The 126288-nt window shown below is 45.5% G+C and overlaps 7 protein-coding genes across 14 annotated transcripts; 4 read left to right on the forward strand and 3 right to left on the reverse strand.

Moving 5' to 3' along the window:
* Nucleotides 1-1285: 1285 nt before the first annotated feature.
* LOC128827607 (zinc finger and BTB domain-containing protein 8A-like) lies at nt 1286-9363 on the reverse strand. Its single transcript, XM_054011523.1, has 3 exons — nt 8115-9363; nt 3793-3953; nt 1286-2242 (listed from the first exon to the last, which is right to left on the reverse strand). The coding sequence occupies exons 1-3, from the start codon at nt 9058-9060 to the stop codon at nt 1910-1912; spliced, it is 1440 nt and encodes a 479-aa protein (XP_053867498.1). The 5' UTR covers nt 9061-9363; the 3' UTR covers nt 1286-1909.
* Nucleotides 9364-20849: 11486 nt separating this feature from the next.
* On the reverse strand, nt 20850-28336 carry ZBTB8B (zinc finger and BTB domain containing 8B). 2 transcript variants are annotated; one of them, XM_054011994.1, is made up of 4 exons: nt 28279-28336; nt 25866-26838; nt 23229-23407; nt 20850-22816 (listed from the first exon to the last, which is right to left on the reverse strand). In XM_054011994.1, the coding sequence occupies exons 2-4, from the start codon at nt 26812-26814 to the stop codon at nt 22505-22507; spliced, it is 1440 nt and encodes a 479-aa protein (XP_053867969.1). In that variant the 5' UTR covers nt 26815-26838; nt 28279-28336; the 3' UTR covers nt 20850-22504. The 2 variants fall into 2 exon arrangements, with proteins under 2 accessions (XP_053867969.1, XP_053867970.1); XM_054011995.1 differs by having other exon boundaries at nt 28261-28304.
* A 17305-nt stretch (nt 28337-45641) lies between these two features.
* On the forward strand, nt 45642-46832 carry LOC128827815 (oligodendrocyte transcription factor 2-like). The gene has a single exon (XM_054011948.1). It carries the CDS (start codon nt 45774-45776, stop codon nt 46446-46448), a length of 675 nt encoding a protein of 224 aa, XP_053867923.1. The 5' UTR covers nt 45642-45773; the 3' UTR covers nt 46449-46832.
* An 8728-nt stretch (nt 46833-55560) lies between these two features.
* Nucleotides 55561-69978, forward strand: BSDC1 (BSD domain containing 1). 6 transcript variants are annotated; one of them, XM_054011703.1, is made up of 11 exons: nt 55561-55662; nt 56968-57028; nt 58608-58724; nt 59727-59894; nt 60426-60480; nt 61250-61365; nt 62422-62490; nt 62780-62861; nt 63665-64225; nt 66315-66418; nt 67609-69978. In XM_054011703.1, exons 3-11 carry the CDS (start codon nt 58629-58631, stop codon nt 67639-67641), a joined length of 1284 nt encoding a protein of 427 aa, XP_053867678.1. In that variant the 5' UTR covers nt 55561-55662; nt 56968-57028; nt 58608-58628; the 3' UTR covers nt 67642-69978. The 6 variants fall into 6 exon arrangements, with proteins under 6 accessions (XP_053867678.1, XP_053867674.1, XP_053867675.1 ...); XM_054011699.1 differs by having other exon boundaries at nt 55662-55706; nt 56944-57028; XM_054011700.1 differs by lacking the exon at nt 55561-55662 and adding an exon at nt 55673-55706.
* Nucleotides 69781-76235, reverse strand: TSSK3 (testis specific serine kinase 3). Its single transcript, XM_054011706.1, has 2 exons — nt 74323-76235; nt 69781-72333 (listed from the first exon to the last, which is right to left on the reverse strand). Exons 1-2 carry the CDS (start codon nt 74492-74494, stop codon nt 71672-71674), a joined length of 834 nt encoding a protein of 277 aa, XP_053867681.1. The 5' UTR covers nt 74495-76235; the 3' UTR covers nt 69781-71671.
* Nucleotides 73425-79138, forward strand: FAM229A (family with sequence similarity 229 member A). The gene is made up of 3 exons (XM_054011705.1): nt 73425-74110; nt 76228-76365; nt 78939-79138. The coding sequence occupies exons 2-3, from the start codon at nt 76247-76249 to the stop codon at nt 79039-79041; spliced, it is 222 nt and encodes a 73-aa protein (XP_053867680.1). The 5' UTR covers nt 73425-74110; nt 76228-76246; the 3' UTR covers nt 79042-79138.
* Nucleotides 79139-85201: 6063 nt separating this feature from the next.
* On the forward strand, nt 85202-119950 carry KPNA6 (karyopherin subunit alpha 6). Of its 2 annotated transcripts, XM_054012062.1 has the most exons (14): nt 85202-85265; nt 103748-103887; nt 105725-105820; nt 106179-106278; nt 106706-106800; nt 107804-107935; nt 108164-108252; nt 110222-110321; nt 112153-112316; nt 113234-113312; nt 114086-114211; nt 114836-114963; nt 116341-116519; nt 118142-119950. In XM_054012062.1, the coding sequence occupies exons 1-14, from the start codon at nt 85262-85264 to the stop codon at nt 118327-118329; spliced, it is 1620 nt and encodes a 539-aa protein (XP_053868037.1). In that variant the 5' UTR covers nt 85202-85261; the 3' UTR covers nt 118330-119950. The 2 variants fall into 2 exon arrangements, with proteins under 2 accessions (XP_053868037.1, XP_053868036.1); XM_054012061.1 differs by lacking the exon at nt 85202-85265 and having other exon boundaries at nt 103657-103887.
* The last annotated feature ends 6338 nt before the right edge of the window (nt 119951-126288 follow it).

Consider the following 126288-nt stretch of genomic DNA (forward strand, 5'->3'; position numbering starts at 1 on the left):
TTAGGTTTAATCTAGGTTGAAAATAAACAGCTGAATTTTCCAAGCCCTAGTACTTGGGCCCAGATCTGGAAAGATGCTGAGCACCCAGAATTCACATCAACATCAATGCCGTTGGGTGCTCATCACTTATCAGGAACCGAACAGGGTGCATCTAAACCAGTAGATAAGCATATAGGTATCTACATGTTGTTTTGGTTAGAATTTTCAAGAGTCACATTGTGTCTAACGATATGCATCCGAAGAAGTGGGCTGTAGTCCACGAAAGCTTATGCTCTAATAAATTTGTTAGTCTCTAAGGTGCCACAAGTACTCCTGTTCTTCTTGCGGATACAGACTAACACGGCTGCTACTCTGAATTGTGTCTAACTGTTCTGAAAATCTAGTCACATAATTGTGCCCAGACAGCGAGGGTTGTGGGGATGAGGAACTAGTGCTTGTGTGCCTGATTGGAATATTCAGGAAGATTTATGGGAATACTTTTGCTCTCTGGGTGTAAGGTTCCAGTCTCCTTAAAGCATGACTACTTTTTCTCTGGCACTAATGTCAGACAGGACCCTGGTGATCAATCCACACTTTAACTCAACATTACAGAATAGATGTTAGCTCTGTACCTTTTGAATGCAGAGTCCCCGGGATTGTAGATTAAGACAACTATCCTAGATCTCCTATTTCAGTAAACCTGCCAAGGGTTTCACCTGGGATACTGCTAGGAATAGCCCACATTCTGGACTGTTGGACTTCTTGCAGACAGGGAGATTTTTGTTCTTACTTTGTACATACATTTTCTGCAAAGGAGACCACATAGGTATTAGTTTGTATAGTTGTTTTATTTAGTGCTATGTCTCATATTTCTCAGTTTTTGAGTTAGTGTTTCAGGCTAAGAAAGTTTCTCCTGGAGTTGGGAGCCAGAGAGGATTGATTGGTAGGAAGAGCTCTGCTGGGGGTGAAACTACTTGCAACAACATGAGGAGGAGGAGCTCAGAGGCCAGACAGATAGTCTTATCTTGTAAACTGGCTCTAGAAAAAGGAGATTAAAATCTCCTTCTCTTCAGTTAGCTGCTAATATAAAAATTATTAGCATACATTTTACAATGTCTTTCTTGGTTTCATTTAGGTATCATAAAAGTAGAATTAACACCAGAAAAAGTTAAAAGAGCTCTGCCTTATGTAAAATATATTTGTCTTGAAAATCCAAGAACTCAAATACAGTATATTTTTTCTTTAAATGTTATGTGATATTTGCTAAAGAAAAGTTCTGCTGCTAATATACAAACACAAATTGCTGTAATAAGGAAGACTAACGTACATTCATTTATTTGAAAGATAAATTTGATGAATGAGTTGTAACAGATTTTTTCAAAATAAGAAAATAAATGTACCATATGCTTATACTGAGATTCTTTCAAAAACAAAACATAAGAAAAGTTTAATGGAGCCCTTGGCTACAGAGCACTTTGAGTGACACAATACCCTTTCTGCTTCACGTTGGCAGAATATTTTAATTCTCATTCTATTTTGCTGGATGAAAAATGCATCCTATGAACAAGAGTAACTTAGAACTTGTGCAAAAATGATTGCTTTTTAAAATGGTGTAATGTTTCTTAAAGAGAGAGCAAGTATTGGTGAGAATGTAATGTTTTTTCCTTCATTTAAAAGTCTTTAAGGAATATTTTAATAAAAAAGTTATTCATCCCTCTAGTCGTTCAAAGGTGAATTGTTCATCATTCTGTCTTGGGATTCTTTCCAATGTCACAGATCTTGGTGTCTTGATGAATACAAAGCATGCAAATAAGACCGTATCACAGTCATAATGACAGAACTTTGCTTGTTAACCAGAGTCTGGGGATATGGGCAAGACACAAAAAGTTAATGTAATGGTGAGATTTACTAGTTCTCAATTAATTAACAACTAACTAATATTTGGCTTTACTTCCTTTTTCTCAGCCTCATCTTCACTATCATCAACTTCCTGGATGACTAAGCCAGCAGAGTCATCCTCCACAACTTCTTTAGTTCTGTGTTCTTCACCAAAGTGCCACCTAGAATCCTTGTCCTCTTCTTCTGGTGAAAACCCAAGTGATTGTTCAGCCTCCAAGTCAATAGGAATGCTGTCTATACCAGCTTCAACCAGACATTCATTACACAGTCTGTAGCGCCTTGTTCCTTCTTGCACCACTTGCCCTGTTAGCTCAGTCACGTGGCGCTTACACTTTCTGCAGATTGGCTTACAAGCCTGATGAATCTGTGAAAATTTAAATTTATAAAAAACATTATCCAACAGCAGCATCAAAATACAAGTTATTTTTCAGATTCTATCCCTTAAATTTAACAATTCTGTGATGTAATAGGACCAGTTTCTTTTCATAAGGAGAGACTGAAACTACAGCATGTACTTTAATAAATCTGTTACATATTCAGGGAAGAATCTTTGAGAAGAATATCAATTGCACAGTATAATCAGTACTGTATCCACATCTAAGTTGAGAGAGATATCTGCTGAAAGTTCTAATAGGATGTAGAGCTTCTGAAAAAATGCTAGATTGTCAGCACTATTGATTAAGTCCTCTATTAATCCAAAAACAGAAATGGCACAAATTTCCCAGTACTACTCATCTTGCCAATAGCTTGGTCTACACTAGGTAAATTAGGACTCATAATTAGAGCCCTACTTAGATACAAATAATTTGTATCCATGCAGGGCTCTACTCTACTCTACTTCACCACTGGTGAGTTACACCAGTTTTAGTAACAACAGAAGCTGTGGTGTAGAAGTGGGGTCAGGCAGATAGGAATTTTTGTTGCTATGTCATCTAACTCTTCTGTAAGGTTAGACAATCCAGTAATAAAAGGTCTTGAGTCTGGCCAGGAGAGACTATCTCTGAGACTGAAAAAGTAACTCAGTTTCCATACCTATTCAGTCCACAGTCTCTATGCTGGGACTTCCAGCAAGATTATCAATTAGTACAAATGTTGGTGTTGATTTTTGTGAACAGTTCTGAGACAATCACTTAATTTCATCATAGATCACCAAACAGCTTTGGAATGTTATGTCTCTTGGTCACTATCAAAATGAGATAGATGTGAACTAGTGTAGAGATGAAAGGCCGTTACTAGAACCGTGTGATTCGGGTGGGAGACAATGTAAAAATTACTGGAAAGAGATGGGAGTTGGTCAACAACATTCCGTGCTTTTTTTTCCCTATGAAAACTAGGAATCAAATCTTGTTTCGGTTGGTAGTCTCATCATAATCCCTATAAAAAAAATTAAATGTCCACTTCACAAACAACTTCACAGTTGTGAACAATTAGCAGTCTTTCTTCAAAAGAGACAGAGAACTGTAATAACAGGATTTCCACAGGTCAGGACTGAGGTGTTTTGTCAGAATGATCCAGAAAAGCTTAAAAGAAGTTTACCCACAAACTGGGTCATTTCAGGGACATAACATTTTGCAAGAGGGAGAAAAGATAAACATTGGGAAACCTTTTAAAATACCAGACTGGAACAGGAAAACATTTAATTTGAGCATTAGTTATTCAATATATTCTTTTTCAGTGTTTGAATAATGTACAATAATTGACCTTTGTATTCTGAAGACACAAGTACCATGCTCATCTTAATAATCAGAGTTGTTCTTCAAATCTAAGCAATAATCACAACAAAATGGTTTATTTAGAAATGTTCAGAAGCAAATAGTCTAAAGTTCACCCTATTGATTATTTACAGAAGTGACTGGCAGGTTTATGCTACGCACATTTTAAAAAAATCTTGTATATGTTAAAAAATATACATACTGTTCGAAAATGGCTACGCAGATGCTCTAGCCTTGTGAATCTTTTACCACATGCCTCACATGGATAGGGTCGCTCCCCTGTATGACAACGAAGGTGACGCTTTAGGTCTGCTTTCCGCTTCACCATATGGGTACAAAATGGGCACTTGAACCTCACATCATCTGTTACAAAATAGTCCTGTTAATTTCTAAAAGTTTCATGCTCTTTTTAGTAGTGGGGAAAAAAGCAATGACTAACGTTCCAAACCCAAATGAAGTGTATCAGACTTACCAAATGTATCAGATTTTCTGATGTATAAATGATATTTTGATTATGAACAGCAGAAGAAGATCTAACAACTTTTTTTTAAACTGAAATAATTGCAGATATTTCCACTCAACACTGAATTTCTAACATGACTACCCACAGCATGAAAGAATCGCAGCCTTACTTGCATACCTTTAGATAATATATTTTATCAAAACCCTCATTAACTGGTCATGTACCAATCTGGGATATTTTCCCACCATGTTTTACCAGCATATTTGTACACAAAAAGTCTTTTTTCTAAACAGCCTTACTCTCCTGTTGTATTGTGTACAGTAGTGTTGACACAATCCAAGGTTTCTGACATTGGATTTTCTTACTATAGATTCTAGAAGCAACTGTCATATCATGAACACTAGATAGTGACAACAGTAAATGAATCAAGCAAACAGAATAAAATAGATAAAAAATAGCTTCTGTTTACACAGAAAAGTCTTGGTGATTGTAAGTGATAGAAAAAGAAATCCAGTAAGATAATGACAGTTTTTGTCTTATCTGAAAGACTTTAATTATGAAAATCTGTCCCTCAATCCTCAGTATAGGACTTCCCTGCTGCCATCCATCCCTTAATTCACCTCAAGACCTACCTCATGGCAACCTTCTGTAGCCAAGTGTGGCATCATGGTGGGCCGTTAAGGGCTAGCTTGCACCAGCACATTTGTTGAAGGCCTTCAGTCCCTTTGATAGTATAGAGACATGTGACTAGGAGGACAGCAAGGCCTTTTGGCAGAAGAGTCTGAAAGAGATCTGGATGGTGGATCAGGGAGTTTCTTCACTGGCAGACTGGAAGAAGAATGGCTATTAAGCCGTCACTGCCAAGGGACTGGGGAGGGAGCCTGAGTGGGGCAAGGACTGCTTAGAAATATTGTGGATCCCAGCAGCCAAGAAAGACTGAAAGAACTTTTCACAGACTCTGGCAGAAAGACTGTCAAGAACCTGGTTAAAATGGAATAACTACTCACAGACCTCAGTGCGAGGGCTGTAGAAGTCAGAGGCTGAGGTGTGGATCTGAAAGGCTTTCCAGTGCAAATATTGGAGTTCAACTTGTATATTAATAAACCAGACCACAGAAGGGAGATTTTTTTAAATGAACTGTGGACTGTTCATGGAAAACTTTGAAAAATGTACTTACCTTCCTGCTAGCAGGTGAGACAGAGAAGGAACGGGTCAATTCCTATCCTATTTGAGAAGTTCTATACAGCTTGTTCTCTGCTTACCAGGAAATTAATTCAAACTACAGCATTGCCAGGCATATTTAATAACACACATATTTCCCTTTTAGTTTTTTCATGAGCAACAGTGAAATGGCTACTAACTTTGCATTACAAAAAAACATAAACCCATTTTATTCTGCAGCCAAGTTAGTTTTAGTTTTGTACCACTTTCCTGAGATTGCCCATCAAATCAGAGACAGTTTGCTAGTGCCATTCTCTCTGGAGCTCTGTCTACTGTGAAAGTTCAGTACACCATACAGATTGCATTACAGCAGAAGAGGAGGTTATTGAGGAAGGGTGGCATGACATTGACACCCTTATTTCTCTGCTGCTGCTGGCAGTGACACTGCCTTCAGAACTGAGAACCTGGCCAGCAGCTTGCCAGCCTTACTTCTGCGCTGCTGCTGGGGGCAGTGTTGCTTTCGGAGCTGGGTGCCCCACCAGCAGCTGCTGCTCTCCAGCCACCCAGCTCTGAAGGCAGAGCGGCTTCTCATGCCCCTCCAGAATACATTCCTTGTCCCCCCTCAGAGGGGCGCCCCCCCCAGTTTGAGAACTTCGGATTTAGAATATATCGGTCATAAGACAGCCTGATGCATATGTGCAACAGAAAAGTATGACTGAACCCTTTCTCATTGCAAAGGGTTTGGTGAATTTCTAGGAGGCAGTGCCTAGCAAAAGAGGTCACATACACGGGGGAATGAAGTGCCAAAGAAGACACCAAGATCTTATTAAATATATTGTTTTTTTAATTTTGGATGTATACAGAAGGTCTACCTGGAGTTGTGTGTCCACCCCCTTAATTTCTTATCAAAGGAAAATTCATGCTACATAATAGGAAAAAATCCTGAAAATATATAAAGACAAAGGAATGACCTTTGCAAGGAGTCATCAAGACATCATTATGTATAATCTTTTCAAATGTATTAATTAGCTGACAAATGAACAGTTTATAAGTAGGGCATAGGTTGTTGCAACTCCATGGTATTCCCCTTTTGAAAGCAGCAAAAGCTATAAAAACCTAGGACTTGACAAGTTTTAGCACCTGGAAGTTAGATATGGTATTACAAACTCTAAGCGAAGGTACAGTAGCTTGATCTCCTCATTAAGACTGCCTTTCCTGTAAATACGTGCTCAGTTAGTTGTAGAACAGAACTTTATGCCTTTAAAGTAGTAGCTCCAACCTATACAGGCTTTTATATCCCACACATCACTGTGGTGTATGTGCTTTCTGGTAGCTCATTAAGTGATGTGACTAGCATCTATCATGTATGGTTCTTTCATTCTCCCTTTCTCTCCCCAAAGGGAAAGTTATGTGAGATTTTTTTTAAATATATAGTGTACTTTATAATTTTTAAAAATTGATTAAATTTGTTTTTATTATTGAACCCAAGGTCAGTGAAGTGCACCAGTCATCCACTGAGATATGACAATGTAGATTGGAGGATCAGTCCACCCTTAATTGCTAAAACTGGATGATTTGTTGAAAACAATTATTAATTTCCCCTTAAATTCAAACAATTAGAAGGAAATCTTGTCTAATTAAGAAATCAAAAAGAGCCTATAACTCTAAACAGTAAAGAATCAAAACAGTTTTTTGCACTATCTGGTACAGTTGTTTTTCTGCTTGTAAGGATCATACAATAACATATTTGTACATGCATTGATAACAATTGAAATGTGCATTTTGCCCATGGCAACTATACATTTGCAGAATCCTGTTAAGGAATTAAGATCAACAACATGAAATATTCTTTCCTGAAGGAGTGCTATGTATTTTTTCACCTATCTTTACAGCATACCTGAGAGAACCTACAAGTTTGAAGACTCTCTTTAAACTAATTAGTGGCCAGTTTACATTCTAGTCTAGCAAAGACACATATCAGCTACATTTAACACAATGCACTCTTTCACTCATTGTTATCAACTAGATGTTTGGTCTTCTGCTAGGATCATCTTTCTGTTAGAGGCTGTTCAATGTAGTAGTCCATCATTTTACAACTCTTCCTGTAAAAGTTGGTATTAGCACTCAGTGGCATTGGAACAATTTTAGTAATAGATATGCTGAAAGCCATTGAACAAAATTGTAAACCCTATATATGTCTGAAACCACTTCAAGCAATGGGGGTGCAGCACCCTAGTGCCAGCACCTGTTAGCACTGCTAACCAATCATGGCATTCAGCATTGGTAAAGGTCTGTCTCATCTGTCCTTAGAAGTAACAAATGCAGGACATTGTTATTAGAATAATCCTTTCTATAGGGAACTTATTTTTAAAGTTTTCAGTGAGGCAACAGCACTTCCTTAAAAGGGAATCCAAGAAACAAAGTAAATAATGTCTTCCTAGAATGAGAAATTCAGGATGAAACTGACTGGCTGCTGCTACTGTAAGAATTATCACATGACGATTCATAGCAATTTTTAAAATGAGCCTGACAGAGTTTATAAATTAATATGGACAAATAAATAAAAATCTGTTCATAGCAACAATATTAAATGTAACTTTAATTATTTTACTGGAGCCTCATTTATCAAGAATTCAAAGTCATTACAATGACTTATCAATATGGGAATGTCTAAATGATTTGCAATCTAAAAATATAACCATGGAATACTATCGGGCATTAGTTAAACAGGTGATTCCAGATTTCACTGTAGTGCATTACTGTAACTAATTTTTCAGTTTCTAGAGCTGATCATTTTTATTGAGTTAAATGTTCAATCAATTTCTGGGCCAAAAATTCAGCAGAAAAAAACATTTAAGAACCTCTAGTAGTGAAGGAATAAATGTTTAGTTCACTCTTACCTTCAATCCAACTCCCCATAACACCTAAAATTGTGGGCATATTTGCATATAGCTCATCTGCTTTTGATGATTTAGACTTGTTGGCTGATCTAGATGATTCATGCTCCTGCTGGGTCTCTAGCAAGCTCCTTGGCAACACCTCTGATCTCAGACCATGTTGACACCCAGCATGGGCAAAGTCAACTTCTGTATCAAGCTGAGTTTGCTCTTCAGATTGAGAAATGTGGCTAGTAGGTTCTGAAGCTCTATCTCCAAGTTTCCTTGATTTACAATGGGGGACGTCAGTGGACTGTGGCAATCCAAGATGCCTGATACGTTTTTTAAAGGAATGTCGTCTTTGAGTCTGTTTGGTCAAGTGAGATTGTTGGGTGTTCCTTTGTGAAGCTGAGTAGTAGGTGTAATTACTCCAGGAATTTCCACCCACCATAGATACCCCTACATCAGAGTCCATTTGAGAATGCGGAGGACTGCTTTCTACTCTCCATTCTGTGCTATATAAGCATGGACTCTCAGTTCCATTACTGTTCAGATCTTTTTCTGAAAGACTGAAGTAGCGATCCTTCTCCTTCTCACTGATGTCCAGTGAAGATTTAATGAAAGTCTTACAAACACTAATGATATCTGTCATCTGCAGGTAGCTGGCAGCTGACATGACCTCAATCACATTTTGACCAGTAAGAGATAACTTGCCTGAATACACAAAGTCCAGAATGACCATAAAAGTATCAGGGGAGAACATGTGAAAGGTAGCAGTGGTTGGCTGACTCATGTCTTTTGAGCTCTGAGAAAGGAGCATTTTAAAATAACCACTACTGGCAAACAGCACATTTCGATGTGCTTTGAAGACCTTCCCCTCAACCAGGATACTGCAGTCACAGAATAAGTCTTGCCTGCGCTGCTCATTCAGTTGCTGTAGGAGGCGAGATTGATGAGAAGAAATATCCATTCCAGAGAAGGGCAAACAAGAACTACTCTAAAAAAAATTGAAAATTATATTTATAAAATGTGCAATCTGAAAGAAGTAATCTGATTGGCGGAGCAAAGATTTTACCTCTGTGGGTATTCCAGTAGTCATTCCACCTCACGATGGGATCTTGGCAGATTTCACAAACTAAGCAGGGTTGGGTTTTGTCAGTACTTGGTTAAGAAACTGGGGAAAATCCAGGTACTGCCACAAGTGATGTTGTAATTTCAGTAAGTGGTAATCTTTTTTCAAAACCAATAATGAAACAATGCACTAGCTTGATGCTATGGGACTCTCTGTGGAAGGTGTTGCCTTTCAGAGAAGAACCTGACCACTTGTGATCACTAATATTCCATTTTGTGTAGGAGTTAAGTGGTCCTAGCCTGTAAAGTCATGCCAAATTCCCACTGGGATATTTACATTCTGCCTTCCTAAAGTCACCCTCCATTTTCAGTGGATAATTTTATTGCTCAATTCCTATTCTAAATTGTCATGCATTATTGATGTGTATTGTTAAAAGCTGCTTTGTAACACTTACCAGTGGGTTAAGTTATTCCTGAATATGTAATTTGGAAAGGTCTTATAGATTCCTGTGGGATGAATGGTGCTACATAAATGTAATTTTTAATACACAAATAGTAATTTCTCAACTATGTTGCCTAAGAAGTGACAAAAAAAATCTAGTTGAGTCATATTTTTTAGAAGTGTCCAAAGTGAACAGTCTTTTATAAAGAGTGGGTGATGCTGGAACATAAAACTGTCAGCATTTAGCCACTGAAATTAACACCATTATTTTGAAATAGAATATTTTAAAAGCACTATCCCATTTTTGGTAATCTAATATCAATTTCTATTGAAAGAAAATATAAGCAGCAGTCTCCTATGTCCCTACCACCAGAATTTTCTCTCCACTACCCATTCCCTCAAGAGCTCATGTCAGAGCTACCTTCTTTGGCAAAAAGGGCTGGATATAGGACTGGCTTTAGTATCTTTCAACATTGCTCCTTAGTTACACGAAGATCACTGCAGAACAATGAAAGGTGCTCTCTCACCAGGAGCTGGCAAATTCTGCAGTCCTACCAGTCCATAAAGCAAGATATAGGTGATGTAAATCCAACACATATATTGAATGGTCAACCACTGGATTACTCCAATTGCCCCACACCAATATTTTTAGTGAACAGATATGAAATTATCCCTTAAAAATATAAAAGCCAGGAGACCCTATGATGGAATAATACAGTTTGGGGGTACTATATATATTTGTAGGTTCCGCAGCATATTGGGAATAAAATTTAAATGACTGGAAGTTTTATGAAGTAGTGTTTGAAAAAAATCTAGAGTTTATTGCTCTTAAAAATAGAGTGAAATTCAACAGCAGTGTATTAATGACAGTCATCCCAAACTATCATCAAAACTAAGTGATACAAGACACACTATGAACATGATCTTCACAGTTCAGAAATGTATTTTAAATCTCACAATGCATGTTCAGAAGACATCAATGAGCAGGAAATTAAATCAGTATGTCAGATTACTGTTTTAGTGTAGATGCACTATATGGTAAGCTGCAAGAATCTTCATCTCCTTTCCTCCCCCTCTTCCCCCACTGTGCGCTCCACATTTCTGACAGAGTCTAAATGGTCTTTTTTCTTTCCACAGTGCCATTCTCTACTAATCCAGAGAATTAGAGTCTAGACCAGAAAAGATGAATCTGCATCTCCAGCACGGCAGTGCAGAGAACTGGGATGGTCATATAGTAAGTGACTAGACAATATAGAACTATATATTATATGGGATGCTGGTGATGTGAATGGTTCTTTTTCAGCACTTACAAGTATTCTCCTGACTACTGTACTCTTCTCTCAATGAGGCATGCAAAAGAGAAAGTATAGATTTTTTTTTACTTCCATGTAACTGTGTTAAATGGAAGCTAGGTGAAGAACACTCTCCATATCAACATTTCTATTTTAAACCTAAAGAGACATAAAAAGCAGATATTCATGGTTAAAGTTTCAAATAATTTTATTTTTGAACAGTCATATTAAATCAAGAAAAATATTTTATTCTTACTATTATATAGAAGTGAACACAGACCAGAAAGAAAACCAATAAGAATATCTGGAAGACTTAAGAACCTAAAGTGACAATGATTTTTAATCATGTCACAAAAGGAAAATAAGCAACCCCCTACCCAGCCCCACACAACAGGAAGATGAACTACTATTACAACAGAATGAATATCAATGCATGGCAGGTGCAACATGGATTCCTTATGTGAAAATGGAGAAACATAATGCTAGCTTTTGCTAAACATGTGTGGTGATGTTCACTGGTGGCTGGAAACAGAAATGTTTGGCAACAAAATGATGAGGTCTTTGTCCTGAAGTGGATATAAGACTGCACTGATGATGCTATAACCTCTTTATCCTTAGGCTACTGCTTGAACTAAAACCTTGGATTTGTCCAGATGTCAGTAATATTTGTATCAGTCTCCTTAAAAACGAATTTCAAATCAGAAGAGACTAGATGGCATACTTTATTGTGTCTGGAAAGCACCTTTCAAAGTCTGAAACACATACCTGTTATTATTGACTTTTTAAAAATCCCATTCAGCCTTCTTGCCTTTCTGTGTAAGAAATGAACAATGAATTTATTAGCGAGAAGCTAGATGTATTACATTTACATATGAGCAAAGAATACATTTCTGAGCAGACTCAAGTCGCTTGCTAGCAATCTTCATGATATACAAGTACAGTCGAATAAATACTCATCAGTAAGCAGATACTGAAGGGATGTGGCGCTATCAAATTGAATAGAGTCGAGATGCTCTCTTCCAGCTCCCTGAGCCGGTGTGAGACCCCGCGGAGGTGTGGACGGGGGGGATTTCTGTCTCTCCCCCGTCACAGGGAAGCGGGTTGAGAGAAGGATGGGATGGACACGCTGAGCGAGGGACCAGGGGCGCTCGAAAGCGCAGCTCTCTCCGCAGCGGGGCCGGCCCGTCCCTCTCTCCGCCTCCTCCTGGCCGAGGGGACCAGCGCGGCACAAGGCGGCAGCAGCCCAAACTCCCAGTGGACACCCGAGCTACCAGCCCCGGCTCCCGCACCGCGGCACTAGGGACGGGCGCTGTCACTCACCCCCACGCCCAGGCCGAACCGGTTGCTCAGCCATCGGGAACTGGGTAGGACTAGGGACGCCCGACGGGGCTAGGCTCGCCCGCCGAGCAAGGCCGGTACCTTCGGACTTCGGAGCCAGCGGTCCCCGATCGGCGCTGCCGCCCGCCTGGCTTAGCGGACAGCGCATCAGTGCCCGGGATCGGGCCACCGCGCCAGGCGGCTTGGCACGGGGCTGCCCCATCCCCGCAGCTCCGGCGCCGCTGTCCGCAGCCTCCCGTGTGCGGGACCGGCCGGGACCGGTGTATCTGCACGAAACACAACCCTCCCCTTTGGCAACTGGGTGCAGTGTCTCCTTCCCCCTTCGCCGCCGCCGCGCTCCCGCTCCCCACCAGCCCTTTGTTGCCAGTCCCGGCCCTTTCCAGCAGCGCCCGGGCTACAAATGGCGCCCGCTCGGGTCCCCCTGCGAGCGCGGCTCGCTAGGGGCTGAAGCTCGGCTCCGGAGAGCGCCCGGGGCTGGGAGCGCCCGCCCGCCCGCCCGCTTCGGGTCCGCAGAGCCAGCCGCTGTCCGGGCGGGGGCCCGTTCAGCGCCCAGTCCGCCCGGCTGCGGAGCCGCCACTTACCGGCTGGGTTCCGCGGGCTGCGGCGGCTGAGCCGGGGAGAGCGGGAGGTGGGTGCGGGATCCCCCAACCCCCGGGCTGGGGCTCTTTGCCGCTTGAATGCAATTTGCGGGTCCCGCCGCCCTTACCGCTGGAAGCCCGAACGTGAGAGAAACAAAAGGTATTTGCTGACGTGGGCGTTGGACAGAGACGCCCGAGGGCTGGGGACACAATTAAAGGGGCAACGCACCGATTGCAGGCACAACCCAGCAGCTTCCGCTGCTCGAGCTCGCCTTGCAGTGTGGGCTGCATTTTCCCCGTCTCGCATCCGCCGTCCCACATGCTCCCCAGGAGGGAACGTGATGCCTAAAGCCCATTTTACACCCTCCGCCCCTCCATGCCCATTTCTGTAAGCCTTCCCCCGGCAGAGGGTAAGAATGTCTAGACTAGTGCCCATCATGGCACACAATGACATAGGTGAGTGGGCTGTTTGGTTTAGGACGCCAGCGAAAGACTCCTTTGCTTGATGTGAACAGGGAGAGTCCCTTCCACTTTCAAAATGAAAGGACATCTCTTGTTCGCAGTTGCAGAGACTGGGTAGCTCTCTCAGCACTATAGATTATGGAGTTTGAGGAGGATATAAGTCAACTTGTCACTTAATTTTCTTTTAAACTATTTATTAGAATGTTTGGGATACAGATTATCATCATTTCACTTTCCTTGAAATGGGAATTGCAAATAATTATATGGATAGTGAAACTATAAACATTTCTAGGTCTTCCATTATAATTCCCACTGAAACTTTATACCCCACAAGAAAAGCACTGTGATAAATTACAGCACTGATTCAGAAAATCCCACAGGGCCACCAGCAAGCCATCTACTTAAATCATACATCTAACATATCTATAGGAAGAGGAACAAAATCATACTATGTTCTCATTGTTAGCATAATATTTATTTATTTTTTGTTTTGTTCTTTAGCTATAAAAGAACTGGACTACATACAACAATATAAACATATATAGTACATATACAATTTAACATACAATAAAGACATTCAGTAATGCACCACTGTAGAAAAAAAGTTACAAAAAGCACTTAAAGATTTGTTCCCCATCCCTTAACAAGGGTAAACTGCTGCTGTGGTGGTAGGGGTCTACATAAATTCTTAACTTTGGTTTCATTTAGTTTTTACTCATCCACCTTGACACACACACAAGTCTCAGTCAGATACACTTGGAAACCTGGCAACCAATGACAAAATGTCAGCCACTTTCCTATTAGCAACTCTTGGGACATGTCCCGTTATAAATCTCCAAAGTTCTGCCTGTTTAGCATTGCTTTATCTATTGCACACTGAATTTTCTAGATATTGTGCTGGTATCTTTAGTCAGACACTGAAAAGACCCTAGCTTTAGATCGACACAGTGAGACTAGTGTCCCACATAGAACTATTGGCCCTCAGTGCTTATGGAACCAGGAGATAAGATGTCAGTTCTCCCACTTCCAAGATAAAAGGTTGCCTTAGTGTTTTTGTTTTGTTTTGTTTTTTAATTTTGCACCTTATTTGCTATTACATGGTGAAACAGAAATATTGGGGCACTTTTTAAAATGAGTCAAATTTCTCCTGTATTCTTAATTTAACAGTTAATTCAACAGAAAATAGAATTTAAACAGTGAAAAATATACCAAGAATCAGACTTAGAGAAAGTGGATAACACCAAAAAATTTCAGGCACAAAGCAGAGTTAGAATATAAACAAAGAATGTTTTCTTTATAGCAATTAATACTATAGTAAGGTTTACTTCTGGTTAAACCAGTTGATCAATTTCAAGACAATGCATTACCCAGTAACCTGCAGAAAATGTTTGCAGCTGTATTGGTCTTAGAAAGTGGAAAAGGTAAAAAACACCCTTTACTAGGTCAAAAAGTAATTTACAGTACAGGATCCAATGGACAGACCTCTGCCTGAGTATTTTGACCCACCGAGGCTCTCAAGTTCACCCAGAGGAATTTACAGGATTGGCACTTGAGTTAGAAGCTTTCAGGCCAAAAAAGTTCCAATGTCAGGTGCTGGCTCAAAAGCTGATGGATTAATTATTTCTTGATTTAGTGAACATTCTAGTGAACATTGGTTTAATACCTGCTGATAGGACCTTCTGAGCCCCAAAAGCTCTGGTATTCTAAATATGTTGATCCACTAGATGTCATATTATCCACCTTACCCAGTAATAAAAGTTTAAAAACATCTTAGCTATTGTAAGGCAAACTTTCTAAAGTTTGCATGTGAACAATATGTAGTGTGTTTTAGGGTTTTTTGTAGTTTTTGGTTTCCCCTCACCCCATTAGCTATTTGTGCTCAAACAAGAAAATTGATTTGAATATCAGTGACACAGTCAATTACACTCAAATTAAGTTTTAGTGTTCACATGATAACTTCTGTTTTCAGGGGTACTGAATAGCTAAAAGTTCAATGCATACTCAGTCTTACCATTAAGAGCTTGGAGAACTTTTCAAAGTGATTTGGACCCTAATCCTTAAGATGCATGCTTAGCTTTATGCATGTTACTAGTCTCATAGTCAATAGGGCCACACATGTGCATAAAGTTAAATGTGTGCGTCAGTCTTTACAGGATCTGAGCCTTAGCCAGTTAAGTTACAAGCGTGATAAAAGTATGGTTTCATGTACTTTGATGGTTCTCTTGTAAGTCAAAAAAATTCTGCATCATGTTTTGCAGATCCTTAGTTTAAAATGTGGAATACTGCCTCTAGGTATTTTGGGATGAATGTGTAAGTGGTTACGTACTGCATTTGTTGTTTTTAATCTGTTCCTGTGCATACACCATCTTCAAACAAAAATTTAGTAAGAAGCAAAAAAGTGTTATAGTCATTGTCAAGAGCCTGTGTTTTAAAGAGTGTTCGAATTGACCCTGGCAGCAGAGAACACAGTAACTATGACCCTGATCCTATAACAAGATCCATTTAGGTAGACTTGTATGCCTGCATGGAGCCATTGGCAGGATTGGAACTATATTTCTCTACTTACCTATATTCATTTAAGAACAAGTGAAATCTTAGGCTCCATTACATGATTTTAAACACCACCTCCACCTATTTAGCGTCTGCAACAGTCCAAAAACTGACTGAAACAGACAAAAATTGACTCAGTGAACTGATTATGGCATATTATGTTAATACTTTACACTTTCTAGTAAGGCTTTAAGATAAAAAAAACACAACATACATTTAAGTTTATAACGTACATCAAAGTGAAGAGGGACACCCGATTTAAATTTTGCTCCAAATTTTAGTTTGCAAAGAAACTTTTACAGTGTGACCAACAAATGTTTCCTCACATTAATAATTCCAATGATAAAAGTTAGTTTTAAACATTTGAACAATGTTCATGGACGACTGAACTGCTAAAGGAGCACTCAAGGAAGATAAGGCCATTGTGGAGAAACTAAATGAATTCTTTGCATCAGTTTTCGCTGCAGAGGATGTGAGGGAGTTTCCCACACCTCAGCCATTCTTTTTAGCTGACAAATTTGAGGAACTGTCCCAGATTGAGGTGTCATTAGAAGAGGTTTTGGAACAAATTTATAAATTTAACAGTAATAAGTCACCAGGACCAGATGGTATTCACTCAAGAGTTCTGAAGGAACTCAAATATGAAATTACAGAACTACTAGCTGTAGTATGTAACCTATCATTTAAATCAGCTTCTGTACCAGATGATTGGAGGATAGCTAATGTGACACCAACTTAAAAAAAAAAAGTGCTCCACTGGCTATCCTGGCAATTACAGGCTGGTAAGCCTAACTTCAGTACCAGGCAAATAGGTTGAAACTATAGTAAATAACAGAATTATCAGACACAGATGAACAACATTTGTTGAGGGAAGAGTCAACATGGTTTTGTAGAGGGAAATCATGTCTCACCAATCTATTAGAATTCTCTGAGCGGGGTCAACAAACATGGACAAGGGTGAACCGGTGGATACAGTGTACTTAGATTTTCAGAAAGCCTTTGACAAGGTCCCTCACCAAAGGTTCTTAAGCAAAGTAAGGAGTCCTGGGATAAGAGGGAAGGCTCTCTCATCGATCAGTAACTTGTTAAAAGACAGGAAAGTAGGAATAAATGGCCAGTTTTCAGAATAGAGAGAGGTAAATAGTGGTGTCCCATGGGTCTGTGCCGGGACCAGTGCTATTCAACATATTCATAAATGATCTGGAAAAAGGGGTAAACAGTGAGGTGGTAAAATTTGCAGACAATACAAAATTACTCACAACAGTTAAGTCTAAAGCAGACTGCAAAGAATTACAAAGGAATCTCACAAAACTGGGTGACGGGACAACAAAATGTCAGATGAAATTCAATGTTGATAAATGCAAAGTAATGCACATTGGAAAACATAATCCCAACTATACATATAAAATGAGGGGTCTAAATTAGCTGTTATCACTCAATAAAAATCTTGGTGTCATCGTGGATAGTTCCCTGAAAACATCCACTCTGTGCAGCAACAGTCAAAAATAACAGAATGTTAGGAACCATGAGGAAAGGGATAGATAAGAAGACAGAAAATACCATAATGCCTCTATATAAATCCATAGTACACCCACATCTTGAATACTGCATGCGAATCTGGTCTCCCCATCTCAAAAAAAAAAAAAAATTATAGATAGATAGATAAAGGAAGTGGAAAAGGTACAGAGAAGGGCAACAAAAATTATTAGGGGTATGAAACAGCTTCTGTATGAGGAGAGATTAAAAAGACTGGGACATTTTAACTTGGAAAAGAACACTAAGAGGGGATATGATAGAGCTTTATAAAACCTTGACTGGTGTGGAGAAAATGAATAAGGAAATGTTATTTACTCCTTCACAAGAACTAGGGGTTATCCAACGAAATTAATAGGTAGCAGGTTTAAAACAAACAAAAGAACATAACTTCTTTACACAACGCATAGTCAACTTCATTGCCAGGGGATGTTGTGAAGGCCAAAAGTATAACTGGGTTCAAAAGAGAACTAGATAAGTTCCTGGAGGATTGGTCCATCAATGACTATTAGCCATGATGGGCAGGGATGCAATGCCATGCTCTGAGTGTCACTAGCCTCTGTCAGAAGCTGGGAGTGGACAATAGGGGATGTATCACACAATGACCACCTGTTCTGTTCACTCTCTCTGAAGCCCCTGGCACTGGCCATTTTTGGAAGACAGGATATTGGGCTAGATGGAACTTTAGTCTGACCCAGTATGGCCATTCTTATGTTCTTAATAATTCCCATGCACTGTTTGAAACCCAAACATTGCAACTCTAAGACCCCTGAATAAACAAAAGTTTTCAGTCTAAACTGGGAGACATTTAAAAAGTAAACTGGGTTTCTTAAATTTTCACTTAATCTAAGGGGTTACAAAGCAACATAGGTAAATACATTTTTTTTTAAATCAATCATACTTAATCTGGATTTTTAAAAACCTATTATTGTTACAAGCATCATCCAAGAGGTTACTATCACAGAAAGAGATTAGGAGGGAAATTATGTATCTGTTTTTTGCAGTTTATTATGTGCATTTGACAACATAGTCAGTTTCACTGTTTCCCCAGAGAGTTGTGCAGGATCCCCCCACAGCAACAGGGGAAAGAAAAGTTCTTTAAAAAAAATAAAAATTAAAAATGAAACTATGATTGTAAAACCATAAAAGTTATTAGGAAGAATCAGTAGTACCTGAAAACCCTTTACAAAAAATTGACTAGCTTTTAAAGTTGATAGCATCCTTTTAATCTTTCCTTGCCATGAATTTGATTTTTGCTTGCATAATGCCCATTGCCAGCAGTGGATGGATTGAATGTCTGGGAATTAAAAATTGAGTGTGAGCCTTAACTCGGAGTTTCCTCGATTTAGTCAACTGGTCTATGTTTTATAAAGCATACCCCTCTCAACTAAGTTTACTTTCTACACAAGGCCAATAGGTTCCAGACTCCTCCAGGTATCCACTGATGTAGTTAAATCAGCTGTTCAAATAAGGCTCAGCTCATAAGTGTGTCTGTTAATTAGGCAGACTAAATTTAAAAGGACTCCAGCTATAAAGTTACCGTTCAAATTTCAGACAAATGAAACGACTCAGATTTGGAAGATTAATATTTACCCAAGTTCAATGCACCATTAATATCATTGCAGCATGTATTTCTTCAGTGAAAAACAGTGCAATTATGTGCAAATAAATTAAGTATACTCCTAAATAACGTAAATTATGTAGAGCTAAGAATTTAAGATATGTAGTTTTGTGGCCTTTTAAAAACTTTGAAAGAAAAGAACACATCAGAAACAAGCCTATTAAGAACATTTTCTTTGATTCTTCATTCAGCACCATATGAATATTCTTTAGAACAGAAGTGTCACTTTCTCAAAGCTTGTAAAGGCTGGCTTTACATGGAAGATTTCAAGGAAACATCATGGAATTGGGTGGGAAGCACAGCAAACATAGATCTACATAAACATCTGTCACAAGAAACTGAATAAAGCATAACCTTTTCTACTAAACACAGAGGCTGAATTAAGGACCCACTGAGAAACAAAGTGGCACGCTATGACAGATCAACAGAAATTGCAATTTTGCTGGTCACTTTCAAACTGCAATGTGATTGGAATCTCTCTCCCACCCCACCCATTGCCCCAACATTACACAAAACTTAACACAGTTTCATTCTCTATGCACAAGACACACAACAAAAATTTCTAAAACCAAATGAAGCAGGCTGAATTCAAACAGCTGAAGGTCACTGCAGTATTTCCCACAGCTCTTAAATCCACTGCATACATGCCTTCACAAGAGCACTGATTTTCCTCTTCTGAAGGTCTTCACAATTTCAGAGTTCACTAGTACATGCCTCAACATAGTTCTACAGTGTTTCTCTGATAAGCTAAATCACCAGAAAGATGCATTGTAACACACTATCCAGCACCATATCCAATGAATATTCCAAGTCTAGTGGCCTCTAATATTTACACTGAAGCGGAACCTCTCTGCCAGAATGACCATAGAGATCAGGATGTCATGCTAATGAAAAGTTAGGATGACTATTTACATTCCTACCCCACCTTCATTATGCAACTCAGTCCTCAGTTGTCAAAACTATGAGGACTCCTTTTCAAATGTTCTTACACAAAGTCCTTTGCTCGTCTGATAAGCAGATATCAGAGAATACCATAGTGAACTTGGGTTGGCTGGGCAGAAACAGAAGTAATCAAAAAGACCACCCGCCATGGGATTATAGATAGGATTTTCAAAAGTGCTTATGTGATCTAAAAGCCCACCCTATAGGCCAGATTTTCAAGTGTTTAGCACCCAAAATTGAAGTTGGATGTTCAGGAGAGCTCAGTTCCCATTTAGGCTCCTCAATGAAGTGGCCAGGGCTCTTTTGTAGATCCAGACACTCATTCAGGTGCCTAATAGGAGCTGCTGGTAGTTGCTTAGTTCTTTGGAAAATCTGGCCCGAATATTAATTTGCTATGCTGATGAAACTATGACATAATTGTTCAGACACCAACTCCAATGTATAAACAATAGGAAAAAAGGACGATTGGAGAGGTTTTGTAACAAACTAGAAAACAAATACAAATAGCTTATTTTTAACGGTACGTTGCTCCCCTCAATTTAAGTTACAGAAAATAAACCCAGCAAGAAATGAAATATCTTCCAGAAAGAGAGCGCTCAAAGTAAGACTTTGAGTTTTGGGGAGACATTTCAAACAACTCTATTTACCTTTGATTTTTTTTTTTTTTGGGTTGGATTTTTTTTTTTTGCTACTTTGCTAGTAATTCAAGATAAACAGAGGCTCGTTTCATTTTTATTCATCCTCTTTGATCTTGCAATGAAGTCATGCTGCCGCATTTGTGATATCAGAATCACTTCTGTACAAGTAGATTGTGATATCACACCAGGATTATTGCCTTGCTACAGGATGAAGCAAATAAAGAAGCTGAACCGTGGGGCAGAATGTTCTTATCCAATATGTGAAATAATAGCACGAGGTATACATAACATGACTGGTTAAATCATCTGCTTTTTATATAAAAATGTTCCATTTTATGTTTGCTCAATGTAAAGTCTTCTTTAAAACATAAGAAAGGAAAACTGTCTTTTTAACTGAGATGATCTTCCTGTGTCAGTGATGTCTGTCTGCGATCTTCTGTTCTAGCACTTGATCCAGAAAGTGAGGCCCAAATGCAATGCTTTTCATTAAACATTTACGAACAAGTTAGAACGTACTATCTCCATACAGTATGCACCTTCACTGCACAGAATCCTTCAATATTGTAACTTCTTTAGCCTTAAGTTTAGCAGTAGCTTACCCAAGAGCTCTTTACAGTTTCCCAGCTAATTTCATAGTCTACCGCAATTTGGTACTGGACAGGTTAAATTAAATAAAGTAATCTCACCTCCTTCAAAAGCCAACTTGTATCTGTCCAACAAGGAAAACGCAGAGTCCAAGTTGGAATTTTAACAAGAGACAGTACCTGGATGAATTCATAAGACAATGAAAGGGTACAAACCATTATAGGAATCATCAAAGACTATTTTTGATTATATAAGAAGAAAAATCTCATTAGGAAAGGGGAAGTTTGCATACAGGGAGTCTCTAATTTTACAAGGGGGTCTCACCTGGCTTCTTCAAAAACAGTTTGCAGGGATGGTGTTCTATATGTAGTCCAGATTTTTTTTTTTGGAATTGTACTTCAGCTAGATCAGCGGTAAATCTGACTATTTCATCTACTAAAGAAACCACTTTTCTAGATTGCTAGGTTATAACTTCTACTTTAAATGGTTGAAAAGAGGTGGGCAGTGCACTTAGTCTTGCTTCAGTAACCAGTGCACTTTGGACACTATTTTACTAGATCATAGAATAAATATTCTGTGTAGTTCTCAGGCCTGGACTACTGTCTTATGGGCATTAAAGATAGACCAGAAGAATCACAGCCCAAGCTCTCTTGTTCTCCAGGGATGGAAATGCAGTGAAAACTGCCCAAAAATAGAAGCTTGCTCTCTAAGTACATATATGAACAAACATGTGTGAAGATTCTCTACTGAATATGCTTCCCTCTGTAGCATATTTGTTATCCTGGTAATTTACCGTGGTTTCCAGGTCAAATCCTATTCTAAAGTTTTAAGATTAAACAAACAGTTAGAATTTACAGTTTCAGATAGGACTTTCCTAGCATAAGAGGGACAAGATTGCAAAACAGTTTAGAGAAGTCCAAGGTTAAGGATGAAAACTACATTTATTTTCTCCACATCTCTTCCTAGAAAGATGATGGTTGGCCCCTTGAGACCAGGATTGAGGGACCATGGCAGCATTGTGAGAGGAAACTCAGTATCAAATGATCATGATGATCCTTCACCTGCAAAGAGCGTTATCCTTCCCTCATAGCCAGGGTACAGAAGCACAACACGTGATTGCAAGGAGACAGCCTCTGCTCTCCCAGGATAGAAAATTCCCTCAGAATTCTAGTGCACAGCACTGAAAAGTTAAAAAATATTTCAAAATTCCAAAATCCAGTTCTTCCCACCTGTTCTATCAAAACTGGAATTTAGTAATAAAAAACACACAGCTCCACAAAACTGGTTAAATATGCAGTTTTCTGCTGCAGAATGACCAATCACAGGGGAGACACTTTAAATCCGCCAACCCTCCTTTTGTTACTACATAAGTGCCTCTCGGTCTGATAAGCTTCTATGGATCTCCTGCTTATCATCAGCATCATCATCATCAGCTGGATCATTTTCCTCACCAGATTCGACATATATAGGCCAATCATTGTCTGTATCACCCTTTTCTTGACCTTCTGATGAAGGTTCCATCAGACTGAGGTTAATGGGCATTGAATCCTCATGCGTAGTCGTTACACAAGTGCAGCTGTCACACAAGCCAAAGCGCCGTAATCCCTGCGATAGGCTACTTGTGAACGTTCTTCTGCAACCCTTGCAGATAATTGGCTTGTTTGATCGGTGCACCTGATCAATGAGAAATAAAACATCATTGTAAATTGGCTGGCCTATCTTGCTGTTCTATTTCTTTTGGGGGATGCTGCTTCCATATATTCCAAGATGAAACACACAACAGCATTTACCAAACTTGCAGGGCAAATGATCACATCGCCTTTCTTAGAACAAAGGGTTTGGACTAAAACAGTTGTATTACATTAAATGTCAATTTCTTAGTCTTAACCATTGCCCAGTTAACCTTACATATTGGGAGCAGAATCATTCTGTCCTCTACTGTACTTTAGAACAGCCTTATATCAAAATGTGATACATATACATTATTTACACAGATCAGCATAATGACTGAGAAACACTGAATACAGGAGTTTACTATTTATTTTTAAGTCTGCTTCTGACAGATATCTGCTTTTATCAAACTTACACTCAGAGCATGACTCCGAAGGTGCTCCTGCCGGGTGAAGCGTTTGCCACACGTCTCACAAGGGTAGGGTCTCTCCCCTGTATGAGAGCGAATGTGCCGTTTTAGTATTCCCTTCTGCTTAGCCGTGTAGGGACAGAACGGGCATTTGTGGAGCTTGATTGGCACAACTAACACATCACCTTTTAAAAAGAAAACAATATATTTTAGACAATTCAGCAAAGTTAGCTAGGTTGCTCGTTACAATCCTTGCCTGCAAGCTAGGGCCAGAATACTTACATAATTTTTCCTCTTTGTATTTGGCTCGCTTGGATTTTAATTTTATGGTCTCTTTTTTAAAAGCTTATGGAGCTGCAGGTGCTTAGCACCCTTGAAAATCAGGCAGTTTTAAAATACATTTAATAAATTGGCAACACTGATTTCTGGTGTGATGTATTTGCTAGACTATGCTCAATATACGAGCCATTGAAATTTTCTTGTTATCTTCAAGTTTATTTTTGAAAAAGGTGTCATATTAACAGCACTGGAAACTAAAGTCTTTAATTCAGCCATAGAAAAGTGCAGTAGCAGTGTAAGTTTTCCAATATGCTATAATAATGGGCCTCAATTTAGACACAGAGGGACCATCCCTAGAGGTAATTTATGCCTCTGTCCCCATTCAAGTCTTAGTAGGCTTTCTACTGGGACTAACAGGAATCTTTCATCTCGAATATATTTGCAGTTTGTGTTTTATTTTTTTCCAGTAAAATATGCCTAGATTCAGAATATACACATACAATTAAACATTGATAAATTCATGTGAAAAGATGCAAAAATTGAAAATTGTATTTGAAGATTACATTTTTAAATAAAAATGGGCATTACTGAGCTTCTTCATGGTAGCCAATACATGACAGACAAGAGATATCCTTTGTAACATGACTAGGATTGGGTGGTGATGTTAAGAGACTAAAAAGTGTGTGTTGCTTTATACATTGATTCAGGAAAGCACTTTAAACACATCCTTAACATTAAGGTGCCCCACTGAAATGCATGATTAAAGTTATGCATACACATAATCCTTGAATGTATTGGAGCCTCAAAGATTAACTAAAATATTTTTCAATAAATCTCAAAATCAGTAATGACCCTAATAATTCATGTATAGACATGTACATATATATATACACACACACACACACACTTCCAAGAACAAGATATCTGAGACTCATTCCATAACTTTAGCTACCAGGACCGGAGTTCAGGGTTCTGTGTCTCCCTTGAAAAAGCTGAATACATCACAAGAACCTAAACCAGCATAAAGAATAGTTTCCTGTCTTACTTTAGGTGCTAGTGACGTCAATTCTTGTAAGAGAAACAGAACCCTGAATGCATGTTTAAAATACATATTTGTAGTGTTAAAAGTTTCTAGCAAATTCTGTTAATTATTGATGATTTTTTAATCAGGTTTTAGGTGTATTTTCACTTTTAATTCTAGATTAACAATTTGAAGAGTTTTATTTGAAAAAACATCAATGGAACAGAATGTTATCCCATTAAATGTCTGCTACGCTACAGCATTTTGGAAGCACTAGATGTTATTGTAACGGAATACTGCCATTAAATATTATTTCAGTTTTGCTAACTGACTAATAGTTAACGATTTTATCAGATGAACATTGATTCACTACACAGTGAGAGTTCCTTACAGACCTGATGAACTCTAAGTGGCTTTAAGAACACACTTGTGTGCTTGAGCTAGTGATGGCATAAACATAGCTTTACTTTCTACAGCATACGCTATTTTTGTGAATAACTCCTATTGCCTGCATCATTTTTTTTTTTTAAACTTGGCAAATTATGAATGGCTATGAGAACTGAGGTGCTCTTCAGGCAAGGAGTAGAGCCCACCATCAATGACAGTTTTGGAAAGGTAAACAGAGACAGTGTTCGGGAAAAGAAATAGTCTTCCAACTTTATTACAAGCAGATGAAGACCCAAAATCGTTAACGGCCATTTTAGGAAATGTGTATATTTACATGAGCTTTTTCTCCTTCAGGTCCCTGAAGGTGCTGCCACATAGCCTTCCTACTAGTGCTGAGAAATCCCAGCATGCATTTGGGCTAGTGAAAGCAGCAGCCCTGATGATCAGCAATGGAGAAGGAAGTCTGCCTCTAGAGGGAAAATATGCAGTGTAGTTAATATTCCGCCTCTCAGAGTTTATAGCACAACCAACATGGGGTTATCAGTTTGTCTTTCTGAATCCTTAACAACTCTTCTTCATAATACTAACAGTTATAAGAGGCAAAGTTTTTCTTACATTCATCCTTCATTCCAGTGTCGTCCCAAATTATGTTACCATTTAGTAAACTGGTGGTCACCAACATTAGACTCCAAAATACCTATTTCAAATACAAGTTTTTAGATCAGAAATACTTACCTTCCAAATGCTGCACTGAGCAAAATGAGTGCAGCTTTCTTTTGAAGTCCAGAACAATAGTTTATTTTGCTGTTGCATAAAATTCAGCAATATTTTCCTGTGAAGTATACTGAACAAGAATGAGAATAAACTGTTCCATTAACATAGAAAGTTATACAAATAAGCAGCTTCCTCATCTGTTATACAGACATTCTCTACAGCCTCAGGAATTCTCATCTCACCTGTATCCTCACCATACCAGTCGCTGTGAATGTCCATCATGGAACTCATGGCCACCCCTGCATCTTCTGGCCTACCCTCAAAGCCCCGAACAAAATGATGAACCACATCATCTTTTCTTTGAGCCGCACTGCTGCGTAGCAGGGCCTCCAGGAACTGTTTCATATGATAGTTATTGCAGGCTAAGTCCATTGCCTGGCCACTGTGCAGCCCCTCTTCCATCTGCTCAAGAGATAATGGAGTTGGATACTGCTGTAGTCGTTCACCCACTTCTACTTCCACTTCATCAGAGTCAAATTCTACTTTTGGTTCTACTATCCCTTTGGGCAGAGAAGAATTAATGTCATCTGGAGAATCACTGCTTACAGGGTCTCTCACCACAAGTTCCATTGGGTGGCAGCTGCTACATTCACCACAGGGAGGATCTCTCTGACAATCAGAAATCCTTTCCTTTTCTTGCAGAGAAGAGACGGAGGCAGAGCACTGGCTCTTTGTACCATAAGAAGTGCCCTCTCTGACAGAGCTAGAGCTTCCGCTATCAGCCTGATAGAAAGCAGCTTCTCTCTCTATTTTTCTGCAAATATCTAGCGATGACCTGATGTATGTTTTGCAAAAATTGACCACATCAGTCATCTGCAAGTAGCTAGCTGCGGACATGACTTCAATAACATTTTCTCCACAAAGATCCAGCTTCCCTGAATAAAGGAAATCTAGGATGACGGAGAAGGCCTCTGAAGTAACAATGTCCAAAGAAGCAGTGCTGTGTCGCCCACTGTCTTGAATGTAATGAATTAATAAGGCTCTGAAGTAGCCACTATTGGCAAAGAGAATGTTCTTGTGAGCTTTGAAGATCCTGCCTTCCACAATAATACTGCAGTCACAAAAAAAATCCCTCTTTCTTTGCTCATTGAGCTCTCCCAAGAGTTTCGTGTAATATGACTGCATCTCCATTTCTCCTATTGCTGCTGCTGATCACTGACAAGAAGAAACAAAGAGAGAACATTAGAGCAGAAATGATTCCACAAAGGGAGAAGAAATCAAAACCTATCACTGTTTTCCCTCCTTCCAAAAACAAACACCCCCCCCGCCCCCCAACAACCTGGCCTATAGTCATATTCAGATTTGGGGGGGGGAGGGAGGGAGAATTACAACCTGAAGTCACTGTAACATTCCAACTAAAACAGTCCACGTCCAATTATTATTAGCATTACCGCAGCACCAAGGAGCCCTACTCATGGACCAGAAACCCATTGTACTAGGCACTGTGCAAACACAGAACAAAAGGATGGTCCTTGCCCTAAAGAGCTTACAATCTAAATAGAGTAGCCTCTGTCGTTTCTTAGTGGACAACATACTAGCTTGACAAATTTAGTATCCTATATCCCAACTCAGCCAACCTATCACAGACACATGGCAAAGATGCCGTGATTGTGTACAGTGCTCCAAAGAGTGAGAACAATTCTAAACTTCAGATAGTCGGAGATGGTATCTGCTTTTAATAACACTTCCACTAAAACTGATTCCAGGGTCAAATTACAACCTGCCCTGAGAAAAGGTTTTGAAGATACAGTTATCAAAGTTCACTTTTTTACTTATATACTAGTTGTCTCGTTGGATGAGATTACATGCACCACCACCATTAATCCCTTGTTCTTTATAAAAAAAAAAAAAAAAAAAATCAGACTATTGTTTTTCTGATATTTGCAGTCAAGAGCGAAACTGGCATAGCTTGGTTGCTTAGGAGGACCACTGGCGGAAAAGCTAATGAAAACGGGAAAGGCTTAAAAAATCAACAACACATATTACTTATTTAAGGCTTTCCACTTGAGAATGTCAGAGAACTTTACAAGCAGGAAGTCTCACAACGCTCCTGTGGGACTGGACGCACTATCCCCATTTTACAGGTAGGGGAATTGAAGAACGAAGCTGAAGCATCCCACAGGAAGTCTGTGGCAGAGCTAGGAACCCGCCTCATTTGACTCCCGTGGCCACCAGGCTATGAAGTCTCTCCCTTGGTGGACATGGGAAATGCCAAGTCGGCTGGAGAGGCGCCAGCCCTGCCCACCCCAGCGCAGCAAACCCGCATCGGGCATCTGAGCAGGGCCGAGTCCCTGCAGCCCCCCAGAGGGGTGGGGGCGTCCCTCAGCCTTCGCAGGGTCCGTCGCCTCCCGCACAGGATACCCTCCGCCCCCGAGCGCGGGACCCCCCGGGACTGAGCCCTGCCGCCCCTCCCCCAGTGGGGCTAGGGCCCCTGGGCTGCCCCTCCCCCAGCTCTGTGCAGAGGGCAGCTGGCGGGGGGGTTGGGGGGGGTGATGCCGCTCAGCCGCCAGCCACACCCCGAACCCGGGCTTCGCCCCGCGCCGCCCCCCCCGCTCCTGAATGAAAAGGCGGCGGCACCTCCATTCTCCCCCTCACCTTTACCCGGCCCCTGGCGCAGCGCTACCGAACCTGACGCACGCGCCGGGCCGGGCCCTCCTTCTCGCCGCACCTCCCGAGCACAGGATAGGCCGAGAGGCGGTGCCTCCTGCCCAGCAAGGTAGGGTGCGCCCTCCCCGGCCACCCGCCCGCGCCCCACGGAGCATGCGCCCTTCGCCTCGGCCGCCTCCAGGGTTGGAGTTCCCTGCTGTGATTCTCCTTCTCGGGGCAGGAGCCCGGGAAAGGGACTACACGTCCCAGCATGCACCGCGAGGGCGCCTGCTCCTGGGCTGGGGCAGAGCAGCGGCCGGGCGGTGCTGGGGGCTCGGGGCGCGCAGCCCCAGCGGGGCTCAGCCCACCTGGGCTCCCAGCGTTGGCTGGGGGGAGGCGGGATGGCTGAGCTCGGTACCGTTTGGGCAGGGCCTTCGAGTGGCCTCGGCCTCCCTGCGGTGCTAGTTACCTCTCCTGCCATCTGCACCTAGGGTGACCAGACAGCAAATGTGAAAAATCAGGACGGGGGTGGGGGGGTAATAGGAACCTATATAAGAAAAAGACCCAAAAATCGGGACTGTCCCTATAAAATCGGGACAGCTGGTCACCCTATCTGCACCTCGCCTTTCATCCCTTCCCCAGGGAGCTAAAGCGCCTCCCGCCTTTCATAGGCTGCACACAGACTGGGCGTCCCAAAGGCAGCTAGGCACCAAAGCTGGCTACATGTCAGCGGCGAGAAAATGAAAAGTATCAGAGGGGGAGCCGTGTTAGTCTGAATCCGTAAAAAGCAACAGAGGGTCCTGTGGCACCTTTAAGACTAACAGAAGTATTGGAGCGGAAGCTTTCGTGGGTGAATGCCCACTTCGTCAGACGCAAGCCTGATGCCTTGCGTCTGACGAAGTGGGTATTCACCCACGAAAGCTTATGCGCCAATACTTCTGTCTGAGTCTTAAAGGTGCCACAGGACCCTCTGTTGCTTTTTAAGAAAATGAAAGGACTAGTCGTCTACATGGGAGATGGGGAGTTTAGAGTCCCGACCACCACATTTCAGTTGTCTCCTACACAGACAACCAACCCCATAGAGGGTTGCCAGCCACCTTTCTAATCGCACAAAACTGAACACCCTTGCCCCGCCCCTTCGCTGAGGCCCCGCCCCCACTCACTCCATCCCCCTCCCGCCCTCACTCACTTTCACTGGGCTGAGGCCAGGGCCGGCTCTAGCTTTTTTGCTGCCCCAAGCAGCAAAAAAAAAGCGCTGCCCCTCCAACCCCCCCTGCCGAGCACCGCACCGCCCCCCCCCCAGCCGAGCGCCACGCCACCCCCCCTGCCGAGTGCCGCCCCCCCGCCGAGCGCCGCCGGAACCCGCCCCCCCGAGCGCTGAGCCCCGCGCTGCCCCCCCCGCTGAGCGCCGCGCCGCCGGAGCCCGCCCCCGTCCCCCGCCGAGCGCCGCCAGAACCCCCCTCCAGCGCCGCTCCCACGCCGCCCCCTCGCCGAGCCCCACGCATCCGGAGCCCGCCCTCCCAGCGCCGCACCACCGGAGCGCCTCCCCCGCGGAATGCTGCGCCGCGCTCCCCCCACCGCCCCTTACTAGGTGCCGCCCCAAGCATGTGCTTGGGTGCCTGGTGCCTGGAGCCAGCCCTGGCTGAGGCAAGGGGTCTGGATGAGGGAGAGGGCTCCGGCTGGGGGTGCAGGCTCCTGGGTGGGGCCAGAAACGAGGGGTTGAGGCAGGGGTGAAAGTAGGCCGATACAGGCCTGTACAGTGTACCGGCAAGAAGCCGGTACCAGCCGCGGCAGTGCTTTAACATCGCTGCCCCTTTTGCCGCCTCCCCACCCCCCGTGTCGGTATCCCTTCCGGTAGGGACCCTACCGGCGGGGCCACCGACGGGGACAGGTGAAAGGGGCAGCTGCCCCGGGACCAGCAATTTAAAAGGTCCCAGGGCTCCCGGCCGCCGCAGTCACCACTGCAACAGTGGCCAGAGCTCTGGGTCCTTTTAAATCGCTGCTGGAGCCTCGAGCAGTGGAGCCTAGGGACTGCAGGGACTTGCTGGCCACTTTGAGGAGCTGCGTGGAGCCACAGCAGGAAAGGAGCCTGCCTTAGTCCCACTTTTAACGGCCCGATCAGTGGTGCTAACTGGAGCCATTGTCTGTCGAAAACCAGACACTTGGCAACCCTACCCCCATATATAATCACTTTTCTCCTCACCATCAGTTTTCATACTTCCCTCAGTATATTACTTCTTTTTGTAGTCCACTAATTCTTTCTCCCTATCAAATCTATACCTTCCTACAGTATTAGTCCTTGCCAAATTCCTCTTCCTACTCCCCATCTTTCCTGCCAGACTCTAATTTCCTGCTCCTGCCCCAGTCCCTTATTTCTCACACTTCCCCATCACATTTCCTCTCCACAGTCCCTCAGCTCTCTCTCTCTCCCCCCCGACCATCCCTTTGCTATTTTACTTTATTCCCACCTCCCTGCATCTTCATCTACCCTTCAATTAATAACCAAGAGTTTTGTACACTCCTCATTTCCACTAAGCAGATACGTGACTTTATGAATTTGCTGTAAGATGAATTGTGAACTCCCTTCACTGAGAAGCAATGCCTAAACAGCATGCCCTTCACAGAATACACTCTGGTCACTCAGAAATGAAGAAAATCTGTAGCATTCTGGGACTGTGCAAGAAAGAGAAGCAGAGCTAAGCCGGAGGGAAAAGGAAAATGAAGCAGGGTACAGATGCTCTTACATGGCATGTTTCCCAGACAAAGAGTAAGAAATCACATCACTGTTTGCCACATAAGTTAATGTTGCTCAAATTCTCCTACGCGGCCTCCAAATCCCAGTGGAGAGAGCAGAAGCATGCAGCAGCAGGCAGGGAACCAATAGCAGAACAGCAAGTGACCTAGCTCAGCTGCCATTTTCAGAGGGCAGTGCAGGGAGGCAAGGACGTGCACATATTGTCTGAGATCACCAGGATTTCAGCAGTTATCTACACATCCTTGACATACATGTGCTTTGAAGGGACAAGATGGGTGCGGTAATATATTTTATTGGACCAACTTCTGTTGGTGAGAGAGACAAGCTTTTGAGCTGACACACAGCTTTTCTTTAGGTCTGGGAAATGTGCTGTCACATGCTAAATAATCGGTTTCACCTTGTATTTAGCTGTCACTCAGTATATTTCCAAGACCTGAAGAAGAGCACTGTGCAAGCTTGAAAGCTTGTCTCTCTCACCAACAGAAGTTGGTCCAATAAGAGATATTACCTCACCCACCTTGTGTCTCTAACATCCTGGGACCAACACAGCGACAACAATACTGCATATGTGCTTTGAAGGTCATGGCCATTGTCCCTTGTATGCAGTGGGATGATGCGCATAACTAAAAACTTGTCAAAACCTCAGATCACTTTATGTATTTCTTCACTTGCACTAATTTATTTGTGAAAGAAGAATAGATTCATACATATGATCCACTCTTTGATCCTGAAACATATGACTCTCATGAACTACCCTTCCCAAATCACAGGAATATAGGAATTATCATACCAGATCAGACTAGTGGGCCAACTAGTTCAGTATCCTGTCTCTGACAGTGGCCAGATGCTTCAGAGGAGGGTGCAAAAACTCCATCGTGGACATTTATGGAATAAACCACCCGGAGACGTTTCTTCTTAAATACTATCCATTATTGGTCGTCTTATGCATTGAAGTATAAAGTTTTATATCCCTTCTGAAAATAAATGGTTTTCTTTGCTTCTTTTTTTTCTGGCCCAGTAACTTACTCGATATATTATCCTTTGTATAAAGTAGTTCTGTCTGAGTTCCCTAATTATTTTAAAAATTAAGGAACTGATCCTCTACCCTTACTCACTAGAGTAGTCCCAATGGGACTATTTACATGAGTAAGCTGAAGGATCAGTCCCTACATTTCCTGGGTTGTAGATTTTGTCCTGTGGGGGAAAATATCTCTATATACCTTTCAGAAGTTTGAAAACAAGGACTCTGGCCCACCCTAACTCAGTGCCTCAAGAAGGAGTAGGGGTCATAATGATTCCAGGGACCCTCTCTTTTTTTGTCTTCTTTTTATTTGTTTAAAATTATAAAATGTTCACATTTTAGCTGCCTATAAATTCTGCATTCACTCTTGTAGTTGAGAAAGCAAGCAGCCACCTCCTAGGCTGCATAACCACTCCATGAATGGCCTAAAGAGAATGCAATGTTGCATCCACGTCTGCGCTTCCTCCTTCTCTGTCTGGAAAGCCAAATGTCTCTTACACAACACCTTCAGCCCCGACAGTGCCATCCCCGAAGCCCTACAACTTAACCATCCTTCAACTCGCCAACGACTAAACTGGACACAATTTTGACTGGTCAGAAGAGCCACTGATTTTCTGTTCAGGTTTTAATGAACACATTATTGTTATTATTGTTTTTATTATTATTCATTTATAAAATACCAACAATTTGCTATACAAATAATAAGTAGAGGGCCAAATCCTGGCCCACAGTGCTGCTTTGCACTGTTCCGGGGGTGCAAAGCAGCTATCAAACCAGCTAAACTGATTTACCCTGGCCTAAGGGGTGAGGCTGGGGAAAATTAAGGTGTGGCCAGTGCACTGCTGTGCCCTGGAATGGTCACTTTGCAATTGGTGCAGCTAGTAGGCTTGAGGCTGCTCTAAATTCCTCCTTGGGACTGGACAAACAACCTGAAGATAAGGTCGATGCAAAGATGGCATTACAGGCCCCAGCCCTATTAGCAACAACCATTACAAATGGTTGGTTCTGAGGATCTGTCCTATTTAGTTAATTACAGTCTGAATGGGAAATCAGTGGCACCTCCTACCAATTAAAGAGCATCATTAACAGGCTCCAAGCCTCCAAATAGTATCAGACTCTTATTCAAATGTTTATCAGCTTTCTCTGCTAGCTAAGCTGTAGTTCACTTTGTACAGAGGTCTGTTGGGAAGCAGAAGGTTAAATACCACAGTAATGGGTGCAGCATATGGACCTAGATAGAAGGTCCTGGTTTCTATTCACAATAACTCATATAGATGGGTGGCTGTTGATTTTCTGTCTATATGTTCAAAGGCCTAAGTGTGCTGTCTCGACTTCAACCCTTGCTGCTCTGCAAAAAAATCTTTCCAAATGAGGCATCAGCATTCTTAACCCTTCCATTATTTACTTCGGCTACTTTTCAAATGTTTCCTTTACCACCAATCTGTTATTACACACTCTTTATTTAGAAATACAATGGATTTTAATACAAAAAGTTTGATGAAAATAGAGTTTGTAAAGGAGAAAGCTTTACTCTTCTGTGATCCTATCTCGGGAAGTGTAAAATGTGCCATATCTTCATGAAGGCCAGATGAAAATTCATAAGATTGGTGGCAAAATAGTTGATCAGTGGAGCCAACTGAATCCACACAGCATAAATCTTAGGTCTGTAATATTACAACAAAGCTGGATCCCTATTAACCTTCACCCTAAGCGAGGTACAGAATACCCATTGTCCAAAAAGAAGTCTACCAGATCTTCTGGCCAGCCGCGTTGTTGCAAAGTGCAGCCAACTAGAATTATGGTCTCTAAAGTTGTTAGACACCAGATTTTCAGAGTCTGAGCGCCTCCTCAGTGTTACTGTGCTGGTAGTCTGCATTCCATAAAAGCAGACTCACTGCCCCCAAACCAGTCAGCCTTCCTTCTGACCCAGGAGGCATTGTTTCTTGGTGTTCATTCAGGACAAATAGACTAGTTATTTGAGAACTCCAGATGGAAAATTATTCTCTGAAAAATCATATAATTATCCTGGAAATCTGATAATGGGATGGGAGATTGTTGTCCTAAAAGGTTTTGGAGCACTCACAAACCAATCTGAGGGCAAATGTTAATTGGTTTATATATGGAATAGCTTTCGTCATACTTAAATTCTTCCCTACTTACAGGATCGTTCTAAGTCTAATACAAAATGTTTGGATTCTCTCCTCCCTCTTCTATATTAACTATCTTGCTAATACCCACTGTGTCTATTCTAATGCTGATGTGCTCTGCCTGTCTCTAATCTAGATGATTATTCTTCCTGGTGCTCTGTGTGTTAGTTATTAACAGTCACCCTCTCCCAGCATGGCAGAGTGGTACATTAACTAGCTTGGTTTAGAACTATAATGGAAAAGAACATCGAAACTTTCTCTCCTGTGAAAATCTACATGCTCCACACTGCAATTAGAATGAATCAGTCTGTGACCTTCTATGACCTCTTTATAACCTTTCAACTCTACCTGCTAATGACTCATCATTGACTTAAATTTATTTTAATATTCCCAACAATGTATGACCACATATAACTGCTTTGAAAACTATTACCATCTCCAATTTCCAAACATTTAGTAGTGTTTTGTAATATAAAATAAACATATATTCTAAAACTACAATATAAAAGCTTTAATTCTATCAAGGAGCTTTGATTCAAATATTTTTGTTATTTATTATGTTTTTAGGAATCCTCAGTGAAACTACAGGCTCTACACGCTTTACACTCCATTCTATTAAAAATACATTAATTGGTATATTTTGGTTTTGCAGTAAGAGTTACTAAGAGAGTCTGGAAGAAAAATAATAAGTGAGTTTATGAAGAGGGATACATATATTTGTACAAACAGGCAGGAGATAATTTCACTTGTGTCTAGTGGCATAGAAACTCTACCCTTCCTCCCCCCAAGGCTCTCCACCAGGCTATCACATTACAAACATTACACCATCAGATTAAACTTTCACTGACTGATTGTACCCCTAGAGAACACAGTTTCCATCAGATTAACACTCTTGGTGGTGGTGCAATCACTGCAATATATTTTAACATTTCAAAAGCACCCCTGGATTTATGAAAGATGGATTCACTCATGCAGTAGGAAACCTTTTTACACTTTACTAATTACAAGCCCAAGCAACATATACTGTAGATCCATGCTAACAACAAAGGTGAAAGATACTTGCATATGCTTTGAAGAAAGTAAAAAGAAGAACAGGAGTACTTGTGGCACCTTAGAGACTAACAAATTTATTAGAGCATAAGCTTTCGTGGACTACAGCCCACTTATGCATCCGAAGAAGTGGGCTGTAGTCCACGAAAGCTTATGCTCTAATAAATTTGTTAGTCTCTAAGGTGCCACAAGTACTCCTGTTCTTCTTTTTGCGGATACAGACTAACACGGCTGCTACTCTGAAACCTTTGAAGAAAGTATGTATCATTTTATTTTGATCTTGTCAGATCTCACAAGCAAAGTACATTTAGGGCTGGTCAGTATTTGGATGGGAGATTTACAAGGAAAACCCAGCCATGGTGCTCCAAGAAACAGATTTAGTGATTCAGTAAGTGGCACTCTTTGTACTTAGGGTTCAGTTCTACATTCTTTGCGCACCCTAAACTCCAAAGAGAGCAATGCGGGATCAAGCGCTGAGTCAATACGGAATGAAACCTTTAGCCTGGTGCTAGTGGGTACTCCATTGTTGGAAATGCCTTATTTCAGATGAGAAGCAAAACTGAGTTCCTGACTGCGTGTGGTTATGAAAATTACTATTTGTTATTAAAATTCCATTGCATTTTTGCAAGAGAAGAGGTGTTAAGCACAGTGTCCTCATCAAATGCAAGTTTGGGGGTCATATCCTCAGTTGGTGTAAATTTACATAACTCGGTTGAAGCCAGTGGAGATGTGACAAGTTACATCAGTTGAGGATCTTGTCCTGGATCTCTACTGTACAATTTCCCTACTTAAATCTCCCTACAATATTATTTGGATAGTGTTCTTCACTTGCTGTCCTAAATTGTCAGGTAGTGTTGCTCTGCGCTGTTAAACAGCTGCAAAGTTCCACTCCAAAAGTGACTGCGTTCATTGATGGGTGAAGTGATCACTATGTAACTTGATTTTTAAAAAGCTTTGGGATTCTTCAGGCTGAAAAGCATTTTCTATACATCAGACATTATTTTATTCCTTTCCCTTTTCTACAGTATATATTTTAAAAATAGTTTAAAATCATAAAACCAGCATCAAGATTTTCAACACTCCACCACAGGTGCTCTTTTCTATTCTTTTTAAACACTGCTTTGTGTTAGGCAGGGGCAGACGTCTCTGATTCTCAGAATCAGTCATTGTTAACAACCAGTTTTGCCTAACTCATGCACTAACAAGCTCTTTATTAAATGCCATTCATGATCAATTTCTGGGGAGTCAGAGCTTAATTATATGGAGATTCATACTGCCTGTCTCCAGAAATTAGCTTCAGTATTTACAGGTCTGCTTCAGTCAATAATTGGGGCTGTCTCTGCAGGAACATTCTCTGCTTGATACCAGTTGCAGCACCATTATTTTCTGTCTTTTAATTGCATTTCTGGAGTCCTGCTTATCCAGGATGGATTCCACTTTGTCTGCAGTGTTTCATCTGCCCAGCAGTGAACCTGCACAGTTTAGTGATGGAGTTTCTAGGTTTTCTTTTTGCCAAATCATCATTGGTGCCCTTCCCTTCATTTTTAAAATGGTCTAAACTCAGTTAGGGACTCAAAGGACTTGATCCTGCTCCATTAAAATCAACAGGATTTTTTCTGTTGACTTGAAAGGGATCAGAATCATACCCAGGGTGAGCAAATTCTTTTAAATCAATGTAGCTCAGCTAGCGAGGGACACTATGGGAGAGCTACTACCACTGATCTCTGCCACTCCCAAACTGCATCTTTCTGTCCTGGAACTTAGGGTATGTCTACATAGGAAATGGAGGTGTGATCGTAGCACAGTTAGGATACCCTCACTAGCTTTAATCTACCTAATGTGGGTAACAATAGTAGTGCAGCCATGGTGGCCCTGGCTTCAGCATAGGCCAGCTGCCCCAATACAGGCCTCCAGGGCACGTTCTCAGGTTGCTAGTCTGCACTGAATTCTTTGCTGGGGGGTGGGTTAGCTTTGCTACTACGGTTCCCTGTGCTAGCTAGATTACATGGTATGCTACCAGTGCTATAATCACACCTTCATCTTCTGTGAATCTTCTAATGCTCAGTTCCACTCCTCTCTGGCCATGCTACAACAGTGACACCATGGTATGAGGACAGAATAGTTTCTTGAATAACTGAATCAACCTGTACATTAACAAAATAAAGCAAAGAGTATGAAGAATGAGTATGTAGAATGAGGCAATCATACATGCCTGGGCCAGTGTCTAAACTGAGTAATTTTTGCATGGAGTAGCGAAGGGATACATCCTTTATAGGAACCTCTCTTGGTTTTGACCATATTACATGCATTTTAAATACGGTGGAGTCCAAAGGCAAAAAATTACTCTTTAGGACTACTCTAAAAGTCATTAGGCAGAATGATCATGAGATGATGTCAGACATTTTAAGGATGCCTCATTCATGGATATCAGAAGTCGATGTGTCTCCAAAATCAGTTAAAATATATCTTTCCTCATCAGATCCATTTATCACAGGCTCACTTTTCCCTAGCTCTGAATCTGATCCTCCCTTGGCAAAGTGCAGGAAAGTGTTTCAAGGGAGAGGAAAGAAGAGGTTTGCAAAGTGAGAAACTGAGCCCCACAGAAATGCTAATTTTATAGGCAAGCCATGAGGCCACTTAAAATGGAAAGGCTATTTTATTGCAAAACAGTAATAAGGATGTCTGACAATAAATGGGGAGCTCTTTTCCCCACAAAACAGGTAGGAATTGCCCTAACAAAAGATAATTGTGGTAGGCCAGTTGGTTAAAGAATTGTTAATCTATTTCTTGCCTCAGAGCCTCCTTGTGTTGGCAGGAAAAGTGACACCAGCCCCTTCTCCAGCCATTAGGTGCCTCTTGCTTGACTTTCTTTGCGAGAGTTACCCTGTTCTCCTGGTTGTGTTTGATTTAAAAGAAAGGGTATGTGCCAGAAGGGGACACGCAGCAGGGAGTCGTATGTCTTCATTCAGCCATTCAGCTTTGACAGTAGCCAGTCAGTTTACAGCAGCAGCCATCAGGGAATTCAAGGCCTTTGTTAGCCTGATACAGCCATATAAGAGCTCATTAACTACTTCATCCACAGTTGGGCTAGTTTTAAGGAATTTCTCATTTGTGTTTCCTTTTGTTAATTTCCCTCTTCAGTCCTCATTCGCAATGAACTGGGAGCCACTACAGTATCTGGCTCCATTTCCCCAAACCGGGAGGGCACTATGGTTGTCGGGTTGTTAACTAGAGAGGCCAGGTGAGTGAGGGAGTGTCTTTTATTGGACTAACTTCTGTTGTTGGAAGAGACATGCTTTCCAGCTTCACAGCCCTCTTCTTCGGTTGTTAACTGGCAGCCTGACTCAGAATACCCATGCAACGTTTTACCTCTTCCCTTGGCAACATATGAAGCCCAGTCTGTGAACTACTTGGAAATTTCGGTTCTTACTCCAGCACGTAACCAGTTGGGTTAGGTCCCAGGCAGGATTTAGTGAAAAAAGAGATTCTTTTTGAAGCATTTCATTTTGCTTGTTTTGTAGAAATGAAAGAGTTGTCCCTTCACACTGCTATAGAATGCATAGTGTCTGAGGAGGATCTTCTGGAGAAGAGCAGAGATGCCAAGACAGCAACATGGACAGCACAATTCTTTTGGCACATGTTCAGTAACATTCTTCCCTCCACAGGGATCCCAAAACAACCCAAAATTAGTTGGTATTCTGAGTCCTGTTCCTAGGGGAAGAATATCCACATGACAGAAACACCATCAAAATTGCTATCAGTAACCATTATTGTTAGGTTCAGCAGAGTGGCCAAGAACTGAATGGGGATGGAAACTGAACTAGTATCTTATTCTGACCCCAGAGTTGAGCTCTGCAGGTCAAAGTTGAGGCATATTGATGTGGCTACATGAGGAAGATTGCACTGCTGCTGCACCAGTTCTGTGGACAGAGAAATTAAGTCTCCTGGAGTCTCTCACACCTTTCACAGACACTAAACTTGCTCAAATGAACTAAAACATGGAAATTGTTACTGTTCTATAGAAAGAAAATGGAAGCAACTCTAATGGCCCAGTGCTCATTCCCTCATGTTTTGTCACTGTTTCTCTGGAAGCCAGAGTGACACTTTCAGGAGCTGAGAACAGAATAATTTGAGCAGTGGTTTCCTCAGCTGTGGAATTCATTGCCACAAGAGATCAGAATGAGCCCTTGCTTGACTCCTTTCATAGCCCAACGAAAAACCCACCTTTCCATACAAGTCTTCCTGTAGTAATAAGGGCTGAAGAACAATCTGTTGTCACTTTTTTATGGATAGATGAAGATTTATACCAGCCATCTCTAAGCTGCAGTGGCTGGATCAAGGGTGAATGTGGGGCAGACATTTATTGTAATTGTTAATTTTGTATTTACATCTCAATACCAGGGGGAAGGATCCACTGCAGGGCAGCAAGAGTAAAAGAATGAGGGTTGAAATAATACAATAGGTTAGTTTCTGCCTTTTAGTCCCTGACACTGCAACATCCACAGTCCACTTGGTCTTGGTTCATTAGATTCTGAGATCTTTCAGAGAGTACAATCAAAAGGGTTCATCTACCTGGCTTGAGTGGATGTTACAATTCATTACCTCTCTGTTCAAAGGGAGTCAAGGGGAAATTCCAGATTGTGTCTGGAGTAAATTCACCTAATTTAATTCTAGCAGAGAACATTGTTCTTCTACCCACAGTCCTCGAGGGTATCGCCAGCCCCAGCTCTGTTGAGTACATCTTCAGGCACGGGGTCTCAATGCCAACAGGTACATGCTGTTAGTATGTTAGGAATCAGAGAATTGTAGGACTGGAAGGGACCTGGAGAGTTCTTCTAGTCCAGTCCCATGCACTCAAGGCAGGACTAAGTTGAAATCATATAATAGGTTAGTTTCTGCCTTATAGTCCCTGACACTGCAACATCCAGAGTCCTCTCATTCTTGTTTCATTAGATTCTGAGATTTTTGTGGGTTGAAATCATATAATAGGTTAGTTTCTGCCTTTTAGAAAGCAGGGGGTTTGGAGTGGTCTTTAGATGGGAGCTCTGAGGAGTCCCACCATTTTCCCGTCTTTATGCCCTGTTCTTCCCAAAAGGTCCTAATATTGCTGTTGGACAATGAGAACAGGCCAAGAATCCCTTCAGATCCTACCAAAGGAGCTATGTTATAGAATTAGACAAGGTTTATTCTCCTACCTCCACCTCCACTTGGAAAGTTCACTTTCAACTAAATATAATGTAATTAGACATTCTTCATGGTTCGAAGTCTCCAGAATTGTTTTAATGTATTTTGGAGGGGATATTTTATCTCCTGTGTGACTCCATTCCACTCTTCTCCAGAGCTGGGATTTCATATGGCCTGGAATCTCTTGTCTGAGTATTTCTGCAACACCAGGAGGATCTCTCAGAGCTGTAGGCTTAAAGCAGCATACACTGACTGTCTATGGACAACTTTGTGCACCCTACAGTTGCTAGAGTTAATTGTTTAACAAAAGTATGGTTGACCACCAACGCACCATGTTTGTACAGGGATGACCTTAGGTCACTGATATGCAGAGGATGATGGGCATAGCATGACCAATGACAAAGGACAGATGTCAGAACCAAGATCCTTAACTCACAGATGTGTTGATTTCATTGTGCACAGGTTGCTAGGACAAGTGCGATCAAGTGATGTTAATGAGCTGAAAGGAAGGACGACTCCAAGCACAAGAACACACATGAAAGAATGAGGAAGGAGTTTGGCGGCGTGTATCCAGGGCAGTTTGGAGAGCTTAATCTGGAGCAATAACTCATCTCCTTTTGTCAAAGGCCACATGAAACAAAACACTTTGCTCATATGGGCCTGATTCTGCAACTTCTAATTATGCAGAATAGTTCTTACTTGTGCAAGTAGGTCTTACTTATGTGAGACTAGTCAACATGAATAAGGAGTGCAGAATCAGACCCTCTATTCTGACTTTCTCCTTATATCAGCACCACAGAACTGACTTATATTCTTCATCTATGGAAGCTAAGTCTCCTCAATGGGATGAATCCATGAAAGACATAGCTGGGGAGAAAGGCTTCACTTTAAATATTTGACAGACTACACTTCCTTCTTTTTCATTATCTATTTTCAAAATGTAACAAATAGCTCCAATGATAATTCCTGATTGTTTTATATATACTGAAAAACAGCACTTAATAAATACAGATATATCTAAGTGGGTTTTCTATAAGAAGTGTAACCAGAAAGCGTCCTCAAAGCTATGCATTGAAAGTCTAAAAGGTATCTAAGAACTGAATAACTCTGGGTTTTAGAAATGGTATATAGAGTTTTGCATTCATTATGTCACTGGTTCACATATGGCCTGGGTCAGTAGTGATTTCAACTTATCATTGAATTGCTATCCAGTAACCTGTATGAAATGAATTGGTGGCTTCAGTCCAGTTACCAGTGGACAAGTGGCCACATCACAAAAATTACCAACACATTTAGCCGTGATTGGCCCTGTTACTGGAAGTCTCATCTGAAAAGTAAGGATTTAATAGGCCATGGATGGCTCATAAACTAATTAAAGGAATATTACCCAATTAATATACACCCCAATATCACATCAGCTGGTTCCCCTGCACTCATGAGCTTTCCTTTCATTTTGATCTGTTCTATCAGCTTTTCTTGGGATCCTTACCTGGAATGGATTTGAAATATATTTTGAATTACCAGTGTAGCCTTTTGGTATGTCCAGCTTTCAGAATCTTTGCTTTATTTCTTTGTTACTTCTCTGATCTTGTTTTGTTTTTTTATACCTTAATTAGGCTTGTATATCACTCCATATTTCACATGCCCACAAAGCAGCTGTGTGAAATACACCCTGGGCTTTCAGAATCCCCACCTGTAAACCAAGTTTAGTCATTACAAATCAAAATGAAAGGGGGAAATAAAACCTTTGGAAGGAGAGAAATTCAACTTCTAAATAACCATGAAATTTCTCTTTATACATTAATGACTGCTTCCAAGAGGGCCAATAAAGTCTTTTGTCAGCAGCCCAAAAGCGCCAAGATCTTTGATGTGTATTTGTGTAGGTCATGTATTTAAAGGGGACACCCAGAAAATCTGTGCTGGCAAAATTCTTCCTTACAGACTTTGCAAGAATAAAATTGAAATCTGTGGTCCTGTTTTATCTTTGGTGTCACCCAATGAAGTGAATTGAATTACATTGGGGATGAATTTGGCCCATTTTGTTTTAGGTTTAGGAAGGATCTAAGCTCAGGGTGTTCAAAGTGAGACTCAGCAACAAGCTAATCTCTGGTTTATCATTGATAATCCTCTGACTTTACTAGTCCTGACTGAACTCAGGAGAAAGACTTGATCTAAATAGAGAGATATAGGATTAAAAGCTTCTAGCTACCTTTCTTAGTCAAAGCTTCATGCAAGGTGGGCCCCTAAATCTGTGTTGTTTTGTTTTTTAATGGACAAGGTTTAGATAGTTTACTTTCTGTGTAATATTTCCTCTTCCAATAAACTGAAATCTTCCAAATGATTCCTAAAGAGGAGTTGTAAGAGCCTGAATGTGCAGAGATGCTTAGAAAAGGGTAAAAGTGGCCCCTGGTTCTTGGCCAGATCTGCTCCCTGTCTGTTATTCACGTCATATATGGGTCACACTTTATAGTATGATTCCATTTATAAATGGTTTACAAAGGGTTAATAAATGATTAATAGGTGTTATAAGCACATTGCAAACATGAGTGGTATGTTTTATACATGGTTATAAGCACATCAATAAAGGTATTAGAGATTGTTTTAAACCATGGTTATTAGTAACGTATTGATATGTTGAACACTCTAATATGCATCCGAAGAAGTGGGCTGTAGTCCACGAAAGCTTATGCTCTAATAAATTCGTTAGTCTCTAAGGTGCCACAAGTACTCCTGTTCTTTTTGCGGATACAGACTAACACGGCTGCTACTCTGAACTCTAATAATGGATTAATGATTTATTAAAACATCTATGAACCATTTATTAACTCTTTTTTTAAACAGATCCTTAATATAAAATATGACCCGGATATGCTTAGTGTACTAATAAGAAGATTTTATTGTCTTCAGCACTCCAGAGCCAGTATACCATTGCTGCCAAAGAACAAGATGAAATCTGGTCTCCTTCCTGCAACATCAGCCAAAGTGGTAGCTGAATTCTTATTACAGAATCATTATTGTTGGTTCCACTTGATGATGATGTTCGAAGCCAAAGGAGCCCAGACTGATTTTCAGAGACCAGGCAACACTTTAAGTTATGGCAACTAGTAACATTTGCTGTTGACTTGTCAAGTAATTGAATTTGATCCAGTGGGTCCTTGACAGGAAATAAACAATGGAGCACAAAGTTGCCGTTGCTTTTCCCATCACTTTTTGTGGCTATAACTAAATGTATTATTCATTCATTCATCTGAATTAATTGATTGTAGAAGGTGCTGCTTTGAAAACCCTGTAGACTGAAGTCCTCTATTAATTCACAGAAGAGGTTTAACCCTGTGCAAACTTCCCCACACGGCCCTGCTAATGGGCCGCAACCTAGAAGGACCACTCCAAGGGGTAGAAGGGACTTCAGTCTCCATTGCCATTCATTCCTTGAACTTTCTACTGAGGCTGCCAACTAAGATATGAATTAGTGACAGATACTGTGGTAATTTTTGTGATGTTCACTAAGAACTGAACTGAATTTGGTTTCACACAGGTCCCCAATTGCTTTCCAACCTCAAATGTTGACCTAAGGATAAAAACAGGTTTTCTCTTGTAAAATGTTTGTAAGATTTTTGTTTTCTTCACGAAACTCAAAACCTATTGAACTTGACAAAGTGAACCTTTCAGCAAAGGAAAGGCAGCCAAATGGTCTAGTGGAAGGAACATGGGTTCTAGTCCTGGTTCTGCTGTCTGAGCTTGGGTAAGCCTCTGTGGCTATTTCCCATCCTACTTTGTCTTGTAAGCATTTTGGGACTTGTTCTGTGTACGTACAGTGCCTACCACAATGGGGCCTCTAGGTGATACTGTAATTTAAATAATAATGAGAAGAGGATTGGGAGGGGAGAGGTGCCCGTTATAACACACATCTACTTCTTGTGGGTGGTTTATTCTTTCCAAAGCAATAAATGTTACGAGATTCCCTTACTTTCCCAGATGATACTGAGGCCCATCTTTACTGTCCCTTTTCTGTATTGCATGGAGAGACTCCAACAAACCCATTTATGGGTGAATTACTTTCCCATCACTGCGAGCTCAATAAGAAAATAGGGTGAACCCCAGTGATGTATTCCTGTACATTTCAACAGCCGGACAGCTATTGCTGCATTCTACAACCCAAGCCAAGGGGAGTGAGAGTAGACAGCATGAATGTGAGACATGACAAACCAGTTTTGGCAGTGTTGTTGTTGCCCTGTTGGTCCTAGGACATGTGAGAGACAAGGTGGGTGAGGTAGTATTGTTTATCAGACTAATTTTTGCTGGTAAAAGAGACACACTTTTGAGCTACACAGAGCTTGTCTTTAGGTCTGGGAAAGGTAATCAGAGTGTCACAAGGTGGAACAGGTCCTTAAGTGATTGTTAACTGCCCATTTCATTTGGCAGGGTCTCTTGCAACATGTGTTAACTTCATATGCTTAACAATCTGTTCCACCTTGTAATTAGTTGTGACACTGATTATCTTTCCCAGACCGGAAGAGGAGCTCTCTAGCTCTATGTAGCTTGAAAGCTTGTCGCTTTCACCAACAGAAGTTGGTCCAGTAAAAGATATTGCCTCAGGCAAGGAGGACACCATGGTGCCGTGTGACAGTCCCAAGTGCAGGATGCCTCTGATTTCCTGACTCTGCACAGCCATCCTCTTCAGGAGCACCCTTATCTTCTCTGGGGGGAAGAACTGTGCAGTCCAGAGCAAACAATGAAGACCCCCCGGCTATGCTTTCCCAGCAAACAGTGGGCCAGGTCCCCAGCTGGGGTAAAGTTCCCTACCTCCCTGACGTTTCAGGACCAAGATACCCTTGTCTTATGCCCACCACGCCTTCCCCAGACACTTTGTGAGCTCTCAGGCTGCCCCCTGCCCTACTATCCCTGCTCACTTGACAAAAGCATTTTCCGGACCTTCCAGGCCCTGGTGCAGAGACTCTGGGCCAAATCCCACGGCTGGAGGACGAGGAGGACAATGGGCAGAGACCTCGCTGCCGCTGGTCGCGCTCTGCCCGCTGCCTGCTCCGTGCTCCGGGGCGGATCAGACCAGAGAGAGTCAGCAGCGGGGGTGGTAACGGGGGGAAGCGGCGGCCCGGTAGCCGCCTTAGGGGCCGAATCTCTTTGGTGATTGGGCGTCATTGTTCCCTTTGTGACGGGGGCTGTATAAATCACCGGCCCTGCAGGGAGCCCACGACACTCGCCCAGCCCACGAGGGGGACGGGGAGGCAGGGAAGTTTGTCTCCGACCCAGGGCACTCGGCCCCCGGTGGTTGCGCCCGGCGGTGGGGCTGCTGGGGGGGAAGCAGGTGGCAGGCACCTCTGGCTGCTCCATGGATTCCGATGTGGCCTCCCCCTCCAGCAGAGCCTCGACCCCGGAGCTGGAGGAAGCGGGCAGCCCCGAGCTCCTGTTCGAAGCCTTCTGCCGCGAGCCGGCGGCTCCCCAGCCGGGGCCCGGGGCCGGGGGGGAGCTGCGGGGCAGCCGGACGGGGCAGTCGGACGACCCGCAGCAGGAGCAGCGGCTGAAGGTGAACAGCCGCGAGCGCCGGCGGATGCACGACCTGAACCAGGCGCTGGACGGCCTGCGGGAAGTGATGCCCTACGCGCAGGGGCCGGCGGTGCGCAAGCTCTCCAAGCTCGCCACCTTGCTGCTGGCCCGCAACTACATCCTCACGCTGAGCGGCTCCCTGCAGGAGATGAGGCGGCTGCTGAGCGAGCTCCACGCAGCGCCCCGCAGCCACCCGCTTGCCCAGGGCCGCCCCCTGCCCCCCGCCGCCGGGGCGCAGAGCCTGCCCCCCTCGCCCTCCGCCTGCTCCGTGGCGGCCGCGGCTGGGTACCTGGGCTTCCGAGCGGCTCCGCAAGAGACTCACCGCACGGCAGCGGGGCCCCTGGGCCCCTTTTACAGACACTACTCCGGCTTGCCCTGCCTCTGCTCCTTATGCCAGGCCGGGCCCCAGGCGCTGCCAAGAACGGCAGCCGCCCCGTCCTGCCTCCGGGCCAGCAAGTGAAGCCAGAGCCTTCCCCTGGCCACACAAGAGACCCAACGCAAACAGCTGTGCCGGACTGCTACTGCTCTGACAAGGAGAGGGGGGATAGCGCTGTCCTGCCATTTCCAAACCGCGCCAGTCTCCTCCTGATCGTGGAACTGACACTTATCCCCACAAGACTCTCTGACATGCTCTGTAGCCAAACCTCCTTGTTCGTTTGTCATCGGTTGTTTGATCCCGGTGTCTCCCTCCCGCTGCTCTGCCGGCAGCAGGAATCCTAGGACAGTTCCCAAGGCTGGCGAGACAAGAGTTGGAGTCAGGTGCCATTCCGTTGTGACATGTAGCTTTGCCTTTCTTGAGTAGCTGTTGTGATGCAACGTATCTGGAATTTCATTTTTACTGAAAATAAACATAGGTCATCTTAGTCAATGGATTTGGCCAACCGGTCTCCTATTTTGAAAGTGCCTTAGTTTCATTTGGGCTGGGAGAAAATGTTTCATTGAGAGAGAGAAGAGTGGGGCGGATAGGCTGGGATAAGAGAGAAAAAGAGCTGAACGGTTTGGAGGAAAGTGAAACCAATTATCCCAAAGTTTCCCAAAGAGAAGCCTTGGGAATTTATATTAGATTTAATTTAAACAGTCCTGAAGGGTCTACTAAATGCTTTAACTCCATGATTGCTTATGACAGCTGTTAAAATAAACCTAAAATCAAACACAGGGCAAATGAATCTGACAGATATCCAAGCACCTCCCGCTCCCACTTTAGCTCATCTTGAAGAATTACTACTTGTTGATAATGTTTTTAGTGTTTATATTTCATTGTAAATATGCCATGCAAAGAACAGATTCCCTGACAAGAAGAGTTTCCATTCTAAGGTGCATTTTTTTTCAAGCACTCAGACAAAACTCAAATTATTTCAGTGTTAGGGAACTTCACAAAAAACAGGGGAGCTACAGTTCGGTGTTCTTTGGCTCAGAGTCACACGGAGAAATGTAGACTTTCTTGAATATTAAGGGATTTTCCACAGTCTTTCAAACTCTTCTTGTTTCCTGATTCTTATCTTTCAGGTCAAGTCCTTTGATATGCTAGCACTGTATACATATGTCCCATGCATGCAGGGTTCTGTAATCCAGGGAGCAAGTAATTGCTGTGTCATAGACAATTGTCATAAGACAATTGCTGTGTCTTAACACTTAGGGCTGGGTACAAGGGTATGGGCCTGGGGCAGTAAGTATTCTGGAGCTCAGACAGTATATGAACTCTTATGGTGTCAGGACAGGTGGTCAGATACCTCACTAATGGGCATATAGTACCTAGATCAGGGGTTCTCAAACTGGGAGTCGGAACCTCTCAGGGAGTCACGAGGTCATTACATGGGGGGTCACGAGCTGTCAACCTCCACCCCAAACCCCACTTGCCTCCAGCATTTATAATGGTGTTAAATATATTTAAAAGGGTGTTTAATTTATTAGGGGGGGGTCACACTCAGAGGCTTGCGAAGTGAAAGGGGTCACCAGTACAAAAGTTTGAGACCCACTGACCTAGATAGACAGACTCCATGATGTGATGATTTATGCCTTCTGGCTACAGGTATTTAAATAGTAAATATTTGTTTAATTTTCAAAAACTTTGGTGGGCAGAAGTACTGATCTACTTCGACTTTTACAATACCCCTGACATGTTCAGAAGAAGATTTCAGATCAGGATTGCAGCTAGCAACCATGTTAGAAACATATTAGGACCTAGTCAACACGTAAGACTTATACCACTGAAGCCATAATGGTTAGGAGTGTGATTTTTTTAACAATAAAGCTATGCCAGGATAGTGTAGATGCTATGGTAACCAGTCAGCAAGTGTGAAAAATCGGGATGGGGTCGGGGGTAATAGGAGCCTATATAAGAACAAGACCCAAAAATCAGGACTTTTCCTATAAAATCGGGACATCTGGTCACCCTAGTAGATGCCCTTATACCAGCATAAAAGTCCTTTTGTCAGTATAGCTTATGTCTCTTGGGCAACTGTATAAACTATGCTGGCAGAAGCATATGCCGGTATAAATGGTGTTTATACTACGTGGGGTTGCCAATACAGCTATACCGATATAGCTATACCAGCAAACTTTTCTAGGATTGCTAAGGCCTCCAAATCTACAGCCCAAACTCAGGGCACTGTAACCAAGGGAATTTTAGGAGTGGCATAAATCTGAAGCACTTTCCATTAAATACAGATACTCAGCTACAGGTCTGGAGAGGTTTCCCGTTTCTGTGAGGCGCTATAGAATTACGGCTCTCCTATCAATCAAAGGGGTCAATATAAGATGCCTCCTGAAAATGCATTTAAGCTTCTTAGGAATCGGAGAAGAAAGGGTTAAATAATTAAAAAAAACCCTGTCAACTAAATACCTTCCTTCACACGATAACTATTTTCTTTATAAAAATGGCTTTGCAGTCTAATTACATGCTGCTGAAAAGGCCCTTGGAATTGCCTGACAGAGTATCTCATTGAGATATGCTCAGCTTCACTTTGGGACCCTCTAATCATCTCCTGAAATGCTCACAAAACACCCTGATGATTCAATTCAACTCCTGTACATGCATCATATAATCATCTGTTATATTTCTGTAGCACCTTTCATCCTGAAGACTCCCAAACCACTTTACAAAAATATATAAACTATACATACCTTGCACCCACCTCTGAAATTCAGCCATCTCTGGGGTAGAACAAGCAAGGTGTTTAACACTGAACAGGAGCTCTACATGACAGATTAAAGCAGGAAGTGCAGGAGTTAGCCATGTGAAGTTACAGGGGGATTCAGGGAAGCAGACAGTAATTGCTTGATCTGGAATTTGACCAGGGTACTGGGATTAAACACTCCTACTCTTGCAGAAACGGGATTACAGGATAGCAGTTTTACATTTCATCTGTAAAGACAGTTCCTCCAGCAGGGCCCTTGATGCTGTTCTGGGCCATTGGTTTAATACTTACTCAAAGGAAACAATGCTTCCTGTTGAATCACTAGCACCAAATCCTGCAAAACTAGATAGTTCTCACTATTACTTACTACTATAATAAACATCAGAATACCACTTACTTAGGCCAACCCAGCATTGCATGAGAGATAAAAGTATCATAACATAAGGTGGCCATAAGGCCTTTTCCCACTTACTGTCTCCCGTTCATATATCACCGAAGAGAGAGTGATTTTAAAATACTGCTGCATTCAACCCTAATGATCCAAATTACCACACTTTACACTAGTGTTTTGGGCCACTACTGTACAACACTGCAGTACTGTTGTTGCAGGAGGGGTCTCCATGGAGTACAGAGAAGGGAGAAGTCTGGTGAAATTAAGGCAGAATTTGAACACTGCGGGGGCATTTCTGATTTAACACATTTTTGGAAATGCGTAGGTGTCGGGGTAGGAGTGGGCTAGGAGGAATTATACTGGTGTTCAAATCACTCCTGGCAAATATATACAATACTATGTAAACCTTTGTTTTGCAGCCATTTCCAATGCCCTTAGAGTCCATGATAGTTCTCCCACTCAAATGCTAATAGCCAAGGGGGTGTCTTAACATATCCTTTAGATCAGGTTTGATGGGTTTTCTCTGACTTTCATCGTGGTGTCCAGCTATTCTCCACTTTACTCTGGCTTCCCTACCCCACCATTATCCCTGGTGCTTAGTTTGTCTGATCCATGAGGATATGAGTGTCTTCCTTAGAAGCCCAAACAGATGCCACACACTGCATCTGAGAAGGAGTAATGTGGGATTATCTCTGTGGCTAGACTCCTTCTCCTCTAGATAGCATAATCCTATGATATTGTCACCAGATTCCAGTTCATTGGGTGGAGCACAAGTTTCTGGGGAGAAGGCCACAGAAGTCTGGGGAGAAGGCCAGATGCTGTCATCTCATCTAGGCTTCTCGATGGGATTTTTCATAACTCAACCAATAAAATATGTAGTTTAAAAAACAAACAACTGTATTTGCTCCTGCTGTGTCATGGAGAAAAATACAATAGTCAAAGGTAACTAGGGGAAAGGCTCCACAGATTTATTTCCTTATTTTTAATATACTGAAGATGATAGGTGCTGAGCTGTCAGCTACAACATACGCAGCAACTGAGCAGGCTTCCTTCATGCGGTTCTTCATACTGTCCCAGTAATGTGCTTTCATTCTGCAATGGAAAGCTTGCCAATAGAGGTGAAATGGTATTTTTCTTCATGGCCCATTCAATTCTTGTCCCTGAGAATGACAACAAGGGTTCTCATTTGGGGGAGTGGTAACTAATGAAGAGGACAGATCGCTGATTCAGAGCAATCTGGATCGGTTGATAAACAGGGCGCACGCAATGAATGTTTTAATAAGGTTAAATATAAAGGTATACATCTAGGAACAAAGAATGTAGGCCATAGTTACACAGGGCAGGACTCTATCCTGGGAAGCAGTAATTCTGAAAATGATTTAGGGGGAGGGAAATCATGGTGAACATGAGATCTCAGTGTGATGCTGTGGCCAAATGGGTTAATGATATCCTTGGATGCATAAACAGGAATCTCAAGTAGGAATAGAGAGGTTATTTTACCTGTGTGTTTGGCACCGGCGCAACTGTTGCAGAAATATTACGTCCAGCAGTTCTAGTGTCCACAAGTCAAGAAGGATGATGATAAATTGGTTCAGAGAGGAGCCACAAAAATGATTAAAGGATTAGAAAACATGCCTTCTAAAGATAAACTCAAGAAGCTCAATGTATTCATTTTAACAAAGAGAAGGTTAAGAGTGACTTGATCACAGTCTATAAATACTTACATGGGGAACAAGTTTGTGATAATGGGCTCTTCAATCTAGTAGAAAAAAGGGTATAATAACTGGAAGTTGAAGTTAGATAAATTCAGATTGGAAATAAGACATACATTTTTAACAGTGAGGGTAATTAACTGTTGGAACAATTTACCAAGGGTTGTGATGGATTCTCCATCACTGGCAATTTTTAAATCAAGACTGGATGTTTTTCTAAAAGACTTGCTCTAGGAATTATTTTGGGACTGTTCTATGGTTGTGTTATACAGGAGGTCAGACCAGATGATCAGAATGGTCCCTTCTGGCCTTGGAATCTCTGAATCAATCTCTGTGGCGGTCGTGAGCACATGTCCACTAGCAATGGTTCTGAGACCCGATTCATTCCGGCACAGATCCACCAAACAGCCAACAGCTGGTAATAACTCAGTAACTATTGACATATACTGTCTTCAGACCAGCATGATAGAAGAGGAGACTCCCTAGCCAATTTATCTATTTCCTGAGTCAGTCAGCCACCCAAACCTGGTATTGGATTATTGGTTGTTTAAGTGCCAACATATTCAGTGCTATACAGGACAGAAGAATAAAAACAGTCCCAGAGAGCCTCTGGGGTTTCTTCTACCTTGGCCAAGATATAGAAGTTATAGCGAAAAAAAGTATGTCTTTTAATTACTATTAATTTTATCTTTACTTCAGATTCTTCAGGTCTGCCATATCCCTGAGCTCAGGACCGTATTTGCTTGGAAAAAAAATCTAGCTAGTGCTGGAATAGCTGGCTTTGAGAACTGACCAAACTTCATGCCTTGATTACAGAGACTTCTGCTTCAACTCAATGGTTGGGGGTGGGAAGGAAAGAGAAAAACCTGCTAATGATGGACTGGGGACAATGGTTATTTGCAGGGCTCATGTAACATACAAGCAACAACTGTTTCCAAAAAGGCTTCATTTTTATTAACGAGCCCTAGGCCAGCCAAGGGACTGATGTCTCCAGAACAAAAGCTGTTAAAAGGGAAATTTATGGACTGGTTTTGATAGTGTGCACATGGACGCCTGCCTCCTTTTGTAAACCACGGCTCTTTAATAAATCACACGAGTGAGCCTGAAAAGCAAAAGCCAAGGGTGGCAGCTGGGAGGGATGGCCTAAAGGCCCCTTTGCGGACTCAGCAATTCAGATGTCACCTGGTTCCTTTGCATCTCCTAGTCACCTCTCCAGAATCATCCCATGAGAGAAGAAAAACAAGGAGACATGATGCCCCAGCATAGCAAGGTTCTGGGATAAACACGCTCAGTTAGTTTTTACAGTAAAATGAACACTCAGTCCTCACCACCTTTAGGATCTGGATGGGGGGAGACTGTAGCAGCAATGACTTATAACTTGCATGATAAAGAGCACAGCCCCTGGGAATCTGCCAGCATCTAATAGCACCACATGGTCTTTGAAACACAAACATTGTGCAATCCAGTATTCAACATTTCCCCAAATGTCCAGTGAACTAGTCCCCATCCCCCCTAAATTCACCCAGATGGGCAGAGGATGAAATCGCTAGTTAATCAGCAGTGTAAAAAATTAAGCACAATTCTTGACATGCAGGCACATGGCAGCCTCTTGTTGGGATAATGAGAGTCACTGACCCATGTGAAGCTGTCACTCAGCTAGTAATCTGAAGCAGATGGCATGAATTCATTGGCCATTTAATAGCCAAGCATGTCTCCTGTTCTGCATGAGGCATTCCCTCTGGAGCGGGGTGTGTGCACACATGAATATAGACAGAGAGGGAGCACAAATGTGAACATGTTCTCCTCTGTTACCAGCACAAGACAGCCTTGCTCCTTATGCATCATCCCACCACCTGAAATCAGCTGGGACATATTACTAGCAGTCCCCAGGTCTGAATTCCTTTCGGGGGGCTGGAAGAAGGGCTTTATCAGTGGGGTGAGTGGCCTTGGCTCTGGAATTCAATTCCTCCATTGGTTTGACAGAGCTAATTTGTTGACCTGCAGGGTATGTTGCAGGACTTACCTGTTTGCTCAGGCTTGCCCTGGCTCAGGTGGGTTCCTTTGCAAGTTGGGGGGAGGAAGGAATTCTTTCCTAAACTGGCCTTTCTTAGTTTTGTTTGGTTATTTGTGGTGTTGCGAGACAGTTGTAAATGCAGCCAGCAATTGTGACGGACACATAGAACTGAGTTAGTAACCTTTCCAATGTGTGTGTATGTGTGTAAACTGGTGCCTATGAAGGAGCAGCTGGGGATGAACGTATACTGTATGTAGGGACATTTTGCAGTGTGCTCTGTAGATTCCCTGGCCCTCTTTGCTGCTTTTCTGGTGCCAGGACAGTGTGTGAAAAAGAGAACCCAATGGAGATGAGCTATTTAAAGTATCCTTTTTCTTTTTGAGAAAACCTGGGATGCTGCTTCACAACATTTGAGAGGAGGGCAAGATACATCCTGTCTTCATATTTTGCAGAGGAGGTTTTTTTCCCCCAGCACAATATGACCATCATTCTTCCATTTTATGCTGCCTCAGACTGTTCCATCTTGGGGCACAAAGTTAAAAGACTTGGTCCCAACCCTTAAGAACATAAGTGAAAAAAACCCACTTATGTTCTTAACCCTTGCAGGCTACTGCAGCTGAACTCAACAAAGTATGTATGTGTGTGAGAATGCATTGGACAGTTGTGCCCAAGTGATGAGAACACAGCAAGGGGGCTTTCTGGACACAGTGACCACAGAGCCATTTCCACTGGGCACAATATTGAAGCAACCAGAGAATAGCCAGTAGGTCACAGCAAAATTGGTCCAATCACCACTGCAACAGAAATGTTTATGAAGCACCATCCGTCTCCCTTTTCTCTCTCTCATTCCTAGCCCAAGATCCCAAGTGTCCATAAGTACAGGATGCAAAAATTCACTTGTAAGCTGAAACCAAAAGCCAGATCCTGAGACCACAAACACCCCAACTCCCGCGCTCAGCACTTCAGGATCAGACATCAGGCCCTTCATGAGGATGCACTGAATAGGAGTATTTAGTGAATCAAACATTTTGTGGGTGCTGGGAGGTTTGTCTTCATCACAGCCTCACTGTCGGGGGTGGTTTTTCTAGGACTTTCTTTTCACTCAAGGTTGTGCTTCTGAGCTAATGATTAGGACCACAGCTGTGCTCTTGCTGACACAGAAGCACGGCCATTGAAGTCATTCCCCTGAGGGAAGATGGAACATGAGGTTTGCCTGCAGCAAAGAGAGAGAGTAGAAAGCTGCATGGTAGAAACAACACAATTATCACCACCACCATCCTAACGACCTCTGGCAGGCTAGTTCCTGTGGGGAAGCTCATGCTGCCGGATGCCTTGTTGATTTTGGCAGCTTGCTGCTGCAAGGACGCTCCCATCGCTGGGATCATAGCTGTCACTGCTCGGAGGACGCACACTGGGCTGAGGCCCTAGCTGCCTGGCACAGAAGCCGCTTCTGAAAGAAATCTCACACTGCCGGAGTCCTAGATGATGCTGTGACAGATCAACTTCACTCTACCAGTAATTATGGCCTAGATAAAGTTATATTACTGTTAAGCAAACTAGAGAGATAAGGCGGGTGAGGTAATCTTTTATTGGGCCAACTGCTGTTGGTGACAGAGACAAGATAACCAATTTACACAGAGCTCTTCGGAAGCAGATGGTAGGAATACCTGAGCCCTTTCCCGTTAAGCCCAGATGTAGGGGAGACAGGTGGACACTGCCAGGTGGGACAATTAACAGGCAAAAGCAGGGTCCTGATGTTAGAAGAAACAGCAGTCAGCCCCGAGAGGGGAAATATTAAGGGCGGTACCAAACAAGACCGGCACCTAAGGCTGTTTTCCCACGAGACGGGATTCCCCTAGGGAACGGCTTGAGAAACCAGCCTGGCCAAGGCAGGAGACTGAGCGTTACCCCCCCTCTGCGGGGACCCCGGGGGTGTCTGTGATGGGAACAAACCAGGCAACACCCCCAGAAGCGGATCCGCGCGGGTCCCGCAGCAGGGGGTTCCGCAGCGCCAGGGGCTCCCCGCCGCGCTGTGCGGGGGCCCGGGCCGGGGAGCCCCAGCGGGGGTGGAGAGGGGGGACCCCGGGGCAGCGCCCGGCGTGGGGCTGGGCGCTCAGGGCCGGCAGGGAGACGCCCCCCGCTACAACACCGGGCGGCCCAGCCATAGGTGGGCGCTGGGGACCAGGGGCCCCACCTCCCTGGGGCGGCCGGGCGGGGGTCGCAGGCTCTAGCTCCCGGGGTGGTGGTGGCTAATATTGAGCGCTCGATCTCTCTTGACCCTCAGCAGCCACCGTACCCGAGCCGAGCCGAGCCCCGCGTGAAAAAGGAAGTGACGTTACCGGTGCGGGTCCCAGGACCCGCCCCCACTGGGCTGTGGCTAAAAATAGCCCGCCCAGGAGGCGGGGCTTCTGGCGTCAAAGGTCAGTAAATATTGGTGACGTCAGGCGTCCAAGATGGCGGAAGGGTGAGAGTAACGCAGAGCGGGGGGCGGTGCCTTGGCGGTGGGGGAAGGGATCTGAGGGGGGCGCCCTAGTGCGGGAGGGGCGGGAAGGGAGCTGGCGGGGTGGGGGGCAGAGGGGGCGGGGTGGGAAGGGAGTGGTCTGTACGGGGAAGGGAGAAGAGGGGGTGGGAAGGGGTCTGGTTGTGTGAGGTTGGGGGGGAAGGGGGGTGGGAAAGGAGCTGGGTGGGGTTGGGGGGCAGAGGGTGGTGGTGGGAAGGGGGCTGGGTGGGGTTGGGGGGCAGAGGGTGGTGGTGGGAAGGGGGCTGGGTGGGGTTGGGGGGCAGAGGGTGGTGGTGGGAAGGGGGCTGGGTGGGGTTGGGGGGCAGAGGGTGGTGGTGGGAAGGGGGCTGGGTGGGGTTGGGGGGCAGAGGGTGGTGGTGGGAAGGGGGCTGGGTGGGGTTGGGGGGCAGAGGGTGGTGGTGGGAAGGGGGCATGGGGGGTGGGAAGGGGGCTGGGTGGGGTTGGGGGCAGAGAGTAGTAGTGGTGGTGGGAAGGGGACTGGTGGGGGCACAAGGGGTGGGAAGGGGGTGGGTGGGGTTGGAGGGCAGAGGGTGGTGGTGGTGGGAAGGCAGAGGAGGTGGGAAGGGGGCTGGGTGGGGGACAGAGGGGGTGGGAAGGGAGCTCGCTGGGTGGGGTTGGTGGTTTGGGTTGAAGGTAGCAGGAAATTTGGCTGTATAGGGGGAAGAGTATTATGGTGTGGCAGAAACCATGGGGAAAATGGAGAGTGTGTCTTGTGATGGGGGTTGTGAACAGGAGAAGCTTAGAAACATGGTCTGGTTAAAATCCTATAGTTTAAAAACCAACCAAGCCTGTCCTCCTCACTGTTACTAACTCTCCCTGAGGTGATTAAACTAAGGGGGACTGACCCCTCTAATTTCCCTGCTTCCTTTTGGGATTGGGTTTACTCTACAAGTCAATGGAGATGGCTTGGTTCATACTGTGGGTCTTGTGTCACAGCCCAGGGGTGCAATGTGTGGGCTGGAAATGCTGCAGAGATAGTTTGCATTTAATTGCAACCCTTTTGGAGCTTAAACCTTTGAAAGGAGATTTGCTGGGTGGAAGGGGTAGGTTCTCTGAAGGCCCAAAGGGTTTGAACACAGAGAAGCGGTGGCTGTAGCTCATTCACATGGTGGGGTATTATGTATGTATGTTTTCATGGACTCCTTGGTGTGAGTTTATAATGTGAAATTCACAATTTCAGCTTCATATGTTTATCCTGTAACAGGGAAGATGGAGGCTGGTGGAGAAGCTGGTTGCAGCAAAGCTACCAGACTGTTAAAGAGAAGGTAGGAGGTTGCTTGTATGGAACAGGACGAGCTATTGCTTAAGGAAATCTTGCATCTTCCCATAGGAAAACCACAATCATTTACTTGGATTTCTCACTCTTCTTGTGGGTTCTTCTGTAACCTGAGCAGACCAGGCCTAGTAAGGAGCCTCTCTTAGGGTGTTTTCTGTTTTGCTGTGTAATCCTCTTCCCTTTGGAAATTCTTCCTGATTTCTACAGTATCTTTTAAAGTAACCTATAGGGCTGAGTCATTCTGTGAATGCTCTTTTCTCCCGATGGATTGTAGCTTGGTGTTTAACATAAACTGGGTATTAGCCATGATGTAGGTATTATCTTTCAATCTGCCTACATGCTCTCTGTTGCTTTCTAAAAATGCACTTCTTAAGCAACTGTGCAGCTCTGGGGTAAGGCAGCAGTATTGCAGTGCAGAACTTTATTCTGTCACTTACGATTAGTATAAAGTAAGCTGTGAAATGTTGGTCGAGCCCCTGATAGCAGAGTGTGGCTGCTCTGCAAAGATATGAATTATCTAGTGGCACTTAACCTAAAAGGAGCCGTTGGACAACAGCTTTAGCCAAAATTTCCCTTCTTAACCACATTGTGTGAGATGCCCTGTACTAGTCAGTTGCTGCAGTTCCCTCCCAGAGCTTGATGTTATGAGACGCTTTGGGATCCTTTGGCATGGAGAGTCCTGTGTAAATGTAAAGTGTTATTGCTCTAATAAGGGTTCAGTTCATTACTTCTGTGTTACCAGCTATTCTTGGGGAAATCTTCCAGTATTCTTACTGGAAAGTCTTAACTTATTCAAACAGAAACCCTAACCTCAGGTGTGAGCTGTGAAAAGCCACTTGCAAGCTTGAACTACATTGGAGTTCTAGATCTGCACTTTGGAAAGGCCTCTTGTACTGCAAGCAGTGGGAAGAAGAATGCCTAGAGCATACTGCCCCCCCCACCCCCCCATCGCAATTCACAAAGGCGTGAGACTGAGAAGTTCAGCCACACTAAGATTGAAACTAGGCAACATGACTCATCCATATATTTGCAGCTTTCGTTCAAAGGCTATTGGAACAATAAAGGAGCCAAGAAAGTGTGTATAAAAAATAATCCAATCGCTTTGCTACGTCTAAAGTTATCCCTGTAGATCTGTGCACTAGTGACAGCTTTTATTAAGGCCTGTCGGCACTATGGCATCGATCACCTCTAAGCAGTCTGGAAACGTGATTACAGCATTGCTGTTAGAATGTGCGCTGGCGTGTCCATGACAAGTAAGGAGTCAGGTTTTAGCCTAATTGTCTGCCAGGGTTAAAGCGTCATTTTTCTATCTGCACTGGCAAGAAAGGAACATGTTGTAACGTGGTTTGGCCATAGTTGTGTTTCCCAGCTGTGTTGTAAACATGACTATTTCTGTGGTGTTGGTAGGGCCTCATCTGCGAGAGCCCTGTCATCTCCATATGCAGAATAGTCCCTCAGGTTAGAGGCCTCTGTTGCTCCAGGGTTTGTGATGCCTCAGATATTCCTAGGGTGAAGATGGACTTGTGTGAGAATCCGAGGTTGATATACTTTGTCCCTCTGTCTTGTAGTCCACGGAAGCATTGGAGTTCATGAAGCGGGACCTGACTGAGTTCACCCAGGTGGTGCAGCATGATACTGCATGCACTATTGCTGCCACCGCCAGCGTGGTCAAGGAGAAACTGGTTGTAAGTAAGAGCAGGCAAGCCACGATTCTGCCTCCTGCTCTCATTCAAGAGAGTGGAGCTGGCTGTCAAACGGGATTCTGGCAGCACACAAACTTATCCTTTCAGGAAATGCCTTTATAGCATGACCTGAATTCACATTGCTCTTGGACTTTGAATTTGAACTCCCTTCCCCAGTGCAAAGTGTCTGTGATGACCCTAAGTGATTCCCTTGTTATGGCTGCCAGGACTGTTTGATGTCAGTGCCCCATTCACAGTTGTCAAGATGGGATGGGGCAGGTGCACGCTGTGGCTCCCAGAAGGGCCAGTTTCTTGCTTTCTATTTGTGACTCTCAGGGCGGGGTGCCTTTTGGAGCCACAGGCCAGGTTTCTGCACAGCAGTGGCAGATGTTGCAAGGGGAATCCTGCAACTAATTTCCATTTGCTTGGGGCTGGGGAAGCTCTTAGCTGAGAGTGGGACTGTGATTTGGGTGGGAGGAAGGTGGGATATCTAGTTGGATCTGAATTCCCTGCTTGGAGACTGGATGGAACTAATTTCTCCCCTGCCCTCTTGGGTTCCCCATTCTCTTTGCTGTTGTGAGGCTTAGAATCCGCTTCCCCCTGTGCCACCAGGAAAGGCACAGTATGTTTTGCCTAGGTGTTGCGATAAGCCTGGAGATGGGTTCCTCTTGCCTAGACCCAAAGGAGACCTTTGCCCTGCACAGCTGTTACTATGACAGCACAGCTCCCTATCCTCTCCCCAAACCAGCCACTCCTACCTGCCCCATCCCACAGCCCAGACTTGTTCCCTGCCTATCTGTTGCCATCACCTCGCCTAACCACCCACCCACCACCACCCCCTCATCTCAGGCCAGCCCAGACTGCACAATCCCCCACTACCACCCTTTGAGGAGAGGAGAATTGTCTCTCTTTAAAGGGACACTGATGCTGGAAAAGACCGCATGGGACTGTCTCTGGTTCAGGCATCATTGTTTAGATCATTCCCTTGTCTTTCTCTTTGCAAAGACGGAAGGCTCCTCGGGCACGACTGAAAAGGTGAAGAAGGGACTCGCAGACTTCCTGGGTGTCATCTCGGATACGTTCGCTCCTTCGCCAGATAAGACCATCGACTGCGATGTCATAACACTGATGGCAACACCCTCTGGGACTACAGAACCGTACGACAGCACCAAGGTATGTGCCGAGCAGTGTTCCCTCTAATTTTTCCGCATGGGTGGAATGAATTTTGTTATGTGCACCAATATGGAGATGATGTGTGACCTATTGGTGCATATAACAAAATTCATGTGGCGGGGATGGGGTCAAGGGGTTCGGAGTACAGGAGGGGGCTCAGGGCTGGGGCAGAGGACTGGGTTGGGGCCAGGGAGGGGTGCCTCTCCCCCGGCCGCGGCAGGTCTGGGCTGAAGCTGGGTTGGGGCTGCGGGAGAGGAGCCTCTCCCCTGGCTGTGGCAGGTCCGGGGCTTGGGGAGAGGCATCTCTCCCCGCCGCAGCCCTGAGCGCCTGCGTGGCGATTAATGGACTGCTGCGCGGCCGCGCAGTTTAGGGAACTTAGGTGCTGAATGCCCCTCAATGCCTGCTCGGTGGGAAACGCCTCAGCTCCCACCAGGGATGTGTGTGACAGACCCCCCCCCCCTTCATCACTGGGCTCAGCCCCTGCCCCTCATGCTAATGGCCGTCCCGTCCCGTGCGTGTGCTCTCTTGCAGGCTCGTCTCTACACCCTGCAGTCAGACCCAGCAACCTACTGCAACGAACCGGATGGTAGGACGAGGGCTGGGTTGGAGGGGGAGACATTGAGGTGTTAGCGTGTGTGGTGTTTGGCGGGTCTCAGGGTTGGGTTCCCTGTAGACGTGTGCCCCCGTGACAGACCGCCAGCACAGCTGACTTCATGGGCTGCTTGTTGGCAAAGAGGCCACGGCAACTGAGTTAACTTCGCAGCCTATGAGTTGACCCAGCCCAGGTGTGACTGAGGCTCCATGCCCTGTGCTGTGTGGGAACCTGCGGAGCTGCTGCCTGATTAACCTGCTCTGGAATTTCGGAGCTGGGAATCCAGCAATTTGCATTGGCAGTTTGCCAAAGAGTGAATGCTGAGCCTCTGTTCCAGTAGAGAGACAGGGCAAGGGCAAGGCAGAGCAAGTGGTGTGTCTGAGATGGGGTGGGCATGGATGCAACCCACCCCCCACCTACCCGATGTGCAGTTTTAAAGGGATATTGTCAAGGGCACTTCTAGCTCCTCTCATTCACCTGCTTCTTCATCGTGACCTGCCTCTTGTGGGCGGGGGCTGTCTATGGATCCCATCAGTGTTTCTGCAGGAGTATGCACCTTGGGCTCTTAGCCAGTGAACTGTGCTTCCTGCTCCCTTCCTTAGGACTCAGGTTGTTGCCTCTGTCATGCCCCTTGCTGTCTTAGCCTGACCCCTTCACTCCAGTGGCATCTGATCGCACCAGACAGCATGTTTCCCCTTAACTCCCTGTGTTTCTGTCCCTGTCTCGTTTGTTCCAAGGACCTCTCTCTGCTTCCTCTATGCAGGCCCCACGGAGCTCTTTGAGTCCTGGCTCTCGCAGTTTAACCTAGAGGAGAAGAAAGGGGAGATCTCGGAGCTGCTGGTGACCAGCCCCTCCATCCGGGCTCTCTACACCAAGATGGTGAGGCGCTGCCTGGCTCCTGCACTCTCTCATGGTTGGGCAGGCTCAGACCTGCCTGAAGTCTCCAGCGTGTGGGAGGCAAGGGAGATAGGAGGAGGAAACTACACTCCTTGGGCTCCAGGGCCTGGGATGGAGGGGGATGACAACATGCTTTAGCCAAGCAGGGCAGCCTGTGCATCTTTGCTGCCGAGTAGCTCATTGGGCTTTTCTCTGCCTGTGGGCTGCAGCATCGCAGGTCCAGAGCCAGTTGTCATATGCTGCTCTGGAGCTGTCTGGCCTCTGTCTGTCTAAGCATCTTGGTGAATTTTGGGTAATGAGTCTCCAGCAGATGTTTGACAGCAAGTCATCTGCATTCTGAAAACGCAGGTTGCTTACATAGGGCACAGTCTATCCCAGGAGTGGTTGGAGCCAGGGGAGTATGGGCACAGTGGCAAAGTCATGGGGCAGTTGAATGAGCAGAGGGAAATCAGTGTTGTCTAGCGGTTAGAGCAGGCAATTGCGAGTCTGGATGTCTGGGTTCTATTCTCTGTACAACTGGTTAAGCTGCCCCACCTCTAAACAGAGTGATGGTCAGCCCAGGGAGAGCGAGCACTTCCTGATGTTGGTGGATTGGCAGCCCTTGCCTGAAGTGACTCAGAATGGTGCCTGGTGATCTAATAAGAGATCTTGAGTATTGTCTTATTCAGGGAGATGGGATTCGGATATGCCGAGCAAGGACCTGTGGGTGGGAGCAGTGGCCTAGTGTGGGAGACCTGGGTTTCCCTGCTGTTCTCTCCACAGGTCTGCAGGGCTGGGAGCGTTGAGGTGATGCAGGTGGCCTGTCGTAGGTGGAAGGGCTGCTCACTAGCGACCCCTTTACTGTGGCTGCTTCATCAGTCAATGGGTTCCAGTGGGAGCCCCTGGAGTTGTTCTCTGCCAGAAGGATAAAGGGTTTGCAGTGTCAGGCCTTGCCAAGAAGGCAGAGGAACCCCAAGGGGAGTGAGGTCAGAGACTGCAGCATCTCCAGGCCCTCCTCACTGAATCCTTCCCTCTCTTCTTTCCTTCCAATGGTCCCAGGTCCCAGTGGCTGTTTCCCATTCCGAATTCTGGCAGCGCTACTTCTATAAAGTCCATCACCTGGAGCAGGTAGGTTTGGGGGGAGGGAGGTCTCCCCTGCAAGGAAGCTAAAGTGGAGGGTGCAGTGTGGTGAGGAGCTGTGCGAAGGGGCTGTTACTCAACATGCATCCTCCGATCAGTGGGAGAGTTGCTATCCCCTGAACAGCAGCAGAGAACTGGGCTCCCTTCCCCAAGTCCCTGCCATTAGTGACAATGCGGTAGGGAAGTTGCAGGGGTTGGAGCGCTGCACACCAGGGCCGGGATCTGGGAGGAGATGGTGTGGGCGCAGCTCCTGATTGCAGCTGTGAATTCCCCGCAGGAGGAGGTTCGGAGGGAAGCTCTGAAGCAGAGGGCAGAGCAAAGCGTGCATCACGAGGAGCCAGGCTGGGAAGAGGAAGAGGGTAAGTCAGATGGCAGGGAAGCTGTGAGAGAACTTTTGAGACCCATGGTGGATTTGGGAAGGAGAACGGCTGCTGTAGAATGGTTCCTGCTAATTGTCATGAAACCAGCTCCCCAGTCCAGCTGAAACAGCCGCCTCTCTCCGCCCCTATGGACTGTGTCTGTATTCGGCTTTGTGGCCCAAAATAGCCCACTGCCACTATCGGCTGCACCATGCGAACGCCAGTGGGAGCCTTAGCACGGGCGAGGGGAATGCTCCCGGCACCACTGTGCTGTCTAAACCTGCTCTGAACAGAGTTGGAGGGAAGGCTGGTTAAAACGCTGGGGCTGCCGGCTTTATAGGTGTGGCTCCTGTCACAGTAGTTTCAGAATGCTTCCCAAACCTCAATGGTTTGATCCTCTCGGCTCCCCTGTCGGATCATCCCCAGGTTACAGCTAGGGAAGCCAAGGCACAGAGAGACAAAGTGACAGGCCCAGGCTCACACTGGAAGTTTTGGGATGGAGCTGGACATTGAGGACTATCTCCTGTGTGCATTAGCTCCAAGCCGGGCCTGCTGCTCCGGTGTGCTGCCTGTACCAGAGCACCCACTGGCAGGGAGGCTTAGTGGGGCCTATCCCCAGAGTGGGCTGGGGGGAACAAGCGGACTCGCTAGGCTGTGGTGCTGGTGCTGCTCCCAGCAGTGGCTGGGGGCTCTGATGCCCGTGGTTGGGGAGGGAGGTGCTCCTTTCAGCAGTTGTTCTCTGCCTATTTGTGCTTCATACAGAGGTGCTGAAATCCTTTCCCACTCCCCCCTCCCCTCCACAGAGGAATTTTTGGGGATGTCGCCCCTACCTTGTGTGAATGTGAAATCTCCAGAAGAGGGAAAGCAAACATCATCGGTCCCTGCAGCAGCAGCAGCTGCTCCCCTGACCCTGGAGGGAAGTCCCATCCCCAGCATAAAGGAGCCAGCAGAGGAAAGCTGGTCTGGTCTTGCTGCAGTCCCAGTCCAGGTGACCCCATCTGAGAGCAGCGAGAGTGTCTCCCTTGTGACTCAGATTGCAAACCCTGCCACTGTGCCTGATGCACAGTTACAGACTGGAGTGCCGCTGTCCGGGGCCAGGGACCTCTCCCAAAGGTTACTGGAAGCTACTTCTGAAGAGCAGGGCTCCCGGCCAAAACCAGCAGAATCTGCACATCCTCCTACAACCACTCGGGAGCTGGCAGTGTCTTCAGAGCAACTGGGCTCTGCGGGGCTCAAGGAGCAGGCAGAGAGCAAGCCAACGGCCCAGATAGAGACTCTGAAAGAGGATGGGCTGACAGATTTACGAGTCTTTGAGCTGAACTCCGACAGCGGAAAATCCACTCCCTCCAACAATGGGAAGAAAGGTGGGTAACTGCTGTCAGCACTGAGCCCTCACCGGGGACCCTCCCCTAGGGAACACAGCTCTCAGGGGTATGGTGCCTGATTTATAATGGACACACTTTATTCCTCTGTGTCCTGGGTTCAGCCTAAATGGGTCTTGAGCTGTGACTCCCGGGTGAAAGGCCTGTGAGCTGGAGAGTGCGCTGAACTGGTGAGCTGTGTCTGATGGTCCCACATTGGGAGCCTTTGATTATTCGCGTTCCGTGTGTTGCTAACATAGTCAGCCCCCAAGCTACACCCATCTATAGATGCCTCCACAGGCAGATCCTGTAGTGGAGCAAGTTCTAGACCAGCCAAGTACATGATTTCTGCGTCAGTCCTGAACAAACCTTTCCCAGCTCGCTGTCCAAAGCATACCGAGGGGTGGCTATGGATTCCTTGGCTTTGTAGTGACTGTAGGGAGCTCTGGGAGGGAGAAGGGTGCTGGATCTGACCCTTCAGTGTGATGAAGGGTGGTGGGCTGGATTGCCTCACTTCTCATTTAGAATCAGAAATACACAATTTTGCCACTTGGGGGCGTCAAACTTTGCAACTCAAGTTCTTGACAATCTGTGGTCAGGGTGGCCTGGGATCGTGGTGTAGCTGTGGTTTGCTCATCTCATTCTGAAAGCCTTAACTCTGCTTATCTCTTTGAGGCATCTAAAAAGCCAGAGTACAGGGTCTGGGGCGTCAACAGTTAGTGATGGCAAGAGTCTCGGCAGCAAGCCAGACACAGGCATGGGGGTACAGACACCACCCTGAAGTGAGCTGCATGTTCCCTGACTCTGTTGGCCTGGCCCTAAAGGTACTGGTGCCACTGGAAATGCCTCTGAGCTCCAGGCAGCAGGACCTGGGAAGGAAGCTTAGTACGTTAGATGTGGGTTTATACTGGGGAAGGGAGTCAAATTAGAAGAAGAAATCTGAGTTTCCCAACAGGACACAGTAGGACACCCTCTTCCCCTCCTGGCCACCCCTGGGGCTACAGAATGCCAGGATGGTGGCAGGTACTTGGTGATGGTGTGAAATTCTTCCTTCCTGAGAGCCCCCATCAATAACCTGACCTCTGATCAGCTGGGAGCAGCCCTCTCCGCCCAGAGCACACGGGGGAGAGGGGGTGTTAGCCGGGTCATGGTAACGCCAAATGCCTGTGTAGCTCTTGTCCCCTTTTACCTGCTGCATTTGCTCTGTGACTAAAGCTTGGCTCTTGTTTGGGAGTGGGGCTGGGCAGAGCTCCCCTTTGCTCTCATCCCCCAGCAAACAGAAGTGACTCCGAACACAGCGGAAGTCCGGGTCCGGTTCGGCCCAGACCTACTCCCTACCCTCCTCCATCTGCCAGTAGTGAGCTCAGAAGGGCATGGCAGATTTCCCTCTCCTGCTCATCTGACTTCTTGTCTGCCTTGTAACCTCCTTGTTGGTGTCTCACTGATGGGTCAGAAATCCACGTACACAAACGCTCAAGGAGCTTGTCCTCAGCGTGCATGTGCTTTGAAGAGGCTCCACCTGGAGACCCTGGGCACTGTCGGTATCATCATGGGCGTTTGCAAAGACTTGGTCATGTTCTTTTACCTCAGGTCCCTGATGGTTAGTGGTTAGTCAAGCCTGGAGGTAGATGGCCTTAGCATTCCTCAATCTTGCTGATATCTTGTGGCTAGGTTGAGTTGAATTCTGTGTTACTTTGGGCCTGCAGATACCCTTTGGCATGAGCCAAGTCTTCAGCTCTCAGAACACCTGAGCCAGGAGACCTTGTCTGTTTAGTGGAGTCTGGGGTCAGCGGCTTCAGGGACCCTGCTTTGCCCTTACTAACATCTTGCTGGGGAATAGCGGGGCCAGAGAAGGGGAGGGGCCTTTTTGCTAACCCCAAACCTTGGGCCCCCAAAGCTGGGGCAGTGAGCTGGCAGGAGCCAAATAGGATGATCTTGGGCTGATGAAATCTGCTTCACTCTAAAGAGCCAGGGACCCTAATGTAAAATATTTGAGAAACGCAATGCATCATCAGGTCCCACCAAAGCCTTCAGAGTTCCCATTTGCTCTCTGCCTTCTAGAGGGCTTAACCTCCGTGTCATGTGATTTCAGGCTCCAGCACCGATATCAGTGAGGACTGGGAGAAAGACTTTGATTTGGACATGACGGAAGAAGAAGTGCAGCTGGCGCTCTCGAAGGTGGAGGTGTCCGGAGAGGTAAGAGAGACAGCACGCTGGGCGGGGCGGGGCTAACTTGGTGGAAGATCCCTCCCAGAACAGAATCCACCCTGCATTGTTGTTTTCAGAGGCTTCTCACTGCACCTGTGCATGAGCACTACCACGGTTGGGAGCTTCCTGCCTGGAGTCAGCTGCCAACTCCCTCTGTCACAGAGCTGAGAGGAGAGTGATCCCAGCATGTAGGAACTAAGGGGAAATCCCTGGGCTTCAGAGCAAGGCAGACAGCAAGGCAGTGCAGCACAATGTGCTTTAGAGAGCCACGGGGTTTGCTGCTCTTCTTGCCTGTCCTCCCAAAGAGAAGCTGGGCTGGGCAGCCAGTCGCAGCTGAATAACCGGACATCTTCGCGCTCCAGCAGTGAGGACCCTGAGCCTTGCGGGAGCCAGATGTGGATCTGGGCTCTTGCCCACAAAAGTCATGCAGAGACTAGCTAGAGAGAGGGAGGGGATTAACCCTTTAAACCCTACAAGGACGGTTACTGAGAAAGGATCACTTGTTTCCCAGAACATTGAAACTAGAGCAATCAAGGTGTGTTCTGTCTGCCAGGCTTTGCACGGACGTGGTTGCCTTGTCTGGACCCTACGGGCTAATCTGTTACTGCAGTACATCGGCGCAGCTGCAGCGTGTCTGGGGAAGACGCCCTGTGCTGACAGGAGAGTGCTCTTCCATCAGCATAATTACTCCACCTCAGCACGAGGTGGAAGCTATGTCGGCAGGAGAGCGTCTCTCGCCGACTTAGCGCCAGTGTAGACAGCGCTTAGTTCGCTGTAATTTGTGTCGCTCCGGGGGGTGACTTTTTCACACCCATGGGCGATGTAAGTGACATTTATCGGGGTAGCCGTGTTAGTCTGTATCTATAAAAACAACAAGCAGTCTGGTGGCACCTTAAAGACTAACAGGTTTATTTGGGCATAAGCTTTCGTGGGTAAAAACCTCACTTCTTCAGATGCAAATGATGCATCTGAAGAAGTGAGGTTTTTACCCACGAAAGCTTATGCCCAAATAAACCTGTTAGTCTTTAAGGTGCCACCAGACTGCTTGTTGTAAGTGACATTGACTTAAGGGGTAGCGTAGACAAGCCCTAAGTGTCCAGTGCTACCGAAAGCGCCCAGAGGCAGATGGCTGGTGTATTGTCTAAACCGACTAATAGATGTCTCTCTCCTGTTTACAGCTGGAAGATGAAGAGTGGGAGGACTGGGAATAAGGCGATTGCTTCCTCTGTGTGTGTCACAGGCTCATTCCCACCATCCAATGTGAATTAAATCACAGATCGACTATTCCTTTCATGTGTAACTGTGCTGAGGTTTTCAGTTCCAGGCTGGAGGAGTTCCATCCCTGCTAAATCCTAGGGGTAGCTCAAACTCATGACCCATTCAGATGCTGGAAGAGGTGGTAGCGGGTGTTACACTCATACGCATAGGGGTGCTAGGGAGGGGGGGTGCATCTTCTCACTAGGTCCTAGAGACCAGCGAAGTTGAAACTGACTGCCCAGATTGAGGCCTGGGGTGGGTGGCAGGTCAGGTGGGGCCAGTGGGGCCCTGGGATCGAACCGGACACTAGAGCACCTGATGGGATTGGTCTGCATTGGCAGGATGTCAGTTTGCTGACTGTCTACTTGTGTGTGAATATAACCTACAATACAGCAGTTTAGAAGGCTCCTCAGTGCGAATTGTTCCTGTTCACTCATTACTCCAAACTCCAGGCCAGACTAACTCTGAGAGAGGCCCCCAAAGTGGGACTGACCAGAGGCTGGAGATGCAGCACTGGAAGCCCCTTTGTATTGCTACACTTGCCACTGTGAGGAAAGGCAGTTGGCTGGAGGCTTTGATCTAGAGCCAGGCTTCTCTAGAGGGAACTAAATGGCTCCCTGCCTCTTCCTGAACCATAACCTGGCCTGTTGTCTTAGAAGCTGCTACAGAAATCCCGGCACTTCCTTCTGTTTCCTTGGGATGCAGCTTTTCAGTTGGAAACCCAAACTCCCAGCTGCGGGAGCAGCAGCCCGCCTCCAAAGGGAGTCGCTTCACCATCCCCCACTCTATCTGCACTGCCTCTCTCCGCTCTGCTGGGCGATGAGCACTTTTAATTGTCATCCTTAATTCCTCAGGCAACGTCCTGATGCTTGTAGTTTTCTCCTGAATGGGCTTTTCTGGGCAGGCAGTGGACCTGTCAGACCCAGGGCAGAACTGCCCCTGTCTGTGTGCACCAGCCACCCAGCTTGGTCACTTAAAAGACCAAACGTAGGTACGGTGGCCACCACTTAAACATCAGCCTTTGCCAGCAGGTCCCACCACTCTTCGCTGTTCTATGTAAAGCGGGAGGCAAGAGCATCTTGCACAACAGATGGTACCTGGTGGCAGGGGCTGGTCACTGTAGCCATTGACTTTGCTGCTTGAATCCCTCTCCTGGAATCCACCCCTCCCTTTCACCTCCTTGGCAGGACCTGCCTGTCCCCCATGCACTCCAAATATTGCTTGATCGTCTCTGCTCCTATTCAGCTGAGCCCCCTGCAAGGCTCCGACTCCCTTTCTCCCATCCCTGTTGACTGCGGTAGACCCCCTTTCGGTCTGTCGTCTCTGTCCAGGGCAGGAGGGGAGTTCCCTTCTCTCTTTGTCCTTCTGATCTGTCACACAATGCTGCTCCCCAGTGGATGTCACCAGTACACAGTTATCTTAAAGGGACAGCGTCTACCCCACTGTCTCTGGCCTTCAAAGTATTGGTTTTATCCATGGTTTCTTTAGGTCATTCTGCTTCTTTAAGGGCCAGTTCACTGGGGCTGTGGGTTTCCCTATATTTTTAGACAGCACTAGCCTTCTGGGGCCTTGGAGTGTCAATTTTCCCATGGGGAGAATCTCCAGTGTCGGCAGCAGCTGATGTGGGTGCATTGAAGGTGGCTGTGTCCTCCAGATCCCTGTCTGAGCCGTCTATGCCACAAAGCCCACCAGGTCCAGGGACCGGCCTACAACATGGCTCCAACTTGTCATTGTAGAATTGATTCAAAGGGTTTCAGCCATGCTACAGCCTAGCTCTGTCCTAAGCTATGGTGCATCTTGGGGACGCAGGAAAAATGCAACTAGGTCCCCTTTCTACTGAGATGGAGCCAAGTCAGGAGTCATAACTAGGTCCCCCAGTGCAGTTGGACCCTTGTGTAGCTGGGCCCTTTGCCAGGAGACTGGTGTCTATCTGGAAGTATCTGAGACCATGTCATTCGCGCTTCGTGCTGCGCCCAGCGAGGACCCCCTTGTATATACTCCAGTCTCATTTAAAGGTATGGTTCCCAGCTGGAAGCTCATGTCCCAAGGTTGGAGCTGGGAGCAAGCGCGGAGCTTGCCTTCCTCTTTGTAACTCTTTTTCGTTAGTTAATTAACCTCTTGGTTATTTGTGCAATATTCTCTATTTTAAATTATACTGCATCTCCTGGGAGCATTTTATAGCTGGGGCAAAAGAGAGATTCTAACAGCTGTTAGTTTTGTAACGACAACTTTCTCCTGAACCTTTTACAGACTTGCAGTTAACAGAAATTAAAGGAATTCTACCGAATCAACTGCCTGCGTTGGGTTGTCTTTATTTCCACCACCTACAGGCCACGTGTGGCCATCCTTCTGAAATGAGTCTGGGTGTGGTTTGCTGCCCAGTGGCAGCCCCTGCTTTGGGCATGATTCTAGTTTGGGGGCAGGCTGGACAGTCCATTCAGAGCAATTTTCCAATTTGTCAAGGTTGTTTTTAATTTAAAGAACCCAATGTATTTAAAGAACCTCTTTTCTCATTGCCTGTTATGTCCCTTGCTTGATGTAACTCATTTTGTGCCTTTGCTGTTCTGAATTTGTCCCTACATGCTTGTGCTATTGTTTTGGACTCCTCCTTAGCAATTTGTCCATGTTTCCAATTTCGGTAGGATTCCTTTTTGATTTTCAAGTCATTAAAGAGCTCCTTTGGGAGCCGTATTGGCCTCTTAGTATTCTTCCTATCTTTCCTTCGCATCGAGATAGGTTGCAGTTGTGCCTTTAATATTGTCTCCTTGAGAAACTGCCAGCTCCCCTGAACTCCTTTTTCCCTTAGATTTTCTTCCCATGGGACCTTACCTACTAGTTCTCCGAGTTTGTTAAAGTCTGCTTTTCTGAAGTCCACTGTCCTTATTTTGCTGATCTCACTCCTTCCTTTCCACAAAACCATTAAATCTATTGTTTCATAGTCCCTTTCACCCACACTGCCTTCCACCTTCAGATTTGCTACCAAGTCTTTCCTGTCGGTCAGAATCAAGTATTGGCTCTCCCATTGGTTACTTCCGCCACTTTCTGAAAGTGTGTGGTCTGCCCAACACATCCAAGAACTTACTAGGAATTTTGTGTTTTGCCATGTTACTTTTCCAACAGATGTCTGGGTAGTTAGTTTCCTGTTACTACCAGGTCTTATGTTTTGGATATTTCTGTGATTTGTTCTATAAATGACTTATCCACCCCCTCCTCCTGATTTGGTGGTCTGTAGTAGACCCCTACCATGACATTCCTGTTGTTTACCCCTTCTATCTTTATCCTGAGACTCACAACTGGTCTGCCTCTCACCTCCTTCTGGACCTCAGAACAAGTGTGTATATATTGATATATAATGCAATACTGCTTTTATCCTGCCAGCCCTATACCGTTATTCCAATCATGACACTTTTCCCACCAAGTCTCTGTGATGGCAGTTAAGATAATTTAGCTTCCAGTTCCTCCTGTTGATTCCCCTTACTCCTTTCATTTGATATAGACGACTAAGATGTTGAGCAGATTTTTTTCCCCACTGATTTCCCCTTGTTACTCCTATAACCCTATTGTAATTTTCCATGTTTCCCCTACCCTCAACATGGAGGAGCCAACTTCTCTGCTTACTCTCTCCTCTGTTGGGGTGTTCTCTGGAGGTGCCATCACTAGAGATGTCTTGGGAAGGTGGCCAGACACTATCCCAGGTTTCCCCACTTCAGCGAGGTGCCCAGCTACAAAGGAAACAGCACAAACACTGTTAGGTTTCTTCAGACCATGCGGTTTTTTCGAATGAGTAAAATCCCTGATGAAGGTGTGAAATGGAACAACCCCCCAGTCCTTCCCTGCAGACCCGCCATCCTCTGCATAAGGCACTGGGAGGAGGAAAGGGGGGTGTAAGGATAGACTGGAAACCAAGCATAACATTAAAATATTTGTAAGCATTTTGGAAGCAATCTGTCCCCTTTATTTGGGGAGAGCGTGACATGATCTTTATCAGGAATTTGCCAGCCATGGGTGCCAACCAACTTCTTCAATGGAAGGTCTCAGGATCATGTCTGGTTCCAAGAGGCTTTTCAGGAGATCCTGGCATTCGTCTGAGATCTCCAGGTGCCCAGGAATCGAGACCCCTTTCTGCTGGTGGCACAGCATCTTGGGGATGTCGGTGTCGTCAAAGGGGAGGCTAGCGCACAGCATAACGTACAGAATAACGCCCATGCTCCAGATGTCCCCTTTCCGGCTGTCGTGGGGCACGCCCTGGAGCACCTCAGGTGCAGCGTAGGCAGTGCTGCCGCAGAACGTTTGACTCAGCTCCTTACGATTCTTTGGGAGCAACTTTGCGAATCCAAAGTCAGTCAGCTTCAAGTTAAAGCCTTGCAGCAAGGCGTTCTCACACTTTAGGTCCCGGTGCGCCACGCCACAACTGTGGCAGTAGCGGATCGCGTCTACCAGCTGGCGGAAGAGCACCTTGGCGCGGCTCTCGGGCAAAGGACCTCCGTGCAGAACGCAGTCAAAAACATCCCCGTCTTCTGCCAGCTCCATCACCAAGTAGATCTTCCCATCGGCGGATTCCAGCATCTCGTACACTCGGATGATGTTCTTGTGATCCAAGCGCCTGACGATCTGGAGCTCTCGAGGCAGGAATCTCTGGATAAATTCTGAAGAGAGAGAAGACAGATTCATTCAAGGCATGGGAAATCTCAAGGGAGCTGCTGGCTACCAAGAAGAGTGTGTATTGTCTTTCATGGATGCAGTATCTCTGCAGTGCCTGGGGCTTTTGGCCATTCAATGGAGGCTGCCTTGTAAAGGGGGGCAGGGGCCCTGTTTGTCACAAACTGGGGCTAAAAGGAGGCGCTTTCCCATTCATAACCCTGGGAACGTGGCTGGTTGTAAAGTGATCACAGGGTCAGCACTGTAACATATTTACTTTCAGTTGGCTTCACAGATCTTAGGGCTAGAAGCCATAATTCTGATCCTCTCGACCAACCTCCTGCATATTGATTTCACATCCGATTCCTGCATCCAGCCTCATCTTTTGTAGCTAAAGTAGAGCAGATCTTTCAATTGATTAACAAACGACCACAACAACAACAAACCTGTAGAACTTATGCCCCTTTAGCAGCTTTCTGCTTTCCACAGGGAAAACCCTGTTTTCATGGTTTTACTCTGCTTTGCGATGAGGTGTAGTTGTTAGAATCTTTTATCTGATTGTGGCTTTAGTCTAGGACACAGATCTGGCCAAGTAAATACCATTATGTGCTATAGGAGGTGATCTGAAAGGCACTGCGGTTACCCCAACCTACGAGCCTGGTGAGCTGGCTAGAGGAGGGTCTGGGTTGAATTCTTGTACACATGTTCTACAAGGAAATCAGTGAATCCGGCCCCCTTTGCATCCAGTAAGCTACTGCACCACCCACCAGTTGGTGGGGAAGATGAAGAGTGGGTAGTCTGTGAAACGCTGGCAGCAGACCCTCCAAGTGAATGAGGCAAGAGGGAAAGTCCCCTTCCTTGGAGGAGTTCTGGAGAGACCAGCCTCCCCTAGGAACCCACCTCCTACTCAACCTTTTATTTTAGTTTAATGCATCCAGTAGGGAAACCTGAAATGTGTTTTGTTAGGAATGAAAAGTTTGTGGCAAGTCACCAATCCTCCCCTGATGAGATAATGTGGAAGACGATGTGAGAAGATTCTCATAGTACTTCTCAGGTAAGTTTTCCCCTCCAGAGGGTTTTTCTGCATAAGGGAAAAAGTAGGCCCTAAGCAAAGCAGTAGAGATATTTGGTAGTATGCACAGTTAAGTGCGCCAATACCTTGATGCCTGGCAAACTACAAGACGACTAGTTCAAACCGGAATTATTTTGGGGAAGTTCTCTAGCCTGTTACAGAGAAGGTCATAGATTCTAAGGCCAGAAGGGACCATTGTGATCATCTAGTCTGACTTCCTGTATGGTACAGGCCAGAGAACTTCCCCAAAATAATTCCTAGAGCAGAGCTTTCAGAAAACATCCAATCTTGATTTAAAAATTGTCAGTGATGGAGAATCCACCGTGACCCTGGGTAAATTGTGCCAACGGTTCATTACTCTCTGTTAAAAATGTATGCCTTATTTCCAGTCTAAATTTGTCTAGCTTCAACTTCCAGCCGTTGGATCATGTTAGACCTTTCTCGGATAGACTGAAGGAGCCCATTATTATTAAATATTTGCTCCCCATATAGGTACTTATAGACTGTGATCAAGTCACCTCTTAACCTTCTTTTTGTTAGACTCTAAGAGCACAATCCAGTTAGTTTATCACTAGGCAGGTTTTCTAATGATTTAATCATTCTCATGGCTGTTCTCTGAACCCTCTCCAATTTATCAACATCCTTCTGGAATTGTGGGCATCAGACCTGGACACAGCATTCCAGCCACGGTTACACCAGTGCCAAATACAAAGGTAAAATAACTTCCCTACTTTTACTCGAGAGTCCCCTGTTTATGCATCCCAGGATCACATCAGCTCTTTCGGCCACAGCAACACACGGGGAGCTCCTGTTCAGCAGATTATCCCCCATGACTGGATGATCAGAGTGGTCCCTTGTGGCCTTAGAGTCTATAAATATTCCTCAACCATCTAACCCAGAACCGTCTCCCAGAGCTGCCTCTTACCTTCCGGGCCCCCCATCTTATCAATAATTTTAACTGCCACTTTCTGCTGGTGCTTTTTTGAGAAGGCCTCTTTCACTTTTGAGTACGTCCCCTCCCCAATGGTCTTGCCCAGCTGGTAGCCATTGGAGAATAAAAACTCCTCCATCTCCTCTCTGAATTTTGGACTGGTCATTCTCTCAGGTCATCCTGTAGATGCTGGGAGATGACATTTCTGTGCTCTGCTTCTCTCCCTAACCAGGGCATGCAAGAGTTGCAGCCCTGGATGCTAGATCATTTTCCTGCCTAGACAAAGTCCCATGATGACGGGGGCAGCTGGGGCGGGACATTTTAAAACTTTCAGCCCCTATTATGATGTAACCTTGTGTTGCATGGGTCAAAGGGGTTGGATTTGCACCAATCGGGGGCGAGCACCCCAAATAGGCAGTTACTTAACCTGCCCACAACCCTGCACTGAGTCACTCCAGGCACAGCGATGGGATAAATCTCCAGAGACCTATTGGTGGGGATCGTGGGTAAGGGGCTTCTATAGCCGAGCGCTACACAGGCTTTGGCATAACGAACAGACCCCAAATATTCCCCAGCCTGCTGCAGTATGATCACTAACTGTGCAGATCTGACCAAGTTTTCAAGGCTGGATCCAAGTGAATTTGAGGGTGGGGGAGGGAGGATCCAGACCAGACCTCAAATGAATACAAGGGCTGGGATGTCTGTTGTTTGTATTACATAGTGCTTAACAAAACTACCTAGCTCTCATCTAGCAGCTTTCAGCCATAGATCTCAAAGCACTTTACAAAGGTCAGTATAATTAACCTCATTTTACAGATGGGGAAACTGAGGCAGAAAGAGGCAAGTGACTTGTCCAAGGTCACCCAGTGGCAGAGCCAAGAATTTAACTCAGGCCTTCTGAGACACAGTCCAGTGCTCCAGCCAATAGGCAACACTGCTTCTTTTCTCTAGGGATCCTTTGTCCTGGGCATTGCACAGACATGGAACAAGTGACAGTCCCTGTCTCAAAGAGCTCACAGTCTGAGTTTGATCAGATGGACCTGGTTGGTCAAACAAATTGGCAGGATGGCTTTATTTGTTTAGTTTCAGTTTCCAGGACAGGGTAAGAGTCCAGGGTGAGGGGCTACCCCAGATCCCGCTCTAAACCCCACATTGTATCCCCACGGGGATCAGCTTCCAGGAGGGAGCAAAGATCAACCCCAGATAAATCTCTGATCTGGGCACGGTCAAGGAAGGGTCCTCCTCGTCATGAGACCCAGAGCTTTTGGGGAAACCTGGGGCCAGCAGAGGCAGTTCCTCTGTTCACCTTCACAGCACGGTGGGGCTTTGACCCAAGACTAGCCCTAGATGTGAACTAGGTCAGTCTTTTGTGCTGCTGCTGCCGCCCCTCATGTTGACCAGTTGTCTCATGGTTTCCTTGTGCTCCCCCATTGGTCATGTCTCGTGTTTATACTTAGATTGCAAGCTCGGTGAGGCAGGGCCTAGCTTTTTGTTCTGTATTTGTACAGCGCCTCGCACAGGGTCCAGGACTGGGGCTCCTAGCTGCCACTGCAGTCCAAATAATAAATCGTAAGCAAGAAGGCCTGGGCCTGAGTCTCGTGCCCGGCAGAAGGGAGAAGGTCGTACCCTGCCACTCACGGGTTGTATTGTGATGTCAGAGCAGCCCTTCCGTGTCACAATGTAACAGCCTCCGTGCCTCCCACTGGCCCCCATCACATCTTGCCCTTTGCACTAGGCACTGCAGGCTGCCAGGTTTATTCTTGGGAACCCTCTTGAGCTTTCAAGAAGTGAGCCTAGGCCAGAGAAGGGTGTGGCAGCTTGGGGCAGGGGTGGGCCTGAAATCGTGAGCTCACCCTGCCCAGTCACACAGGTTCTGACCTTGGTCCTTCTTTTACTCAGACAGGTCTGGGGCTAGGACATGAGCTCCCAGGAGACCCCACAAGCTCGGAGATTCCCCATAGAGGCAGGAGATTCTCCCAGCCTGGCAGCTGCTCCAGAGACCCAAGAGCCAGTTGCCACTGAGCACACTGCAGCAAGGTAAGGGCAGCTGCAGCAGCTGTCATTGCTGTGAGTCAGCTGGTGCCCAGTGCTTGAGAGGAAGGCATACAGCCTCCAGAGCCATACAGAGGGGAGTGGGGTGCTTACTTCCTGACCCCAGTTAGCAATCACGTTCGGCCCTGAAGCATGAGAATGGATGCACTTCCTAAACCTTCCTCTTGATGCTGTAATGGCAGCTGGCGTGCTTAGATGTTGCTATGAACGGCCCCCCTTTGGGAGGGTCTGGCCCCCCTGCTTCCATGTCTTACAGCAGCAAATTCCCCCAGGAACGTGACACTTTCAAGGCTTAGAAGTAGGTGTGTTGCCCTTCTAATTTTCCCAAGTTCCCCCTTTGTGCCTGTTTTACAGGGCAGAGTGAATAGGAGCCACGGTCCCTTCTCTCCCGCTTTCGCTAATCTCTGCACCTCCTCCAGGTCTCCCCGCCGCTTCTTGCCACGCTGCGTCCCTGCCAGGGCCGGCTCACCAGCCCATTCCACTCAGAACACGCTGGGCTTCTGTAAAGGGCCAGGGATGAGCCCAGAGGGCCGAGGCCTCGCAAGGCTGCGTTCAGGAGCCAGTGGAACTGCACCCCTTTTTCTCCAGGCCCACCCTCGCCTGTGATCTCTACAAATCAGGCTTTGGGGGGATGATGAAAGCCGCTGCCGTAGTCATCCCACCCCAGATCAGTGTCACAGCGAGTTCCACGCCCTGTGCCCAAGGGAAAGGGAAGGAAACCTGCCTCCCCCGACACCTGCTCCCTGTGGGGTTAGGATGGCTGTCAGCTGGCTAAACCATTCCGGGCGGCACCGAAGCTGGGGCTGTCGCACGGCCTGGTTTGGAACATGCAGCCAGACTCGGACCCTGTTGGTTGGAAGAGTTTGTTGGCATCTGATTTGGCCCCAGGGACGACTTTAGGCAACTGTGGGCTGAATCCTGTACAATGGGGCTGAGGCAGGGCCCCAAGGAAAGTCAAAATGAGGAAACTGGTTTGCTGCCTCCCCTCCATCAGAGAGCGAAGGCTGTGGGTCAGACACTTCTATTGAGGCCAAGTAATTAACTCCAAGCCAGATCTCCCTGGGCTGTAACAGGGCTGTACCCTCTAGCGCTCCCTATGGGCGCAAGCCTTGTACCTCAAGTTTTGCTTGCTTGCTGCTGCACTTCATTCTGATGCAATGTCTCGCCCTGCCTCTCCCCTTGTCATAGCTGATCAGACAAGGGCAAAATCAAACCCACCCCCTGCCGTAACTGGCACCTCTGGGGGAATCAGGGCTACAATACACTGGCCTCTCTAGGCTGCAGCAAGTGGAGAGATGCAAGGAGGAGCAGGCTCAAGATGCTCTGCTAGAGCGAGGAGCAGAGCGGGGGACAAATCTAGTGGGGGGGGGTCCATGGGCCAGAAGGTCTGTTTAGAAAGAGCTGGGTGCGGAACCGATTTTCTGGTTTGCTGGTAATTCCACAAAGTACAAAACAAACTGTTTTGGGTCAAACAAGAAGTTTTGTTTTGATATTGGCCCTGTTTTACCAGTTGTGATCGTTTTTTAAATAAAGTTACAGGACATTTTGAAGTGAAAAGTGGTTTCAAACTGAAAAGTTTAAACCTTTTCATTTAGAAAATGTCAAAACAAAACGGCTGGGTTTATCTGAAATTGTTTAGATTTCTGCCCACCTAGGCAACGGGGTGAAATCCACAGGGAGTCACAAAATAATTCAATGTCATGGAAGCGGCATTTAGCACCAAAAAAATGTGCAATTTTTTGCCCGGCTTGGTCTATAAACCTAACAGACTGGTTGTGAATGGAACCCTCTTCTCTACTGGTCAGGTCTTTAATCACCGGATAACGACCAATGCTGTAATTAGCACCCCATCTCTATGGAAACAGGCAGTTCCACCTGTACCCTTAACACATCTGTGGCTCTACTGTGCACTTTGCCTCTTACTAGCTTAGAAGATTGAGGACATGGCCCAGGTTGGGCATTTCTGGACTGAGAGCCCTCACCATGCTGAGATCGCTGCCTGGAAGAGACTCTCTCATTACTGCCAAGTGCCGGCCTCCTCCCACTTATTGCCAACCATCAGGACTTGGCTGCGACCCCTTGGTCGTTCTCTCTTCAGGCACATGGTCTCTGTGCAGGACCTGCATCCCATCTAGGGCTGACGTCTGCACTGAGGGCCCTTGTTAAGGGGAGCATTTGGGACGGGGTGGGAGGGTTATCCTTTTTTTGCCAGAAGATTCCTAAGGCAGAAAATTCCAGAGTGGCCATCAATTCCAGCTCCAGCTAGCAGCTGACAGAGAAGCTGGATATGGGGGGGGGGAAATGTATCCCCCTAAATCTTCCCTCCCTGCATAAAGCCGGAGGAGGACAAGAGCTCTGAAGGACCCTTTGTGGGGTATATTCAACTAGCCAGATGGGTTCTGATCCCTGGGCAGGTGGTCGAGGGCTCTGGGGATCTGCACCCCTCACGGTAGTGAATATGCCACTATTGGACCATGCACCTGTGACGCTGAGGGGCTCAATCTGTGGCTTTGCACAACCCTCCTGGGAAACTGGACTAACCCCTCTCTCTCGTGCAGGCAGCTGAGAAGATGCCCCGGGTGCCACTGCCTGACCCTGCCCAACGTTCCTATTGACGTTTACATTGCCATGGGCGGGAACGGGAGGCCACGGACCACCTAACGGTTCCCCCGAGTTGGGCTCGAGCGCGGAGACCGCCGAGCTGGTCACCCGAAACACCCTGACAGCTGGAGAACCGCAAAGGACGCCGCCACACAAAACAGTGACGCACATTTTAATAAAAGGACATCTTAGAATGTTTCTGTGGGCGTCGTTCCTTTGCTGCGGCTCGGCTCGCTGTGCTGCCCCGGACTGCGCCCGGAGAGCAGGAATTCTCCCGTCTTGCTATGCGATCGCATGGGCCCCCATCACTTGGAGAGGGTTCACAGCAAAACAAGCCGTTCGGGCTGGGTCTGCAGAATGGAGTCACTGCATTACCCCTCAGTCCAGCAGAGGGTGCTGTGGTCCTAGCTCACTGGAGAGGGTCTTGAATGCAGCAGGTCCATGCTCTGACTAGGTGTATTCCCCTCCCTGGAGTGTGTCTCTCTCCTCCAGCACCAGCTGTGGGGTGCAAGGGAGACCTGCCTACTCTGACTCTTAGCCTCAGGCTCCGGCTTTCTCTATTCCTGTCCAGCCGACGTGCTCTGGCTTGCCTGGCACGAGGTTCTGCAACCTAGGGGCAAGCAGAGTGCATTAGCTCCTTGCCTCCCAGCGCGCCCCCCGCACCTCCAGCCGTAAGGCCGGGTTTGGCTGGGTGGCAGCAGCAGCAGCTGCTTCCTCCATCCCTGAATCTGACCCAGCTCCTAGCAGGTTGGTGAGGAGGGCCAGGGGGAGACTAACTTGGCTTTCGTTGGAGGGCCTGATTTGGAGATGAGACACCTTTGGAAGGGACACCTTAGGGGAGGGAAAGAGGCTGGATGTGGGAGGAGGTTGGGGTGGGGAATGAGTGATTGGGTGCGGGAGGGGTTGATTTTGGAGAAGGGGAGCATGGATTGTATAGGGGCCAAATAGTTGGATTGCGGGGTGAGCTGTGCCATGGGGAAGCCCTCCCCAAATCATCTCCACAGGGGCACTGCCAAACTAGCTTCAGCATCCAGGGCGGGAGAGCGAGGCAGAGGGGGCCCTGGTGCTAAGTGTATGTCCTATGCAAACTGCTTCTCCCAGGCTTTTTGGTGGGTCACAGCAGGCAGATCTGGCTGCTGGTAATGGGTGGAGGTGAGAATGGGGGTAGGGAGGGGGCAGCAGCTGGGTGTCACATAGCCCAGCTTGTCCTGGGCAGGAGATGCGCTAGCATGGCCTTTCCCTTAAGGTGGCATGTGATGCCTGTCATGTCCTGCCTCCAAAGTCACATGACTTAGCCAAGAGGGTGCACTCTGGGTGCCATGCCTCTGTCCTTGAGAAGTTTGAGACCAAAGGGGAGAGTGGATTTGCCCCCTCTCTGGGACACAGCTGCTTCTCCCACAGCCCAGCATGGGTCTCCCTCCCTGCTCTGCCCTGATGCATTTGAGTAACTGCAAAGAGTTGATTAAAGGGCACCCGTGAGTGGCTGGTGCAGAGAGGATCCCACTCCTCCACCCCAGGCCGGGCTTAGTGAAACACCCAGGGTTGGAGCCAGCCCAGGTGCTGGCCCAGCTGACATGGGCTTGTTTTTCCTCTAACCTTAGCTTGTATCTAATTTTATAGAAACAACCAATTGGGCACAAAGAGCAGAGCAAATCCAGCCTCCTCCGCCCAGCAGCTCGCAGGCTCCCTGCAGAATGGAGACAGGGTCCCCTGTGATGGGCACTCCCCTCAGCCCTTGCCTTTCCCAGCTTAGAGTCACCACCGGGCTGCTCTTGGGGAGACCCCTTTGCCTCTGTTCTCTGGCCTCCTTTGCCTTCCCAGGCTGTGTGCACCTGAGCCGGCTGTGCAGGAAGTTGCTACCTCAGCTCCTGGAGCATTTGTAGCGGGTAACAGAACTTGCTATGCGTCACTTTCACAGAGACGCAGGAAAGTGGGTGGTCACCGGCTTTCCTCCGGCCCCACCAGCCTGGAACTAACACTGATCTTCTGTGCTCGGCCACAACAAAACTTTGCTTTTAAGCCCCGTGTTAGTCCAATCAGCTGTGAGAGTTCACCGTGTTCTGGGCTCCCCTAATGGAGGACTGGCCACAGTCCAGGCTGGCTCTGTGCATGTCTGTGGCATTTCCACTCTACTACCTTCTATAGAGCTATGCCCTGCGACGGCTGCCCTGCGACACTTAGGAACGGAACTTCTCCCTTCCTGCCAAATGTGAAATCTTTATTTTTGTTCTTCACTCCCCTGAACAAGCTGGTTTTGGAAAATGGTTGAAGCAAACGTGTACCTGGGACGTGTCTTTACTTTAATCCAGGGCTAGCCAGTGGTTGGGATTTTAATGTTTAATCTTCAATACACAAGGGGGTGGGGGTCGGCTTTGCTCCGGCCTTGCACATGGGTTAGACCCTTACAGCTGTGCAAAATGGGTGTAACTAGCATTCTGATTTGAAAGCAGTTAAGTGACGTATTCCAGGTGAAAGGCAGGGGGGAATCAGGACCCTGGACAACCCGCTGTTCTTGACCTAAGAAGCCTTCCGTGAAGATAATAAATAGCAGTGACATAAGTAAACTGTACATACGGAACTACCAAACCATTCTTCTCAAGGAACAATAATAGTTTCTCAGTGTTTTTGGGTGAGGCTTTGCTCCTGTTCCTCTAATTCCTTCACTGCCAATCCCACCCTTTGTCCATTGATCAGCAGGTTATTTAACTGGGGACCTCTGTGTGTGTTTGCATTGTGATAAGAACAGGCTGCTTGGTCTTCACGGTCTGAAGAAAGAGGTGAGTAAGAAGAGAGACCAATCAGCCCCCAGCTCACAGAAGATTGACCAGCCAGAGCTTCATGGGAGGGGATGTTGACTTGTGCTCCAGTGTATTGGTAAAGTTTGCTGGAGCATGTGAGGCTAGCTTCCAAGCTGGGATGTGTATCTGACCAGTTCTGCAGGGCCTGGCTTGCGTACAGTACAGCCAGACGATGCCACTGAGGTGGGGCTGGGGATGTCAGGCTGTCCCAGGAACCGTAAACTCATCCTCTGAGACAACCAGTCTGTCACTGATTAAGGATGTTTGGCCAGTGGAACTCTAGGGTGTTATCACTGCATAGAGATCATGCTCCTCTCTAAGCAAAGGAGGATGCAAAAACCTGGAGTGACTAGATCTGGGCCCCCTGCCCTTCTCCTTCCATGTCTAAGAGAGCCAGAGGAAGGATCACCTTACTGCTGATTTCTCAAGGGGCAGGAGAGGGAAGTGCCCCCAGCAATCCTATGAGTGGGAGGTACATGTGGGTTGGATGTGACTTATCCTTGGCGGAGCGATGACAAAGCCCTTCCTTGGGAGTGGTCGAGCAGCCAGGGCTGGAGAGAGGGACTGATAGGCAGTGGAAGGGTGCAAGCAGCAGCTGTGTCTCTTCAATGGGGAAGCCATCAACAAAAATGAAGGCTGCCCATGGGACAGATTCCACGGGAAGGAGGAGAGCTTCCTCCCATGCAAGAGGAGATGGCAAAGCTGAAGCTGGATTGTCTCCTTTATGTGCACCCCCCCCCAACCTCCTCCCCCCACACCCCTCTTCCTTTGAAGGTTAGAGGAACACAACTGGAAAGGCACTGCCTCCTCCAGGTAGGGGGAATATTCTTGGGAACTTCCTTTTCTCTTCACTCTATTACCAAGAGGAGAACAAACATCAGCCATTTCCCAGGGTTCTTTCGACAGGATGCCCTAAGCGCTCTACGAAATCACTCCCACCTCCCGTAGTGAGTCGGCAGAACCCACTTAATCCTCTCCCAGCAGGCTTGATACTGCTAGCATAACACACAGCTGTTTTTTTGGGGGGGGAATACCAGCAGGCTCAGTCCTGCACTCTCTCCAGCATGGAATCATACACTTAACAATACTTCCTACCACAGACAGCAAGAAAATGTCATTCGCCTGGATGTGTAAATCTCCCTTGCCCGCAGAGACAAGCAAACAGGCTTCAAACACATAAGGACATAAGATCTCTCTCCTGCCATCCATCTCCACTCTCTGACAAACGATAGCTAGGGACACCATTCCTTACCCATCCTGGCTAATAGCCATTAATGGACTTAACCTCCGTGAATGTATCCAGTTCTCTTTTAAACCCTGTTCTAGTCCTAGCCTTCACAACCTCTTCAGGCAAGGAGTTCCGCAGGTTGACTGTGTGTTGTGTGAAGAAGAACTTCCTTTTATTTGTTTTAAACCTGCTGCCCATTCATTTCATTTGGTGGCCCCTAGTTTTTATATTATGGGAACAAGTAAATAACTTTTCCTTATTCACTTTCACTTGCACATTTCCTAGGGCTGGGTGGGTAGTGATGCTGGAGAAACAGTTACTGGGCGCAGTCAGAATTGGAGCAGGATGGATCAGGGAATGAGTCATGGGATATGGAGCTTTTCACCTCTGGGTCCCAGCTCCAGTCTGGGCTGGGTGGCAAGTAGCAGAAAGTCGTTGCACTGAAGTCTGTTGGGACATGTGCTGCGGGACTAGCTTCGGGTGGGTGAGAGCGGCCAGGCCTAGGCTGTGCAGAGGGGGATGCTGGCGCTGGAGTGAAGGGGAGGTTCTGATTGGCCAGAATCAGCCAGCCTGGTCCAGAGGAGGAACTGGAGGAAGCAGGATGTCAGCCAAGGCTGGCGGGAGCAGGGGTCAGGGCCGGCGGGAGCAGGGGTCGGGTCAGGGCCGGCGGGACAGGGGTCGGGGCCGGTGGGAGCAGGGGTTGGGGCCGGCGGGACAGGGGTCGGGGCCGGCGGGAGCAGGGGTCGGGGCAGGGGTCAGGGCCGGCAGGAGCAGGGGTCAGGGCCGGCGGGAGCAGGGGTCGGGACAGGGGTCAGGGCTGGCGGGAGCAGGGGTCGGGACAGGGCCGGCGGGAGCAGGGGTCGGGGCAGGGGTCAGGGCCGGCAGGAGCAGGGGTCAGGGCCGGCGGGAGCAGGGGTCGGGACAGGGGTCAGGGCTGGCGGGAGCAGGGGTCGGGACAGGGCCGGCGGGAGCAGGGGTCGGGGCAGGGGTCAGGGCCGGCAGGAGCAGGGGTCAGGGCCGGCGGGAGCAGGGGTCGGGACAGGGGTCAGGGCTGGCGGGAGCAGGGGTCGGGACAGGGCCGGCGGGAGCAGGGGTCGGGGCAGGGGTCAGGGCCGGCAGGAGCAGGGGTCAGGGCCGGCGGGAGCAGGGGTCGGGACAGGGGTCAGGGCCGGCGGGAGCAGGGGTCAGGGCCGGCGGGAGCAGGGGTCGGGACAGGGGTCAGGGCTGGCGGGAGCAGGGGTCGGGGCAGGGGTCAGGGCCGGCAGGAGCAGGGGTCAGGGCCGGCGGGAGCAGGGGTCGGGACAGGGGTCAGGGCTGGCGGGAGCAGGGGTCAGGGCCGGCAGGAGCAGGGGTCGGGACAGGGGTCAGGGCCGGCAGGAGCAGGGGTCAGGGCCGGCGGGAGCAGGGGTCGGGACAGGGGTCAGGGTTGGCGGGAACAGGGGTCGGGACAGGGGTCAGGGCCGGCGGGAGCAGGGGTCGGGACAGGGGTCAGGGCCGGCGGGAGCAGGGGTCAGGGCCGGCGGGAGCAGGGGTCGGGACAGGGGCAGGGCTGGCGGGAACAGGGGTCAGGGCCGGCGGGAGCAGGGGTCGGGACAGGGGTCAGGGCTGGCGGGAGCAGGGGTCGGGGCAGGGGTCAGGGCCTGCAGGAGCAGGGGTCAGGGCCGGCGGGAGCAGGGGTCGGGACAGGGGTCAGGGCCGGCGGGAGCAGGGGTCAGGGCTGGCGGGAGCAGGGGTCGGGACAGGGGTCAGGGCTGGCGGGAGCAGGGGTCGGGGCAGGGGTCAGGGCCGGCAGGAGCAGGGGTCAGGGCTGGCGGGAGCAGGGGACAGGGCCGGCGGGAGCAGGGGACAGGGCAGGGGGGGCAGGCTGGCACCCTGGGCCCTGCCACCTCCAGCAGAAGCCCATGGGCGCTGTGGGGCCCCAGCCTTGGGCTCCCAGCACCAGCCCCCCCATGGGCCCAGGCCTGACCCCTCTGGGCAGCACTGGGAGCCCTGGCTCGGCCTGGCGCCTTATTCCCATGCCCAGCCGCAGGAGGGCGCCCAGGAGCGCAGACGCCGGCCGCGGGCGGGAGGAGGCACCTCGTTCCCCCCGGCCGTGTCTCTACCTCTTTAAAGGGCGGGGCGCGTTGTGGGGAGGTTTGTCCGTTCCCGGCCGCCGTTCCCCTCTCTCCCTCCCTCCCCTCCCCCGTCCCCGGCCGCCATATTGTGGCCGCCGCAGCTCGAGCCGGAGCCTGGAGACGAGCCGCCGGAGCCGGAGATGGGTGAGGAGGCCGCTGCGCCCTGCGGGGGGCGGGCCCCACAGGGGGAGGCTCCAGCCCGGCGGGTCCGGCCGCCCCTGCCCGCTCCGGGGCCCGCTCGCCGGGCTCTGACCCCGAGCCCATCACCCTGGTGTCCGAGCGCCGGGCCCCTCCCCCCGAGAGTGTCGGGGGTTAGCCGGTGCCCGGCCCCCCCCAGGCCCCTGGGCGTATCTGGCTCTAGGGGGCGGGGTCTGTCCCCTGCCCGCCCCGAGCCCCCGCTCCCGGGCAGCGGTTCCTGCTCGGGGGGAGGCGAGCGGGGCCTGGCGTCGCGGGGCGGCCGGTGTTTCTGACTCCCCGGTGGGGTGGCTGGTCGTGCGTCCGCGGGGCCTGAGTCTTTGATGGGGGGGCGGGGTGATGGCGATGCTAGAGAGTGACTCCGGGGCCGGTCTGGTGGCAGCGCCCTCCCGTCTCTCTAGAGACGCTTCTGCTTATTCATTCTGAGCGCAGGTTGCTTCGCACTTCTCCCCCCCCCCCCAATATATCTGCCTGTTCTGTGTTTTGGGGAAAGCTGCCCCCCCCCCCCATCATGGTGAAGCAGCATCCTGCGGGCATGAGGACATGCATGCTGATGGGGTGTAGGTAGGGCCCTTGGCTTGGATGCAATTTAAGGGGTTGTGCAGGTTTTTGGGAGACCATGCGAAGCAATAACCCGTTGCTGCAGCCTGCTCTATGGGGGGATGCACAAAACCCCCTTGACCTTTTGCATAATAGGGGGTTTGTCCCAGTGTCCTAGCCAAAATTTCCCCCGCCTTCACTTTTGTTTTAATTAGGTTGTTGGCTGACCTCTCCCACCCCAGAAGTGGTAGCATTTCAGAGGTACTGCCCTCTTCATCTAGAAAGGAGGGTGCTATATTGTGCTTCAAAGGTTGCATGGTAAAGAGTATTTGGTTGGGCTTTAGCAGCAATACTTAGAAGAGAGGAAACCGACAACCACAGTAATTTTGTTGTTCCCCAAAAATCATTGCAGCAATGGGATAGTTTGCCAACCATGGGCCTGTTCACCTGGCTGTCAGGCTGGTATGCTAGCCATAAAATGCACAGGGTGGGGAGGAATCACTTTATCTCTTGACTTATAAAATGTGCTTACCTAACCAGCTCTTTGGAGCTGGGCATTGTCTATCTGCATGTCTGGGAAGCACCTAGCACACTGTGGCCTCTGTCTAAATAATACTCAGGGCGTATGTTATGAAGATTAAAACATAAGCTACTCACTATCTGCTACTTTCTGCAAAATGCTGCTAACCAATCCCTTCCCCTCTCTCATTGAATAGATGAGCCTTATACACTTCCTGAAGGTCAGTGGACCAATTCTTCCTAACCCAAGGCACCCTAGCTCTGCGTGTGCTTTTACCAAAGTCCAGTTCTGAGGCAAAACTTTCACTGTGTATGTGGGGAATCAATCAGTCTAGGACTGTTTCCTAGTGACTTAGTAGGGGGGAGATCCTGAGGTAGCCAGGAATGAGACTTAAAAATGCTTCTCTGTTCTGCAGATCTATTTAATCCTTTTGAGAGAAGCATGCTACTGAGTAGGGGCCTGTGTAGCTCTGCACAGATGTTTAGCCTGTTAGTGCCCTGTCCTTGGTTTCAAGCTAACTAGCAACAGCTGTTTGAATGTGAGTGTTGCTTACAGGTTTCTAGCATTGTTCTCTGAGCAATATGAAGAGGAATTACTTTTCTGAGAACTTAACTATATAGCTGACCTCTCCTGCCTCTCGGTACTGGTTATGTAGTACTGTTATATTATTGTTCTTGGGTTGGGGCAGGGGAAGCCCGGTTCTGCCTTCAAGGAAACTATGCCAGAAACCTTCCAACAGCAACAATGTTCAAATGCAGCTGTTGCTAGCAAATCTTCATCCACAGTATGAATATGGTCTAGTGTCTGGTCTCTCATTAATCAACGTGTATCTAGGGATCTTGGACTGCTTTACATTCTAATCTTCACCTTCTATGAAGCTTAAATTAGCAGAGGATTGTACAGAATGGACTGCCGTGGTTGCAAACCTCCGATAATGGAGACGCCACATAAGAAGCTGATGACTGGAGAAAACTGAGCTGTTCCTAGGGGCCTGTTTCCCTTGCTGTGTTAAGGAATTAAAGTTTTGCAGGATAATGCTGCAGTCATGTTAAACATATCTAGGTCTTCCATGGGTAGCAAAGATCAAACTGTTGTAACATCACTCTGTTAAAATGGTTAAGACTGTGTTTTAAACACCCGAATAAAATGCTGCTCTGATTCTGACTTAGGTTAAAATAAAATCCTATTTAACTGTAATTACTCTATTTTTAATGTAATATGTAGTCCGTGGTGGTGGTAGACGAGTACAGTGACTTACTCAGTTCTATAGGCATCTGCACTTCCATATCTTTGCTTTAGGGAACTGTAGTCCTAGAGTTCAAGTGCTTGTTGTGGACTTCACAGAAACTTGATTTGACTCTTCTGTCTACAGTAGAATAGGCTGTCTTCTGGCAATGTGTAGAGAATGAGAGAACTCTCCTAGCTGGGCTATTGTCTAGTCCTAAGCTGTGTAATAAATATTATGGTTTATAGCAAACTGACATCTACAAACAAATGACAACTGAACATTACCTTTCAAAGACTACTTTAGTAGCATCATGAGAAGCTCTTATCTTCTCTCATTGGGCCTGAAATGAAGACTTCCTACCCAGAAAAATGTGAGACTCTGTTTTCTTGGGTTTTAACTAGCAGTGCATGATTTGAATTGGAGAGTGGGGAAGAAAGGACAAACTATACAACAGACTAAAGATGCTTTTGTAAAAGCAAGGACTCACGTCTTGTTGGAGTTGACTGCTGATATTGTCTAGTAAGCCAGCTCTAGCTCAATGTCCTTCGTGGTAGGATACGATTAGCACACCATGACCTTGCCACAAGCTTTTACTCCACCTCCAAATACCTCTTCTGTGGCCCACCACAAAAATACTACTTAAGGTGGCCACAAGTCTGGGGAAGGTGATGGTTAAAGATGTTCTAGACTGTGCAATTCTATAAGGACTCATGATAGAGCTTGGAATGTAAAATCCTGACCAGAGAATTAGATATTAGATTTAAAAAAAATCACAGACAAGTGTCCAATAGCTTGAACAATGAATTTTAAAAAAATATATTTTCTCCTCAATCTAAAATTAATGGTTTAATCCAAAGATCACTTTCCTTCCCCTTAATGTCTCTTACTCTCTTATTTTAAAGAGACATACAGTTTTGTGACAATTATTCAAAAAAGACCATTTATTAAAATCCTACACTGATAGAATGTTAAGGTAGCATGGCATGCTGGGATTGGACAGTGTGGGATGGATCACTCGATAATTTCCCTGCTCTGTTCTTCCCTCTGAAGCCTCTGGCACCAGCTGCTCGGAAGATAAGATGGGCCTCTGGTCTGACCCAGGATGGCTGTTCATATGTTCTTAAGTGTTCAAAAGTCAGAAACTGTCAAAGTTGAGGTGTTGCAGATGGTGTTAACTCTGCCTCTTTATGTATCTATAACACTAGGCCAATGATTTGGCCATGTATGTTTTTTCAAATACAATATTACTCTACTACTCTTATATGTGCGGTGTTAGAGAAGAGTTCAGAAGCAAGTGTTCATTTGTTCACTATGCAACTTGGGCACATAAATGATGTCATTGGACTGTTTATCTAGCATACCAAGTAGCACTAAGACAGTACTGTTTGGGTCCCAAAGTTGGCAAGTTTAAGTAGTTAGGTGGCTGCTTTGGCTTGATTGTACATATTGGTCTGGATGCAGTGAGCATGTATTTAGTATTGGGATAATTGAATGTGCATTAAAATGGTTAGTGTAATAAAGGTAGGGGAATTGGTATCCCCATTACCTACAGTTAAAAAATAGTGGTTTTGGTTTTTTAATTTCTATACTGTACAAGTAAGCTTCACATGCACCTAATCTCTTATTGGGGGAAAAAAATATACAATGTGCTATCTGACTCTTAAAGAGCACGTTAGCAAAGATGGGCATGCTGGGATTTTATATACCTCATAGCCTTCTTGCAAGATGAGTTTCAAGGCAATCTGGAATGGTGCAATTGTCATGAGTATTTCAAACACTGAGTTTAACTGTTTGACTTAGTTGAATGCCTAATCCTCTTGTTTAAGCACTTACTATAAAGGCCTAGCTGACTTTAGCTGTGGCAATATTACACATTGTAGATTTTCAACTCCGTCTGTGCTGGGGAACTGCACTTACTCAGGTGAGAAGGCTGCTGAAAACTTCAGAATCTTGTTTGGGGGTGGCTTGCAAGCAGAACTGAAGCTGGAAAGTGTTTTTGGCAGTCAGCTAAGGAATGGATGGCTACCTTTACATGGAGGTATGGGGAGAATAAATGCAATCTTAACAGGATTGAATTTAGTGAAAAACCAATATAACAAGTGACTGCTGATTCCCTAGAAGAAAATCTTTTCTTTTCCCTCTCTTACGCAGCCAGCTCCATGAGTAGACTGGCTGCATGTTCCAGTAATGATGTCACATCACTAGCTCTTGGTAGCTAAAACAGAAGGGAATGAGCCAATGGTGACTGGTGCACCAGACAGCCAAAAGAACTGCGTGGATAAGCGTTTTACTAGCACAGAATGTACTGTGTGAAAAGCACACAGCTATGGGATCTAAGGCAGGCTATGTTAAGACAGTTCTCAGCCTTCACTGTATTTGTTTTTATTTGTGTTAAACATTCAAGAACATGTTTGTTCAATTAAAATACCTACCTTGAGAAAATGTAAAGGTTGGAGAGTCAAACATTTAACACAGAAAATATCCTAGTTAAAAGAACATTCTCAAGTCCTACTCTTTGGAGAACTGTTTCCCTATTAGTGTTTATAAGTAACACTTAAAAATAGTGTAACTAAGATCAGAAGGAATATTTTCAGTTTAATCTGTACGTTTGATAGTACTTTCCAGTATAGTCAACTTCACTCCTTTGTGTCTTCCACTAGGGGACAAAGACAACTTGAAAAAGTCACTGTAAAACTGCACAAATTAGTAGGGGGGACTGAATGGCAGGTGCAATACAAGAAACCACTTTTAACTAATTGTTGAAATTAACTAATTTCAAGTTGTTGCTGTCCTTTTAAGGTTTATATGCAACACTGACTCAGCTCCTTTGTGCATGTGCATTTTGACAACTAAAATACAACTTAGTTTTCCCCCTACAATTGTAAACATCCTGCAAAGTCTCTTGGTTTAGTTATGAACTCTTCAAGAAGGGAGTTCCTAAGACAAATGTTGACAGGTCCTTATCTGTAGCTGCTGCTGGTAAACCTGTTTGTGGAGGAATCTCTTCGCCAGCTTGTAAAGCAAGAGACTGTTCTAAACTAAACTTTTTTTCCCCTACAGAAGGACACTATCCAGTTAAATTCTTTAAAAGAATTGTTCAGAATCCACTTCAATAGCACATCCTTTGAAATAGTGTCCTGAATTTTACGAGGGTTTTTGTTTCTATTCCCCATTAAGATTAGTCTCTCCAACAAGGGAGAAACTGACTCTAGAAGAAGCAGTGAAATAGGCCATATACAATGTGCTTCCAATTGCATAAAGTAAATGGAAAGAAACAATCTTTTTGCTAACTTACTTCAGTTACAGTAATCTCTGCTAGGTACGAAAATTTTCCACTTATGGTTTTCAAATTGAATGTGTTTCTTCCATCCTTCAACCTAGCCACCATATTAGAAAGTTTAAAGAAAGGGGAGAAGGATTAAAATGAAATTCCAAAATGTTACCTCTTGCTGTTTCATTATCTCCATAATATTGAATGGTTTAGTTTTCTAATTGAATGTGACAAGTTTTCTGCCATTTCCTTCATCACAAACTAGATCAACAACTTCCTGCTAGGAAGTGCCAATTAGCAGATGAATGCACTAGAGAGGCTGGAGACTTTCATTTATACTATGTTAGTTTTAGTAGAAAATTGTATTCAGAACTATTGCACATTCATAGCTCTTTCCATTCAAGGATCTCAAAGCTCTTTATGAATATTGAGTTAATCCTAGCAACCTCGTAGGTGCTGTATAAATCCAGAGTAGTCTCTGATGAAACAGCAGTGCATACTACTCACACTGAAGCAGGTTTCCATGATCTAACATACTTGCAGACACATCAGTCACTTAAGATTTTCATGAATAGTCCAAATATTGTATGGTGGTGATCCACTTCATTGTTTGTTTTTCTCCCCCCCCCCTCCCTCTCCCCCCCCTCCCCCCGGTCTTGGTTTCCAGCACCATTAAATAACCATTAGCTCATCCTTCTAACCCATGAAATGCTCATCCCTTTGGGATGAAGGAGGTGTGTATTCTGCAGTAGGTTTGCTTGGCTTTTAAACCTAAGCCATTCCTTCAGAGCACAGTTTGTGGAAGGGCCTGCATTTCATTGGAAACAATCCCTTCAAAGAAAGGAACCTACTGAGTTTGTCACCCTAGTGATTATTAAAATTGATCGGTTTCCTGTTCAGTATATGAGGCCTGTTGACCTCCTTGAAGATAATTGTGTAGTTAGCTGAAAATATATGTTGATTCCTTATCTGCTGCAGGCAGCTGTTTGGGATTCTGCAAAATGAAACTGGGCTTGGAAGACAAACTTCTAGACAGAAGTAGAAACTTCAGAGAAATGGGGAAGGAAACTTTTTTTCCATTGAAGCTTGCAGAGCTTGATGATTTGTCCTTGAGATGCACATGCAGTGCAGTCGATTTGTGTGTCTGCAGGCAAATACATGCCAATCTGTATTGTAAAGCCTTGGCCACCCTATAATGAAACTGTGTGTGTGTGTGTCTAATATAGATATAGATATAGATATAGATATAGATATAGATATAGATATAGATATAGATATAGATATAGATATAGATATAGATATAGATATAGATATAGATATAGATATAGATATAGATATAGATATAGATATAGATATAGATATAGATATAGATATAGATATAGATATAGATATAGATATAGATATAGATATAGATATAGATATAGATATAGATATATAGCTAGCCAATATGAGGCTGTTCCTACGTTTAGAGGTGAATGATGTTGTAAATCAGGTGTCTAGTCCACTGACTTGCTTATTAGTATTGCCCTTTGTGCTACAGTTTCAATTCAGTAATACTTTATTGGCATGACAAATCAGGCAAATGTTGACAACATATAAAGGACCTTAGGTATCTGTCAGAGGTAGGTATGAATTGTGTTCTGTGATTTATCTTGTGTGCCTTTGTTATTACTATTTCTGCTCCCCAGACAAGGTGAGAACATAGCACTAGGCCATCTCTGCCATCTTTTTCCTTTCACCCAGGCCTGGGTACTGGTTCCGGGCCGCCGCGTCCTCCCCCCCCCCCCCCCCCTTGCTTTTGGTGAAAAGTTTTATCATTCTTGATAACTTGAGTATTGGTCTCACTGGTTTAGTAGGCAAGTCTGCTAGAGGTCAGGTGGGGGCTTTTGGTTGCTGTGAGATTGTCACATCTTAACATCTGGTATTGCTGAAGAGGAAACCATGTTAATTGCACTTCAACTAGGTTTGAAGTGTTGGATTGAAATGCTCCAAAACCAGACACATGGGTTCACCCAGGTTGTTTTCCATGCTGTGGTTGGGGCTCCTCAGATTTCATAATATAGGAAGAGGTTTTTTTTTCTCTTGGGACTGTTCAGTGTCCTGAGCTGCCAGAAGGAAGCTACTCGCTTCCTCCCAGATGGATAAACTGAGTTCAGTGCAGCTTACAGGACTAGGATCTCTTAGATGATATCAGGCCCTGTCTTTTCTGGATGGCCATATAAATATCACACTTGTAAGGAGGCAGAGGGAAGGGACTGTCCCTTGTTCCACTGTTGTGTTCTGGGCAGCTTGACTAGTGCCTTCTTTCCCAGAGGTGGCCATGTTTGTGGTGCTGTAGCCTTATACTCTGAAGTGCCCTGGGATGGACAGAGCTATGGATGTGTACAGTATTGTTTGGGGGGGGGGGGGTGTATTTTGATTGTGTGACTTTTTGACAAACATCTGACAACTTGCCTTGTCAAGGATGCTGTGTGTTCAGGGATGTGCAAAACATGAGCATGAAGTGTGTCTACTGCTCACTTCCCCACTCCATCGCTGACAGGTCTGTAGCGAGGGAAATCTGAGGGGAATTTATGCAAACTACAGGGTGGCTTTTGTTAGACCTCTGCAAGTTAGTCATTCTGACAAAACTATTTCAATGTGTCAAGTCAATAAAATACCAGGAGACTGAGGTCAGCAGTGACCAGGCATTTCTTTCAGCTGTGGGTTTTATGGGAGCAAGGAAGGGCTACAATGCAGCAGGAGTACTCCTGTGCAAACTCTGATCTGAGAAACAGGGAGGTAGGTCAGAAATTTTGAGTGGTTCCTTGGAACTTGCAGACAAGTCTCAGAAAGATGAGAGGAAAATATAACTAAAACAAAGAACATAGTAAGTGAGGTTGATTGAATGGTACTTGGCAGTTATTAGTCAACGAATTTTTCTGGTATTTGTCAAATAAGTTATTTGGTGCCATTTCAAGCTGGTCAGTACTGTTCAGCAAATGTGTTAGATTGATACCAGTGGAATTCATCACATATATTCAATGAATTTCTCTACTGCAGTTGTAGAAATCTAATGCTTTTTTAAAAAATTTAACTAAGCTGATGATGCTACAGTTAAATATAGCATATAATAAACTTAACACAACTGTTCTGTTTCTTAAATCTGAAGATGTGGCCTCTTGTGGTGGGGGTGTGGTGGCACGTGTCTCTTTCTCTGGTTATTAGGCTGTCTGAGACAGTAGGTGTTAGGTGTGGTTTCCCCTGGCCCCCCCCTTGTCCTGCCCAGCAGCAGAACTGCTTTCATATTCTATTTTAGTTATAGAAACTTTCTTCCAAAGCTGCCCTTTTGAAAGGGTGTTTGGGCTAAAAAAATCCATGCTATCAAATTTGCTAATGTAATTGTTTCTCCTTTCTGTCTGCTTTTTGCCTCTGACTCAGCAGCCCAAGTCCTGATTTAGTCCCTGCAATGACTCAGCTAGGAGGCTTTTAACCAGCTGCCAAAAGGGAAACTATTTGAAGCAGGCATGTTCTGTAATGCAGGGGGTGAGCGAGTAACAGCCTGAAAATTCCTAGTTGGGTTTCTGATCCAGCAGCCCTAGACTGTCACACAGGAGGTTTGTAATGACTGCAGATGAGCGGGAGAGTAGAGATTGTAGCTCATGTTGGCCTGCACCCAGATGCTTTTGGAGGGGTCAGAATGGCCAGTCAATAGACCAAGGTTACATACAAATTTCAGGGATTCTCCCTTTATTTTAATTTAAATGATTTACCCCAGCACTAGTGTATGATTAGGGTTGGGGAGTTTGGGGGATGCGGAGAGAGATGAGCTGCACCTCTAAAATTGTAACAGCACATTTTAAATTAGCTTTACAAAGCCTCAATGGGACCTAAATCAATGACTTTAAAAAAGTAAAACAAATTATTTAAATCCTTCTACCGCATTCCCAGCTATGAGAAATAATCACTGGCTAACAGGGTATGGTTTTTGTCATGCATCACTTAGGCTGAGGATACACTATTAATTTTAGTGAGGTGTTTGGATACCGTGACGTTGGGCATGGTATTAAAAACCTAGGTAGGATTTTAACAGCTCTTTTGGTAATTCTCCACGGGTTTCCTGGCAGAAATGATCTTACAAAAGGAAATGAAAAATTAATCTCTCATCTGCTAGTCTACTGCCAGCCTCTCACCAAGAAGAGAAAAATAGACCAACTGTAGAGGAATGATTATTTAAAAAAGAGAAGGTTATGAAATAATTAACACCAATTATGTATCCTGCAAAATAAGGCTTGTACTTAGATATTTGGTTATTTATTCAATACTCAAAATACATTCACCTGCAAAAAAATAAAAAGCAGACCTGTCCATTTTTTGTGTATTAACATTTGACAGACATGCCTGGTCTCTTAAATATGGATAATTGGATGTCACTCAGTAAAATCACTAGAAACATGTCATAGGTGTCATGATGGTCACTCTATCATATGGTAACACCCTGTTAAACAGAGATCTGATGACTGTTACTGGATAATGTCTCTCTAAACAAAAGCTACACAGTTGTTGTAATTGTTTTGTTTCTGATATTTACCTGGCAAGGATTTGTTAACCTGTTACTACTACTTAAATAGTAAAAACCCACACCCCGCCTCCAAAAAACTCTAGGGTAGGATTTTAAAATCCCTTCCATTCTGTGTCTCATTCTGTTGCCAGAATGGAAAGGCGGGAGAGTGAAAAAAAGTCGCTTACTTGTAATCCAAGGGTACGTCTACACTTACCTCCGGGTCCGGCGGCAAGCAATTGATGTTCTGGGATTGATTTATCGCATCTGGTTTAGACACGATAAATTGATCCGGGATCGATCCCGGAAGTGCTCGCCGTTGACGCCGGTACTCCATGTCGGCGAGAGGAGTACGTGGCATCGACGGGGGAGGCTCCCTGCCGCATCTGGACCCGCGGTAAGTTCAGACTAAGTTACTTCAAATTCAGCTACGTTGTTAACGTAGCTGAATTTGCATACCTTAGTCCGAAGTGGGGGGGTTATTGGGGACCAGGCTCAAGTAACCACTAGTCTTGTGTTTTGTGCCACAATCCTCTGAAAAGACATAACATAGAGTGTAGAAATAGCATCCAGTTAACTCTCTGATTAGCTGAATGCCTTACAGTCCTGTAAAGTGTGTAACCTTTATTCACTGTTCAATTTCAATGCATATGCAGAATTGATTTGGAAAGGCTTATTATACATTATGTACTTGCATTCATTCTGTGAAGGGTGTGCTATAATGTCTCCCTTAGTCTTCAGTGAACTGAGCTGCTAGTCTCCAGCTGATTTTTCTCCTCCTAGATGTAACCTCACTAATGTAAATCCAGTCTCAATCTCTGAATCTGAATCCTTGTTCGGTTTCTGCACCTGTTCAGGTTTTTTAATGGATTCATCTGTTCCCACTGGAATTCAAATACAACTTGCCTTTGAGATGCTGTGCTGCAGCCACGACCCTCTTGGTCAAGAAATTAGTTTGGTTTCTGACTGGAGATTATAGCACTGCTCCCTCAGTTAGCCTTGGGGTGGGGAGTGGTCCCTTCCCCTCCTTTCCTGTGTTGCCAAACTCACAGACTGGACTCTACATCTTCCCTACGCTGGGGACGACTATCCTTCCAGCCCACCCAAGGACGACGTTCAGGACTAGTAATCAAATGTATTTTTTGCATGTCTCTACTGATCCCTGCCACTGCCTGGTCTCCTTGATCGAAGCTTCACACAGCCTTGCTCCATGGTACATGTTGAACCATATGCTCTATACAGTTTTTTGGATTTTCTGAAATACAGGTCTGGCCTATTGAGCTAGGGCTGCTTACTGTTATGCATTCAGGCTGTGAAAGAACATTTACTACTTGATATGCACAGCCTGTTTCTTAAATCTATTTAATGTGTCATTTGATGTGTTTGGATTTGGCATCTTGGAGGCTAATAGCGGATTTGATTTGGAGGTACAGAGCTCTGGGATTCTTGAGGAAAGAGCTCTATATAAATGCAAATAGTAGCTCTTCTAGTCAATGGAATTGCTGTGAATAAACTTTATTGCAGTAAGAAGCTTCTTAACTATGGAATGCATCAGCCTATGAATGAGCATGATATCAAAGAGGAGTACTGCCATCCAGGAAGAAGTGAAGTCTGTCCCAGACTTGGCCAGAGAGATGTGATTAAACTGAGACTGACTAGACTAGCCACCTGCATGTTCCTTTTTTAAAGGAAGAGTCTGAGCTGTATTTTGTGTGATGAATGAGGAGCAGCTTCTCAAATGGGCTTCATCCTCTGAAAGTGAAAGAGCCAGGAGTTCTTAAAGGTTAACGGATTTGGTTTTTGTTGTGCATGCTCAGGTGCTGGAGTGACAGCCCTCCAGACCGATGTTCTTTAGCCACAGAACAAGCATTGTCTATGCAGATGCAGTGCAAGCATCACCTATGCTGCCTTGCCAGTGACTGCCGTCCCTGCCTGGACCTCTGCCATCTGGGAATTAGATATAGTTTAGTTCAAGCAGCAATTAAATCAGGGAAGTCCTGTGGGCTGTGCTGTCTAGGAGGTCAGACTAGGTGATCACTATGGTCCCTTATGGCTTTATAATCTATGAATTGAGCTGAGACTTTACAAACTCCATTTGTACAGGTCAGTGATCAGCCATCAACCGGCTTAGTGGTCTTCCAGTTATGAAACTAACTGGAACGTTAGTGCCTGTAGATTAGGATAAAATCACTTGTGGTGCTGGACCTCTGGGGTGGGGGGCTGGAGTTGGTAGGTTACTGTGCTGTTTTTTAGAATGGGTGTCAGAGGTTTAGGTGTGTTGATGAGGTACATCTCTCTATACTTAAGACTGGCTGCACATCAGTTGATAGAACTATTTATGAACCTAATTATACCAGCACGAGGGAGAAAATGACTTAAGGCAGGTGAACTTGGCCCACAAGAGGGCAGCTAGGACACTGGTAATGTGCACTCTTCATAGCCATTTATTAGGCAAGTGGTAATACTTAACCAGTCCGTAACACCTGCCATCCAAAGATCTTGTATCTTCAAACTCTGACCCCCCTGCCTCTCAGGAGTGCTGTGAGGCTTAATTTTCTCCTTTTTACTGATGGCAAGCAGAAAGGCAAAACTGAACTAGAGGCTGCAACATGCTGGGGTAATGCAGTGTGATGCAAGAAGATCCCCAGACAATTAGAGTGTTGCTGCCCTTGGCAACATGAGATGAGAGTGAGGACCAAGGGCAAGCTGGTGAAATGAAGTACAGGAGGCTGGACGTGCTGCTGCCTTGCTGTCCTGAGAAAAGGATGTTCATGGTCCCCTTTGCAGGAGTCTCCTGAATTCAGGCTCTTATGTCCAGGTTTTCCCTTGGAGTCTTCTCCAACCCCAAGACAAGCATGTTGCCAGAGGAGGGCAGGACATGGTGCTGCTGCTGCCAAAAGGGCCAGAGGGTTTGCTACCAAATGTAGAGGCCATTCCCCACTCTGGGGAGCAATTGGGCAAGCTGAGCATGTTGCTTGAGCAGCATTCTGGGGCAGAGACTTACTCTTCTGAAGTCTTCCATGAGGAGAATAGTTTGCTTTTAATTAGCTCTTTGCATTGGTTTTCCTTGAAACAAGCACAGTAGTTAAGCTGGGAATGCCAGACTCCTGACTGGTTCACTACCCAGTACATTTTTTTGGCATAGCAGAGACACGACTTGATGACTTTGGGCAGTGATCTCATCAGATCTTGACTTAATGGGTAGGACCGAGTCAGTGCTTGTAGAAGGGAAACCCTCTCCCAACGAGAACTGAAGGTGACTGGATAGATGGCACCCTTGTAGTGAGTCAGAACAACTTGCCTTGTAAAATGCTTTGGGATCCTCCAAATTCAGAGCAGCCATATAAATGCAAAATTTCTAGATTATCAACATCTAAAACTCTAGATCAGTTTTTTTAAAAGAAAAGTGCTGATATCCAGGTTTACCTTAAACTACAGCCCTTCTGGTTGTGAGAAACAGCATTTTAAAGCACCAACTCAGGACATTAAAATACCAAGTGGAAGTGTGTGGTTTGAGTGGCATTTAAAACATCTGTCTTCAATATTTTAGGCCGTCTTGGAGCTTTAACAGTTGATAGCTCTTCCTAGCAGCTAAAGATTTTAAACTGTGACTAGCATTACTCAGTGGGGCTGTCCTGCAAGTATTTGAACAGTGGTGAAGTTTGGGTTAATAGTTAACATTGACACGGCTTGACTTGCAGGTAGGTTGGGTTAATAGGGACTTTTTCACTGGAACAAACTTAAAAAGAAGCAACTTGTGCACAAAGCATTTTTCCTTGGCAAGGTGCTCTCTATTCAGTCTATTTGCATTTGCTGAAGAGCTTGTACTTCACAGCCCATCTCCTGCTGCCTGAGCTTGTAGTGAAATCCTAATCCTGAATTTGTGACATCTCCGTTGCCATGGAAATGGGATGTAATGTCACAAATTCAGCATTACGACTTCACTAGAGGATCAAGGAGAAGACTCCCTGGGAAAAGAGTCAGATGAAAGCACCTTAACTAGTGAATGTGTACAAGAGGTAATGGAAAATCGAGTGCCAGGTAAATTGTCTGAAGTCTGCTGTGCTTTGTTTTAGCCAGTATGTAAATCCCTCTTGAATGGCTTGCTGAATCTACAGGGCCTCCCAGCATTTGTAGCCCGCTCAGATCCATAAGGCTCTTTTGGGTGAGGTACACGGCAAACTTGGCACATTTTAAGAACTTGGATCCTGATGAGACTTCCATCTGGTGCTGGTCTCGCTGCGCTGTTTTCCTGGCATCCAGAACCTAAGAGAGCTGTCCAGAGCACCAAGGCGTGCCCAGCCAGGAACAGAGATTGGGATTGTGCAAGTTTCCAGGCAGCTGAACTGTCATGTGTCATTTGGCTATTTATATGACTAACAGGCTAGTAATCCTGTATGTCGTACTAAGCCACTTAACTATTTTCCTCCTCCCTTTTTGTTTTGTTTTCTCCTGTTCATTAAAACTGCCTCTAACTTGAGCCGTCACTTTTTGAAGGGGAAGTCTTGATCTGGATATTTTAGGATGCCTTTGTAATCTTTCAGAACACAACTAGTTGCAGTTAGTTTACTGTGTGCAGCTGTAATAGAGCCATTAATGTTAAGATAGCAGTATGGTTACTTATAGGTGTGGTACTAATGCTACTGCTGTTGTATCGTTTCATCCCAATTAAAGTTTGTGCTGACCACTTACCTTGGTATTTCTAATGTGCCTATTTTGATGTCTTGGTACAATATGAATAAGGATCTTAATAGGTTTCAATCAGCTCTACCCTCTGATTCAGCTGCTATTACTTAATTCTTGCCTCCTTTCTAAGCCTGCCATAACAATTGGGCTGGGGGGAGGCAGGTGGGAGAAGTTAGTTTCCACATGGTCTTCACTTTCATCTTTAGTGAAGAAAATCCATCTTCAAGGGCTAGTGCATAACTGGTGATCTTTAGAATAAGGAAAACTGCTACATTAAGTATATTCTTGGGAAATTGCCAGTTATTCCTCTGAACTTCAAACATGAGACAGACCCAAACCAAATCAGTGACCAGATCCAGCCTTCAGTTCAGGCCCATTTATAGTCTTATGAGGCTTTTTGCCAGGGGGTAAAAACTACATTGGTTTGAAGTGCAGAGCAGAAGCCCCATCCATAGAATAACTATAAGGTAGTGGGGGCGGGGGGGATCTGTCTGTGACAGGGTGATATAGTTCTACACTACTCTAACTGGGTGAAACCCCTAGTCCAAGGTTTTGTCCGAGTCATAGGGACTTGGTTACCTCTTCTCTGTTAGAAGAGGTAACTGTTGTAGTTAGGCTCCCTGCAGGAGTAGTCAATAGATGGACTGCAGGCCAAGTCTGGACCACTAGATGCTTTTGAACACACTGTGAAATCTTTTTATTTACTTACTATTTATCACTACTGTTGCATTTTGTATTTTTCTCTGGAGTCTGGACCTTGACTATACTTTGACCAAGAAATTTGGACCTTGACAAAAAAAATAAGATTACCCCTGGGTCCCTGACTTGTCTGTAGTATAGACAGGGCCTTGGTAAGTGAAAAATGCACTACCATTTAGAAGAGGGACCAGTGGTTGTGCTTGAGGTTGTATGATCTGCCAGGGCTGGAAATGCTTGGAACTATTACAAATGTTTTCAGGCTGTATAAACTTTTCCAAGCAGTGATCCAGGATCAATGCTCGCTAAAAGACACTTTAGTCCTTGACTTACTGTTTTTGAGAAGGTAAGCAGGGACTGCTGTACCAAGGCAGAGCAAGCCTTTTTTTTATTTTTTATTAAAGGGTTTTCATTCTTCAATTTAGTTGAACTTGTACTAACAAGGAACTGCCTTTTTGCTGGGCTTTGAGATGTTAAGCAGAGTTAGAAGTAAATAGTTTGTACCACCTTGCAATCCATCCTGCCACTCATTCCATCTCTTCATGCATCTTTTGTTTTCTGGCCCTCCGTTGTCTTGCTTGTCCATTTCACAACAAGGAACAGTATGGGGTAGAGAGGCTGGCTGCTTGCAACATGCATATATGGAGTGGTGCAGATATCCTGGGGAGTTTGGCTTTTTTGGTTTATTTGTGTTTGCAGATGAGTCCCCTCTCAGTTTTTTTTTGGCTGAGGGAGAGAATGTCCTCTAACAGCAGATACCATAACAAGATTCTCTTTTTCTGTGATCGTGTCTGTGTTAGGGTTTCTTCCGTGTGTGTGTGTGTGTGTGTGTGTGTGTGTGGCTTTATTCCCCTGGGATTTGGGATCTCTAATTCACTTAAATCTTTACCTTTCCTGTTCACAGGTTAACTCTCCTGACTATTTAACTTACCTTGACATTAAGATGTTGGTCACTTGTACCTCTCTTATTTATGTAATCTACTATAATAGAAGCTGACCCTAAAACTGGGTCTTTAAAACATTTTACACTAAGCTAGTAACTTGCAACTTAAATTACACTATATCCTGAAAACCTTTTTCCCTTACTAAAAAGAACGAGGAGTACTTGTGGCACCTTAGACTAACCAATTTATTTGGGCATAAGCTTTCGTGGGCTAAAACCCACTTCATCAGAGTGGAAAATACACACTCTCTCTCTCTCTCTCTCTCTCTCTCTCTCTCTCTCTCATATGTCCTCCTGACTCACTGAGGCTTGTGGCTTTGGCCTGGTCCCCACTAAGCCCCCACTTCGGACTAAGGTACGCAAATTCAGCTACGTTAATAACGTAGCTGAATTCTAAGTACCTTAGTCCGAATTTACCGCGGGTCCAGACGTGGCAGGGAGGCTCCCCCGTCGATGCCGCGTACTCCTCTCACCGAGCTGGAGTACCGGCGTCGACGGCGAGCACTTCCGGGATCGATTTATCGCGTCTGGTTAAGACGCGATAAAATCGATCCCAGAACATCGATTGCCTGCCGCCGGACCCTTTGGTAAGTGTAGACGTACCCTTTAACTCACCTGGATATAAAGGAGGAGGGAGAACCTCTAGAGAAGACTTGGGTGTGGGTGGAGTAGTCCTGAGGTAGGAATTTTAGGAGCAGCCAAGCTTTTTGGGGTAGGGAGACTTGTACTGAACTTTATTGTGTGTTTTTGTTCTCCTGGGAAGGGATTACTCTACACTCTGTAAATTGTATCTTACAACAGCATTGGGAATGACACCTGCTCATGTAATGTTTGAAACACACTGAACACAAGGCTTGGCTGAATCTATACTTGAATACCAAACTTTTTTAACCCTGTTGAGGCAGTACTATGTTTGCATAAACTGGATATCACTGAGAAACTTACATCGTCTTACATCTGAGTTCCTCTTTTGCCACTAATTGGCAATAATTGCTCTCCCTGTGCCAAATACAAGAATGTTTATTTCTGTGACTCTAGAGTGGAATATGTAGGCACCAAAGTTTAAAATATTGTTATAAAACAAATGACAAAATAATTAGCAGTGCTTCTCAGAGAGCTGAACACCATCAAAATAGTCTAGTTCTCTGGACAAGCCTGGCCTACATGCCATTCCCAGCTGAATGATGATGTGTTGCATGCTTGTAATTTCTCTGTTTTGTTTTAAGGGCCTGGAATTAGGCTGAAGTTTGTTTGAAGTGAATTTTGCTGGACTGTTTGAAGTCTAGACAAGGCATAAGACCTACTTATGTTCACCTCTGAATGGTTTGGAGTTGTGCTTGTGCTGTTGCAATTTATGAAGTTCACACTTCCATAAATTTAAAGTCTCCCTACATTACAACATAAAATGGGTCTAAATGGAATTTCTTTAACTCCTAACTCAATGTAACACCTTCAGTGCAGAGCAGGCTGCTCTGAAACGTCTGAGTACATGTTGTGGTTACTGGTCATCAAATTCTTAACACGTTGGCCTGCTGTAGAGGATGTGGGGTGGGGAGGAGAGGAAGAATAATCTTCTTTGAAGGTGCTGTTTACACCTGTGATTATAGTACAGTGCAGGTACTCTTGGCACAATCTAAAGTATTGAAAATCCAGGTAGCTTCAGGCTTGCTGTCTCCTGAGGACAATTGTGTAGTTCAGTGAGTACTAACCTCACACAGTGAGAAGTGTGCCTCATACAGTGATGTGCAGTTCCAGGTTGCTTTTCAGAGTTGTAGATATGTTTGCGTCTAGCTGAGAACATTCTCACACTAATACGATAACACACCAGTTGTAGGTCAGTAATGCCCTTTCTAAGTTGGCTATCTAAACTGCATCTTATGTTCTTAAGAGATTGTTAAACTGAACTATTCTGTGCAATGGCACACGTGTGCCCATTTTCCTTGGGGGAGAAGGGCAGTATGACTGCAGTGAAATCTGATCCTACTTTTCGGGTTTCTTCTTTCATAGAAACCATGGCAAGTCCCGCGAAGGATAAGGATAACTATCGAATGAAGAGTTACAAAAACAAAGCCCTAAACCCTGAGGAAATGCGTCGGAGAAGGGAAGAGGAGGGGATCCAACTACGGAAACAGAAACGAGAGCAACAGGTAACCTACTGGAGGGGGATGTTCAGGGGCTTAATTCGACCAGAAATGCTGTTACCCAGCAGTTGCCCCTTCAAGGGGCCAGCTGATGAAGAGTTGATGGGTCATTTTTTCTCTTTCCCCCTCTCTGGGCCCCTTCAGCATATGGATGTGGAATGTTGCTGTTTTTTTCCACACCCTTGTTCAGAATGTGGCTCCTTTGGAGAACTCTCTGCTCCCTGTGGGATTCACAGGTATTGCACATGCTGCAAATGCAGTGTTCCAGATACCACAGTGGAATTCTGTCTGGCTTTCTGTGATCATGGATAAGGGGAAGACTTCCTAGATCTTGTATCTTTGGCGGGGGGGGGGGGGGGGGGGGAGAGAGTCTAAGGACTTCACGGCCAGCTAAAAAATGGCACTGCCTGCTCTTGAGGAGCAAGAAGAACAAGTAAATGAATGGGCTGCAGCTTTTCCTTGTCCTTGGTATTTTTTTAGTTGGAGTATGTGAAAATGAGATACAGTAACTCCTCATTTAGTCACCCCGGTTAAAGTTGTTTCGTTAAGTCACTATTCAATTAGGGAACATGCTCGTTTAAAGTTGTGCAATGTTCTAACACCCTTCCCCCGCGCCTCCTGCTCGCCGGAGGGCCCCGTGGATCAGCGCCTCCCCTCAGTCTCTGTGCCTCCTGCCCGCCGTAATCAGCTGTTCTGTGGCATGCAGGGAAGTTGGGAGGGAGGGGGGACGAGTGAGGATAAGGCATGCCCTAGGGAGGGGGCAGAACTGGGCAGGAAGAGGGGAGGCAGGGTGGGGCCTTGGGGGAAGGGGTGGAGTGGGGGTGGGGCCTGGGGCAGAGCCAGGGGTCGAGCACCCGCCCCCGGCAGTTTGAAAAGTCAGTGCCTGTGGCCCAAGAAGCCTATGGCTGTCTCCAGCTCTGCAGGGATCTAGAGGCCCAATGTCTCTGTGTACCATGCAACCTGGCAGATTGGTTCTCTTAGACAACTGGTCTCCCACAGGGTGCTGGGGAGGTGGGGGGATTAATTGACTAACTGGGTCAGGCATTTGTGTGATCTGCTGCTCCGAGGCCAGCAGAGACATCCCCACTGGGTGCTGGGGAAGGATGCAGCACAGTGTCCCTTCCTTCCTATGTGCTGCCGCTTGCCTGCTCTGCCTGGCTCCTGTGTCAAGCCCAAACCCACAGAGCTTGCATGGGGAGGACTCTGCAGGCCTAGGAGTGGGGGTGTTATTGGCCCACACCCTCACCAGAGCTCTGGGGCCAGAGGATATTCACTTACCTAGCCACAGCTGAGAGTCAAACCACATATAATGTCTTTTGTCTGGTGAAAAAAATTTCACTGGAACCTAACATCCCCCACTCCCATTTACATTAATTCTTATGGGGAAATTGGATTCACTTAACATCGTTCCTCTTAGTCACATTTAACATAACTACAATGTTAAGTGAGGAGTTACTGTAGCTAGGACCACATGTAGAACTGGCAAATGCTGCAAGCTTCCCACACAGCTCTACCTGTGCCTCAACCCTGGTCCACAACCTGGCTCTTCTTTTCTAAACTCATTGGGCCAAGTTCCGCACTTGCCTACGCCATACAGTCCCAGGGAAATCCATGGATACTACTAAGGGTAGGACTTGGTCCACTCTTACCAGGATTCATAGGTCAAACTATTCTGCAGAGGTGCTAAGCTAGCGTGTTAAGCTGCCACTCCCTTATTAAGTTGCCCTTGGTCTAGCACATGGCATATTTTGTTTGTGGAACAAGACTGCCCAGTTGCGATGGCTCTAAATCAGGCATTGCCTTGTGACCGATACCACTCACTCTGGTTGTAATCTCTTTTCAGCTATTTAAAAGGAGAAATGTGGAACTTATTAATGAAGATGCTGCCATGTTTGATAGCCTCCTCATGGATTCCTATGTCAGCACTGCCACAGCTGGGGTAAGGCTTCTTGAGTAACGTTGTCCCTCCCTTACAGACTCTTAATTCTGTGGATCACAAAATCAACAAACTTTAACCCTTTACAAATGTATAGGTACCATGCCCTAGTACTCCTTAATTCACTACCCTTCGTAATCCCATGTACTCATCACTTCTACGAATATTGCAGATGGGACTCCAGTGAGTTTTAAAAGCCTTCCAGGATTAGACTTTCAAGAGTAGTGTGGTCCTGACTTGGATTAGTCTTCAGATCAAAAGGATGAGCACAGGATTCTGGTGATACTAAGTTCTGATTTTTGAGGTCTGCAACCATAAGTTTGGAGTTGTGGTTCTGACATTGTTTTTCCTGCCGTCTTAGGAGGGAGTGATCACGAGAGAGATGGTAGAGATGCTTTTCTCAGAGGACCCTGATCTGCAGCTAGCGACCACCCAGAAATTCAGGAAACTGCTCTCCAAAGGTAAAAGCAGAGCGCCTTTTCTTAGCTAGCTCATAAGCTCTCATAGGTAACTGTCTGAGCTGTCTGAAGCACTTAGCACAGTCTTGGTGCTGTACAGAGAATTAATAACTTTGGGGGGCAGAAGAATTCCATCTAATGTCACTTATGCCCATTGCCATGTCTATTCCTGATTAACACTGGATGGGGAGGGAATACCAAACCTATATTGACCATTAGTATGGTCTTTTACTGGCTTTTCAGCATTTAGAAAATGCTCCGTGACTTACAGCTGGGTGAACTGTGGAAATAGCCTTCTTCTGGCTAGTTGCTTTGTCAGCTCAAGTACAAGTTAAAATTGTTGGCGTGGATGATTTAATGCAATGAACTTGACCTCCGTATTCAATTTAAATGCCCCTACTGAGTATTGACCCTGCCTCCTTCTTCCTAGAGCCGAATCCTCCGATAGATGAAGTGATAAATACTCAGGGAGTGGTGGACAGGTTTGTTGAATTCCTGAAGAGAAGTGAAAATTGCACACTACAGGTAAAGGGGAGTACCATGAAGGATTCATATTGTGAATAAAAAGCACTTAAATAAGATGACACTTCAGAGCTGAGCAGTGTGAATCCTATAGCAGCGAGCAGGCAAAGGTGGTATCTTAGAGCCCAGAAGTTGCAGAGCATAAGCCTCTTTTCTTTGAGGAGTCGCCATTTTCTCACATCCAACTGGGGGTGTTATGACGATGGTCATCTACTTTCTTTTCCTCCAGGAGGTCTCCTGTCATAAGGATCAATCTCCAAGGAGAATTTAATGGGAGCTTAGCCATTAGTCACTCGTGAAAGCAGGCAGCAAAGGGAGATAAAGAGCAAAATATGCAGCTCTGCCTCACCTGGGGCTCAATAACAAATGCCAAACCTGTGCTGGTATCCGGGGGAGTGGCACGGGATAGAGTTGGCTGTTTGAGTAGAACAATCTCTTCACTTCCCACCCTACACAAAGATCTGGTCAGGAACTCTTCTGGGCCACCTTGAGACTGCATTCCTCATAGTGGGGAATGGTCTGAGGCTTTGGGATGTGGTGGTGGTGAGGTAGTGCTTTCCGGCCTGACCACTGAAAAGTGGAAGTGAGCTGCAGCCTTGTTAATCCCGTGCTGAGAAGAACTGCAGTCTTGGCGCAGAGAGGAAACACGTGTGCAACTGCTTCAGTTTTTCAGTGTCAAAGACCTGTAAAATGATATTCCCTTTGCTTCAGGTGGGTGTGGGCAGGGTCTCCCTTGGGTAACCCAAAATCCACCCCCCTCCTAAAAAAGCTGTAGATTTCCCTAGAACTACCATTGTTGTGCCAGAAACTAGCGCGCTCAGTGAGCAGCCAGATTATGGAGGAAAACTTGTTGCCTTGTAAAACAATTCCCCCTGTAGACGTGCGAGCACAAGATGAAAGGAGGATAGGCCAAAATCCACAGCTAATGTTTTGCTCTGGTTAGGGTTGTTGGGCTTCTGCCATTGTGCAGCTGTTGTGTAACCTATTACTGATGTGCTTGTTTCAGTTTGAAGCGGCGTGGGCTTTGACGAATATTGCATCAGGAACCTCCCAACAAACAAAAATAGTCATTGAGGCAGGGGCAGTTCCGATCTTCATAGAACTGTTAAACTCGGACTTTGAGGATGTCCAGGAACAGGTATGGTTCATTACAGTTTTCTGGGGATAGGCCGAGTGTTCTAGACACTGGATTTCAACTAAGTGTTTAACATGCATGAAAGTGTTTGGCAAGCGGCTCCAGAGCAGGAGCTTCTGTCAGTTTGGCCTAGTTACTTGGAGTCATAGAAACATTTTCCTAGGACCGTGCTCCCTTCTTCCTCTATTCTGAGATGGTGTGAATGCTAAAACTGCTGCTCTTTCCTTCCAGGCTGTCTGGGCGTTGGGGAACATCGCTGGAGACAGCTCTGTGTGTAGAGATTATGTTCTTAACTGCTCTATTCTTCCTCCCTTGTTACTGTGAGTAGCCATGAACACTTGGCAATACAGTTCTTAAAGCCCCAATGTACTAAAGCAGAGTGTCCTCTTGGTGTCCAAGTTGGGTGAACAGAACTACCGAAGTGTGTGTTGGGAGTCAGCTTAGCCTGCAAATAGGCATCAGATGAGTTAGCAGATGAGACTGGTGTCTGATACAACATGTCAGGACTTGCTAGATAACTCACCTTCTCACACATCCTTACGCTTGCTGTGCACAGCATGAGCGCCTGTTGCAGAGTATGCCAGACAGCCCTTCCTGAAGTCATAGGGCCTATTTAGAAGGGCATACGACAGTAAGTGCAGAGAACCCAAAGTAGGGTGACCAGATGTCCCGATTTTTATAGGGACAGTCCTGATATTTGAGGCTTTTTCTTACATAGACTCTTATTATCCACCCCACCCCCTTTTCTGATTTTTCACACTTGCTATCTGGTCATCCTAACTCAAAAATACAGCTACACTATAAACTTCAGGAACCTGTTAGTCTGAGGCACCTTTAAGACTAACAGAAGTATTGGGAGCATAAGCTTTCGTGGGTAAGAACCTCACTTCTTGCATCTGAAGAAGTGAGGTTCTTACCCACGAAAACTCATGCTCCCAATACTTCTGTTAGTCTTAAAGGTGCCACAGGACCCTCTGTTGCTTTTTACAGATTCAGACTACCCCTCTGATGTTAGTCTGAGGTCTTCCCAGGGTTGAGGAGGAGGAGGAGTTTGCACTGTGCCCTCTACCTCTGTTTGTTTAACACTCAAGTCCTGACAGCTGCTTCAGCACACTAGAAATGGAGATGGGAAGATTCACCTAGATAGAGTGCTTTCAAGTACTAGCCATTTAATTACTCTCAAAACTGTCTAAATTGCCCCATCCTATTCTGGGTGAACTGATGCTGCTTCTAGTGGCAAGATAAGTGCTTTGCCACAGGTGGTGCAAGCAAGTCAACAGACTCTTTTTACTGTAGCTGCTGACTTCAGGCTCCTAGAGGCTAAGCTGGTGACTTTGCTGTCCAAGAGCTAAGGGATGGATTTTATTTGTGGTGGTGATTGTGACAGGTGCACAGAACTGGTCATGGTTCAAGAGGAAAGTACCACATTTTCCCCATCTTTTTTCATGCAGAGTCCTAAAAGCTGGGTGGGAACTTCTCGCTCTGTATAAACCATGAAATGTTAGAGAACAAAGCTTCTAATTTCAACTGGAATTGCTGGGCCCTCTAAGAAGGTTAAAGATTTTGCTCTTTAAAACTGGTTTTCTCCTGAAATGTACTTTACTACAGGTTAAATCTTCTATACTATCAATGTTGGCAATGAGGTTGCTACCAGCAGAAATCCCAGTTTGTTGAAAGCATTTTCAAATCTTTCACCATAATTTCTGTACAGTTGTGTAGTCTTGCTCCCCCCCAAAAAAAAAACACCCCACCACACAAGAAATGGCATTTGATTGTATTGCAAATAGCTCTGTTCCTGGGTCAGTACTGAACTAGTATTCTGGAGGCCTAAAGCTGTTGATCTCTTCAGATGAGATCTAAAAATGAGGTCCTGATCATTTGTGGTAACTGAATATCCCATGAACCTCTTCATAAGAGTGTGGGTGCTTCTCTGGATGTGTTAGCCAAATTAAATCGTGGGAAATCGCATTCTGCCAACCTAAATTCCCCCCTGCAATTTTAGTTGAAGATAGAATATGCTTCCTGTTCAGAGTTGTGCTGTTAAACAGCTATTGTTTCTGCCCTAGGGGTAGCCACAATTCATCTTTCTTCGTGATCCGTGCGTGAGGCTCATGAAATATGCAACATTAGCATGATCTGAATTTTTCAGACCTGGGCTTAGCAAGTGGGTGCAGCTGTCTCGAACTTCTTGGACTCTTATTGCGTTCCTTCATATTGAATCGTGCTGGTTTACACGCAACTCAGACTGACTTAACCTGGGAGTATAATAGCTGGTGATTTTCTTTTTAGGCTCCTCACCAAGTCCACCAGGTTGACTATGACTCGAAATGCTGTCTGGGCCTTATCAAACTTGTGCAGAGGGAAGAACCCACCACCTGAATTTGACAAGGTGAGGAATGAATCCTTTCCTGTTAATGGGAACAGAAGCTGTTGTGGAGAGGGAACCCCAGCAAGACCCTGAGGTCTGCTACCTCTAGAGGTTGGTCAGAAACATTCAGACTAAACATTTGTTGGCGTTTGCTGATCTATCTAAACATCTGATGGAGATGGATGAAGTTCTGCTGGGAATAAGGCAGGGGCCTGATGGGACACAGGCTGCTAGGCAGCTTTTGAAACATGCCTGTTTCCTGCTAGCTTTCCATTCCTGGGCTCCTTGGCAGTCCACTTGCTGGACTGCCTCTGAGTCAGAGACCCCAATGTCTAGACCAGGGTGGGCAAACTTTTTGGACCTAGGGCCACATCTGGGTATAGAAATTGTATGGCAGGCCATGAATGCTCACAAAATTGGGGTTGGGGCACGGAGGGTGGGTGGCTCTGGGTGGTGCTTACCTCAAATGGCTCCCGGAAGCAGTGACATGTCCATGTCCCCCTCCCCCACCCCACCTCCTATGCAGAGGTGTGGCTGGGTGGCTCTGCTACGCACTGCCCTGTCCACAGGCACCGCCCTTGCAGCTCCCATTGGCCATGATTCCCGGGCAATGGGAACTGCGGGGGTGGTGGTTGGGGCAGGGGCAGCATGCGGAGCCCCCTGGCTGCCCCTATGCGTAGGAGCCAGAGGGGGGCTATGCTGCTGCTTCTGGGAGCCGTGTGGAGCGGCCCCCGACCCTGCTCCCTGGCTGGAGCGCAGCAAGCCCCAGACCCCACTGCCCAACGGGAGCTTGAGGGCCAGATTAAAATGGCTCAGGGGCCGGATCCAGCCTGTGGACCATAGTTTGCCCACCCCTGGTCTAGGCCTTGCAGGCTGCCCCAGAGCTGGGGCTCCATTCTCTTCCGTGAGAACTCAAAACTTTGGAGTTTGTTCCAAATTGTTCACCAACTGTGAACTTCAAACTATAGAACTCCTTCACAGCAGACTTATTTATTACCTGGGGAAGGCCTTCTCTTCTCCGCATCCCTTCCATTTGGTGTCCCCGTCCTCTAAAAAAGATGGTCAGTAACAGCATGAACATTAAGCAGGACTGGAGGACCTTTACTCCCTATTTTGGTTAACGCTGTGGTTAAGGTCTGTTACTTGACATCTCCCTTGATAAGGCTGGAGAAGCTGCAATGATGGATAGTTAGAAATATGTGTAAGGCTGTGCACTGTTACATAGGTTACCAAGTATGGTGGTGACTGTTTGGGTAGCTGTCTGTCGACAGAACTGGCTCTTCAAGATTCTCGAAGGGGCAGGGAATGAGGTGGCTTTCTTACATGAGAAGAGTGCTTGTCATCCAAGCTGCAAACAGTCCAGCTGTTGCTCATTTTATAAAGAATGGTAAAAAGCTTATAACTGGATATTAGTTTTGGAGAGGGATGACCCCTTATATGCTGGGTTAGTGAGCATTGGAGAGGCCCTGTTGTAACATGAATCTCCTTTGCTACAAGGTTATGTGAACTATGTAGAAACCTGTGTATCCAAAACTATCCCCATTACATCAACAATTCTCAACACTTTGTCAGACAACTGGCCCCTGAACAATATATGTAAGGTCCTATGTAACAAATGTATGAATGGAAACTTTGGTTTCTGATGTTACTTGAACCAGTTCTTTGGTGCTGTTAATCGTGGTGGGTTTAGAAATCCTAGGTGAGAACCCCACCTGCCCACAGGATGGCATCCAGTTCATCATTCACACACACCTGACATTTGGCATAGCTTGCACACAAAGCTGCCTTGCCTCTTCTGAAGGAACCTTTTCTAAACTTTCTCTGGGGTGGGGGTTGTTTGTTCTTATTTTAGGTGTCTCCTTGCTTGCCGGTATTATCCCGATTATTATTCAGCAGTGACTCCGACTTGTTGGCAGATGCCTGCTGGGCACTCTCCTACCTATCAGATGGCCCCAATGAGAAAATCCAAGCAGTAATAGACTCCGGGGTGTGTCGGCGACTGGTAGAGCTGTTAATGTAAGTGTGTTGCCCTGCATAAGAGGCAAAGATCTTGGACCGAACAGCCCATGTGAATATGGGTTTGTCTTGTTAAGGTAAAGCTCACCACAGCACTGACGTTTTCAAATTGGTGCCCAATGGGCAGAAAACTAAGGCTGCTTGTGTCAGAGGGATTAGCTAGTATCCCTGGGTATATGGGAAATGTGACATGGGTTGTGTTGGTCTATCGGACAGGGGGGAAAGTCTCTTTATAGTGCTGGAAGAGTAGCTGTAGTGCCTTATGCTAGGAAGAGCATGATACACGAAGACCATGCTGGTCCTGAGACTAGTCTAACCCATGAAGGGGCAAAGGATATGGTATTGATGCCAGACTAAGACCGCACACTGTGCTGCTCTACTGCTTTAAAACTCCTCTATGGAAGCTTAAAGTAATCTTTTGTTAGCTCTATGATAATGTTAGAAGAAAAGGATCAATAACAGAATAAATACAGCACTTTCCAAAGAAACTTGTCTTTTGTTGACACTCCTGTAATATTTATCCATTGAACAATCCGTAGTCATTGCTCTATTTTAGATCTGTTGATGAGTTTGTGTGTTGTCTAATGCAGATGGCTTTCATTTGCATTGCATCTTGAGGGTTTGAAAAATAAATGCATTTTCAGGAGTGTTCTGGTTACTGTTAATTGGATGCTAAAGTTAGGAGTGATTTGAAGGTGACAGGAAGTGGTCCATGATGAAGCTTATGGTTGTAAGAGGACAAAGAATGTTCTTATGGTGACACAATCCTTGCTCTGTCAGTGACCGTCTTTGGTTTGGACACCTGTTGCTGTGTGCTTCTGATAGTGAATTTTAACTAAATGGGGGGTGAAGAGGGTGGAGGGATTCTGTTACAAAGGGCTTGGACTGATGTTTCTTTCCCTTCCTCTTTCTTGCAGGCACAATGATTATAAAGTAGCTTCTCCAGCTTTGCGAGCTGTAGGCAACATTGTGACGGGTGATGACATCCAGACCCAGGTGAGTGGGATGTGACTAGGTCTTCTCATATTCAGTGTTTGAGCAGGAGGGAGTGTTAAACATGTCTCGGATAAAAACCCAGATCATCGCTAAGAGGAGGGAGTAAAGTTCTCATGACAGATCTGCGCTCAGATTTCTAGGCTTGCCACTAGAAGATGAAATCTAGCTTTGAACACCCACCCCTTAATCAAAACAGGAATGGCTCAACCTACAGGGTTGCCCATAAGATGAATTGAGCCATGATGGCATGGCTCAAGATTTAGCTACAACAACAAAAGTCCCTTCTGTGTATTGGTGCTTGTGAACAATATAGTGTATACGAGTATCTCATTGTAGCCAGTGTTTGTGTAGGGAGACAAGTCTCAGGACTCCAGTCATTGACATTTCTCATTTCCAGCATCCAAGAACTAGGGGTGACATATTCTGCCGCCGCCTCCTCCTCCTTGAGCTCTGCTACAACAGGAGATGAGGAGCAGGATGCAGTGGAGGGAGGCTTGTCTTCTGTCTGCCTCCTGAACCACACACAGTGCATTCCTGGTAGAACACTTTGCAATTGGGATGTCTGATCCTACACATGCCTCTGAGATAGGAAAAGCATTCTCTTCCTGCTGCTGCCTAATGGAACACCTCATTCAGTGACAGGAGTTTCTGGAAAATGTTGGAAGAAAATATTTTTCCCCATAAGAATCCAGTAAAGATGTGCTGAAAGTATCCACACTATGGAAGTGGAGGAAGGCGAATGGTGTCATCCTATCCTGTACTCTTCTCTTAAGGTGATCCTGAACTGCTCAGCTCTGCCTTGCCTGCTTCATTTATTAAGCAGCCCCAAAGAGTCTATCCGGAAGGAAGCTTGCTGGACCATTTCTAATATCACAGCTGGAAACAGGGCTCAGATACAGGTAAAGTTTCCAGAATCCTCGCCAGGCCCACCTGCAACACTCTTGGATCCATGGAGCACCATTAAAACAAAGCTTATGTGATTCTTAGTTGGTGTTTAAAGGCCACATTTTACACCCTGGACTTCCCTTTTTTCTCTGGTTATTTGCACAGCACAATTAGTGGTGGTGTTCTACTTGACTGCCCCCACAACAATAGTTAGACATGTAAGTGACACTAACTGTGCCCACAAATGGTGCCTGGTCTGAAACATGCTCTAAATGTCTAATCACTGAGTGAGCTTGGGGAGATGGGGATTAATCTGCCTCTTCATGGGGGTTCCAAAGTTCAGATGTACACCTAGAATAATGCCTTTCAATTGGTGTACAGCATTTGATTGTAATTATCCTTTCTAAGGGCCTAAATCCAAATAAATGCACACAGTGACCAAAGACTGACTTTGGTATTGGTGCAATAATGGGAGATTAAGTTCTTGGATAGTAAACTTAATCTTACACTTACAGGACATGGTAGGAGAAGCAGGTGGGGATCACTGAAAAGGTTATAGGTTTCTGTTCCCAGAGCCTGCTAGCTTTTTAGGAGTTGCTTGGCCTGTCCTAAATGCTGCTTCTCTCTTCTTCCTTCAGGCAGTCATAGATGCAAACATTTTCCCAGTGCTGATAGAAATCTTACAGAAAGCAGAATTCCGCACAAGGAAAGAGGCAGCCTGGGCCATCACGAATGCGACATCAGGAGGAACCCCAGAGCAGATCAGGTACGTTGAGGCTGTTTTTATGTGTACTTTGTCTCTGACTCCATGAAGCTATAGCAAATTTGTACAAATCAGTTTGCCATCCGCATTTGTGGCCATCCATCCATTGACTCCTCTGGCTACCTTGGCCTTGAAAGAAGCTCCAAGACCTATTCAGAGATCCAGCATGTATTTATAGCTTTCTCTAGGCTCTAATTCTTTCAATGAAGAGACTACATTTTTTGCTGTAAAGCCATTTGAGTAGGGATAAGTTACTGGTGCTGCTTCTGTCTTCACCATCGAGACTGTAGCTGTTGAGAACCAGAAGAGTCATTGTTCATAGTTCAAAGTCTGAGCTATAGATTAGTGTAACTGTTTTATATAACTATGCTACATTTGAGGGGTGTTTTTTTTTTTTTAACCGTATCTATTTAAAAATCTTGTGCCACACAAAGGATGCACTTACAAGTCTTTAGCATCTTGACCATGCAGTCTAATTCTGGAAGTATCTGGTCTGCGTCATGTACCTGACATGCATATGCTCACACTCTGGCTCTGATACAGTTCAAAACCCAGTGAAAAACTTTAATTTCCTAATCCATCAGTACTTGCACTTGGGTTTAAAACCCTTTCTGATTTGCTTCATTCAAAGTACATGTCTGTCTTTAAAATTCTGTTAAGTGTGCATCTAATAGAAGCAGCAGCATTACAAGGTGCCCCTATAACTTTGCCAGTATTGTGTGCTTTACCCAGGAAAAATGTAATATGGACTCTGTGCAGGTGAATTAGTGGTGTTAACTTTGTTTTTCTGTAGCCTGTGTAGGAAATGCAAATTATTTGTGCAAGTCTAAATTTAAACAGATGTTGGGTATAAATCTTTCACCGTATCAGAGTATAAATACCTGGCTAATTATAGGCTAAATAATTTAAAAATATGCTGCAAAATTTAAGACCCATGCGAATGTCTTTTAAATTTCAGTGGAGTTTTTTGGTGGGATTTAAATAGTGCATGTGACTATAAACAAGCGATACAGATGACTCCAGTTTCATAGTTTACTTTGTGTCGTTTAAGCAGCTTGGACAAGCCAGACTAAAATGTCAAAACTTGCCTGCCTATAAAGTCAGGCACCTTAATAGATCTGGATTCTGACTTCAATGGGAGTTGAGTGCTAACACATTGTAAATAAGGGCCCTGGTTGTTAGAGGTTAAAGTGTTTTGTTTAAACACCCAGCTTCGAGAGCTAATGGTGAAAAGGATGTTACCTGTTAAGGAAATTTGTATTTTAAAAATATTGCCTAAACCTGACAGTGTCCCTTTTAAACCTAAATGCATGTCACAATGTTACTTAACCTTCCTTCTTGATAAATTGAATGTTTGTCTTCCCTGTGCCTTCTCTTCAGGTACTTGGTAAACCTAGGCTGTATCAAACCTCTGTGTGACCTGCTGACTGTCATGGACTCCAAGATTGTTCAAGTGGCCCTGAATGGCCTGGAGAATATCCTGCGGCTCGGTGAGCAGGAGGCCAAGCAAAGTGGCACAGGCATCAACCCCTACTGCAGCCTCATTGAGGAAGCCTATGGTGAGTGGCTCTCACTGGCCTTGCTGCTGTGACTTGTTCCCAGGAGGAAATAATGCAGGATATGTTACCACAGAGGTTCTCAAACTGTGGTCCGTGGACCACCAGTGGTCCGTGAGCTCCATTCAGGTGGTCTGCAGATAGTTCCCTCTCAGGTGCGTGCCTGGGCAGCCACACATGAGAGAATGAAGGGCCACCCACCTTATTATGGAGCCACACAAGCGTGGCTCCACTGATTAGGTGTCTGGACCCTGAAGAGGACGCACCTGTAAAGTGAGATGGTGGCCTTGGGGGAGGGGGGGGGAAGAGGGGCAGTGGGGTGAGGCAAATTTGGGGGACAAAGGGCTGTGGTGGCCAGAGCGAGCACACTTTCCCCAGCTCCAGGGCTGCAGCTGCTGGGGAGAGACCCCCCTCCTTCCCAGCCTCAGCTCTGTGGTGGGGGAGACCCCCCTTCCCAGCCCCAGCTCGGGAGCTGCCATGGCAGGGTAGAGGGCAAATCCATTGCCTTAGAAGGGTAAGACTACTGGTATTAAAATATGAGTTGTGTGCTTTTATTTGTAGAACAAAAAAGTTTAAGGTTTTTTTTAATAAAGTGTTTTTATCCAAAGTGCTTTAGAATAGTTAGCAAACGGTACAAACAACATTTGGAAAGATCATTAAGTGATCTGCCAAGACCCTCCGCAATTATCAAGTGGTCCATGGGGGGGAGGGGGGGGGAAGTTTGAGACAACTGTTAGAGGCTGCTTACGCTCTATTGCTGAAAATGTTTGTCCACTTCCTCCAAACTTCAAATGGGTATGAGATGAGGGATGCTAGAAGTTCTGGATTAACTGCTGTTTTACCCCCATAGTTAGTCTGTATAAGCACACACTCTGTGGCTTGTTGCATTCTGTGATTACGGGTAGCTAGGATGAGTACCAGGGAAGGTATAAGTGCCAAATGGATTCCTTGGACCAGAAGTCTCTTGCATCCAAGATGCTGGAGGTGATTGAAGATAAAGTTGGGGCTCTCACAAATTGGCATCATTGATGTCCCAAGTTAGGGCTGCCCGTCAGCAAAACGAATGACAATTCCATAATTTTCTTTTAGGTACTAACAAGACACCTGCATAAAAATCACTGTTTTTACAGAGTCCAAAGGTGTGCTAGTCACTTAATGAAAAACAAGAGAAGTGCAGTTCCTACCCTGGAGAGATCAGTCTAGTCTTGTCACTTCACTTCTCTTCCCACTTCCTCCTCTGTCTCTCCAGAATGTGAGCACTTTGGGGCAAGGACCTGTCTTCCTTTTTAGTGAAGTGCCTCATGCACTGTTGGTGCTCTGTAAATGATCTGGCCTGTGAGACTTCTGATTTGTGGTGTATCCTCCAAATAGGAACAACTCCTCATCTTACTAAGTTTTAATTGGACCCTTTAAACATGGGCTGGGAGAGAGATTCAATCCAAAAGCTCTTCTGGAGTAATGGAGCTAGTGTTTTTTTAGATCTTCTAACTCTGGGCAAAATGCAAGCTTAACAAATGGTGGTCTTGTGGCCCCAAACAGTTGAAAGGGTGAAGGATGGATGGGGGCCGGGAATAGTATGGATGTTCTGATCAGTCTTGCCACATTCCCTTTTTCTCTTTCCTAAGGCTTGGATAAAATAGAGTTCCTGCAGAGCCATGAGAACCAGGAAATCTACCAGAAGGCCTTTGATTTGATTGAGCACTACTTTGGAGTAGAGGATGACGACTCCAACCTGGCTCCCCAGGTAGACGAGAACCAGCAGCAATTCATCTTCCAGCAGCCCGAGGCCCCTATGGAAGGCTTCCAGCTATAATGTGTTCAGATGGGGAAGAACACCACAAACTTGCCAGAAATCAACTGGGAGCAGCCAGAGTTAGTCCCATTTCCCCCTCCTTACAAACGGAAGGCGCAAACACCCATGCCAACCCATTAGGAACCAGTTCCTCCTTCGAGAACAGCTAGAAGCAATGCTTTGCTCTCATGGAAAGAAGGGGATTTTATTTTTTACACTTTTTTTTTTTTTTTTTTGCTGCTGCATACATGTCTCTAAAGCAGGCACCAAGGTGGAGGAAGGACACAGAGGTAACAAATTGCACCTCTTGTTTCAATTTGTGGTGATCTTTCACAAATGTTGTGTCACTTGTTACCTCGGGTACTTAAATGAAATTTCAGTGGCGGGGGGGGACGACACAAATCAAAAGTTAAGCATTCTCTTCTCTGACAACATTAATCCTGGAAGCTAGGGTTGATCTATTTAATTTTTTTTTTTTTTTTGCACATCTTACTCTTTGTTAAAGACTCTAATCTGCCAAGAGCAAAGTTTAGCCCCTCACCTTTTCACAGCTCTCCTTCAGTGGACCGCGCCATTGGACATGGGCCAAGTTCCCCTTGAAACATACTGTAAATGGACAAAGGAGAAGTGGGAAGACTTTTCCTGGGGAGGCATTTTTTCCCTTTGTTTAAATTTTTTTTTAAGAACTGTTATTGGTATTTAAAAAAAAAAAAAAAGCAACAAAACCCCAAAGATGGTAATTGTGAAGAGGTGGGGAGATGTTTTGGTGGTCTTTGAAAAGAGGAAGCACAGCTGCCATTGCACGGGCTTCACTTGCATTGCTACTGATTGAAGTCACAGAACTGTTGAAATGGTGAAACCCATCTTCATCTTTACTTGAAAATTTTTTCATGAAAACGTGTATTAAGATTTGGATTTTTTTCTGAATGGATGGGGTGGGGGTGGATTGTTTATTTTATGGGGTGGGGAGGAAGGAGGGCATAGCTACACTTGACAGGAGCATTGTGTGCAGTGTTAACTCCAGTAGCAAAGGGCCTGAGTTTTCAGGATTACTTTCTGCTCACAGTTGGATCATGTACATTTTACTTCAAAAGGAAGAGTCAAAGCTCTGTATTTTTTATATATTATATATAGGTAGATATTTGTCTAATTGGCTTCAGAGAAAAATATATATGAAATTTCTGTAATTTATGTAAATAGAATACTGTGAGGCAGGTACACCTGGAAATGATGGTCTATGAACTCACTCACTGGTTGTCCTGCTTCTTTTCCTCTGTTTACTCACGTACTGTACAAGCAAACATAGATTTGTCTTAAACTCCTTTTCCAGATTGAGTTTACTTAGCCAAGAGTGATGATAAACACAATAGGCTATGGAAAACCCAAACAATTTTGGGATTTGAGGGAAGGGGATGGGGGAAACGTGGTTCACCAAGGTGTCTAATAGACTCGCTGTGTGCATCCCCTCCCTGTTCTTGCTGTCCTAAGCAAGTGCAAGTTTGGAAGCCTTTGGGACTGGGAATTTCAAGAGGGTAAGAAACAAAGCATGGTGCCAGTTGTTGTATGAAATCAAGAAATCCAATTTCACAAGTCCTTCACGTTTAAAAAAAAAAATAATAATAAACAACATCTGTGCATTTGACTGGTGGCTGGCTGTGGCTAGAGTGATCTCTAAATGTGTAAACTTTCTTTATCACTTGCTGCAGTACAAGTTTGGGGTGGATTATTTAATATTAGATATAGCCTTGTGGCTCATGTGTGAAAGCTTGGCCATGGTGTACTGGAGTGCTGTGCCATTGCAGGATCTGGAGAAGCCTACCAGGGAGCTTGGACTCCTAGCAAGCATGTTAACGTTGGAACCTTTGTTTATCTGTGAAGAATGAAACTGAATATTGTATTTTAAAAATGTATTAAGGTTTGTGAGTTAACTCAACAAGCCACTTAGATTAGCACAGTGGCTCACTCACATGCCTCTGGCTAGTGTGCATCCCCTCCCTGTTCTCTTTAAACAGAGTGGGGAGAAATGCTTTTGTCCGTCCTCTAAAGCAGTGGTTCTCAAACTAGAGCTGCCACTTTGTTCAGGGAAAGCCCCTGGCAGGCCGGGCCGGTTTGTTTACCTGCTGCATCCACAGGTTCGTCCGATCGCAGCTCCAGGCCAATTGGGGCTGCAGGAAGGGTGGCCAGCATGTCCCTCAGCCCATGGCGCTTCCTGCAACGCCCATTGGCCTGGAACAGCGAACTGCGGTCAGTGGGAGCTGCGATTGGCCGAACCTGCAGATGTGGCAGGTAAACAAACCGGCCCGACCCGCCAGGGGCTTTCCTAAACGAGTGGCGGCCCTACTTTGAGAACCACTGCTCTAAAGCTTGGGTTAGCTGCTGAGAAGGCTTTTGTATTGAGGCTTTTATGAAAGAAAGGTTCATTGTGTAGTTCAATGTAATATGTATTGGGGTAGCTTGTTAAAGGAGAGCATGCAAATTAAAATCTCTTCTAATGGATCCTTATGCAGTTGATGAAGATGAAGAAATAAGAGATCTGGATTTATATTCAAATTCAAGCCTTAAGCAGAAGGCAAGTCTCAAATACCATCAGTATGATGGCAGAGTATATTCCCAGATTCTGGGATGATCCTGGGGTCAGCCTACCTACAATCTAACTGGTCCAGTCTCATTCAAGAGTCTTGGTTGCCTCGATTTTTTTTTTTCTCCATTAAAAATATCAGTGAGCAACTGAGGGTTAAGTGAAACTTACACACATGGGTGTTCTATCTTTCTCCTAGTCTTTTTTTTTTTTTTTTTGTAGTTGGGGGGGGGGGGGGGTGGGTTGCTGCTATTTTTCCTTCTGCTTGTAGGCCTTTCAGCACTAGCATCAATGAGGGGTTTCCCATGGCCATGCATACGGTACTTTGGGTTCTAGGACGTACCCTAAAGCTCGGTTGTTGCACTGACACCTTTCCCTCACCTCTTCTTTCTGTATCTGCAAATAATACAGCAGTGGATTTGGAAGAGAATTAGATGCTGTAGCAAACTGCTTTGCAGAGATCATTGAAACTAAAAAATGCTGCCCTGAATTGATGTATAAGCAGGCACCCACTTTGTGGAGAGTAGGAAGAGAATGTGGATGGGTAAAAAGGAGGATTGTTCTCCTGCATGGCTGTTTGGGAGACCTTCAGGGGCTGAATGTAGTAGCCAGGCTGCCTGAAAGCCTGCAGGTGGGGGTGGGCTAAATCTGCAGAATCAAGCTGTTTATCAGTAGAAAATAACCAGTTTGTTGAACAGGAACTGCTATCAAGTGAAGAAGGGCTTCAGAGGAACAATTCATATGATCTGTTTCATGGAGACAGTGAAATTCACTATGGAATTGAACAGTTCTCCAATCAGTAAAACCTTATTTTAAGCTTAGGGTAAACATATTCAGTGTCTAATTTTTTTTAACTAACTAGTCTCTGGATATTCATATTGTATTTGAAATTGGATTTACAGCCAAGGGGAGTTAACAACTTTGAAACCCAGAACTGGAGAAGACTTGTGTGGGACTCTCCTGTTTCCCTCCTCCTCAGCTCTCAGTCTCCCATCAGGCTTAGTCTGATATCTGGTCAATACTGAGCCCCATCTTGCTTTTACACTTCCAAAAAGGCTCCCTCTTTGGCCAATGAAAAGCAGTAATGTATCCCTTCCATAGACAGGTTCTATGTGGAAGGCCTTATGAGATATGTTCCAAAGCCATCTGTGACCCCATGGTCCCTTAACTCATGGGGGAGACATTCTTGGAGCTGCTATTCCACCAGTCAGCTATCTAAGATATTATATGAACCAGAGTACTATATTAGGTCTGTGGTGAAGAGAACATATCCTTCCAGGATAGAGCCTGATACCTCCATGGCTTTAGGACTGCATCTCTATAGCAAAAAAGTAACCAAACTAGGTAAGATCTTGATTCATCCACAATCTTAGTCTTCTGATGTCAATCACTTAAAAACCACGGTTTTATGTGTTCTATGCATTACCTCAGGACCATGCAAAAGAAATGAAGCTCTTCACTCAATTGGAGCTTCTTCCATTCATTGCAGCATGAAGAGGCATTTGGATCCGCTTTGCAAGATCATTTTTTTTAAATGAGACTTTTGGCTCCTGAAATAAGATTGAAGTGAAATGATGTAGAACTACCTAACAAACTTGTGGCAAAAGCTGAAGCGGTAGTAAGGATGGCTTTTTGTTTAGCGTGGTCCTACTAGCTTCCTGCTGTGAGGAAGCTAGCTTGCTTTCCTTGATAGAGAGCCATTCCTACACACAGCCGTGAACTATTGTCTGAATTACAACTCAAACCTTCCCTTAGCAACCACAGAAACGAATACTTAGGCCCAAGCCACCCGTCGAGGTATTGCTCCTTCTTATAATTAGCTTGACAGCTTTTCATAGAAAATGGTGGATAATTGGTTTACCAAAAAAAACTTGCACCCTGCCCTTCTCTTCTCTTCTCCCCCCTCCACCCCCCCCAACAAAAAAACCCCAAAACAAATCTTAAGGGCATCACTTCCTGCTGTCTTCTGAATCTGAACTTTACAACTGGTATTAGGGAACAAGTTTTTGGCTTTTGGAAAGCTGCTCTTGCAGAGTGCAGGAGAATCCATGCTGATGTCAACCTTGTTGAATTTATGCTAAATGTCTGTAGATAAGCTCTCTCCAGAACCTCCACAAATGCTGTTCTGGGGGGTGTCGCTTGGTTTTTAACACACCTTCATCCCCTCCCCCCCCCCCCCCCGCATTTAAGCTACTTCTATTTTTCTCAGCTCTCACAAGTGCCATTTAGATCTACAAGAGATGTTGAAATGTAAGCATTCATCTTATAGGTCAACTTCTATTTTGAATATTACTGTTTTGTTAAACAATGTATGGCCTTTTCTCAGTATTGCACTGCATATAGTAGTTGCACTACAGACTCTGCCAACCCATTCAGTTAACCTCAGTGCTCCTTTTGTGCTGTCAGCAACTTGGGCATCATAAATCCCGTAGGTCTGGTGTCTACTTCTTACACTTATCTTCTGGGACCACCATCTCTTAGCCTCCAAAGTGTTTTGGGAGCACCTATTTTATTTCCTGCATACTATATTGCTCAGTAATTGTGCACATCTAGCATACCTCCTAGTGTGGCATACCCAGTGGATGCTAGCTATCAAAACTAGCTCTAACATTCTCATTGTGTAGGGACTTCTGCCTGTTGGCAGTACCTCCTTTTTATTGGTTACCTAGAGCAATAGCACTACAACCCAGCGCGAAAGCAATATCAGAACATGTTGGAGATAATTTGAGGAAGGGTCGCAAGCAAGCATGCAATTAGTTAACTGCTAATGTTTGGGTTTCTCTGGTCTCTAGTACATGACTAGGGCAGATACCTGGTACAATTAAATCTCTTCAAGTATTTAGCAGAAGTTTAATCTGTGCAGTTTACTGGATCCCTTGCCTCATAATTCTGTCAGATCTCTGCAAGTTTCATAACTTGAAGCACTCTTGAGGTTTTTTTTTTTTATTTCTAGACCAGCCTCTTCAACACGATACTGCATTAAACAGCACAGCCTCTTCTCTCATTGGCTGTCTTGGTATGTTTTCACAATCCAGCAGTTCAGCTAGGTCAACATTCATGTGGTTCTTTAAAGGGTGCCGTAAAACTTCAACTACAACAGTGTCACCCCAAGGTGTCCCAAAGGGGATTATAACACTGCAGTAGCAAAAAATGGAAGATCCATGGATGCAGAGGCCTTGTATAGTACTAAAAACTGATCCTAATTCTAGTGTTAAAATGGTCTAAATCCAAACTGACTTCAGCTTGGCTCTGTATTTAGCCAGGTTACAGATACTTGCTAATATGTTGCAAATTACCAGTGATGTCGTTAAGCAAACTACTACTTTCTCTTAAAATTCTTTGATCAGAAAACAGTCTTAAGGCTGCCCACAGTAGGTACCATTCTGTCCTCCTGTCATAAAAAAAATGTGAGGCCCTTATCTCAGTGGAGTTTAGGATCTTCTCAGCCAGGTGTAGAGACTAAAATCTCCATTGTCACATTTCCTAATCCATAAGCATTGGGGCCTGTATGCTATGTTGTAAAGCAGCACTAGTACTGAGCTTGCATTCCTGACGGCAGTCTCATTCTGAGAACTGAATTGCATCAGACTGGTGTGACAGACATCTCCAGATTAAGGTGGTGATGGGGCTAGAGGCTGCTGATTCATATCAGTGTGATCCCTTTGGAATTACTCATTTTAGGGCAAAGCATCCCAGGCTTCTAGTATCTTCATCGGTTAGAGCATTAGAATTTAGCTAGTCAGTCTAAACTTCTAGTTTTTCCTCCTTGGGCCCTGTGTTAATGTCATCTTTAATACCTTATCGCTTCAGTTTGGGGCTAAGATTTCATCCTCTTACTGTGTGGAGCTTGGGCTACTTCAGTTAACCTAAGGCAAATAAGCTCTCTGCATTTGATGATCATGGGATGTATATATCCTTCCATTTAAGACTTGACCTGTGCTTGGTGTCTTATATAGATAGGCGGTAGCAGCAGTCAGAACACACAGCAGCTGTCTGCACAACAGAACTGGTGCAGTGACTTCAAAAGAGCCATAAAGGAGGTGGAGCTCTTCATTGGAATCCTACTTTCCTTTCCTTCACTGGAGGTGCAGATCTAGTTTCTCTAGTAAACCTGAACTCCTGCTTGCCACTTTACCATATCTGTAATAAATGAAAGGTAACTCCAGAGTGAATAAGCCTTTTATCAGCACAGGTCTATGCAAACTCCAAAATAATCCAACTGAATATTTTTGTTTTGATACAGCCAGTGTTACAACTGATCAGGATTTTAAAATTCATTCTGGGGAGCACAGGAGGAGAAGAGATGGGTACAGCTGTCAGACCTCTAGCTACAATACTGGGCTGCAGTAAAGACTACTGGAGAGTGGATAGTATTTTGGAAACTTTCCTCATCAGTTCTGGATCCTTCCTTGGAACAATCCAGGGACCCAGAAACTGAAGATGTCTCTTTTTTTTTTTTTTTTAATTTTAGAAGCAAACTGTTACAGGCCCTAGAAATGGCCTTTTAAAAGGCTTATTCTGCTGCAGTAACAGTGCTCAAAGCACTAACCCATATGAAGCCAAACCCTTGGGGTGGAGCTGATGCTGTGTTCTGATTTTGTTTTTGTTTATCAGCTCATGTGTGGGTTGTGTTATGAAACCACTAGTGGGCATGGCACAAAAAGGAGGAATAGTATGTGGTGGTTAGTTTACCTAAATCAAAAGTCTGGGAATGGGACTTCAGGATGTAGCCACATCAACAGCCAAGAGTGATTCAACCTGTTTTGTCCCCCCCTCCCTCCCCGCACATTTCTTTTATAAAAGTCAAACAACTCTGGCTATTTTTCCAATGTGTGGCCCTTTTGAGGTACATTATAGCTGTACCATGGTTGGTTGATAGGCCTTGTGAGGATACACACCTGACTCTAGTGTGGATTAGTATGATGTGTACAGATTAAAGGGATCTCTACACATTCAGAGTTGAAAATGTATCGAAGTTTCCAACACTGTCATAGATACAATGCAAAATAAAGAGTCTGTTCCAAAGCTGCTCTAGGTGCTCAATCTGTCTGGATTATTTTGAGTTTGTCAATTTGGGGCTCCTGGCAGCTGGGCTAAGATGTGCCAACACTATGTCCACGTATGAACAGAACATCCCACTACCAAAAAGCTTACATGCCAATCTACTGGTAAAATCATTGCCAAGCAATGAGTCCCTAACTGCCAGGAAAACTCTCCAAAAGCTTGGATCTGCATAAATGTTCCATGTGTAAAAAGCTGACGTGGGCAAAGGACCACTTTGCAGGGCAAGCACATTTCCCTCTGTCTACCAATAAATTTGAACTGTGCCAGCTCACTCCTTGCCTATTACTATATTGGGATCAGCCTGTCATGCCTATTTCACTCTAACCCCAGAGCAGGAG

This window comes from Malaclemys terrapin, chromosome 22 (assembly GCF_027887155.1).
Source record: "Malaclemys terrapin pileata isolate rMalTer1 chromosome 22, rMalTer1.hap1, whole genome shotgun sequence".
Taxonomy (NCBI): domain Eukaryota; kingdom Metazoa; phylum Chordata; order Testudines; family Emydidae; genus Malaclemys; species Malaclemys terrapin.

What these genes read in the sequence shown, in the direction of transcription:
- LOC128827607 (XM_054011523.1), bottom strand. Translation starts at nt 9,060, where the DNA reads ATGGATATTTCTTCTCATCAATCTCGCCTCCTACAGCAACTGAATGAG. An exon ending in TATGGGGAGTTGGATTGAAG is followed by an intron (nt 3,954 to 8,114) that starts GTAAGAGTGAAC and finishes ATTTTGTAACAG; the next exon opens with ATGATGTGAGGTTCAAGTGC. An exon ending in TGCGTAGCCATTTTCGAACA is followed by an intron (nt 2,243 to 3,792) that starts GTATGTATATTT and finishes AAATTTTCACAG; the next exon opens with ATTCATCAGGCTTGTAAGCC.
- ZBTB8B (XM_054011994.1), bottom strand. Translation starts at nt 26,814, where the DNA reads ATGGAGATGCAGTCATATTACACGAAACTCTTGGGAGAGCTCAATGAG. An exon ending in CTGGTATGGTGAGGATACAG is followed by an intron (nt 23,408 to 25,865) that starts GTGAGATGAGAA and finishes TCTTTTTAAAAG; the next exon opens with GTGATGTGTTAGTTGTGCCA. An exon ending in TTCGGAGTCATGCTCTGAGT is followed by an intron (nt 22,817 to 23,228) that starts GTAAGTTTGATA and finishes CTCATTGATCAG; the next exon opens with GTGCACCGATCAAACAAGCC.
- LOC128827815 (XM_054011948.1), top strand. Translation starts at nt 45,774, where the DNA reads ATGGATTCCGATGTGGCCTCCCCCTCCAGCAGAGCCTCGACCCCGGAG.
- BSDC1 (XM_054011704.1), top strand. Translation starts at nt 56,434, where the DNA reads ATGGTGTGGCAGAAACCATGGGGAAAATGGAGAGTGTGTCTTGTGATG. An exon ending in GGGCTCTCTACACCAAGATG is followed by an intron (nt 61,366 to 62,421) that starts GTGAGGCGCTGC and finishes CAATGGTCCCAG; the next exon opens with GTCCCAGTGGCTGTTTCCCA. An exon ending in AAGTCCATCACCTGGAGCAG is followed by an intron (nt 62,491 to 62,779) that starts GTAGGTTTGGGG and finishes AATTCCCCGCAG; the next exon opens with GAGGAGGTTCGGAGGGAAGC.
- TSSK3 (XM_054011706.1), bottom strand. Translation starts at nt 74,494, where the DNA reads ATGACCAGTCCAAAATTCAGAGAGGAGATGGAGGAGTTTTTATTCTCC. An exon ending in TAAGATGGGGGGCCCGGAAG is followed by an intron (nt 72,334 to 74,322) that starts GTAAGAGGCAGC and finishes CTCTCTCTTCAG; the next exon opens with AATTTATCCAGAGATTCCTG.
- FAM229A (XM_054011705.1), top strand. Translation starts at nt 76,247, where the DNA reads ATGAGCTCCCAGGAGACCCCACAAGCTCGGAGATTCCCCATAGAGGCA. An exon ending in ACTGAGCACACTGCAGCAAG is followed by an intron (nt 76,366 to 78,938) that starts GTAAGGGCAGCT and finishes TCTCTCGTGCAG; the next exon opens with GCAGCTGAGAAGATGCCCCG.
- KPNA6 (XM_054012061.1), top strand. Translation starts at nt 103,657, where the DNA reads ATGGCACACGTGTGCCCATTTTCCTTGGGGGAGAAGGGCAGTATGACT. An exon ending in CACCACCTGAATTTGACAAG is followed by an intron (nt 110,322 to 112,152) that starts GTGAGGAATGAA and finishes TTCTTATTTTAG; the next exon opens with GTGTCTCCTTGCTTGCCGGT. An exon ending in CGACTGGTAGAGCTGTTAAT is followed by an intron (nt 112,317 to 113,233) that starts GTAAGTGTGTTG and finishes TCTTTCTTGCAG; the next exon opens with GCACAATGATTATAAAGTAG.